Source organism: Manduca sexta, chromosome 21 (genome assembly GCF_014839805.1).
Source record: "Manduca sexta isolate Smith_Timp_Sample1 chromosome 21, JHU_Msex_v1.0, whole genome shotgun sequence".
NCBI lineage: Eukaryota > Metazoa > Arthropoda > Insecta > Lepidoptera > Sphingidae > Manduca > Manduca sexta.
In genome coordinates this window covers 6,103,096-6,247,274 of record NC_051135.1, presented here as the reverse complement: position 1 = coordinate 6,247,274, position 144,179 = coordinate 6,103,096, and the positions used below count along the sequence as shown (strand labels likewise).

Here is a 144,179-nt window from a genome sequence, read left to right as displayed (position 1 = left end):
CGCATACTTTTCTTTAGTGGGGAAGTGGGTAAGAAGGGATGGCTTTATCGCTACAACTCGTGACACCAGAAAATTAAAGTGCGCCGTCATGGTTGGCCATCTTAGAAATAGGGTGACTGGGCTCTTGCTAAACTTAATTAATTGCCGTTTAAACTGCTAGATATTCGATCTTATAAGTTGATAAGTTGATACACTATCTACGTAGTCTAAATCTTAACATGAGTTATGCTTTAAGCAATACCTTTATACAATAAATATATTCACGCCTTATATCTCCGACAGGGATGTTATAGAGCTCCGTAAGCGTAACTGAAACTATCGGATATCCTAAATAAAAATATATTCGTGACCGTAACCGTATCCGTTATAAAAGTTTCGGATAAGTTACGGATAATATGTTCCGACAGGTTTTTGTTTCACCGCTCACGCGCCACGTGAATCTTGTATAGTTTGTTTGTTATTTTTAGTCATAACGTAACCTCATTCATAAATAGTATTTTTTTCATTTAGGAGTGGGTAGGTACTTAATTTAAAAAAGTAAAGGAAAAGTGTTGTGTTACGTACTAAATTGATTTATAAGGACAAAATGCGTCCATCAAATTAAAGGTAATTTTGCAAAATGTAAACAGTCTGATAAAAACTTTTCACGGAAAGGAGGCGGTACTACATCACTGAAACTTCATCTCAAATTAAAAACACAGAGGTTTTCCGAACACCCATGTCCCCCAATTAGTTCATCGATAATTAATAATCGACGACGACGACCGTTACTAATCGTCGCCCTACTGTTTTACATAATATTTTTATTTTACTTTAATCTAATATCCGTAACCGAAACTATCCCAAACTAACGGATAATCCGAAATAATTACATATCCGTAACCATATCCGAAATTGCATATCCATAACATCCCTGATTTCCGAAAAGACGCAATTAGTGCACCCACTTTTCGCCATAGGTGTTCTTATTATGTGATAGGGGGCGAGTCTATGACCATATCGAGCAAAAATTCCAAACTCCAGACTGATTATTCGGAAGGAAAAACCTAATGTTACTGCCCCAGATTTGGACCCGAGACAGAGCGATTGATCGATCCCAAAAAAATGTTCCTGTATGGTTTATTTTTGCAATCGATAAAAAAATAAAATATTGAAATTGTTTAATGAAATCGGCGGTTAGTCGCTAAGCATTATTCCTTAGTTAAATTATTCTTGAATTACAAAAATTTCGCATGAAATTGAAATTGTCGTAGAAAAGTGAGAGAGAGAGGAAATTAAAACTCGTCTACAGTAAACAAAAAAAATGCTATTTCTATTTACAAAGTATTATTCACGTCCAGAAAAAGGATTAAGTTTTGTACAAAGTTTTACCCAAAAAAATTAAGTTTTCACTAACTAATCAAATTATACATTTTAAGAAAACTTATTTTTAGTTATTTTATTTATTTAGGATAAAAAACTATATATTGCAATAAAACTTTATTCAACATTGCAGATAATTCCGACCTCTTAACAAAGTTAATATTAACTTTCTTACATAAATGTCAAAATAATCGCAGTAACATTAGAAGGGAGTTCGGCGTCAGATGCGACAGTGGGTGCTGCGCCCTCTCATGACTGTGAGTGACGTATAATCGATACGTTACCAGACGCACGGCTTTACGGTTGGCTTCAATAATGTCGCTGATATATTAAAAGTGCGCACGTGGCTGCCAAACTTGTACATGTTAAGAGGATTTGTGAGGCTACTGTTTTTTTAGTTATTTAAATAATATGAATAAAGAAAACATTACACCTGCATTCAAATTCTAATGTAATCCTGTGCATTGCATACTTTTATATCCTACTTGGGTGATCTTTTGACGTTTTTCTAAATAAATAGCCATGAATTTTGATTTTTGGTTTTAACTTGTACAACAAAAGGAGTCATGTCAAAATAAAGTTAAGCATAAATATGACATGATAGGTAGTTCTCTCGAGCAGTAGATATGATTTTCAATTTATAAAAGAAGAATAGTTAAGTTAGTAAGTACGAAACAACGCCGTGATAATAAGTATGTTTCTCAGTGCATTCGACGCCACAGTTTTCGAAGTGCTTAGTCATAGGGCGGTCTAATTTCCTAATATTTAAATACAACTTTACTTCGGTTGTCAGTTAAACAAAACTGAACGAAGCTAAAGAAAAATTGTAGACACTGCATTCGAGCGCACTGCGCGTCCTCATAATATTCGGGAATACGAATGTAAATATCGTCTATAAGTATCTATTAAAGACTCGTTACTCTTATTCATTTATTTATTTACAAATAGAAATACAAGCTTTTTCATCTTATGCATCAGATAGTGCAGAATAAGTATTATTCAAAAAAAAATAAGTAACGACATTGCGACGATGACACAAAAATAAGCTTTAAAGTTAAAATTAGAAGCAGCTTTTTAACATTTTTAACAATGTATTTATTTTAACACTTATACTATTTACAAGCAATATTTATTGTCCCGTATAAAGTTGTTTCACAATAAATTTCGTATAGATAGTTCGCTAGATAACAATCGCTTCATCTTGATTCTTGTTTGAGTAAGATATTAAGTAACAATGAACATAATATTTGTTCATACTACTGAATATAGAAAATGCGAATGTAAACAACAAACAAAGCTTGCTTAGGGTAACAAATATCTTAGTTGAGATTCCGCTACGTCGGCAAACTCCTAAAAGTTTGGTTCAAACTTAATTTAACTGGACTGGTCCTCGACCGCCGGCGAAAAGTTTTCGCAAAGCTCTCTAGGTAGGTCCTAATTGAAATGGAACGAAATCAAATCATATTTGTCTGTAAACTGTATTATGTAAATAACATGCCTTATACAATTAAACAAAAGATAAATAAATTGATATGTAGGTACATACCTTTCATATATACTCTTGACTTCACTATTTGGAACTCTATGTCATTGATCTCGTGTTAAAGTCTCTCTACCAGTATAGAATACAGTTTTTTTATAATACTTGCACTGCATAACGACCTCACTACACCTGGTGTGGTAAGTGGAGTGGGGTCGCATAGAATGTTGACTGACGAGAGATGATTACATTTATGCTGGCCTATTGGAACCGGATATACTTATCTATTCTATTCTATAGCTGATATCCTGTTGTGCTAGCACGGATAGGTAAGTGTGTAAATAAAGCACTGCCACGTATCCTACTAATAGGGTAATATAAATAATATAAACATGTGGTAGTTGGCTATGTCTGTTGAAAAAATTTATCGAAATCCGTTCGGTAATTTTAAATTAATAGCAGTATTTTGTTATATAATATCTAAGGATACCTTATGCTAGCGACTTCTTCTGCGTTAAAGTTCAAATTCTTAAAACTTTAAAAAACACTTTACAATATTTTACCTCGGTTAAAAATCAAACTGCAGAGCTTTCGGTCTACACTCTACAGCCCTACAATTGTGCCGTGTACACTGCCACTAATCCAAGAAAGGCAATAAAACTCTGATTAAGTACTTGAATATAATAATACAAATACCTATTATTTTAAACCACATAATATAAAAGATAAGCATGTTTTATGAATACTATAAATTGTAATTCCTTGTTTAGTCGATAGTAAGGTCAGAGTAAAACTCACAAACTCGATTTACATTTAACAAAATACGGGTACGTTATGAACAACACTACGACGTACGCGACGCGCCGTTCACAGCTGTCACGTTTTTAGCACAAAATATTTATCATATTATTTTATCAAATACGTCGAAAAACTGTGAGAATTTACATGTAAAAATCATTAGACTATGTAAACAAGTCGTATATGTGGCTATAGCTTGCACATGCTTATGGTAAACGCTATGTAATAGTGGTTAGAAATGGATCAACAATTCTCATTGTCCTGGAACAATTTTCACGGGAATCTGACGAAAGGATTCGCCGGTCTGTTAGGCAATGGCGAATTTGTCGATGTAACAATTGCGGTCGAAGGCCATTTGTTACAGGCACACAAAGTGATACTGTCGATATGTTCACCTTATTTCAAGAAAATGTTTCAAATGAATCCATGTCAACATCCGATCGGTGAGTAGTTTTTATGTTTGTAATTACATGCAATTTTGTAATTAGCGACTAGTAACTTGCGAAACGCCTCTATTCATGTTGAAAATAGTGGTATTTTATAACCAATATGTCAGATTTACCTTACTTAAACTTAAAGGTTTACTTAACACAATAGTTAACTTACTTGTGCTATTCGAGATTTTTTTCTTTTTTTCCGTCCGAATAATTACTGTGTAATTGGTTAATTTATGCGATAAAATGTATTTATATAGAATCTGAACAATGAACCTATACTAAGTCATAAAGTTTGAGATATAAACAAAGTTGTATATTATGTTGCAGTTGTTCTAAGGGATGTGACGCACAAAGCCATGAGGGACCTGCTCCAGTTCATGTACCATGGGGAAGTTAGTGTTAAACGGGAAGATCTCACTAGTTTTATAGGCACAGCTGAAGTTCTACAGATTAAAGGTTTAACAAATAAAGAGGTAAATTTAAATATAAGCACTTCTATGTATTCATAACTATGAAACTGATAATTTTCATATTATACCAACATTTTTTTTCATATTTTTAATATAAGTGATAAGTTTCATACCATACCAATATTTCTTTAATTAATTACAACAAAACTTGTTTACTTACAGCAGTATACATGTCTAGAAAAGATACTGTTTAAATAAAGAGTTTACTTTTAGATAAGATTATAAGTTTTGGCTATTTTCAGACTGATGATGACAATGAGAAGGAACAAGACTTAACAAAACACACTTTGGAAACTCAGAACAATACTCAGGATGCAGAGTCATGTGTGTCTGATTCTTATGAACCTTCACAGAATGATGAAGTGCTAAACAATGAACTAGTGTTACTAAAACAAAGACAGTTTATTGAAAAATTACAGCGATTAAGTAATCTAAAAAGAAAGTCAGAAGAATTCTTACAGAACAACTATTATAGTGATGTTCTAAATTCAGAAAAGAGACCAAAAATAAAAGAAAAGTCACCATACAATAAACACAGTAACACATTACTACCAAACAGTAATTTTGAAAATTTAAAAAATATATATGATGATAATCCAGTGGATATTACTACTTCATATAATCACTTACAAAAAAATAATATGAAAGAACTGAATGATAAAACTCAAGAGCAGTCTTCATCCGATAATGGTGTGGAATTGAAGACTGAATGTGATGATAGTGATATTATAGTAACAGACCCAGCCGTTTGTACCACTCCAAAGAACTTTGATAGCTCGAGGGACAGCAAGAAAGACTTGTCGATGCCCTTGGACTACCAGTCTCCACAAGATAGTGAGTATTACTTACAATATTGATATATTGTAGATATTTCTCAACTGTATTTCTTTTAGAAGTCATAATAACATTACATTACATTTGAACACAATCTGTATTTTCGTGTAATGGCTTCTGTCATTTATATTATTTATAAAAACTGCTTATTGTTTTGTCTGAAAAGGATAAAATTACAGAGATTGTGTTGAAAATGCAATCATTATATTAGTTTTCATTGAACCCCATATTTTCATTTGCAAATCCTTTATAAGAAAACACGATGGCATTTTCAACATTTATAAATCTTTTTTTATAATTATCATATAATTGTTTCTCTAAAGCAGTTCACTGAAAATGCCCATCGTGATTTCAGATACCAGTTTGAGCTCTTTGTTCATCGACTTAAAAAACTTAGTAAACGGTAAAGTTTCAAATACCCTGAGAAGTAGCATGTGTGAGGACTACCCAAGGCACACTCTGGACCACCGTCTTGTTACAATACCGCAAAAAGAAGATGGAAAAAAGAAATATCCTCAACGCTCCTGTAGGCTGTGTTGGAAAATTGGGAAGAGACGGGACACTAGGTTCATGTGCAGTGCATGTGAATTACCTTTTTGTAAATCTCCGTGTTTCGAAATTCATTTTAACGATGTACTCAAAGTATCTCAATTACAAGGCGACTATTACGCATCTTAATTTAGTATAAGTATATTTAAACCCTCTAAAGAGGTGACACAGCTGCTTTAACTTGTATTTTTCATAAGGCTTGTCATAAGGCTAACATTTATAACAGCTGTTGTAACAGAAAAAATGAATCAAAGATTCAAAATTGGTTTTGGGACCAACCAAAAAAAACAACACATCTGGATATTTTGTGATTTTGTAAAAACAATATAATATTTTGTAACATTAGTGTAAGTTTGGTTTAAAATACCAGTAACAGTAGAGTAATAAAGAAATCATGAAGCACAATAAATTAGTTAATCATCTGTGATAAGTACTGCTCTCAAGTGCCAATTATACACTTTTGTGGAAATCTCTATTTTTGTAAATCTGTAATGTTTATTTCTCTTTCAATAAGTGCCATGCGGTGTCTGCCATAAATTTTTCTGAAGACTTTATTGCTCATATTCTAGTCTATTTATTATAATAGTTTATTTTATAATTTAGTCTAGTGTCTATTGTATCTCAATGCATGCAAATTATTCCTTAATTTTGAAATGATCTCTTTAAGAGCTATTTTTATAACTAGGTTTTGGTATACCAAATTGAGATTTACATTCCTAAATTTATGAGTTATTTTACAGTTTTAGGCCTTGTCCAAGTGTCTTTGATAAAGTATTTTATAATGTGTGATGTTACTTAACTGTGTGATTTGATTGACTATAGGTAACTGAATGTATTTTTATAATCATTTTTGAATAAATTATATATCAGAAATATTTTTAATTCCACCTCATTTTTCCCTAATCTTATAACTAAACTTAGTTAATTTGCTAAACTGATACTTCTGACAGTTGTTTTAAAATCTCTTATTTTGAATTGCAGGTGCCCTTTCACTAGTAGTGAATGGATCAAATGAAAATCCACAATTACCTGTCAGATATAAGTACATATACAGCAGAAAAGGACACAAACAACTAGTGCATATGAACTTTGTATATACTAAACATTCAACAACACATGGCAAAACATCATGGAGATGTGTTCAGTATTTTTCATTGAATAGGTGTCCCGCAACGGTTGAGACTATAGACTCTATGATTTATGCGGTCAATCATCAACATAATCATGAAGATTGTTTTGGAAGGAACAATGTTTATGAAATGAATGTTTCTGCGAAATGAGTGTATTTAAATCTCTGTACATAGTACTAAGATTTTCAAACTGTAAAGTTCCTAAGATTTTAATTTGGCAATTATACCTCTCATTTAATATCACCAATAATTTTACATTTATATTCAGAACTTTGTATGCATATTATATTATATATTATCTTCAGTTCCATCTAGTCAGAAAATAGATATTTTTTTCACATAAATATTTTACTGCTAATGTTATTAAGTTAAATGCTATAAAGAAAATATGAAATTTATTTCATGAGTTTTATTTAACTTTATAAATACAAATATTTCACTAATAACAATTTTAAAATGTACATCCTATACATTACTGCCTTTGAAAATACCACAAAAGTGGGTATTAAATATTAAAGTATCAAAAATACATTTTGTAACAATATTATGTATGTTGTTAATCTGAAGTTCATGACCTCAGGCGTTTTGTGGAATCTCCTTTGGCTGCAAGGACCGCCGCCATTCTCTTTCGTGGTCGATGTTTTTTACTAAAACCTATGTCTGTAAAGAAATATATATTTATTCTTACACACCATTCAGAAACACAGACGGGAGAAGATAATTAAGTCATTTGCTCAACAATGCTACCTCCAAGGTTTATAAAAATAATAAATAAGTATTTCATAAGTTTGAAGAAAACAACTTCTCTAGTGGCGTGGTTGTATTGCGGTAGCGGTATGACTGCCATGCTGAGGTCTCGGGTTCGATCCCAAGTTGAAGTTATAATAAGTGGATTTTACCCTTCTCAGTATTCGCTTTTCGCATTGTAGGGTTGCCTAAATGGCTGTAGGCTGGCGCCCAATTGCATGGGAATCAAAATCGCGAAATCTCGTAATTACACCTCTGCCTACCCGAAAATAGGCGTGATACAAATAATGTGTATGTATGAAGAATAAGCTTAAATTACTTACGAATATCAACATCAGGTTTTTCTTTCAAGCCAAAAGAATTTGCTACTTTGTTGAGGTCTATGTTCACTATATTGAATATTTGCTTAAATTTTTTAACTTCATGTGCTCTGATATACCCTTCAAAAGCTTCAACAGCCATTTGATGAAAGTTAGGATCTGACATGGCTGCCTGCAACTATAAACAAAGGGAAATAAATAAGAATGAGTACATAATATTAGGTATGTTATAGAAATAAGATATTTCTTTGATATACCTTAGGTTCTAGATTGAAAAAACTATCCCAAGTTTCATATTTATCTAAATATATTTTTGACTCTTGCAAATAGGATATAAAATCAATTTCCTCTGGCCTTAGAAGTAATACTGCATTTCCTACTGAACTGATACCTCTTGCCGTTCTCCCCACCCTATGTATATATTCCTGGAACAAATAATTTAGCATTTATTTGGTATGCATTCATAACATTTTGTACAATATATCCTTTTTTAAAAAAGAGATTTAACAATCAACTACAAAACCATGCCTAATGTTTGCCAATTTAAATTACTAATAAGTAAAATAACAAAGATGCATCTAGTCTTTACACTTAATTATTATTTTAATTATTTTTACATTGGCATCTGCAGGTGGATCAAACTGAACTATCCAATCCACTGCAGGTATATCCAAACCTCTGGCTGCCAAATCAGTACAAAACAACGCCACTTTGTCTGCTTCATGGAACTTTGTCATGGTGGCTGTTCTATCTGCTTGATTCATTTTTCCCTGAAATATACATTATATTAAGATTTTTAGTAATTTCGTTCCCTATATTTATAAGTACTATATAAAAATCACACTACATTTTAGACTATTTAGACAATTGATTAAATTAAAAAGCATAAAACATATTTTGGGGTTTGGGATGATTTAATTCACACTTGACTGTTGTTTGTGAATAGTATATATTCAGTTTTTTATTTAACTAATGATATAGGTGAGGTGAAACTATGGATAAAATGGATAAACAAGGCTTTAAATAAAAAATAGAACTTACATGAATACACAGTACTGAAGATTTACAATATTCATTAAAAAATGTGTAATGAAACACAACTGATTTACAACTAGAAAAGAACACCATGACTTTATATTTTTGGATCTTCTTCAGTAATTTATGCAACCACCAAAGTCTGTATTCTGTTTCACATACAGCATATCTGAAAATAAATGTAAGCTTTCTTGTAAAAAAAACTGTTAATATAAATAAGAGTTTCTTATTTTGGTTATTGAAGGATAAAAATTACCAAAAAAATATTATAGTCATATATCATTTTCTTACCCTTGTTTCAATCCTTCAACTGTAGCCCTTAAATCATCTTGGTCAGTATTAATATTGTATAAATTTTCTTTCATGGCAGAAGAGATCAGTGCCTCAGTCCTCTCTGATAATGTGGCACTAAACAGCATTGTTTGCCTTTCCTCTAAAATTAAAATATAAAGCCTTTTTTAACCTATGTATCCACTTTTCAATTAGAATATTCCATTGCATATAATATAGAATTTAAAATACTTACTAGGAAGACGGTTTATAATTTGTTTTAAGTCTTCTTCAAAGCCATATTGATAAATCTTGTCCGCTTCATCCAAAACCAAGCATTTTACATGTTTATAATCGAATTCCTTTGTTCGCATGTGGTCAAATAATCTTCCAGGAGTCGCTATTACTACATGGACACCTGAAATAAAATAAGAATATTTTTTTTTATAAGAAAAGCAATGAATCTAAACTTGAATAGATACAATTTTACAATATTATTAACTAAAATGCATGAAATACAAATTATTTTATTAATAAATAATTTCAATTTAAAATTAACAAACCTTGTGCCAGTTCAGCACTTTGCTTCTTTCTATGCTCCCCTCCAATCACCAGTGATGAATTCATATCTTCATATCGAGATGTCAGATCTTTGAAAACTGAATATGTTTGGGTAGCTAATTCTCTAGTAGGGGACACTATTATACAACATGTTTCTGAAAGTGAAGTAATAAATGAAAGATGAGGATATTATTATTTTCTACATACAAACTTCACATCTATGTCATTGAATGGTATGGAAGTTTGAGTATAAAACCTACAGATTTTTCATGAATACCTATGTTGAACTTACTTTGCAATTTCATTTCTAAGAATTTTGCCACAATTTCTACTATAGGAATAAGAAATGCCAAAGTTTTGCCTGAACCGGTCTTCGCTGTGGCTACTATATCTGCTCCCTCCAAAGCTTTCGGAATAACTTGTGCTTGAATTTTCGTCATACGTTTGAATCCCATGGCCTTAACTGCTTGCAGTGTTTCACGAGAAACGTTTTCCTTTAACTCCTTGAATTTTGGAAGCGTTTGTTCATCCATACTGAGATGCAATGTAATATCCACCAAAGATAACTATAATATATATGGAAAATATATACAATTGAAGCTTGAGGGTTTTATACTACTACCTATTATTGAGGGTTTTAATTCTAAACAAATGTATGCAAACTGTTTAATTAATAGAATTAATTTATTGTTTACTCTTTAGATGGTAGAGTTTACACTTTTGGCACGTGTGAGAATTGACAAAAGGTACATAATACATATATGACAACAAAATACAAATTATAAAATCTGAGAAATTGACGAATGACATCACTAGTGACTAGAGTGTAAGGTAGGGGTAATAGCTCATAGCAATATCAGACTATTTTAAGGTCATTCAAAAATGATATAGTATGCTTTTGTATGAACACAAATAAATCTTTCCGAAAATGTCTCAAACAATATTTTTTCCGGTTTCTCAATTCAAAAATAAAGGCATCGCCTTTTCGGAAGTTGAAATATGCAATAACCAGACTATAATGTAAGATAAAGTATGTAATTAATCGATTTGAATTATTGGTTTTCATCTGAAACGCCAGTACATGCAATGACAGATATCAGAATACAGAGTCGCAACACTATTACAGCATGGTCACAAAAATTCTGACATGTGACATGTGTACCTTGCATGTGTATATGTAATTGTCCATGTGAAACAAAGATTTATACTTGTATTTATAATGCCTACTCCAGATAAAATACTTATGAGAAAAATAAAAAAGCGTGAGAAACGCAAATTAAAGTTAATTTCACAGAAAACAAAGGAAAGTACCGAAAAAACATCAGGTAAGATAACCTCTTCATAGTAGTAAAAGTAATAACACGTTACTTACTTTTGAATATATTAGTTTAGTAAAGTCGTTGAAGTGTTTTCAGATTTTCCAGTTATGATGCTGAAAATAGATGTTAATTTACAACTATTATAAATGAACATTTATGCTGTTTGTGTTATTTCATTCACGATGAGTTTCTAGAAACTTTCCGAGATCAAACATCAGGGGAAGGGTCAAACCTTCCTCTCTGATCAAAATTTGAAATTTTGTTTAAGAAAATTAGTAAGAAATTAAGAAATTTAGTATTTATAAAATACTAAGATTAAAATTTCATAAATACAAGATAAAAAAATATTTTAAAAAAGGATTTCAGAAGTAAGATGAAATTCAAATTTTGTATCGATATTTCTATTACTTTTATCTAAAATAAGTCACACCTCTGGACACCTTCATGAGGTTTATTAGACACACACCTTACCATTTAATAATGTAATAGCTGTAGGTTTAATCCGAGTTTGTCATAATAGTGAGAAAGGGATTTGGTTGCAAAGCTCCAATTATAAAGGCTATAATGGCATTGGTTACAAAAATCTACTGGTTATGATAATTAAATGATGAGGCCCCTTTAAAGCTCTTAAGACCCAAGGCTTTATTTGTGGCGGGAAACTGGGGGCATGCAGCGCCCTAAGGGCTTTATACTAAAATAACTGAATTATGTCACACAAGTAAACAAAATTGCATATTTTGCTTTCTTGTTTCTTTTCAGTTGTGTTTTGTGTTGGGTCTTTTGCAAACAAGTCCAAAGGCAGAATAAAATATTTATTACTATTTAAAAAAATATTATTGCTTGTATATATTATTGGATAGTCTCCACATTATGTGGTCCCTTCAATGTTCCCAACTCACAACGAATAAATAACGTATAGCATAATATTATGTTTCATGTGCCCTGTGTTAAAAGGTGTCAGTAGACGTAGAGGATTGTTAAGGCTTTAACTTTATGTGAGCCATAAAAATTTGAATTTGTAATATGTATTGTAATACGGTCATTCAGGCTTTATAAACACAAAATCAATTATTTCAGAACCAGAGAATGTTTCTGAAAAAGATGTAAAGAAGAGGCCTCTTGAAAGTAAAGAAAATGGACAAGTACCCAAGAGTAAGTATATAAATAGGTTGATGTAATTTTTTTACTATAACAAATTTTTATATAAATTGCATAGCTAACCTGTCTAATATTCTTAACATCTCATTTGAACAGAGAAAAAGAAAAAAGAGAAGCCTCAAGTAAAAGAAGAGCCAGTTGAAATAAAAGAGGAAAAAGAAGACCCAGAAAATGATGCATCTGAGGAGGAAAATGAGACAGAGAACAAAACCGATAATGAAAACCAGTGTGAGTTACTTCTTAATATTATTCCATTCTCCATTTTGTATAAAATCGTTTGTAGTCGGAAGTATAATGTGCCCCTGATACTGCTATGGTCAATGAGTGGCAAACACTACATACTATCACATCTGCTAGTTTACCCATCAGTGGTGCAGGGTCCATGTACCCAATTCCTGCTGGCTTCCCTTTCTTAATTTAGGTAAAATAGAATATCATTAGAATGATTGGCAGACCACATTCATATTGGTTCTTACCTACCCATATTTTGTGTTGTGTTCCCTTTAGAAAAATTACACCCTTCGCCACCGTTACCTATCCATTAAGGCAATAATAAAAATGAAATGATGTTTACACAACATATCACTTTAAAAAATCTCTTTTACAGTACCAGGATCAAGCTTGTGCTTAGGCATACTTTCTGACCAAAAGTTCTCATCATTGGAAGGAACAGTTTGTGAAGCGACACTTATGGGAATAAAAGATATGGGTTTCACAACTATGACGGAAATACAGGCTAAAGCTATACCGCCACTGTTGGAGGGAAGAGATTTAGTGGGAGCGGCTAAAACAGGATCGGGAAAAACATTGGCATTCCTCATACCAGCTATTGATCTTATTTATAAATTGAAATTCAAGCCAAGAAATGGTAACTAATTAATATTCAATTATTCAATATTTTTCGAGACAGTATTTGTAGTTAATTGGAATATTTCAGCTTTGACGAGACATTTAAAATAAAAAATAAGTAATCAATATATGATATATTTTTGATAAATTCTAAATAGTGTATTGATAACTAAATATGATAATTACTTGATGATATTGACTTTATGAATAATATTCATTTATATGATGACGAAAAGGCGAATATGAAGGCTTATCATTCACTCATCCAATCAATGGTAGATTGAGTCTCCGGTGCAAACTGTTGAGGCACATTTACTTGAGATTGTGATGTAGTTGAAAGTTATAGGTCTAGATGAACACAGAATGGATATCTGATCACAAATGGATCTAGATAATTCCATTAAGTCCTAGAATTATGCTAAAAGAAGGCTACTTTTAGGCACCGGTGTGATAATCCTGTCTCCAACAAGGGAGTTATCTATGCAAACATTTGGAGTGCTCATGGAGTTAATGAAATACCATCACCATACATACGGACTGGTTATGGGTGGTGCCAATAGAAGTACGGAAGCACAGAAACTTTCAAAAGGTAATACGAATTATATTATCTATTAAATTTTTTAATTAATATTTTGTCAATAATAATAATTATAATTTATTATTTCTAGTTTAAATTTGCTATTATCAAGATACATTGGCTATCAATTATTATTGAGTTAATATATTCTTTAAAAAATATTAAATGTTTATTAATAATAATTAATAATTATTTTTATACATGATTTCCAGGCATAAATATATTAGTAGCAACACCTGGACGTTTGCTAGATCACTTGCAAAACACGCCTGATTTCTTGTACAAAAATCTACAATGTCTTGTCATTGATGAAGCTGATAGGATTTTGGAGATTGGTTTTGAAGAGGAAGTCAAGCAAATCATCAAATTGTTGCCCAGTAAGTTGTTAATTTGAATTTGACAGAAATGAACCAGCAATAAATAGCTTAAGGTATAACGGATACTTGATTATGTAATTAAACAAGCACAGTAATCAGCTAATCAACATTTTATAAGAAAGATCCGGGTTTAAATTGACTTAATTTATTTCACAATCGATAAAATCCTTATTTACAGAACGTCGCCAGACAATGTTGTTCAGTGCCACGCAAACTAAGAAAACTGAAGCACTTACAGCGCTTGCATTAAAACATGAACCGGTTTACGTAGGTGTTGACGATCACCGGGAACAAGCTACTGTTGATTCTTTGGAGCAAGGGTATGGTATTTTAAAATTATTATTTTTTAATTTCCATAGATCCTAAAATAACAATTATATTAGTATTGGTTTCCAATGGCCAAACTTTTTAAAATATATTATCAGCTTTTGATTCCTTTGTAGTCTTGTTAGAGGCAATACACATATATATGTTAAAAAATATAAAAAAATTACATTAATATTACTTATTGATATTCAGTTGTAAACCAAGATGTCACAGTATAATGCAATAGTGTTATTCATTTGCAGCTACATAGTTTGTCCATCCGAGAGACGTATGATGGTATTATTCACATTTTTAAAAAAGAACAGAAAGAAAAAAGTAATGGTGTTCTTCTCAACTTGTATGTCTGTTAAATATCATCATGAACTCTTCAACTATATTGATCTACCTGTCATGTCCATACATGTAAGTATAACATACATAAATAAAACTAGTTTTTAATCTTCATTTGAACACCATAGTTCGTAAACACTTTGTTCCTAAATTGTTATGTATATATGTGCCTTTATTTCAGTGTTTGTTCACCTTATGAAAATAAAGAATTTATTGTTATTATAGGTTTTAAAAATATATGACAGTTGATTGTGTATAAAATTTGTGTACAATAAAGAACTTCACTCTCCTATGATATCACTAGATTCAAATAAGTTTGGTAGTGTTGTGGTGCACCAGTTATGTTTTTGCTTACTCCTTTGGACATAAAGACATTACCTTATATAACCATATTACTCCCAAATCAATGCTAATGTTGAAATAAGTTTTAATTGTTAAAGATTTAGGCGTTACTTACAGCTTTCTTCAAATATTTGGTATTGGTCCTACAGAAAGAATTGCAGTAGCATATTACATTATAACTATTTTTCCAAACAGGGTAAACAACAGCAAACAAAACGTACAACAACATTCTTCCAATTTTGTAATGCTGAATCTGGCATACTATTGTGTACGGATGTTGCTGCAAGAGGGCTTGACATTCCAGCTGTAGACTGGATCGTGCAGTATGACCCTCCAGACGACCCTAAGGTATCTAATTAAATTACTATATTATTGGTAGGTGTAGATTAGAGATGTTACGGATGTAACAAGCACTTATCGCTAGATATATCTTTTAGTAACGAAAGATTATTTGTCTGACGAAATTTAAGTCATTGCTTGCAGAATGGTAAACCCTGATCGGATAACAAGCGTCTGACGCGCGTCAGCTTGTTATTACCTGATTATAATAGATACAAAATACGAGTACTCTAAGCGCAGTGTTTTGCTAACACTTTTCTGAATCTAACATGAGCAATAATGGTTAATCGAACAAATATTAATATTATTTTTAAAATTAATAATAAAATAATATTTTTAAATAATTTTCACTTTGCCAGAAAATGATAAATAGAATAAATTGTATTAATGAAATCTAATTTGTTTTTTAGGAATATATCCACCGTGTAGGTAGGACTGCCAGAGGATTGGGAACGAGCGGGCACGCTCTATTGTTCTTGCGGCCTGAAGAACTCGGCTTCTTAAGATATTTGAAGCAGTCTAAAGTAACGTTGAACGAATTCGAGTTCTCTTGGAATAAAGTTGCCGACATACAGTTGCAGGTAATTGTGTAATTGGTTAAATAAAATATGAAAAATTACAAAATATTTCGATTATGGATCTATTTATCGTCTTAGAGCATCTTTTATGATTCGCAAATGTATGTATAAAAATGTTTATTTTTCAGCTTGAGAAATTGATATCAAGAAATTATTTCCTAAATCAGTCTGCAAAGGAAGCGTTCAAGAGCTATTTACGGGCTTATGACTCGCATCACCTGAAAACCATTTTCGACATCGACACAATTGATTTGGCGAAAGTTTCAAAATCTTTTGGTTTCACGGTACCACCAGCTGTTGAACTCAAAGTAGCAAATAAGGGACCACCCCAGAAGAGAAAGGGAGGCGGCGGCTACGGCTATTTCAAATCTCTTAACGCCCCTGCAAATAGTCAAAAGAAAACAGAAAAAACTAAAATATACAGGCAAAAAGGAAACAACAAGAAGTTTGTAAGATGATTTTTATTTATAATAAATACAATTTGTAATAAACGTGAATAAATCATTATCACAGTTACGACTTGAACTTATTTATTCCGTCATTTTGGAGTGACAAGGGACCTCACGTTATAAGGTTAGTTAGTGTAAACGGTAACCTTTTCGATCCCTGTTTTGAATAATCGTCACCCAATAATTGAATTAACGGCGCCTAGTATAATAAGTTCGTATAAGATTACCCTACCCTAACATAAATCAAATTTCACGTAAACATGAAACATTGTTGTTATCAATCTTGTATTATTTTGCAACACGCGATAACTCGCTTTACAACCTTGTTCCTTTAGAAACTCGAGATAAATCATCAAATATTTGATATCTGTGTCAATAACTCGATAGTCAATGACCACTGCTGTCATATAAGGTCGAATTTGTTTCCAAATATTGTAACAATATTATGCCTCTGATCTTCATTTTACCTCTTCTTGTTGTTTACTGTAAGTTCGTTAAAGAAATATTTGCACAGTTGCGATAAAAGAAATTCGCGAAATTATTACATATAATGTATAAATGAAAAACATTGGAGACTTTGTAAGTTACAGTTGTTTTATAATGTAATTCATTTGCGGTCATTGCAAGTCAAATTTAAATATGCGGGCATCGAACCCGTTTACCTCCGATTCTATAAACAAAATGAAGAAAATATATGAAAAGGATACGGAAGTCGACGTCGGGCTGTTCCCGAAAACCGAATGCTTTTGCCGCTGATTTCAAATCCATGTTATTTATGTTAAAAATTTTATTCAAAGGGTGTTTGTTGTAACACCTCAAAAATGAAAGAAATGCTTTTCTCGCTAAAATCTTAAACACCCCGTTTTTAATTACAATATCTTCTACCTGAAAAACAAAATAATTATAATATGGGATAGTGAAAAACAATTGATATTATTTTCTATTAATTTACATTCATTAGTTGCGGATTCGTGGTAATAGTCTGGAGACCCTGAACTCATCACACATTATCCTTTTAATACTTAATATATACTTCATGATTATTAACTATTACCAAGATGTTAGGATTATTTCCGAAGATACTTGAATGGTTTAGTAATTTTATCTCCATGGCCAGTACGAATTACTACGGAAAATATATTCTGAGAACTATTGTTCAATGATCAATTATTCTAGAATAACTGTCAATAAATTCTTATCTACATTTCGATAAGGCGCACTTATTTCCATCATTATAAAATATTATTTTTGGAATTTGTAAAATAATTCGCACGATATCTTACCATTTCTTGAACTTCGCCTGGAGGATCACCAAACGAATATTTGTCTAAATAAACTTTTTCTTTTTCCAAAAACTTTACAAATTCTTCCTCTTCTGGCCTGAGTAAGATAACTGCGTTTCCTTTATTATTTAATCCACGGGCAGTGCGACCTACTCGATGAATATACTCCTAAAATCATGTTATGTTTATATAAGAAGTTTAACAATTACTTGGAAAAAAATAAGTAGGTATCATCAATGACGTTTTACAAATAGACGCGTCATACACTAACAAAATAACACATAAAAACGGCGCACTGTTTGCTATAGTCACGTACCAGTACATATAATTACAAATTGGCTCGAAGAAGGAATAAAAAGATGTAGCATACATTTGTTAGAAAAGGATATATATACATCGACAGTTACGTAACAAACTTAATGCCGCACGCTCATTGGCCGTTAAGTCGGGCAATTACCTTACTTTCGTCTTGCCAGTACAGAGCTCGGACAACGTATCTATGTAATAAAAACATCTTAGGGTATCATTGTCTTACAGAACCGAATGGATACTACAAACATTAATTTCTGTAGTTTCAATATTAACAAGTGACAAAGGGTGTAGTTTACCGAAAGGGAAATCGACACAAAATAATATGGATAGTAATTTCCATAAGTGCAGTCTGCAAATCAATATAATGATAATTTGATTCTGCATAAATTATGAAAGGGAATCGGATTTATCTACTCTTCGCCACTGATTTACATCTTTTTATCTATAAGTTAATTTCCAATTCGATGTCGGCAATTAACAGGACGCCAACTCGATAATGTAGTCTTTACAGTAGACGTTTCAAGAGAAAAATAAGATAACTTTTATAATACTAGACCTTTCTAAATGAGAGTTTTATGTATTTCAAAACTTCTAAATTATTATTTTTTTATTACATTCCCTGAACAAATAAAGAGCAAAAAATGTTTTTAGCATTAAATAGGAAATTGGCCAAATATCGACTTAACGTAACGATCCAATTATTGTAGTTGCGCCTTTACCTAACCGTCTGCGTATAAAGGCGTATGTTCATTATGTATGTAGGTATACACCAATAGGTATTATTTTATAATAAAGCCTTTAAATGAGCAAATGTGTCACTCTGAGTCACGTTCTATGAATAATTACGTTTCCTAATGAATACTTACAATAAGTATAGAGTAATAAAAAATTGTTATATTCAGTTCAAAATTAAGTACTTCTACGTCCACCAAAAACTTGACTATGGCATATTTGGTTTGAATGTTTCATAGAATTCATACTCTTTTTGAAATGAATATGAAAAATCCGGGCAAGTACGAATAGTATAACCCGCCTAAAAGAGTTCTGTATAAGTCAGTATATATGTAAGTTTATCCATTTCTTGCACATCAAGATCTCACCGTATTCTGTTAAATGTAAAGTTAATGAACAGTCCGTTATTGAAACCACATTGTGAAGTGTCACACCTAAAAGTCTAATTCATGAAGATTTTCGCATTTACCTACATTAGAATTTTTATTATGGATATGTGACTAAAGAATAGTACAATATCAATCCAATCTTTATTCATAGACACGAGAACTCGTATGAAATAAATTTAGCTAAGTGCGGATGTCTTGTAAGATCATACATCGCATAAATGTCACTAGAGTGTGGTTATTTTTTTAGTTTTAGCCGAATAGACCGCGAGTACTTTTATGCCCACTTATAAATTTTCATACACGCCTTAGAAACATTATTAGAACGTAGTCCGAACTTATATTGCGGACGCCTCATCTTTTCTAAGGGTTTTAAATGTATATAAAGATATTATCACCTATTTTTAAGTTAACACGGGGAGAATTGAGGGATAATATTATCACACAAATAAGCTTTAATAATAACTTTGATGTATAAAATGCCGGTATCACTTAATATTTTAAGACAGAAAGACATATTTGGGAGGTTTCTCCCAACTCATTCAAAAACCGACTGATCATAGCCAAATGCACCTAATGACTTTTATAAAATACTAGCTGCACCAGCGAACTTCATACCACCTAACAGTCTTTTTTTTTTAATACTTATTCTGCTATTCGGGATACCGCGTCAGCTAGTAAGTTAAAAAAAAGAAAGTTGGTAAGTCAACAATTAGTATATGAAATTTACATTAAGTATATGAAAAAAATAAAAATTATAAAACACTTTCCGTCTTATTACAAAACGAGGTTTAACTAAAAACTCTGGTTTAAACCTATGCAGAGTACGATTTATATAAAAATGGTATTACAAAAAGTAGTTTAACGATAAACCATGGACTAAGGTCAGTCGGGGGAAGTGCGCCATAAAATTTTCATAGCTGGATTCAATGCAAAATAATTTCTTTTTGTGCTGACTTAAGAATGTAATTTTATTAATTTAAGAATATTTGGTATTTTGTGATAACAACCTATAGCCATTTAAGGAAATCGGACCATAAATTAATAATAGTTTACTCAAAAGTAAAAAATGGTAGTAGGCGCACTTGCCTCTGGAAATGGGGTAAGTGCGCCTGTGTAAAAAAAACGCCAATATGAAACATTATAAAGAAAACACTCACTTTAGTCCATAGATAAATAAGTTTTACTCGCATTGCTCTTGGATAACTTTTAATCACTCAATATTATAACAAACTATGGCTGTCAAATCAAATTCGGGGTAAGTGCGCCATATATATGTAAATCAGGGCTTGAAAACATTTTAGATTTTTTTTTTATATATAATTTTTTGCTATGTTAGAGTTTTGTGTGCGGATATGTTGGAATAAAAAAATGTTAGCCCTAATATAAAATCTATTTTATTTCTAAAAACTAAAAAAAACATACAAAAATGTAGGAAATAACAATTTTGAATGCGTTATAACTCAATTACTTAGAATTTGGCCTTATGACATTTGATATGTTTTAGCTGCATTATATCCAGATAACGTGCCTGATCGAACAGTTGCAACCTATTCACGTAAAGTTGCTCTAGACCAAGGTATTTCAGTTTTTCTTTTGTAAAAAAAAAATTAACTTATACGCCCTTTTTTTAGTCGGCTCAAAACAAAATACCTTGAGTACAAAAATTCTGCTGTTAAGTATAACATTTTAATAATAATAATTCATATTAGTAAAACTTATTCTCAAAAAAGGTTGGTTATATATGAATTAGGGGCAAGTGCGCCATATGACTACTAACTGTGGCGCACTTGCCCTACTCGTCAATTTTTAGGTAAATTTTTTCACATTGCTAAAAAATCCTTTATTTTAGTATATATAAATAAAATTCAGGCAGGAAGTTAAAATAAAAGGTTTAAACTATGTACTCACCTTACTGGTTTACAGAAATATGTTAAATATCTTGAAATATTTGATGTTATCTTTCACGGGGTCATCTCGGTTTACAGGTCTAAATGACACTTAAAATAAAATGGCGAATAAATCGTATTAAAATGAACATAGCCATTTATGTTTTTAGTGGAACTGTATTTCAGTTAGTGGCATAGATGTAAGATTGCGGTAATTGTATAAGATCAATAGTTCTCGATTTTTTTAGGGTAGGTGCACTTACCCCGTCGGCGCACTTGCCCCACCTGACCTTATTTGATGGTCTAATGCTAAACCTCGGCGACGCGACCCCTGGTTTGACGATGGTCTAAATCGGAAATGTCAAATCAAATTTCAAATCATTTGTCAGATTATCTCTTAAATTGGCGTCTGTTTCATTGCCTTGTGTTATTTTTTATCGAAAATGGATATTAACGTGGTAGATTCAGTCGATATTGAGGATATTGAAGTCGTGAGCTACTGGAAACGCCACGCCGACTCAATAGACTCGACTCAGTACTCCAATTTTCAGATCTTTTTTTTTCGTTGATTCATCCCAATATTACAAAGAGTCAATTGTTCTATACAATAAGATACTGATAATAAATTTCAAAGCTATTTGCAATAGTCACCGCAATAGTTTTGTTTAATGTTATGGTTTCACATAACACGCGGGACCCTTATGTTTCGTAACACGCATTTTGATGTATTACCAGCCAATATAACATTACTCAAAACTTGAAACGTAAACAAAACTGCAATCGAAGTTACAACTATTGTTGATCTTGGAGCAAAATAACCAAGTCTTAATATTTTTAATACTCCTAAACATTATTTAATCATTAACATTGTATGAAAACATTTTTCTTTTTTGGGTATATGGGACGTTGCGATTAAATGATGTCGTGTTGAACGAATGTTGTTTGTATTTGTCTGTGGTTTATATATAGGCCATGGTTTAAATGGCGCTATTAAGAAGTCTACGGTTTTTATGAGTTTTGTAATACGGACAAATTTAAAGCGTGGTTTCCCAGATAAGACTGGTTTTGTTAGTACAGGTTTAAGCTAAGGTATATTTCGCTTTTTGTAATAAGACGGTTTAAGTTCTTTCCATCGATCCATCTAACGTCACTCAATTGTTTTGCCTTCTCGGAACCCGTCCACTAACAGTAAATCTTTATAGTATGGTATTAAAGTTCAAATTGACTTTTAAGTATTATTACGAATCTTTTGTATGGGAATACAGATAAGTGTTGTTTTTAGACTTTTTCAGGCAATTTTTAAAATTTTTCTCCGTAGGAACGATCCTCGTATTTCAAGTAATATAATAAAAAAATAATTAGCGAAATCGGTTCAGTTGCTCTCAAGATTTGCGCTTAACATTCATCGATTATTTTTTATATTACTTTTAGATTTTACTTGCAAGAGAAAAATATAAAATTATTATCCAATTAGCGTAGTTTATTATCCGCACTCTGCCTACGAATATAATAAATATTTTGCATTCGTTATGAATGATTTCCAATCGATACCTATATGTAAACAACTAAGTTCAAAGTTGTTGACTATAATCGGGGATAAGTAATAATAATATATACGTATACTCTACAAAATATGTCAAGCGTAGTAAATTGAATTGCGCATGATTGTAAATATTCTATACTTAGGGGATTAAGTATTATATACTTACTTAACATTAGGTGCTTTTTTGTACGATGGAAGTTATCTAATGTTAAGTTTAGAGTTTAGACTAGTAAGTTCTTGCAGCAATTGAGCAAGAATTTTAAGATGCGTTTACAATAGCGCCACTATTTCAATTGTTTTATAAACATGCTAATTTACACAATTCCTGCAAACTTTAAAATTAGCAGAATTCAACTTGAACTGTTTACACGGTAAAAATTGCTTTTATTGCTAATCTTAACATCGCCTAAAATTCGCATCGTCCAATTCTTTGATGAGTAACCCTTTAAAGATTTCCATGCATGGCGGTGATCGAGTGCCACCAGGTAATTCACATTCCCGTTTGTCAAATTTCTATTTGAAACAATGTAATATGTAAGCAAATATCTTTTATTGTCAGCCAAACAACTGCAACTAATCTTCGTAACACGTTTGTTACATTCCGCAAACAATATTGATTAATGAGTACTTTGCAGGTGGCACTTGTGACCAAGTGATCATCTTCAATTCTTTTTGATTACGGAGTTTTACCCTTTAGTTAGAAAAAAGACACTTAACACTATTCCTACCCAATCATAAAATACCACATCTCTCACCAGTCATCTGCTTTAATGCCACTCCTACACAATTTTTCAGCGATAACAATTTAGCCTATATTTTACTACCAAACACCGGACTAAAGTCAGTTCCATCTGGGGAGTTGAATACCGAGTCAATCGTGTTGGAAAAATCCACGCGTATCACCCGATCTAGGAACCCCCTAGTTCATATTATATTTATACTGATATTATACGTAGGTGTTCTGCTTGAATCGATATTATGATTAGTAACTATTAATTTGAGAACTTTTACCTTAGGGTCAGTGGGTGGGTCGTACTGTACAATCCAATCCACGCATGGAATATCCAAGCCCCTTGCAGCTACATCTGTGCAAAATAATGCTCCGTTTTTTGCTTTTATGAAACTATGGTACGCTTCTTTCCTTCTAGCTTGACTCTGTTTACCCTGGAAAATTTAAGACATTAGTAGACTTGCATAAAAATTTTAAAAGTAATAATATACTTGAAGGTCTTACATGTATACTCAATACTGTTGCTTTACAATGCATTTTAAAGAATTCATAATGGAAGTCTACCGATTTACATGATGAAAAGAACACCATGACTTTGAACTTTTTACTTTTCTTTAACATTTTGTATAACCATGCCAGTCTTTGCTCTACAGGACATATACAATACCTGAAAAAAATCTCTTGTTAATACTATTAAATTGATTTTATTATTTTTGTAAACTGTATAAATAAATAGATACCCTTGCTGCAATCTTGACACTGTTGATATTGTGTCATCTTTGACAGAGATGTGCACAGGATTATTTCTTAACGCTAATCTTGCTAAATTCTTAACTTTGCTATCAATAGTAGCGCTAAAGAGTACTGTTTGCCTATTTGCTGAAATAAGATTAACATAATTCAGTACAGTAATAACTTCGACAGCCATATACTGTCGTGCTAAGCGCAAAAGCGGTATGTCAGGGAAACTTTATTTTGAGATAATCGAAGTTTTGTAAATACAGTTTCATAGTTTTGTATGTAAAACTGAGATACAGAGGTTTTTTTCAACAAGTTCTAAATAAGACTGCGTAATTTAGGTAAGTTCATTGGATGGGTATTTCTTTGAGCTAACTGACGACATAAAAATTAAGTTTGTTTTTTTTTTTGAGATACCGCTTTTGAGCCTTAGCACGGCAATATATATAATATATATAATAGTAGGGGATTTTTTTACTCTTTTTCCTATACTTACAGTTATAAAAGCTATAACTTCATTTAGAACGCCCGTGATTTCAAAAAAACCGAGATGACTTCACAAACGGAATAGGTCCCCTGACCTTAGATACATTCATAGGTCCGTACGCGTAAGTGATACGTAATTATTTTCTATTTGCATTCACGAGTAATAATCTCTTGGAACACAAAATTATATAATACATTTACGGTTCAATAGAGTTAACATCATTAATTGATTGCTGATATCATAATATTATTTTACGTAGGCGTACTTAGAATGAGGAAGTATCAGTGGCGAATCGAGAAATATTTACAGGAAGATATTGTCGATGCTACAAAGATCACTAAAAGAAGACCAATCTGCAATTTTGATAAATAAAACTTCTTTGATACTCCAAAAGAAGTTATAAGAATAGTTATCATAACTAAATTACATTAAAATCAATTATAACGGATATATCTAATTAGAGATCAAATTATTAATAATAAATAAACAAGGTAAACCAAAGAAGCCAGCCTGATGACGATGATAACGATGGGTTAAAGAATGAAATACTCAATGATCTGATAGTGGCCCAGTGTGCTTACTGCTTAGATAATACAGAACAAAAAAAACAGTACACGACTCCGTGTTATTTTAATTGGATTGGCTGAGAGGCTAACACGTGACTGGCGCATTGGTCTCACGACCAACCACAAACGTCGAAATTAAACAACATTGACTTACGAGATGGGTTTTTTTGGGACAAGCTTAGATGGCAGATTGTTTTGAATGTCTATTCAATCAACACTTACTTGGCAGCAACTGAACTATCCCATTGACATGTTTCTCAAAACCTGCTTCAAGCAATTTGTCAGCCTCATCCACAATCAAATGTTTTAGATTTTTGAAATTGAATTTTTCCGTATTTTGCATATGGTCTAATAAACGACCGGGAGTGCTTACTACGATGTTTGCACCTAAAAATATGCACGGAAAGTATTATTAAGTAATATGTTACGCGATAAAGCGGCGGTAGCCTAGTTGGGCATGGACCGGTCCGCCGAGGCGATTGTCGGCAGGTTCGAAACTAGAGAGCACGCACCCCTGACTTTTCTGAAGTTCTGTGTGTAATCTTATTTTATTATCACTTACTTTAATGGGGAAAGATAACATCGTAAGGGAAACCTTAGAAGCTCTTTATAAGAATTTTGAGGGTATGTGAAGTCTACCAATCCCCACTAGGCTAGTGGCATGGTGGACTAATCCCTCTCAGTAATAGAGAAGGCCCGTTCCCAGCAGTAGAACATTTTATAATACAGGGTTGGTATTATTATTTTATTATTATCTTAGGTATAAATGTATGCATCGATATAACACCCAATCCGACAATCAAACGAGACAACAATCGTAACGCGTACGCAATACATAATAAAACTACGCCACTAACGCAGTCAAGATGTAAACACATGGAAAATAAACAGGATCTCAGTCATTTGCAAGGGATTTACCATCTTATCGTTTTGTTATAGATGAGGAAAATGTCTCACAAGATTATGACAACAATGCGTAGACTAATTGCGTCATAGTATCCTGTCTTGACATTAGTCATTAAAATCCGACTGCATGACAGTTATATAGTATTAGGTGTGGTTTGCGGCTTCGCTCGAGTGAAGCCTTTCTTGCTATAAATGTCCCTAAAATACACTACCAGTCCAGCGCCATTTAGTTAAAAAATCTTATTTGTACTCGTGTACCAAATTTCATCAAAATCCGTTGATATTTCTGCGTTTACTTTTAACAAACATTCAAACTTTCGCATTTATAATATTAGTGCGGAGTAAGACGAGTTCTTGATCAAGACAATACTACCATATCAATATTAAGTAATATCGCGTGAAGATAATATTACTGTTATCTTACTAGATCAGTCTAGTGTTTTATACCTGAGTTGTAAAACATTCGATTGCGAGTTTAATTCCCAAATTGGTATGAATTTGTGTGAGTTTTGCAATAAGAAACACAGCTTGGTTATCTAGAATAGGAATTTATCTCCAATATGACGATAGGCTCTTCAACTACATCTTGAAACGCATATAAAGTCGGAGTAATGAGAGCGCCCTAGTTTTGATTCTGCCTAACCATTTGGGGGAAAGAGGTCTGTTGTGAAAATACTGTCATACACTTTGTATAAGAAGAATCTCAAGAGATTGTGTTAATATTATACCCCTGTAACATTCTTAAACATAAGATATTAATAATTTCTTATGTTTACGCGAATGTTAAACATTAAAATTAAACTATTTTTCGGATTTTATCGCGGTTTTAATATTTTATTTTTTCCCCCGACGTTTCAAAAACTTTGCAGCCTTCATGGTCACGGGGGGGACTGAGGTGTCGTTCATGCGCAGTCAAAGTTGCAATATCTACCTACATTTTACAAATATACAACTCTTAATTTTTTTTAACTGTTAGTGGTCCCATCTACGCAGAATGAGCTCACAGGGTCTTGAAGGCTGGCAGCAGGTCTGTTGGGTTACGATTTAATTAAATGTAGAACTGGATCCCAGGCTTGTGCAAGCTTGCAAAGTTGTATAATTGTAAAATGTAGGTAGATATTGTAACTTGGACGGATGAACAATACCTCACCCGTAACCATGAAGGCTGCAAAGTCTTCGAAACGTCGGGAGAGGAAGTAAAATGTTAAAACCGCAATAAAATCTGAAAAATAGTTTAATTTTAATATTAACCCTAAAGTAATGCAACTGACCGCTTTGGTGGCGTAGTTATATTATGTGTTCTGTGTGTGAGTGACACCACTTTGGGATTCCGGGTTCTAATCCTAAGGCAAAGTGATATTGTGTTTTTCTGCTCTGTATCAAGCTGGAGTCTGATATTTTTATCCGAAATGGCGATAAACTCTCCTAGGATAAGCCCTATCGCATAATGGGACGGAACACACTTAGCGAGAAGTGGGTGTCCTTCTTACACCTCTGCCTACCCATAGGAAAAAGGCATAATATGGGTATTTTTATTAATAACATTGAATCAATTTACGTAATATAAACTATTTCTTCAAAATCCAAAGCAAATTAAAAATATATAATTTTATGGTCTTTCGCTAATTTAATTTTTTTTTAACATTCCTCAATTAAAATCTGTCCAAAATATGTCATGGCAAAACTAATTAAGGTAAACAGTTTGTAAATACCACTTACATAATTTGTTTACTACAGTATTGTAAGATAGTCATATCATGTTCATTAAAATATTTTGGAGATACAAACAGAGAAAGTGACAGAAAATGTTTTATTTAAATAACACGAACTTGCCATGTGATCTCAATGTATAAACAAATAAACAGCATACTGACCTTTTTGTAGCTTTATCACATCCTTAGCCTTTTTCTCACCTCCAACAATTAAACAATGCGATAAATCAATCTCGACTAGCAGCTTTGTAAGTACATCAAATGTTTGCAGTGCCAGCTCACGGGTAGGAGACAGAATTATACAGAATGTACCTATAATTAACATAATTAGTAGAATACTTCGTTCTGTGAAATATTATTGTTTTTATGTAGTAATTAGACACACCTGGGTTATGTTTATGAGTAATATTGTATTAATTATACCTATTATTTTACATGTATCTAATATACCACATGAATTCTCTTTAATATTAGTATGCATTACTGCACCAAATCCGGTTATTGAAAGGTATTGGTAAATGAAATGAAATCATTCATTTGAATTTGTAAAATTCATTATTTAGATTCCGTCATCTTTAACTCTACCACCAGTTCGAAAAGCCGTTCTCAGCAGAGAAGAATAGGAAGAAATTCTGGTGTTGCACTTTTCAAAATCAGTTTAAACTACAGTATAATTACAATTGTATACTTTTTATTGCTGTTTAGAGCAGTTCATTTAAATACTCATAAAATAGTATTTAATGCCGATGATAAGATATATCTGCCTGGACAGTGACCATTCCTCACAGTCTCTTTTTCATGTTAAAAATTAAATTAATATCAAACTTAACTTCAACAAAAAGTGCTGCTTTTTAAATATTTGCACCCATGATACTCTACCATAGCGGCCCATGATAATGTGTCACATTCGGGGATCAGCCTATATATTCAGTTCCTACACGACTGCATAATTGTATCGACTGTCAAGTGGTACATAGATCTCATCATTCGACATTCTATTGGACCCCCGTTAGCATCAGGTACAGTAAGATCACTTTGCCGTGCCCATATTAAAATAAAATATAAACATGCACATTACATACAGGTATTTAACCAATTTAAAATTCCTATTGTATTTGATTGTGTTTCGCAATGTGAATTAAAGATGTTGTAAATAAAGGTTTGATGAACCATAGTCAACTTAATAAAAGTTTTAAAACATTTACATTTTATTTCTTACCATGTTTTTGAGTTATCTTATGTTTAATCAAATTGTCTACTATGGGTATAAGAAACGCTAAGGTTTTTCCACTTCCAGTTTTTGCAGCACCGATGAGGTCCTTTTGCTGCAGCAAATGGGGTAAAGTCTCCGCTTGAATTCGCGTAGGTCTTTCGAATCCCATTGATTTTAATACTTTAAGGATTCGGGCGTCTATCTTACCCTCCAACATAGAAAACGAAGATTTCGCTATTACATCATCTATACTCATTTTAAATTAATCGAATAAGCCTCTTGTAAAAAATGAAGTTTAAGAAACATCTGCGAGTGTTTACATTTATTATTTTAAGGTTATGTTAATATTTTGACAGTTCACAATTCGCAAAATAATAATCCAGTTGCAAGGTTATGAATACAAAATTCCATAGTTTAGCTTACTCAAAATTAGTATTTGATATTTCCGAAATAATATGATAATATTATAAGATTTTTGTACAATATTTATTAGAATCAACATATTATCTTAGTAATTATATTGTAAAAGAGCAAAAATAATTTCTTTATAAAGGCATATTTATAATACAAAGTTGTCAATAAGATTTGTATAAAATAAATTCGTAAAGAAAAAACTATACGAAAATAACATTCAAACATGTGTAATTATGTATAAAAAAAATATTCAAAAGTGGGGTTGTCATTTTATTCTGGTAGGACCAAATTACCGATTATGTTTTTAAATAACGGTACCTACCATGAACATGTTTGGCGTAGCCCTGAGATTTTATATTTAATATGTTTAATAATAAAGGCACACTACATCATTATGAGATCAAGAATGATTTAGAAAACATATTTGATAAACTTTCACATGATTATCTTAATGTAATAGATTTAGTACGCAATAAATTAGGCGCAAACCTAAACAGTAACATCATGTTATTTCCTTATTACGTAGGTATTTAGGCTCCAAGTTCTATGACCTTCTGATCACAATAACTTTATTAGCTTATTAATGAAAGGAAGAACCGGGTAATTACTTTTACCAACTCTAAGGAAAGTGTGGAAAAATGAATAACAAATCAAACGTTGATCACTCACAATGTTTTGTTCTTACCATTCAAAATTTCTTTTACTTGAACTAAAACAGCCTTGTATTTGAGGAATGTGCAGACCATTACGATTTTTAAATACTTCAGTCTTAACTTCAAAAGATATTGCCAGATATTGTGCTACAAATGAAGTTTGCAAAGGAATTCATAATTTGTCACATCTGTGACTTATAATAAATAAAAAAAACTGTTAGGTAGTGTCAAGTTTCCTACTTATACTACTTATAAGTGAAAATCTACAGACATTAACATTATAGGAAATCAACATCACATATATTCTGACAATGAATTGAGACATACTGTCTTCATGGAAACAAATAGTGATTCTTGACTGAGTTAAAATTAGTTTATCTTAAGTGTTTAACACATTACAGAAGGTGTGAAGACACACTGAAATATTTCAAAGTTCATCATGTGAGGAGTGTTGTTGTGTTGGACTTGATTCATCACATGCAGCTGGAGTACTAAGTTCTATCTTATATTCACAGCGGAATGGTTCTGTTACAGACAGAATATTTGTTTCTAGGCCACAGTTGATGTTAACAGTGGTCATCCTGCTAGGACCATTCCAGCAAGCTACTCCATTAGTATACCTCATAGCAGAGTATTTATTGAGGTCTCCACCAGCCCATTCACCCCAGTTACCAAGGCCTATTTCCGCACCACCGTTCTTAGACTTTTGTGTAACTTTCTGGAACATGCACAGTTTATAAACATATTCTTTATCCTCATATTCGAAGCACTGGCCATCCAGTGTGGCATACTCCTGTTGTAGACCATAATCTTTCTCTAAGTTTTGTTTGATGTTTCTGATGTTTGATTCAATTTCTCTGACAGTGCGCTCTGCATCTGTGTATTGGCGGCGTGCCTCTGTGGCCTCATCAACAAGTTTTTGAGTTTCTTCATCATATGTGGAGGAATGTTCAGAATCTGATTCTTGCTCTTCATTATCCTCTTGTAGTTCTAAGTCACCGGCATCTTCCTCATTGCCTTCATATTCAGAATCCAGATCGGCTTGGTGTTCTTCAGCTTCTCCATCTACATCAGGATCCTTTTCTTCATCATCAGCAGGTTTGAACATACCTTGCTCCATCATTAACAATGGTTTCAGTAAAGGCCAGGTTGTTGTTACAAAGTTTTCTTTATCCATTTTCTCATGGCCTTCAAAGAAGAACTGTACTTCTTCCTCATCTACTTCACCATCCTTATTTTTATCAAATACATTAGCCACTTTTATCTCATCAACAGTTAACTCACCATCACTGTTAGAATCAAATCTTTCAAAATGTTCCATAGCTTCTTTGACTGTTTTCTCTCTCTCTTCTTCTAATTTCTTCTGTTTTTCTAGCTCTTCTGCTTCTCTATACACTTTAAGAGCATCATTTTCTTTGGCTTCTAGATCATTTTTAAGTGTTTCTTTTTCAGCCTTGATTTTCTCAGCCTCAGTTTTGTCATTCTCTAATTGAGACAACTGTTCTGCCATTTCATTTCGTTTTTTGTTACCTTTTTCTATAAGTTCTAATCTTAGATGGCCACCAGCTTTGTACAACTCGGCTAACCTTAGGGCTTCGGCCCTTGCTTCTTTGCCGAGTTCTTCACAAGTGTTGGAGCATATTTCAGGGTTGGCGTACTCATCGGTGCCATCACAACAGTCGCACACACCGTCGTTGACCCGCGAACTGGGAATATTCTGCGGCCGATGACCGGCGTTTGTACAATGGAAAACGCCATTTAGACAAGCCGAAGTGCCTGGCTCATCGCTACCGTCAAAGCAGTCGCAGTAATCGTCATTTACGTAACTGAAGGGTATAGTAATTGTTCCATCGAAGCAGGTGAAATCTTTTGTCGGCGAATATAAAGACGCTTTAGATAAAGATACACCTCGAGGTCTCGGCACATCAGATTGTGCGTATATTACGAAAGAACAAAATATCACACATATTGAATATAATTGATTGATCCATGTGGAATAGACCATTTTGTAATAAATATATTATAATATAAACACCGGTCACTTGCAAAATAGTAATGAACGACAGAGAACGTGTAGAAAAATGACAGCGCTGACGTTAACCAACCACAAGCAAGGAAATTTCTACGGCATAGTGTTGTACAATAAATAACGGATTACTGCTACGTTGTTTTGGGTTGTAGTAGTAGTTAAAGTAAGATTTTAAGTTAAGTTATTCAAATTTTAAAAACAGAACGTTTTTTATAACTCATTTACTTAGTATTTGATAGTTACTACAGATAGGTATAATGTTTCTTAGTTAAGTCAGGCTTATACAATGCGAATGGTATTCTGAAATGGAAAAAGTGGACATAGAAGCGCAGCCTTTTTATTATTGAACACCTCATAAGGTATTATTATAGCTTATACATTAAATGAATTGGGCAGTGAATGCAAGCCGTTATAATTTAGTTAGAGCTTTTTGAGGTTTGTATAGTAAAAACTAAATTTTAGTCGATTATAACAAAGAACGCCAGTACGTCCTTTTACCTCTATGATCATTAGTAGTCGTGTATGGTTTTTACTCAGTGTTGCCAAATTAGGGGTTTTATCTCAAATTTAGAGAGATATAAACTTCATCAGAGAAAATGTAGGTCCCCAAAATATTTAAGATGTAATTTTTTATTAAAACCTTAGAAATATTTTCCCGGATGTTTTATTCTCGAGTAACTACGTACTCTGTTATTCGAAATGAAGTTCATTTTTGGTGATATGATACAGCAAACAAATGGTATTACCGCAACGTCAAGATGACATTTATCATTTGTCAATCTGAATGCGATTTCTCGCGTTTTTTTTATGTCATTGGATGTTGTGGCTTGTGTTTTGCTAAAACTCATTTGAAAATAAAAGACTAGGACTTGAAATTAGACATAATATAAGATAATTTTTTCCACGAACATTATTTTACTTTGTTAATAGTCTCTAAAGTCATGGAGACAATATTAGAACAACAGCGGAGCTACCATGAGGAAAGGGAGAGGACCATGGACGCTATGGTGAAAGAAATCCTTCACAAAAAGACAGGCGTATGTATTATTAATAAATTTTTACGAACTCATATAATACATGAAGTAATCAAAGATTTTGTTCCAAGTTGCTAAACATTTTTATAACCATGTTTTATTTTCAGCACCGTGAAACTATTAACGGAGAGCATCGTCTGAAAAACTTACACGATGTAAGTTTTTAAATAATACCTCTTATTTATACTTTGTTTGAAAGTAACATCTCGTGTAGAACAAATCTATGATTGCTACCAATTATTGATCGCAATAATTGTGTTTTGAATATCTATTGAGACTCATATGTTAATACACACACACACACACAATCTCACGCATTTTATCCCCGAAGGGGTATGCAGAGGCGCAACCATGGCACCCACTTTTCGCCAAGTGTGTTCCGTCCCATGATGTGATAGGGGGCGAGCCTATCGCCATATCGGGCACAAATTCCAGACTCGGGCTGATACTGAGCAGAAAAACCCAAATATCACTTTGCCCGACCCGGGATTCGAACCCAGGACCTCAGAGCGCTGCCGTACCGCGCATGCAGTACAACTACGCCACCGAGGCATTACAATACAGTTGAGAATTACCTGGCCATTGTGTAACTTCATATGATGTAACTTTTTAATCAATGATTGTTTATGATTATCGCTAACAGCATTGATCCATCTAAATAAGGCTTCAGATGTGTATTTAGTAATGTATATATCTTTTCAGAGATATATAGAGTCTACCATAAGGCTTAAAGAGTTATATGAGGATAAAGATAGCCTCCGTAAAGAGGAGATTGCAGCTCTGTCGGGCCCAAATGAGTTTCAGGAATTTTATGCCCGGCTGAAACAAATCAAGGAATTTCATAGGAAACATCCTAATGAGGTAATTTGTCATCGGTTTTTATTATGCTTCAGTGGCAAAGAGTGACATTTTCCACAAGGGAACTTACCACAGCGTGTTACTAATAGTATGCATATATAATATGGTCTGTAAGTCATTCAAATGATAATTAGATTTTACATAAGTTATGGACGGGAAGCTGGCAGGAATTGAGTTACAGGGAAACTTCTCCGCTGTTATGCATATATTGTATGGTATTTATATTCACTCAGTTCACAGTTTATACCTTAGTTCAATAGTCTATTCTAAACCAGGGATGTTATGGAGCTCCGTAACCATAACCGAAACTATCGGATATCCGAAATAAAAATATATCCGTAACCGTAACCGTATCCGATATAAAAATTTCGGATAAGTTACGGATAATATGTTCCGACAGGTTTTTGTTTCACCGCTCACGCGCCACGTGAATCTTGTATAGTTTGTTTGTTATTTTTAGATGTAACATAACCGTTTTTTTTTTTAACACGGGGAAATACGTTTATGGATTTCTGCCGGACTCGCCGGTATAAACTGTCCTAGTGACTAAAACCCCGCCATTCGACTTTCACTCCTTAATATCAATGGTCGCGGGGTGCGCAAGTGCATGCAACCGCAACTTTCGCAGGATTCGGCTCTTGGGCAGAGCCTCTCACCATCCAAGGAATGGGACCTTGGTAAAATCATACGAGGCATCTAATATAGCAGGCAAGCCTTGAGCATCATTTACCCGATATCGGGGTACCCGTCCGCCACCTAAAGCGAAGCTTAGGGAGGTCGGAGGTCGTCTCTCCGACGTCTGCTGCGAAAGGGAAGTCCTATAGAACGCTCCCTTTCTCACCGCCGCCTCTTTGGCGGACATGACTTGTTCACAAAAAGTGGCAACGGAGTTCCAATCATCTTCATTCTCGACCATGGCTGCCACAACTGTCGTAAGCGACAAGTTGCCGCCCACAGTCGTGAGTAAATTTTGGCGCAGTGAATCCCATGCACGACAAACGGCCAAAGTGTGCAGAGCCCAGTTTTCTTCGCACTTACAATGATGACACCCTGGTGTCGGCTGTCGACGAATCCTACACAGGTACTTCTCGAAGCATCCGTACCCGAAAGTATCTGTGTCGTTCTAAAGGTCAAACTGCCATGCCGCTTCCAAAGATATTCCGCGAATATCGGCCGAATGGCTTCAATTGTCACCGTACCAAAACTATTATGTTCTAGGCGTTGTTCCCATTCTGCCTCTAATTGTTGGAGCCGAGTTTTTTCATTAGCAACTTCTTGGGGCGCTGGTTTAAAGCCCCGTGCAAGCAACATCTCGTGCCACAGATACAATGACGCAAAAGTCTTCGCCTCTAAATTCCAAGGGGGAAATCCGGCCAGAAGGCAGGCCGCCTCGTAGGAGATCGTACGATACCCTTTGATAGCCCTGACGGCCATCGCTCTTTGTAGTCTTGGCAATACTACAATGTTGCGGGCTGTCAGGTGATCAGCCCACTGGTGCCCCGTATAGGGCCATAGACCGTACGACCCCTGCGTAAAGCTTCCGGCAGGCGGAGTTACGCCCTCCAAGATTAGGCAGAGGCGCGCAAGCGCCGCTGCGGTGCTCATAAGCTTGGGGGCGAGCCGCTGGAAGTGTTTTATGAATGCACCTCGCAACACCCAATCGTATCCAATGTTTCACAGCAGAGGTCCTAAGATTGATCCCTGTGGAACACCGCATACCATGTCATGCCGCTTCTACCCCTCGCGGACGGGAAAGGTGATATTTCTTTCCGTCAGGTAAGCCTCAACAATGCGGCATAGGTAAGTTGGCACTTCATGGTATTGAAGTGCTTCCCTTATGCAACTCCAAGGCAAATAGTTAAAAGCGTTAGCGATATCAAGAAAAACCGCTAACATAACCAGCTCAGCCATCGAGCTTCGACTAAGAAGACTTTTCTCTACCTTTCTCCAGCGAGGCCAATATCCGCGATTTTGGAAATCGGGAAAATTGGTCTTGTTGAGGAAAGAAGGGCGCGCTGTTGATTCTCCGTCAGCTTACCGCCCAATAGTTCTGTTGGGCGAGGTGGGCAAGCTCTTTGAACGAGTTATTGCGAAAGGCCTTGTTCAGCATTTGATGGAGATAGGGCCGTAGCTTGGCATGGTAACATAACATAACCTAACTCATAAATAGTATTTTTTTTTCATTTGAGAGTAGGTAGGTACTTAATTTAATAAAGTGAAGGAAAAGTGTTGTGTTACGTACTAAATTGATTTATAAGAACAAAATGCGTCCATCAAGTTAAAGGTTATTTTGCAAAATGTAAACAGTGTGATAAAAACTTTTCACGGAAAGGAGGTGGCACTACTTCACTGAAACTTCATCTCAAATTAAAACACAGAGGTTTTCCGAACACCCATGTCTCCGAATTAGTTCATCGATAATGAATAATCGACTATGACGACGAACTATAGTTAGTAATCGTCGCCCTACTGTATTACATAATATTTTTATTTTACTTTAATCTTATATCCGTAACCGAAACTATCCGAAACTACCGGATAATCCGAAATAATTACATATCCGTAACCGTATCCGAAACCGATATAATTTTATTCCGATATCCATATCCGAAATTGCATATCCATAACATCCCTGTTCTAAACTATGTGAATGTTATATAGTTATAAAGTTTTCTTATTAAATTTCTTTTTCTAGATTTGTGTGCCAATGTCGGTAGAATTTGAAGAATTAGCAAATATTAGAGAAAATCCAGCTGAAGACTATACTGGTAAGATTCATATTTTCTTTAGGTGCAGTATATTTAGTTTTTAATGATGTTAATAAAGGTTATATTATTGCAGTTCCTGTAGAGTTTACTGATGAAGAAGGATATGGTAAATATTTAGATTTACATGAATGTTATGAGAAATATATAAATCTTAAAGGAATTGAGGTGAGTTTGTGTATTAGAAATACCTTTAGAACAAAGTTCCCTATATTTGATATAAATTATGACTGGCTTGCTTCTTATCTGTAGCTTGTTTATGTGCTTTTCAAAAAAAAATGTGTTCAATAGGAGTCTTATTCACTAAAACTCGCTTCCCCTTTTATCTAACATTACAATTATGTATGCAAGAATAACATAAAAAAATATTTTACAGAAAGTGGACTACATTACATACTTAAGCATTTTTGATCATCTATTTGACATTCCTCGTGAGCGTAAAAACAGTGAATACAGGAACTACATAAGGGCTCTGCTCACATATTTAAAAGACTTTGTAAGCAGAGTTAAGCCTCTTCAAGACCAAGCGCAAGAAATGGCTATAGCACACCAGGAGTTTATGAAGCAGTGGGAAGCAGGCACATTCCCAGGATGGCCGGTATGACTGTTCTAGATTTTAATTTTAATATGTGCAGAGGTTTTACTTTTAATTTAATGGGTTGGACTTGCAACAAAAAGTATTATGTAAAATGCAACAAAGTATTATGTAAAGTATAACAAATGGGTAATAATTATTGGAAATGCTTGAAAAATGAAGTTACTTAAAAATCCATCAATACATTTTTTTTACAATCAATTGCATATTCATAAAAAAATGTTTACTAAATGAGGCAGCAATAAATTTTATGGCATACATAAATTTTATTTTATGCAATTTTTTATTTTGTCTTGTAGAAAGAAACCGGTGGAGCCCTCACTAATGTTGGTGCTCACTTAGATCTTTCAGCATTCTCGTCTTGGGAAGAGCTGGCTTCTCTCGGATTGGATAGATTGAAATCAGCTCTAATGGCTCTTGGGTTGAAATGTGGTGGTACATTAGAAGAAAGAGCACAGAGGTAAGTCAAAATCTTCACTCTTGCAAAATTAATGCATTTGAATATTTACTAATGTTGAGATTTTTTTAGGTTGTTTAGTACGAAAGGGCAGACAGCATTAGATAAATCACTTGTCGCAAAGAAAGGAGGAAATAAAGCCAAGGCCTCTACTCAGCAAAGGCATAAGGATATTGCAGCCATTGAAGCTCAAGTTTACAGGTAGTGATGACATCCATAAGTTACATTATAATGTCTATATGAATACACACAAATTATTCATAACATAAATGTATTATGTATGTGATTTTGAAAGCATTATTAACGAAATAGATAGATAAAATTTCTTGATGGATAAGGCTCAAAAGTATGCTATTTTATCCAGTATTGTATGAAATATGTCCATGGAAAAGTTTAAAATGTACTAGGTACATAATGGTTAAACAAATTATAATTAAAAAAAAATAAATGAAAAAATGTAACTAAAATGAAATAAATCACTTTTTGTGGCCGCAACGCTATGCTATGAATATGAATGATATGATGATAAATAATGATATGAATTTTTTGTAACAATTTCATTCGAAATCTCAACAAATGTTGCATATATTCAGGTTCGCGACTATAGTGAGCAACACGCGCGTGGCGACGGTTGAGAACGTGACGCGTCGTGCGGCGCGTGCGGCCGGCGAGCGGCGCGACGACTCCGGCGACGAGAGTGACGCCTCCGCCGCGCCCGACGTCGACTCCGACGACGACGAGGTGCCATACAACCCCAAGAACTTGCCGCTGGGGTGGGATGGGAAGGTTTGTACCTTAATTGTATTAGATATATCTAGATATTACACAAAAAAAATCTTAGAATATTTGCTATGACGTATTTTGGACATATAAGTGTCTGTCTGGCTTTGGGAACATGGTTCAGTAAAGTAATAAGCATAAATAATAAAGTTAGAGATGCCGCTATTTTATATGATTTATAATTTATTTTTTGGCAGCCTATCCCATACTGGCTGTACAAACTTCATGGTCTGAACATAAGCTACAATTGTGAAATTTGCGGTAACTACACCTACAAGGGGCCCAAAGCGTTCCAGCGCCATTTCGCTGAGTGGCGACATGCTCACGGCATGCGCTGTCTCGGCATTCCGAACACGGCTCACTTTGCCAATGTCACACAAATTGAAGATGCACTGGCATGTAAGTATATTTGGAACGATATACATGACTTATGAAGAATTTAAGTACAATAAATTTATTGCCATAAAGCAAGGGGTACTGCTATAATGGGTATTGATACCTACATTAAATTATTTTCTACATGTTTTCTGGTCTATGTATGCGATAACATTCTACATAGTCAATTTATTTATTAAATATCCAATTTAAAATTATTATATTCCTTATTTTCTTATAATCTTGATTAAACTAAGTCTAAAAACGTTATTTTCAGTGTGGGAGAAAATAAAACAACAAAAGGAAAATGAACGGTTCGTAGCTGAAAACGACGAGGAATATGAGGATTCTCAAGGAAATGTTGTTAATCGAAAAACCTTCGAAGATTTGAAGCGACAGGGACTTCTGTAGAATTATATTTTTAAAATAATGTGCTACAATAAATATTAGTAATGAAGCGGCTGTATATTATTTTTATTTCATTATTGTAATGGGCGTACTGGAAGAAGAAATTCGTGGAATCTATTCGCAAAATCATTCACGCAACCCGCAATCATTTATGCACCCCAATATGACTTCGTATTCAACTTCCAAAAAAGCAACCTCCAGCATTTACAAGATGACAAGATGTCATAAGACCGATGGCTTGCATGCATGCATGTATAAATTGAATGTCAAGAGCCACGTAAACTCACGAGACGAAAAATTGTTAACAACCGCATTTTTACCATAACGCAGCAGTGGACAGCATTATTGGGTTCTACTTTGGAAGATATTTAAGAATTTGTACAACAACGGTGTACCCATCCAAAAAAAACACTAAAATTTCCGATATTTTTCCATGGTGATTTTTTTGTACTCCAATACAACTTTTAATATTTATTTATTTTTTTATTTTGACTACTTGCTTATTACGTATAATATTTTTCTAGTAAGCCGCCGCTATAATAATTCCATTCTCCATCTCCAAAGTGCCCTTAGATCTACTGGCGTATTCCAATGAGTAAATCAGAGAAAATTATGGTGTAAGCGTATTCTACTTTGAGAAACGCTGACTTACCCACATAGCCTTTGGCCCTCAGAACAATTGCTTGTTATTCTGAGCTTTAGCCTGAGGCTCTAGCTTTAGCCAATCAAACATAACTATAATCTGTGCAATATGTTGTCACTTGTCAAACGCCAATGTCATGTCAGTATCTGTCAAATATACAATAACAAACACGCATGTCGTAGTTCACTATTTTGTATTCATGGTTTATTTGTGTTTCAAATATTTTTCTAGTTTAAAATCTAGGAGTTGATAACTATACATAATTACTACAATATAAAAATGGCAGAGAAAACGAGTAGTCGAATATTTAAGGGGTCAAGAGTTTTAGGTTATGTTAGTACACATGTGCCGTTTGTGGCAAGATTTATAAAAAGAAGAGGTGAAACTTTACTATGTACTAGTGTTGGAAAGTGGTTTCATACTTATGGGTGTGATAAATTTCGATTACTGAGCGTAAGTGGCGAACACCCAGGGCCTATAACATGTATGGCCGGTGACAATTTTCATGTCTATACAGGGAGTGAGAATAACATTTATGCATGGAGAAGAGGCTGCGAGCTGAAACACGTGTATAAAGGGCATAATGCAGCCATTAAGTTCATATTTCCGTTCGGCCCACATTTAATTTCAATAGATGAAGACAATGTATTGAAAATATTTGACATTAAAGAAGAAACACAGTATTTAGAGTTGAGTTTTGAAGCAGAGCATTTCCAAATTTCAACAATGTGTCATCCCCCAACATATTTAAATAAAGTATTACTTGGGAGCATCCAGGGTCAGCTACAATTATGGAATTTACGTACATCAAAATTGGTTTACACATTCAGTGGTTGGGGATCGCCGGTAATTGTTACTGAGCCGGCACCGGCCGTCGACGTCGTGGCTATAGCTCTGGGAAACCGGAAAATAATTTTACACAACTTGAAATTTGATCAGAGTGTCATGGATTTTGTACATGACTGGGGGAGTGTTAGTAGCCTATCGTTCAGGATGGATGGTGCTCCTGTAATGGTCACAGGTAGCAGTGCGGGTCATATTGTCATGTGGGACTTGGAAGAGAGGAGGGTTATGTCACAAGTCCAGTCGGCACATTTTGGCCGTATAGTTGGCATGCAGTGTCTTACATCTGAGCCACTAATGGTGACCAACTCAGAGGACAATTCATTGAAGTTATGGATCTTCGACATGCCTGACGGTGGAGCAAGACTCTTGAGAAAGAGGTCAGTAATCAAAAAGAAAATTTTGATTTTAATGTTTTATTTTTTTAATTTGGTAATAATCTAATTGAAAATGAAATAATGTTGTGTATTAAAATTGCCTTATTTTTTCTAAAATAATATTATCATTTTATTATAAATGAAATTTGTTTTTAATAATATCTATTATCTACTTTGTAGGGAGGGCCATGCATTACCGCCTAACATGGTGAGCCATTGTGAGCCGACAGGAAACAATCTCCTGGTTGCTGGCAGTGACAGCAGCCTGCATATTATGAACACTGTTTCGGAAACATTTAATAAAAGTCTTGGCAAAGCTTCTCATAACAGGAAAGCTACTAAGAAAAAAAGTAAGAAAAATCATTAATAAAATTCATAAAAAAATATTTATATCACACACTTATCAAAAGATATTGCTTTTATAGTAAATTTAATATTTTTGTATTATTTATATTCATGTATTCATGTTACTATTCATTACTAGCACACATTTTTTCTCATAAATTTAAGTGCTGTTTTCATAATATATAACAATAATAAAAACAAAAATATAAATTTACTATTAAAACATAATACATAAAATTGATCTTTTTTTATTTCAGAGAGATTTGAATTTGACCGTCTTATTTTGCCACCAATCACAAAGTTAAGCTCTTGCATGCAAAGGGACAAACAGTGGGACAGCATAGCTTCTTTGCACAAAGACATGTATGTGGCAACAACGTGGTCATACCACAAAATAAAGATGGGTGAACATAAGTTAAAACCTCCGGAAATCAACAAAGGAGTCTCCGCAACTTGTCTGACTGTAACCCACTGTGGGAACTTTGTGATTATTGGTAAGTTTAAATTTTTTTTGTTCATATTTATTTATCACTGCATTCATTAGTAAATAGCAACAGTGACATACTAGCTTCGATTCCTAGATTTACAATTAAATTTGTGGAAGATATATCAATGTAAAATCACTAAATGCAAAAACTTTCTAATAGAGTCTCAGAATTAATAAACTCATTAATAAATTTGTGTGGTAAACAAAATCCATGTTATGCACATATAGATATTTATAATATAGAATACTATGTGTTGCTCGTGGCTTTTCTCGCTATAAAACAACCCTAAAGCACTGTATAACGTCTGTGCCATCCAGTTACAAAATCAGATTAAAAATATTCATTATTTCCTATAGGTGCAAATTACTGGGGTAAAATGTCTATGTAGTAATTCAGCACAGGTTCTACCACTGTGTCAAATTTAATCTAAATCCATTCAGTTGTTTCTGCATTTACTTGAACAATCATACAAATATTTTCACAAACTTTCACATTTAGATTGTAAGATAAGAAGTAAGATTATAATATTTTTTGTAGGTTACACTGATGGTCAGGTACATAAATTTAACATGCAATCTGGAATACACAGAGGTCATTATGGAAAAGCTAAGAAGAATGCACATAAAGGTGCTGTCCGTGGAGTGGAAACTGACATCTGCAACCAGAGAGTGATCACAGCTGGAGCTGATGAGAAGCTTAAGTTCTGGCATTTTAAAAATGGTATTTATTCTATAATTATTGTTTTTGTGCTTATTTGTTGAAATTGTGCATTTTTTTTAATTTTAAAATTCCAATCAATTCTGGCTGGCATTTGGTTACCAAATAGTCAATAAGAGATATGGCATATTATTTGAAATGCCACTATGGCTCTGATATCCTTTTTTTCTTTGTGTAAAATGATTGCACTATGAACATGCCAGCTTTCTCTACACACATACCACACTTTCTTCTTATCTGGTACAGTCACCAGCAACTTCTATGGTTTTATGAATTCCAACATTTTATATGACATTTCATAATATAATTCATTACAGGTGATGCACCATATCATGTGATGAGATTAGAAGAGTCGGTGACAATGACAAAGTGCCACAGGGACAGTGCACTGTTGGCCCTCGCGAATGAAGACTTCACCATTACCCTTATAGATATTGACACCATGAACATTGTAAGGAAGTTTGAAGGTCACACTGGGAAAATTAACGATATCGCCTTTGATTCTCAGAGCAGGTAAATTATCTTTTAAACTTTTTCCAATGTCCCAACTTTATGTCAATACATAATATGTACACAAATTGTATAATTAGTTCATGAAAAGTTGCAATATCATATATTTTAACCTGTTTTATTTCTTCAATTCTATAATTTTATGAGGGGTAAGCAACATGCCTTTTCACGCATTTTGCACAAACGTATTTGATATAGTTTCTGCGGCCGGTATACTGATATCTACTTACTCCAGGAAATCTTAAAAAAATCCTTTTTTTTTTTAAATGCACAAATTTTATAGCGTCGTCCGACTTGGAAAGTTAATCCAGGAGCTGTCTTTAGTTTATACATGCTGTTGATATCACCAAGGAAGTAACCATCATCAAACAATTGATCAATATTTATGTAACCAAATTGTCCACAGATGGCTTGTCAGTACATCTATGGATTGCACTGTTTGTACGTGGGATATACCTAGTGCTCAACTAGTTGATATATTCTCGGTAAATATTTTGTCACATTCGGTTAAGAGTCACAGTAACTAATAATATTTTAGGCATTATCTATATATCTATATACTATTATATAAAGCTGAAGAGTTTGTTTGTTTGTTTGAACGCGCTAATCTCAGGAACTACAGGTTCAAACTGAAAAAACGCTTTTTGTGTTGGATAGCCCTTTGTTCGTGGAGTGCTATAGGCTATATATCATCAAATAGGAGCGTAGCAGTAATGAAACATGTTGCAAAAACGGGGAAAATTTATTAGTTTTGAGAGCTTCCGTTGCGTGCGCTGCGTTAACGGTTAAAGTTATGCATCAATGATGTATGACGGGATTGTTCCTCTTAAAAAGTTCTACAAAAATATATTATAAAACAAAGTCCCCCGCTGTATCCATTTGCCTGAATGTGTTAAACTCAAAAACTACCCAACGTATTAATATGAATTATGGTATGGACGCAGTTTGAGACCCTGGGAAGAACATAGACTCCCGGGAAAATATATAGCGTGACTTTTATAACGGAATATTTTAGCCCGAAAAACTTTATAACGCGGGCGGAGCTCCGGGCAAAAGCTAGTATAATATATAATGTAATACTTTAAGAGTCACAGTAACTAATCATATTTTAGTCATAGACCTTCAGGGCTTTCCGAAAACTATTGCGGAAGTGCTAATCTTGACACGTCCAAGTAAAAATAGATAATATTTCTAAGCGTTAATTATGTATTTACTTTCAGTTGGAACAACCGTGTACGTCTTTGAGTATGTCACCAACTGGCGATTACTTAGCGACAACGCATATCAACGAACTGGGCGTGTTCCTCTGGGCTAACAAACTGTTGTACGATAGAATATTCTTGAAACCAATTGATAGAAATGCTGTTGATATTCCTAAATTGAGTGAGTGTATTATATTTACATGTCTGCTATGATGCTATGCTTAAGATATAAGGTAATAAATAAATTTTAGTAGGCCTGTAGTTACAAGTAGTTAAATGTCAATTTTTTTTACAGAATTACCAAGCACGGCTCCAGAAAAACCAGATATAGACGACATAGGTGTTATAGATCTAGGTGAAGAGCCTGAATACAAATCCCCTGAACAAATTAGCCAAGAACTTATCACCTTGTCCGACCAACCGACGTCAAGGTGGCTCAATCTGCTCAATTTGGATATTGTTAAGAAACGGAATAAACCGAAAACACCACTGACGGTGCCAAAATCAGCCCCGTTCTTTTTACCCACAATTCCGAGCTTGGAACTTGAATTTGATTTGGAGAAAGACAATGATGGCAGCGATACAAAGTTGTTAATACCGGAATCTTTATCGACACTCAGCGCGTTTGGTAAGAAATTAATGAAATGCGAAAGTGATGAAGATTTTGAAAAGTGTACAGTTAAATTGAAAAGTCTATCGCCGGCTGCGATTGAGGCCGAAGTCAACAGCATGGGACCAGATGTTGGCGGCTCAATAGAACTCATGAAGCAATTCCTCATAATGTTAAATGTAATGTTGAACAGTAATAGGGACTTTGAATTAGCGCAGTCGTATTTAGGTTTATTCTTAAAGACACACACGAAAGTGGTCTCCCAAGTTGAAGAGTTGAGAAATTCACTGAACACTATCGAAGAAACGGCGTCGCTGGCGTGGGCTAAACTGCAAAATGAGTTGCTGTATGACATTTGTATAGTAAAAGCGTTAAAAGAAATGCAATAAATACTATTCAGTTAAATTGTTTTTTACTTAAAAGCAATTAGCACAGTTTGTGTGCTTAACACCCAAATAATAATTAATTTTGTGTCATGTCATAATATGTAAAATTTAGAGATGATCCAGAGATTGTTACTCCTTGGAAATAAGATACAAGTTTCAAACTTACTAATATTGCGTTTTTGATTTAGTAAATAATTTCTTGGATGCATCAGTGACGCTTTGTATTGTGTAGGCGTTACATCGTATTTGCAACATGCGGGAAAAAGTGTTGCGTCGCTTCCACTTTGGAGTGGAATGAGCGATAGAAGTTTATTTGGCAGCTCTTTAATTTCATAATTGATAGGGCATCCCTACTATTTACGTATATTTCTTTCGCTAACTACAATTGTTGAGTTGATTATGATATCTTTAAAAAATACATTTCATAGTTTACGTGATGTTTATAAAGGATCCCAAATATAAAATTTTATCAACTGATTGCAATACCTTTGCAAAGGATGCCCTTTGTCCAAAAAGATATTACAGAAAAAAATGTTATATAGATATGTAAATAACAATTCACAGATTTAGTAGTCTGAAATCTATTTACCTACGAGAATGGTGGGATATAAAAAATAAATATGCCAGAAAAGGAATGTGGCCACATAGTATCTTGCAAAGAAGAAAAATCGAATCCTTGGGGCAGGAGCACTCGCAACAATAGAACATAATAGATGATTCCACCTCATTGTGAACGGTGAATAAGTGGTTTTTTATGGAAGTCGATGCGTGTAATCTCCTCTACGGAATAATACTTTGGAAAAACACATCTGTATTGCATTTCTATCGAATTTGTTGACAAATATAAATAGCCGACTCTTTCAGTGCTCTGTATTTGAATGCCAGCTATTGTTTAGTGTTTCACCTGCGCTGAAATCGAAATATACCTCAGCAATTAATCTATTCGAGAATAAAGAGAATTCCGTTTTAATACTAACTGAAATTTAGCTTATAGGCTTAACGAGGACAGAGAGTGATAAATGTATTGTAGGTAGGTTTGAATTAATAGCGAAGAATGTTTTTATTTCTTTTTAAATTAGCTGATATTAAATCATGCAAATTTCTGCCAGGGAGTTATACTTACAGATATTTCCAGGATGTCCTTTTGCAACTAAGATATTCAAAATATTTAGTTAAAGTTAATTACTATTTATAGTATGCTGTTAATTGTGAGGTTCTAGGTTGTAATTTCGCGGATGGCAATTAAACTGTGTGGCAGCTTTATATTGCAATAAAATCATCTTCCTTGTTTCACCGAAGTTGGGCTAGAATAAAAAAGTTAAAAACACGATAGTACTTATAAAATGAAATATAAAAACAAATTATTAAAATAATATTATCATAATAGTAGGGACTAATTGAATGCTTCGGTGGCTTAGTGGTATTACGGTACGAGCCCAGTGGTGAGGCCTCAGTTCTGATCCAAGGTCGGGCAATGATATTGCGGATGTCTACTCAGTATCAGCCCAGGGATTGGAATTTGTGCTCGATATGGTTATAAACTGGCACCTATCACTGGGGCAGAGTAGGTACGCACGGCAGAAAGTAGGTGCACTAGTTGCGCCTCTACTTACCCCTTCAGAGATAAAAAGGCGTTAGTATCTATGTGTGTTTGTAGGTAGTAGGTATGTTGACGAGGCCCTATTCCATCCACGGGGGGAAATCCGTCTTTTTGCAATTAAGGCCGTTGTAATCGAAAGACTACTTTGATAGCCGTATAGGTACAATAAGGGATTTTTCGACTCATATCTTATCAACTTTGATGGCTATCAAAGATGCCTTTCAATTTATTAAGAACTTTAATTAGAATGGTCATAATTGCAATAGATTGGGTATGCCTCCGTAGACAGAATATGTCCCTTGAATATATCTAGATATCATAAAAAGAACTAAAATAAATAATAGGTCTCAATCTATCTGTGAATTCTTACTACCGAGTTACTAGCCTCTTCTCGTTATACGACTGTAAATGGTGTACGACGCTCCGCCAGTACTTTAAAGCTTTGTTAAAAAACTTGAATAGGTTCACGAAATAATCTGTTTTTAACTTTTCTAAACATGTTGTCAGATAACAGAACGTGACAGGCCGTTTATTGAATGCAGAAAAGCAAAAAATAATGTTCAGTAGATACATGATTATTGTAATAAAAAAAAAAACAAATTTCAATCTATAACAAATTGAAAAGTGCGCTAATCCAAAAAATACGCTTATAGGAACCTACATTACTTCTGAATGCTTTTTATGTGTGTAAAATTGTGTACGCCGAAAAAGTTTTTCAAGCGGGCGAAGCCGCAGATAAAACCCTAGTAATGAATATAATAGTGTCTCCTAAACACTTTTTTGATCAACAAAATACTTTTTTTGTTGGTTTTTCTAACACTAGTTATTGTAGGGAGTTGTAAAAACTTTTTAAATCGTTTCTGCGTCATGCATTTGAAAGTTTGTTGTACCGATACTGTATTGGAGTCGCCTATCGGCAGATGCAACAAGGTGCTTATGAGTAAGACTGTACACTAGACATTATCCTACTTATTTCGAGCTAGTCATTAAATAATACCTCTGCATTATGTATGACATAGTAGCCAGTGTAAGTACTGGACATAAGTAATAAGACTTAATATCTCATGTCTCAGGATGGCGAGCGCAGTGGAATACCAAACAATACTTTGTAATTTAAGGTGTTGGATAGTTTCTGTTGTTTATGGGTGGTCGTATCGCTAACCATTAGGGGAACGGAAAGCTGGTTCGTCATTCAAAGAAAAATAATGTATTAGCCCAATGCTGTACATGACCCCTATTATTACTGAGTTTCGGATAAAATGAATATTAATAGTATGAAATGATTGTTTTACATTTAAATATAAGGTTTTATATTTTGGCTTCGTCTATTGGAGTAATAATAATAATATTTGAAATCCATATATTAATACGTGAAGAAAAAATTTGTATCGCTTTTTAAGCTCATTGCGCGTACGGAGAAGTGTGAAAATAAAGTTCATATAGAGAAATGCAGAAAAATAAAACATATGTTTAATATAAATAAAAAATAAATTAAATTCGAAGGTTTAATTTTGACCACTGGACATCATCAGAATGTATAAAACAGTAAAAGGATTTTTAAATTTAAGAAATAAAATATTCCTGTTATCGCAAGCAATATTTAGTTTCATGATTAATACCACTTACGTCTTTACTAATATTTTCTGAAGCTGTCTGATTATTTTCTGTGCCATTAAAAAACAGTCATCAAATTTCTTGTTTCATATTATAACATCAGCGTAATTATTATTTGAGGCAAAGCCATTCAACTATAGGTTAATTTTGTAGGCTATAATATTATAATACCTTTTAATGAACCGACAAGAAGGCTTCATTAGAAAATTTTCTGTCATTAATTCATATTTATGATAGACGCTGCAATTTTTCTTCTTGAGCGAGTTCCGTTTGTTTGCCGTTGATCCGCACGGGGTCTTTGTGGCGTTTATTGAATATTTTTCGAAGGGAATTAAATCGCGGCCGATCGGTTCACGGGAGGCGGCGTTCATTAATGGCTCGCTTCATTTTCGCAATAAGTATTCATTTCTCCGTCCCCCGGCCGTCGCGCCGAGCACGGGCGGCGGGAATCTCCAATGAAAATCTGATTGTGCTCCTTTCCTTTGCATTATGAATATCTATCAAATTCCTTCGTATCTAAGCGATTCCTTTATTGAGCTCAGATCGAGAGTTGAGCAAATAGCTCGAAAGTGAGACGTCCCGTTAATGTGTATCATCTTTTTCATCCGTAAATTCACAAAGCAAAATTGATGAGGTGTGTGCATCTAACAAAGGCTTTGAAAAATCGTTTCGATGTGTAAGCGCCTTCATTTGCGAGCGCTTTAAAAATTTTTAATTTCCGGAGGGCATTCAGTACGGTAGCTTGTAGCTTATAACAGAAGCCATAAGCCTTAAGCTTCTGTTGCAACTGCGACTATAATGTTTTTCTATATATCGTGAAACCGGTTCTAGTTACATGTTTTGATTATAACAACAATGGTGTTCGCTTTCGTACATTAAGCCCGCTAATTAGTTGCTGCATTATATATTTTGTTTATCAGTAGCCTTGTATATTTTGTTCAGTTTGAGTATTTAGCAGTCTAAAATAGTAGGCACCTAGCTTTTTATGAACAGAATTTAAATACAAAATTTCATTTCTAGAAACGACGTGCTTTCGGTTATCATAACCTAAGTCCTATCTTACTTGAATATCGGACAAGGAAATGAGGATTGTCGTCCATTTTCTATTACCGATGCTTTATTCCGCGCCATTTAACTTCACCAGTGAAAAGTGGAAACTTCATAATGCGGCAGAGCGAAAGACGCGCGACCAATTCGCGTTCCAAGCCCGTTGGGTATTGCGTTCGATATTAAATTTAAATAGGTGCAATAAGAAATAAAGTTAATGTGACTTCTTAAAGATACTTAAATCATTATTAATATTTTGAAATGAATACTATTTTCATGATTATAGTATCCTATTTATACGAAAACGTTAAAAGGAGAAGCACTTAAAGATACTAAATGATGAATGTGTTGCATGTCTGCGCCATTATTAACTAGTAGCTCATAGTTAATTACGTTAAAACGAATACGAATAGACATTTCCGCAGTATAATAAAACCGATTCATCATTCAGTATCAACGCCAACTGATTGAAGACGCAATTATTAATGTCCAACGAAACGTAGGTTGTGCCGCATCATCACCCAGCTAGTTATAATCGAAATGAGAGTTGATCGATTTCAGATTCAGTTTTAGTAGGTGCTTACCACTACTAATGGTTTTGCGATAGAATTACCTAATTTCTCTTACCGTTTTGGTAAATTAATTCTTCAGGAAACTTGCTTTTGTTGTTTATTTGTTCTTAAAACGTAAGGACATACAAAACGTAAGAAAATAGAAGCAAACCATGAAGGTTTAATCCTTATGAAAGGAAATCGAAATAACTATAAGCAAGAATCTATTGCCGCTCCATCTACTGGAATACTACTGTGACCATATGATTTTTGTAAATGTTGGAAATGTTATTAGTGACGAATAGCGATCATTTTTAATGAGGAATGTATAAAAATTGGCGAACCTCAACTGGAAGAACTCACTAAAACTCGGTAAGGCATTTGGTATAATTTGAAAGGTGTCTAATTTAGTTAGTATATCGTTGCTTCGCTATCACATTACATTCTATGTTATACTTGATGTTCAAATTTAATTATACATATATGTCACATGGTTTTTCAGTGAGTGCCTTTTTAACCGACCCTAAAAAAAGAAGGAGGTTCGCAATTCGACAGTTTTTTTGCAGTTAAAATTTCCAATAATCCAGAAAGAAATAAAGGAGAAACCGTCAATTTTTATCTTATAAATTTTTTATCAACATGAAAAAAATTTATTTCATTTTTGCAACATTGGTAAAAATTAACTTATGACCTTATAATAGTGGGTTAGCGACAAGTAATCCAAATGTATATCTTTTCAGATCTGTACTTTACATAGTTAAGACGTCATTGTCATTCTTTAAGTAGTAATTTAATGAAGGTTAAAATGTGAACTGAGGTCACGCAGTAGGGGCGTCACATGGAGAGAGAATCGCCTGTACAGTTAGTAATTTATACGTGGTACATTGGGCAAACACGGCTATATTAAGTGCAGTAGAATTGTTTCATGAAAAGTGTATGGAGCAAAAGCCGTTTGTTGACGTTTGGTTAATTAAAAGCAAACAGTCAGGAGAGTTTACCTTGTCCATCGTGTATCTCTCTGGCAACCAGCCGCTTCCTGGCACATCTGCTATGAGCCATCAAAACTTTTAGATCGATATAAATAAACTATTGAACTAGTTTGCTAAATTCATTTGATGTGTTGCTTTGAAATTGTTGGCATTTTAGAACTCTTTGAAAATGTTGAATTAGTTGGGTATAAAAATGAAAAACATATTGACCTAAACATTACAATATTAGATAAGTACATATAATTTTGTATGAGCAGATAAAGATACGATTAAAAGTATCTACGGCATATAAATGTGAACGGATAAACATAAATTATTTTTGGTACAATGTTTATCCTATTCTGAAAAAATATCTTGGTGAGGGAGTCATAAAGTAAAAGTTGCAAAGAAACTTTGTTTAAGAGGGTTGCGACGTAACATTAATGCAAATATTGCGCGATGTTTTCGATGTTTGTTTATTTTGATTATCGATCTTTGTTTGTTGTTTGTACTAAATCAGAAGTAGGCAAGTAATTTGATTGATTTGTTTAAAGTAACATAAATCGCTACCAATTTTCGTAATTAGGCTTATGTTACCAAAGTTTGTCGTTAGCCAAATATTTTGATTGTTAGTAACTTTGATAATTAAGTATTTTGTATAAATATTTCATTACTATATATTTCCTCTATTTGGTACATTACCTGAGTACTTAAATGTTTACAAAGGTAATAAGTGTAAGACGTTTCTATTTCATATTACTCTCATGTTAAATACTTATTTGGCTATATTTAAATACGGTAATGTACGAGTATATTAATAAAGTATTCCAAATGATAATACATGAGTACGTTTCTTATAAAGCAACGTAACCTAATCTGGTCGTATGTAGATAGAGGATAGGAAATGAGAAAATGTAACAGCTGTCTGCGAGAATCGAGGGTTGTGATAGTCCAATAGTGATTGTATGGAAATGTGATCATGCTCAAAAGGCGATTTCACACTCGTTGATTTTTACTGAGCCTCTGGCATGTTAGTCTTCTTACGTAACTTGTAAGGAGTCCAGTTAGGTGTAAATTCGTACCGCCCACTTAGGTTATTAATGTTATTTACGATATAGAATAGGTACTGGGCAAATCTCCTGGCACTGCGAAATTAATTTCTTATTGCTTTATTACATTATAGGCTTTTGCTTGGGATTATCTACTTGACGACTATTAACAAGGGATCAAGTTCGGAGGTAACTTATCGCCAACTTGTATGGCTCATCTTGCCACTTGAGTATTACAAATTAAATTATTATTTTGTTGTATCTTTAGGAATCGAATTTTGCGTTACATTTAAAAGATTATGAACCTTATTTTAAGTGACAGAATATCTACTGTTGTGAAGCCTTAATAAGAGATGAATGAAAGATAGGTTTGTTCTTTTTGCATTAATTATTGGTACGATTTTAAAACTGAGTTGATTAGATAGGATTAGTGCCTTTAAGATAAATTAATATTATTTTATAGTAAGATTTGTATTAGCTTAGAAATTCACTGAAATAGTTTACAACTGGTTTATATTCAGTGGGCCTTGTAACGTCTCTGAAAGGAAAACAGTCTTTTTGCAATAACGGACATTCTAATCGAAGGACAGTTTTGATAACTATATGTGAAAATAACGGATTTTTTACTTTCTTACCTAGACGGATAACAAAGCTGTCCTTCGGTTAAAAAGCCCTTAAATGCAAATAGACGGATGTACATACCCCAGTAGGCGGAATAGGAGCTATACTAAAACTTTCAGTAGATCGATTACGCAAATTCTAGCAATAGGTACAAATATAATACCTACTTGTACTGCTGAAGCATATACCTTACATAGGTTGCGTGTCTAGCTAGATGTAATGAATAACAACTGATATCATTGTTAGGGCACCGACGTCGCGCCGTCTCTACCTTCAGATAATATTCAATTCATTATAACTGGATGTCTTCCATCGTCGCTATCTTTCTATTAGACCTTGTATCTTTATTCAGATATGTGCTTTTGTAGGCCATCGTATAGTATTATGTGATGGATTTTATGATTGGCGGCTAAATCGAGTTTCTTTAAATCTTTTTTGGTATGGTAGACACGTCTAAAACCTTAAAAATTTTGAAGATGTTATTAGAAAAAAAAAACAATATCGAGTATATACTTTATTTCGCACATAAACATTACAACAGAATTGACAATAGGAATTATATAGCCTATCCCTGACGGCCACCAACACTACCTATTAAAACTACTTTAAAATATATTTTTGTGACGGTGTTAATGTTTAAGTCCGTTAAAATAAAAATGTGTTCATTGTGAAACATTTAACAATATTTTAGTTTAATTTCACCCATTGTAAATCGAAAAAGGTACCGGCAGCGGCATGTTAATTAGTGTAACCAGAATACGACCCTTCCAACCGTCATCCATTTCCAAATTTTATGTTTTATTTACGTTTTAAACGCAAATGTGATTTGTTCTCGGCATTGGCTTAATGAATAAACTAGGGCGAAATATTATGCGAAACACTTTATTGTTTAAAAAAACATCCGATTTATGTAGGTTTATTTAATTAGTTATACGGTATCAAGATATTTTTATAAAGCTACTCAATAACAACGCTTCGTTCTGACAATAGGGCTCACTTGTCCGATGGAGCTGCAAAGCCCATTCACAGGTTAATAGAAATTAAAGTCCATTGGAAAGAGCTTTTATTGTCGAACTACTTATCGAGGGGCTGCACATTACAAATATTAGACCTGGAAATAAACTTCAACTAATAAATAAAATTGTCGTTCTTGATTTCTAAACAATTTATTTCTTTGAGTTCTTTAATGTACTTTCAATTATATTACGGACTAGTTTTGCTCGCGGCTTCGCCCGCGTGAAGGAGTTTTTCAAAATAGAAAGAATCCTATTACCTTCCCAGAGTCTTCAACTATCTCCATATCAAAATTTATAAATATCCGTTCAGTATATATTGAGAAAATCGATCACATACAGAACGACAGAAAAGGGGACTTTGTTTTATTTTATACTAGCTTCCGCCCGCAGCTTCGCCCGCGTGGATTTCGGACTTCAAAAATGGAGCCGGTCGCGAACGTTCGAGAATGTTCGTTTTACGAAGCTACTCGCTAGGTGATTCGCTAGCCTCTAGGTGCCAAGAAAGCCGCCTGCCTGTGCGTTCGCCACCTTATATATATACAGAAATAATCTTTATAGCATGATTCAGTATTCACGTATGATGGTTTATTATTAGCGTATCTCATGTATAACTTTGGTGTTTCTATATCGATTTCTATGATTATTTTTTATGGAATATTTAATAATGTTAACTTTTTTTAATTAGNGATGACTGAGAGTGTTATAAACGTAAGAGTAGACAAATATAATGAGAAAGCTTCGAACTGCTAAGCTATCGGGAGTTACACGTGTTATTGTGAGTCAACCATAAAAGATAGACATATGCTGTCGTGGGATATATTTTACATAATTTTAAGGAGAACATTTCTGTCATACATGATTTCTGTGTAGCTTTAACCATTAAGGTTGCACACGCGACGGAAGCTTAAAAAATTGAGTAACTTCTCCCGTTTTCCCAACATTTCCCTTCACTGCTCTGCTCCTATTAATTGTAGCGTGATGAAAAGTATACTATTACCAGCACAGGAGTATGACAAATAATTGTACCAAGTTTCGTTAAAATCCTTCGAGTAGTTTTTGTTTCTATAACGGTTATACAGACAGACAGACAGACAGACAGACAGACAAAAATTTTACCAATTGCATTTTTGGCATCAGTATCGATCCCTAATCACCCCCTGATAGTTATTTTGGAAATATATTTCATGTACAGAATTGACCTCTCTACAGATTTATTATAAGTATAGAAGATAGATTTTCAAAAAGGTCAAACGAATGATTTACAGTATTTTGCTGCAATTGTAATTTGATGAGTTCAAACATAATAATCGTAGGATGCAAAGATGTCTATAAGTATTTGAAAATATTTTTTTAAGCATTTAATTCTCATAATTTTTAATTATTGATAAAATTTACTCGGCACTTAGTTCGTTTTGTTGCCACATATCGCTACTTATTCTTATTGTAATCAAACTGAAGCATAATTTAAGAAGCATTACATTAATTTTGATACCCCCAACGTTCTTGATATCTGTAATTGCATCATTAAACATGTGTTACTGATCGCTCAGCTTTTTTTCTATCATCTACAACACAATCAATTACTTTAAACAGAAATGTAAATGAACTAATACAGATGACGGAATATATTTGTAGTTTGTAAATTCACATTTCCGTACATATTTTATGATATTCGAACCGATAAGCTTACGTAGAGTTAAAATAGATTTTAGCGTGAATTATTGGTGTGAATATCCCGCCTTTCCTCGTATGCCAAATTGAGATATATAACTATCGCTATTACAATGCAGATACTAACTTGACATATAGTTTGGGTTGCAGTAGTTCACCAAAACGGATGTGATTTGCATAGCAGTAAATTATTAAGATGTTACAATGGTAGACGCAAACCTTCCGCTTGGTTACAAATTAGGTGAGAACCTAACTGCTTTGTCGGTTTGTTTCGAATACCTAAAATTATTCGCGCGTAACAAACTACACAGTTATTGTCCCTTGATATTTAATTAGATAAATATACATTTAATTAGACCAACCAAGACTGCCTTAGTGGTGTAATTGTATTATGGTATGAATACAAAGTTGAGGTCTCGAGTTGGATACTCGGGTTGGGCAACGTGATATTGGGATTTTCTATTCAGTATCAGCCCTGAGTCTGGGATTTGGGCCTGTTATGGCGATATGCTCAATCCCTGTTATGGGATGCGAATATGCACAGCAGAAAGTTGGTACAACAGTTGTGTCTCTGCCTACCCCTTCGGGATAAAAAGCGTTAGTGTATGTAGCATAACAATCCTTTTTAAAGTTATATAAGGAAGATATTTTAATTGTTCCGACTTCGGTACGCAGATTACCTAACTATAATTACCACTTCCACCGTTTTCGAATTGGGAATGGCTGCAATATTCAAAATAATATTTAAATAACAATTGGAAAATCGTCGACAACTTCGAATCGTGTATTTATTGTTTTAGGAGGTCGTTATATCCAGCCGCTACAATACCGCAGGTTGCAGAAATTTATGAAAGACAATGCAAGTTTTTGTATATTAGGTATCTCCATGCACTGTAAAACATTCATTCATATGCATTTTCTTGTTGTATTGTATTATCCTGTTTTATAATTTACTATGTTATGCATGTTTAAAAGCAGCGTAGCAATTTTATGTGAGTCAATAAACAAATGGATTCTCACAGATACCAGTTTAGATCTATGCCAATCGCCATCTTACATTTTGAGCCACCCGTAGAGATTTATAATTGCCTTTACGACTTATTCCCTAGCAATCGAGACGGACGGTTTATTGAGTTTTACAGTTTCAATTTACTTTGATCTCATTTTATATACAAATAAAGGTTTATAAGGTTCTAAGTGTTATGTGTGCACCCTCGTCATGTCATACACATATTCCTATTATATTGTTTACTTTGTTATCGTAGTTCTTAAGTTGTTTATATACATTATCATTAAGTTTCCCATATCATTTCTCTTGTTTATTTATATTGATATTTAAATGTTACTAAGTATTTCTAATAATCTCGTTAATATATTTAACTCATTAGGATGTCGCCTTATCTCCACCCTAATTATGTTTGTAAATCCCACATTGTCTTAGTATATAAGCCTAGCTCGTAAACATCACATTCATTCTATTCGTAGACTCTATTCCGATCATTTCTATATTTGATAACGATTGTAAATGTATTTCTAATAAAGATTTATTTTGAAATCAAGTTGTCGCTTATTGGCGTAACGAATTTGGCGCAGTCGGTAGTGTTGCAGACATATACGACTCATTAATAACAAGCTATACTTCTAGTCCAATTACTTCATCATGGCAGCCAAGTTCGTCGTGATTCTCGCCGCGTGCGTGGCCCTCTCGCACAGCGCGATGGTGCGCCGCGACGCTCCCGCAGCCGGCAACGCGTTCGAGGATATTGAGAAGCACGCCAAGGAGTTCCAAAAGATCTTTAGCGAGCAATTTAACGCCCTCGTTAACTCTAAAAACACTCAGGACTTCAACAAGGCGCTTAAGGATAGCTCCGACTCTGTGCTGCAGCAACTATCCACCTTCTACTCCAGTCTTCAGGGAGCGATAAGCGACGCTAACGGAAAAGCTAAGGACGCGCTGCAGCAGGCACGCCAGAACGTGGAGAAGACCAGCGAGGAGCTGCGCAAGGCGCATCCTGACGTTGAGAAGGAAGCCAATGCATTCAAGGACAAGCTGCAGGCGGCTGCGCAGACCACGGCCCTGGAATCTCAAAAGTTGGCGAAGGAGGTGGCTTCTATCATAGAGGAGACAAACAAGAAGATGGCCCTCAAGATCAAGCGGGCTTACGACGACTTCGTGAAGCACACCGAAGAGGCGCAAAAGAAACTGCACAAAGCCGTCTCCAAGCAGTGAGAATGCTCCGCGCATGCGCAAATGTCTCCGCATCGCTACCTGCGCTAACTTCACCCTGCACCGCGTATATAATAGAACTCTCTCAGATTTATAAAAAAAACCTCTCTCGTTAGAATAAAGATTGGGCGTTACCGCCTTATGATAACGTCCAACGGTGTTTCACTTACGTTAATTGGTAATAAGTTTTTGATTCATAGTCTTTTGGAAGCTCGAAACAATATTTGTTTCTGATATCCGGAACAGTAATTGCGATGGAAATATTATTTTCAATAGTACGAAATGCTGATAGGGTACTGTATCCTGTATATAATTTCATATGACTGTATACACTTTTCAAAAAAGAGTGTAATAGCCTATTCTGAGGTAGGGTACTTACCTTTTAATATTTCCATTCCCGAGCCTTGTAACTTATGATTTGACGAATCATTGTTGCATTGTACAACACTGCTTATTTCGTTGGTAAGGACTGTTCAAAACAACTGTTTTGTCCCAGTCGTTGAAGTATTGATATTGGCAGGAGTAGATGTGATACAATTTGTCTGCTTTATTTGCTTATTAGGACGCTTAACTCGTATAATGGGCGTGTTGAGGACTCGTAGACCACAAGATTTCTGCAGACACTCTACCGTGTTGCGAAGGCAGTAATAATAATAATAATATCAGCCCTGTATTATATACTTTGCCCACTGCTGAGCACGGGCCTCCTCTACTACTGAGAGGGATTAGGCCTTAGTCCACCACGCTGGCCTAGTGCGGATTGGTAGACTTCACACACCTTCGAAATTCCTATAGAGAACTTCTCAGATGTGCAGGTTTCCTCATGATGTTTTCCTTCACCGTTAAAGCGAACGATAAATTCACAAAGAATACACACATAATTTTTTAGAAAAGTCAGAGGTGTGTGCCCTTTGGATTTGAACCTGCATTGACATTCGTCTGGCAGTCCGTTCCACACCCAACTAGGCTATCGCCGCTTTTGGCAGAAGGCAGTGCGTGTGGTCTAATAAGTTTATTAGACGGATGTACTATCATGTGCCGGCAAGTTTATCGGCACATGATATTGCCCACTTGCATTGGTGGCTAAATAGATGTGCTCTGGTAGGTTAGTGGTATGGAGCGAGGAGTCGGGATGTTGAATGGGAATTGAATACATATGGCAAAGAGTTAAAGGGGCATTTTGGACTAGAGGGAATTCTAAAATATTAGATATTTAGATTGAGATACAACAATATTAGCCAATCATAACCGCCCTATGACTACGCACTGCGAAGGCTTTCATGCCATTAGCACTGAGAAACAGACTCGTTATCCCAGTTTTACTTCGTCCTTAGATAAAAAACGTTTATGAATAAGGGGGTTAGTATATAAGCGTAGCTCGTAAGCATCAAATTCATTATATTCGTAGACTTTATTCCGATCATTTATATATTTTATAACTATGTAAGTCCAATTCTAATAAAGTTATTTTTGTAAATCAAGTCGCTTACTGCGTAATATAAGATTGCACTAAATATTTAATTTAAAAGTAAGCACTAGCGACGCGCCCTGGCGTCGTACGGGTAGCACTAATTATCTATACTTAGATGACTGCTATTCGTTCGATCAATACCAAACTTCACAGTATCACCCGCGGTGCTGAGCTGAAGATCACTTAAAAATTTAATTAACAATCATCCAGCCGTTTTGAAATTCATATGGAACATATATTTACATTTATATATATATAGGAATTTTAATTTATATATGTAGGATCAGGGTAGGTAATATATTTGACTTCCGTAAAATTTCCCTTTCTATTTATTAGTTGATTACTTTATGTAAACCACTGTATACGGCGAGTTTAAAATCTTGATGGATATTAATGAGGTCTTCAAAATTTAATCGAAAAGGTATAATGAAATATGAATAATTATTAATGAAAATATCTATTATAATGTACGCGTAGTTACATAAGTGATTGATGATTTATAAGGTCAGAATTTCAATTAATATGTTTGTGCACGAAAATTGATTTTACGTGGGAAAGTAGGTGATTTCGTTTAAATAAAGTGGATGAGTGGATTACACACTCATTAATCTTCACGTGGACAGATCGTTTCAGTTTGTAAAGTATAGGTAATCATTAACTTGGTACACCTCGCTTATAACAAAGAGGGCTCACCAATCATAGGCAAAGGCGTCTAGAGTAGCCGTATCTTAAATCACTTTGCAATTCAAAAGTTGAAGGCAAGCAAAAATGCGCTCTTTCTAACTTTGTAACTTCTCTAAGTCATATTAAGATATGAAAGCTATAGAAATAAACCAACAATTTATGATAGCTTTACAGAAAACGATGGCAATATTTTTTTTAATAAATTAAAACCAATAAACGTTATCGCATGCAGTAATTGCGTGTATTTATCACTTCCAATCCGGTAAGTCGGTGTGTATCGTACGTTTGGAATCGGAATGTAATCGGCTGCCGGGCGCGCGCCGCGGCACAACAAGGATTTACGAGCGGTGCCAACCATTTCCCACCATGCACTTCGAAAACATTCAAAATTGTTTTTACTATCCTATCGTCGCTGCGCGAGGACTCGTAAGGCGCTAACCAGAATTGAATTTCTGTGAACAATTCTTTTGTCACTGTTTCTGACAACGTTTAAATATGTCTTCAACTTGAATAATTTGTTTCAAACGAATAAGCGTTTCGAAATGCTCTTTTTTGTGGGATGCATGATGCGGGTGCGATTTAATGGCATTGTTATCGCAAAGTTGGCTAAGGAATTTTCGGAATCCAATTTATGCAAACGCAAAGAGCCAAACAGGAGCCAACAAAAAATTAAGCTTCGCTGTGAGCTCGGTCACAGTCTTTGTTCTTCTAATCCCGACTTTCCTTTCAGATAGCGTTCAGTCAGCTCTTAAATTAAGAATTTATTTCAGAACTTCATACTTTTCTGTTCCCCTTTGTATGGCATCACAATAGAAATTATTATCAATTGGAAAACTTTCCATTTCCACAGCTTTCATAAAGGCTTATATTTTATTTCCCACTTTTGGCTTTCTTTTGTTTTATCAAATCGTCTTGTGGTAAAAGCCTGCGTCTGGGCACATCAAGGTAAATATTACATGAAACAAAATATTCTTGGGACCTTTACCGATGGAGCGGTCGTAATCAACTGCTATTAATATAAATTTTCTCTCATACATTAATTATTTAGAAATATTTTTTAAAAGCAGTCCGCAGAACGTTACCTCTTAAAAGGGTTTTCCAATGGAATATTCATGATTACCCCGAGTAACATTAATGGTTGTTTTGAATTCTCTCGTGTAAAAAGAATCAGTGTTGGTGATATGTTTATCTTTAGAATTAACTTCAAATGATGCTGCCAAATACAATACAATTAGCATAACATGCGATAAAACGACTTATATGAATCACATCAAACATGATAAAACGTTTCATTATCTGCCGTCTGCAACATTAGTTAATTTCGCTCAATGTAATAATATAAACAAAAAGACCGGAATGCGGCAACAGCGGGAAAACAGATTTCCGTCGGACAAAGAACTTTTGTCGGAAACTACTCAAGTCGTCCCACAAAGAGATGAATGAGATTGAATTTTAATATTTGTAGAAAATACGGAATTTACTTTAGCGGAAACGCGTTATTTAATTGTTTAATTTACTAACAAATTATAAAAGTTTTTAACCTAAACTTTTAACTTATAAGGTTACAAGTCCAATTAACGTAATTAATTTGCTTAAGGCTAAATAGCAAAGAAGTTTAACTGTCCGTAATTTTATGTGTTCTTTTTGGATCCAAACACAGCAATGCTTGTCGCTTCTATATTATCAAAATCATTATATACAGATGCTAATTCTGCACATATTTGATTTTGGAAAAGACAAAAGTCTGTGTCTTTGTTGATTTAGAATGAACAAAATATATTTTCAACACATTCTTATCTTTCTAGTTGAATTATTTCATTGCGGGTGTAAATACAGTTTAGCATTCTTGAAGATTTGCTTAGTGTTATAAAAATGTATACCTCCATCAAACTAGGTTAAAAGGAGTTGCATGATCGGCACACCATTATCTGATGTAAAATCACATCATATATCTGACATTCAATTACATCGAGACATTATTTTGTAATATTTTAAAATTAAATTTAAGACCACAATAAAGTTAGTGTGCACGTCGCTTTTCTATAATCGTATTGCCTGAGACATGATTTAGTTGTTCAAACATGGCCAGAATCGATATCATTCCACCAACAGATTCCACGATATTGACATTTACATACGTTATGTGTAAAAGCAGTCCGTATTTTAAACTTAAAACACGAGGACCATGGACGAATACGTAAAATATAGCAACACACCGAAACAAATTGTGGTTGTTTGTTTTTGGACACGAATAACGGGCCCGGCCATTTCACTATGGACACTTGTTATACAAAATAACTGTTTTGTGGGGGTTTGAAGTATCCATTTTGAGACTAATTACCTTTATGTTAAAGAGTGTATTGCGGATTGCCACATTGTTTTATCATGTTGGTGTGTTTTTTTGAAGACTGAAAAGTAGAATATATCATATATAACTTTAATTCACTATGATCTAGGACTTAAACATTGTTCCCAAATATTTTTTATTCGTTTCCCACTAATCGTCTTTTTGAGTCCGGCCACTTTAATTCAACAGTATTCATAAATGATAATACAGATAACATTAAACCGAAAATTAAAATCATGTATATATTTAAAAAGATATGTTAATTACACAATTTTTTTTTTCAGTGTGATTGATAGATAGCCTTTGAATAGCCTTTTTTGGCATTATTAAGGACTTTACGCTAGAAGTTCCACAGCGTTATTGACGCCATGGTTCTTTACCACCGGCCCAAAAAAGCTTATAATTTATAAGTATGGCGTAATATTTTAGTAGATTGGTTTACTGTTTGAATGGACGAGTTTGTAAATTAGAAGTTTTCACTTCACAGAAATTAATATCAAAAGCTTTTCATTACATTTCGAGAATATTTAAATGGCTAAGGTAGTTTATTGCAAGTTCTAAATTTTAGTCGAGTAATTTTGTAAATACTGAACCTAATTTGTAAGAAAGAAGAAAACGTATTGTAAAATAAACTAGGTTTTGCTTATGGCTTCACCCACATTTCCAGAAGCCTTACTGTAAAGTTTTTCAGGGTAGATAGTAGTGTCGATCTCGTCTATTTGTGTGTAAATTATTATCAAATCAGCCCGGTATTAGGTGTTCACTTGTAACAAACCTATTAAAAAGTGTTCACAAGAATAACTTTTTCACAAATAAGGTAAAAGTAACTTCGATAAAATCAAACTCGCAAAAAAATTATAGAAACGAACCTAAAAACTATTGTAAAATGTATGTGTCAATGGGCCATTTGAATATTAAATATAATCTTGTTACATTTTTGTTTGTAACAGAAGACCGGCTTCGTGCAAGTGACGTACAAGTGGATGAAACAATAACAAAGCTGTCACTTGCTGTTGTTATCTACAACTACGACTCCGTCCAGGTTTTTTCGATCCATACATGTTGTAGACAAAACTCACAAGTGTGGCTTCATCACAATTTATTTAGTAAAAAGAATAAGTACTTACAATTGTTTTTTTATAGTTGAAAGAATCTTCTAAAAGAAAATTTTAATATTATAGGTCTATAAAATGATAAATCTAACGACTTTTACATCTTTTTCAAAAACTGGTCAATTTTTTTCTATACTTACTGAACTCTGTGCCGTCATACTTCCTACCGCTGTCTGTCGAGATTCGTCAGGCAGGACCGGATAAACATTGTTATTCTTTCACACACTTGCACGTCACTTGCACGAAGCCGGTCTTCTGCTAAAAACAAAAATGTAATAAGATTATGTTTGATATTCAAATGGCCTCATTGCCATATTAATTTTACAATAGTCATTCCTGGGTTCGTTTTTATAAATTTTTGCGAGTTTAGTTTTATCGAAGTTACATTTATCTTATTTCTGACAAAGTTATTAATGTGAAAAGTTTTAAACATGCCTCTTAATTAATCTATTGCGTGTATGTGTACGTACAAAAGGTTTAGCTATGATAAAACATTCACTGTTCCTCGTGATTAAATGAAGAACATCTTCCCCTAAATCAATACGCTAAATAGAATCAAAGCACGCTATCTCCTAGAAGTCTATGTGTCATATAAATATGCGAGTAGGTACTAGTGTCTGTACAAATCTAGCCGCATTGAATCACATAGTTTACGAGGACGTGAACCGTCGAGCCACTTGGGCTGAATTTAATCCGCAGCGGTTAAAGTTCCCTTCAGAAACAATAACAATTCGTTCAGCGATATAATGTGACCGCACAGTTTTCCCCTGGAGAAAGTTTTAAGTGCAAAAGGCCTCACAAGTTTATGTATTGAATTAATCTAGGAACTCTCGTAATGTAAAAGTTGTAATTTGATTTGCAACGGCACCCACTAGCAACCATTGTTTTCATTTACCTACAGTAAAACGGCTTTTTGTTTCTCGTTTAAACAAGTTACGAGTTTGTGAGTTATGAATAAGTGAATGCCTTTTCATTACAGTGCTCTATCTACTCGGTTTACTTGCTAACATTTTTAGCGTTCCGTGGGTAATCGGCGAATCCATTCCCTTTGTCTGTCGTCTGTCTGACTATTAAAACGCTACAACGACCGTCCTCAGAAACGATTTCTGCCATTAAATTGGAATTGAATACAGTTTTATTGGATACTGGTCTGAGGAACCATAAGCTTTTAAATTGAATTTATACTAAACAGATGAACTAGTGCAAGCGTGTTATCGTGAAACAGTCTTGTATACTTACATGGTTTAAGACAACGTTCCATACACGTTTGTAGTTAAATTGTATTCTTCATGTAACAAAATTAAGAGACGAGCAAAGCCTAAGAACTAGTAATAAACAAAATTCACCTTTAAACAAAATAATGTGTTTATCGTATGTTACAATATGTCGGCATAACATTATGTAGGCTACACTTAGAGGCCGTGATATTCTCGATAAGGAACCCTTGCCGATGAAACTTTACTCGTGTCGGGCAAGTTTTTTATTGTTGTTGAGAACATTGAAACACGACACTGACTTCACCCCTCGTCTACCGTATTTGTTTGCATGTAATTTCATAAAATTAGCTTTGATTAACACAAATGCTATTTACTAGATGTATTTCTTTAATTTTATACTCCATAGGTTTATTTAGAAGTGTATTTTGTTATAATGATTATATACGTATGTGCTGTTTTAATTGCAAATGTATCAGGTATACGAGTATTTATATAGACCAAACGAGTGGTTCATTCATGGTGAGGAGGCATCGTCATTAAACACACGTGCAATGTAAAACTTATCAGTACGTAGTATTATTTTGTAGTACTATCATATACACAATGTATGTTGACGAATCATCACACACACAGACAAACACTCACACCTTTTATTTACGAAGCGGCAAACAGAGGCGTAACAGGTGCACCCACTTTCCGCGGTGTGTATTTCTTCTCACGGGGCGAGTCTATCGCCATACCGAGCACAAATTCTATACTCCAGGCTGATACAGAGTAAAAAAATATCACTTGTCAAGATCGAGTTCTTGTTATCTAATAATTGTATTAGTTCCACATTCCCCAAATAAAATTCTATTGAATAGAATTTGAAGAAACAATAAATAATTCACGTGAAAATATAAATGTAATTTTTATTTCTCTGTTGGTTAAAATAGTGTTATACGAGTAAACGGAAACTCGATTTAAATCAACAATGGTTGTAATCTATTGGTGGGAAGTGTTTATTTATTATTTTGCCAATGTAGGTCATAGTTATAATAGCGGGAGTCCGATAGGTCGTCGCAGAGCGGAGCCTTTGGAAATATCAATCTCGTATAAGTGCTGTGCAGACATATGTATGTTACGGCAATACGTTTCCTACACGATTGCTCGGTTTGTGCTAGAATAACGAAGGGAAAATATTGATAACTAGTTGCAAATGTTATGGGGAAAGTAAATGTTTTCTTAATGTACATCTTATTTTTACTAACATTACGTTTATGCAATAATTTATAAAAATATTTGTATATTAGAAGTAAACGTAGTAACAACTGAACGGATTTGGATGATATTTGGCACACAGGTAAACCATGTCCTGGATTAACACGTAGGCTTATTATTACGATAATTTGGTAAATAATGGATTTTTAAATAGACAACACTGATGTCGTACAGTGTTTAGCACCTTTGTAGAGAGTCTTTCACGCGGGCGAAATCGCAAGCATCACCTAGTATATTTACGATAACATTAATTAATGTTGTCGTTTTCATTAAGATCTTTTCCGAAATAATTGCAACACAAATTTGATCTTAGACCAGTAGATTCTTGACATAGAAATGTAGGAAATCAAAGACGGTGGAAGGTGGAGATTTTTATTAATGACTTTAGATAAGAAACATTATATCGACATAGTATAAGACTGTACAACTTTCTAAAATAATAACCGTTTAATGTTAACAGTGATTAAAAACTTTTGTAATTTGCGGGTATAGTTGGTATTTGCTAACCTTGGAAATTCCTGGTTATTTAGTAGATTAACAGATTCCCTATCACGTTCGGGACCTAAGTACACATCTATTTAAACTTTAATGTAGTTTGTATCAATCTAGTCTCGTGTCCACTCAACATCAGTGGTGTACCAATTTGTGGTTGTTGTGAGATGTATAAACCTAAAGTACCTATATTAATATTGAGTATGGATATTTATAGATGATTGTCTATGTTGTTGGTTATTTTATAATACTTTTTCAAATAAATCCCAGTATTGGTCCAAGATTGGCCAAAAACGTTGGAATGATAGTCTTCAAGATGGAAGATGATAATATATAAACGAGTGTAAAGCAAATGAAACAAAATATTGTGCAGGAAAATAGCTATTGGCGCCCACCAAATAATACCAGTTAGAACTAAAACTACTCTCTGCTGTTATTGTAATAATTATAATTCTGACTTAGTTAAATATTAAATTACATAAATAAATGAAACTATAAAAATAAATAACTGTTTGTTTGTGTATAAAGAATCCAAGGTTTTTAGATCACGTTCCCTATTTATAAAAGTTTCATTTAACAACATTCTTTTAAATGAATCTTTCAAATAAATTATTTTACGGCACTAAATGAATATTTTTTTGATGATGTCTCATGCATTCAACGGTTATTTATGACGGCGTATTTACGGCTGCGTATTTTTAAGCCTAGAACTAAAACTAAAATGAGGTGTCTCTTCAAGGTTTTGTTGCATTTGAGTTTGTAAATTGGTAATGAATCAAAGAACCAAAAATGCGCGTCGTTCTCAAAATACAATGGAAAAATCATGTTTTTCTTGTGCCTATGCCAACGTATATTTCGAACACATTAGGGAATCGCGGTATTATAGTAACCTAGCTTTTTATCATAGTTTCGGCAGTGTTAATCCTTTTCATCTTTTCTAAAATAAAACCTATATTATCTAAAAAGTCCTTTGTCATAGAACACGTGTTTAGATTACCGTAACGTCAAACGTGCGAACAACCTTCGAAAATGTTTTATATGAAAATCACAGACATCCACTTGTTTTTAATTTGCATGTAGAGATCTATATATTCACTGAAAAAGTTGTTTGTTTCTTCTTTGCGTATTGTGTTATCGAGCTGCAGTCACGTCTGCGTTGTTTGCGAGTGAGCTACGTTTGTGTTTGATTTCGATTTGAAGCATTAATACGAGTTTGACAATATTTGGTATGTTCACAATAATTATTATTCGTTGCTTATAATTATAATTATGTAATAAGTGTGTAGATATATTTCCCATTATTAACATTTTACTAAATGGGATTATTTTGCTTTTTGTTATCTTCCGCAGCGATTTCTTTTATGTATACAGAAAATGAGTCAAAGCCTATATAATTAAGAAATACCAGTAGAGTCGATAGGTGCGCAGTCTAAATGTTACAAAGATCTTGAAAATGTTTAAATCTGAATGAACTGAAAATCCTATAATCTTCTACTGGCTCCATAGGAACTTTACCTTTGAAAGAACTCCTCGATCCTTGCTGATCGCGTTGGTTCAAGAATGCTGAACGGTCCGGGGTTATAAGAGATTTTCTAATTCTATAACAATGGTATATTCAAAGGGAGGAACACAGGTTGAGCAACTGTAGAATGGGAGGAACTGAACGTTGGAACAGTACTCTTATTTATAGTTATTTAGTTCCCTTCTCTATAACTAGCCACTAGCTATTTCTCTCTCTATTTCTCCCTTTAATGTCCACATTCACTTGACATTTGATAGATAATAGGAAGGCTTTATCCGTTTTATTTTTATAGGTAGAACTAATCAAAGAATATAATTTTATTTAAACTACAAATGCTTAATGCCGAAGCGCATTAAAATAGCTTTTTTAAGAGACATAAAACTAGAAACCACAATCTTAAATAACAACTTAACAACCTTATATTATTAAAGAACTGTAAGTAATCAATGGAAAATGATAATAAATATTTTTATTATTTGAAACTATATACCAGTTTTTGAAACACTTAATAAAATGTCTCAAATAGTTAAAAATGATACAGCGTCTTGGAATGAAAACCGTAAAACTTTCTTGTAATATATGACGTTCTTCGGTAAAGTGGATAAACGACTATTGTCGAAAACATTTTACTATTTACAACTGAGTTGATGCTTAATGTTTCTTAGTGAAATTGGCATACCATTACGAGTTATTAGTGGGACAGTTTTACGAAAAATCTTGTTTTTAAATTGTATGCACTATTTTATTTAATATATATCTACTATTATGTTATCTGTATTAGTTTGGGTGGTGTTTGTTTGTAGGTAGCGGCAATAGCCTAGGTGGTTGTGGAACGGACTGCTGAGACGAATGTCCGCAGGTTCAAATCCCAAGGGCACAAACTTCTGACTTTTCTAAAAAAATATGTGTGTATTCTTTGTGAATTATCGCTTGCTTTAACGGTGAAGAAAAACATCGTGAGGAAACACGCATAGAAATTCTCTAATAGGAATTTTCGAGGGTGTGCGAAGTCTACCAACCCGCACCAGGCCAGCGTGGTGGACCAAGGCCTATTCCCTCTCAGTAGTAGAGGAGGCCCGTGCCCAACAGTGGGACAGTATATAATACAGGACTAATATTATTGTTTGTAGGTAGTCGTGTTGCTTGTCATCGGACAAGTAGCTTGCTCGTAATTTCAGTAATTAGTATTAATGAAATGACGCTGACTTACAATACAATAAGTTCTTATTGAAATACGAATTATAATTGTAATTAAGTGACATATGTCTAATCGATGCATAGTGCGCGAGTGACATCAAATAGAATAATAACGGAAAGTCACGAAAGAACCGATTGGTACAATTTGATCTCTCAATTGGATATCGATTGTAATTGACTTTCTGGTAGATAATTTACTTCAGCTTTACTAATTACTTCGAACTAAAAAGGAATTGTTAAAATATTGTTATATATATATATATATATATATATATATATATATATATATATATATATATATATATATATATATATATATATATATAATATGTAATTCCATTGTCTTTAAAGGGTGACGGCAGAGTTTCTATCAGTGTGTTAAACTTTCAGATTGGTTAAAGATCTAGAAATAAATAAATATTTAGGCAAAAAATATTTTTTTATTCAGATTACATAATATGAAAATGAAATACCATTTATGGATTGTCGTGGCCATGTGAAGACATTAACCAAATGCGGCAGAGAACCCTTAAAATAACTCGCGATATATCGAATTTCAAGCGGACCTTTACCGCAATGTTGGCATTTCATCCTGTAAAATAAACAACCAACTCAGTTCAGCACATGTTCCAGAATATAAAATCAATAAAAATAATATTTTTATACGTAACCAAGTGCTATGATCAGTTTAATTAACACAAAATATTTTACATAGAATTTGGTTTCATTCTAACCAGCCAGTAAGCAAGGCAGCTTTCCGAATTAAAGTGCTCGAATTTAACATCGCACGGCCGCGCTCATAAATTATTTTCAGTTAAGATTAATCAGTCACCCTTACACTATAGGGCTCGTTTTATTTGAAAGCACATTTCTTTGATAAATCAATGTTGGGCCATAACCATAGTACCTACATAATGATGTACTTGCATGTAACCAAATTTATTACGTTATGTACTCACTGATAAAGCGGGCAATGCGGTTTCATCGTTAATTGGATATCACGAATGTTTGTTCGTACAAACTCAACGTGCAGAATCTATTTTGGTGGCCACTGAAATAACGTAGCAACTTTGGCCATGCTATCAGTGACTCCGTGTGTGATCAGACGTTAATCACTCTTGTGCATCTCTGTTTAAAGAAGTGTAAATTGTGTTTATAGCACGCATGTGAGTTTAGGTTTACTATTGTTAACGATGTTTATTACTAACGGCTTGTTTAATGATGTTATTAACGATTATAATATAGAATGAAACATTTTCATTTGTTTATGTTTATAGGTAAACTTCGTTCACATTTCTGCTTATAGGTCAGTTACAAAACATTGTGTTTGAACATCACCTTACTCATTGAGTACTTTGTTACTGTTTTTGACGTAAATTCACGTCATGATAATCTCATTTTGTTCAACATTTACAGGAAAATTCGGTCCTTCGTCCCACGCACACTAAAATAAATATGTTTGTTCTTATTTATTCCAAAATAATATAAATTTCGTAATAGCAACGTAATTAAGTTTTATTTATAAATATATTTATATATGTTCCACAATATATGCTATAAGACTGAGCTAATATTAATAAAAAAACTAACCCGACGGCATGTTGGCGGTATTAAATGTGAGAAATTATTTTTACATGACCTCTTTTCGCGGTTCTTTTTTTGAAATTCTAAAAGAATGCTCTCATGTGAAGGGCCTTTAGCAAAATTGTGACAAGGTGCCGGTTGCATACGTCAGTCTTGTCCGCCACAAGCAAAGTAATAACAGTCGGTGCTAATGGATTGTGCTCTGTAGGCGTCTAGACCTTAGCCTGTACATTATTATACACTTCTATTCTTTTGTTACCACTGCTTTATAGGTAAAGTACTTTGAAGGGTTGAGTGATCAGGTGATTGATATGACCATCGTGCCCTCTTTCAGAGAGGTTAAATATCAATGTATATGCGTGATATTAGTTATAAAAAATAAAAATATATTGATGTAATATTAGTTATAATACTGATGTAAAATTAACGTTAAGAAGTAATTGCTATCCCTCAAATGAAATGAACCGAAACGTAATATGCAAATATTTGCCTAATGAGATACCAGCGTGTATCATTAGCAAAAACTTAGCTTCTGGTTACGAGCGTTAACAAAATATAAACCGTCTCTCACGGCGCCAACTTATTAAACCACCTAAATAATATTTAACTAACTGTTTTAAGCGGTAGGTCTGTCTGTACGGGCTTTTGACAAGGGAACGTAATAAAAATGTTTGTATTTTGTAGCAGCTATTCAGTTTAAGGACACTATTGCTGTGTCGGACGGTATCGGGTAATCGAAACACGTTACACAAGTACCTATTAAAATTCACATTGAATTAGGTTTTCCAATGGTACAGTTCAGTTCGTAAGCACTTGACTCACGACACAATACAACAGTGACAAAGAACCCCTAACGAGCCCGAATTTATCGTGAACTTTCCACTAATACCGTCATTAAACAACCCTTTGTTTTCGTCTTTGATAAAAACGCCTCGAACCACCTCAGAGTTCGTAATTTTTATCTTTCGCTGCTTGAATAGTCACCTTGAGAACAAAAGAAAATACTTTTCGGCGGCAACAGCTGTCATCTGTGGCGCTTTTTTCAACAAGCCTACTTACATAATGTTACAAAATCGACGTAAAACGTGTGTACAGTTAGCGAATAAAACTAATCTTATTTTCTGCTGTGATGTAGCGCATTAACATGTTGTTTATTTTCTTTTAAAGCTGTACATGTGCTCTTTCACCGAAGTTTTATTTTAACGTATAGGTATCTATATTGTTACGTAAAAAAGGAAGTGCCTAGTACTTAATAGTACAATTTTAAATAATTGTGTCTGCATAGCGCAGTGCAAACAATTTGTAAAATGGACTATCTGGGTATTATAGCTCTAAATTATGTTGTACTCTGCAAAATCCGACAGCTTTTGTTCCCGGCAGAGTGCATACAATTGAATTATTTAAGGGATCACGACGTTAAATTGCCTAGCTGTAGAGAATTTGCCATAAGGGGGCTTAAATGAAGTCGCCTAATTTGCGATGTACCGTCTCGAAAGCAGTACTGGTGACGTCATAATTTTATGTAAATAAGACATTTGCCTCCATACTGTACGATATCAGCCGCATATTGATATGAACATATTAGCATGTACAATTATGATACATCTTTGGTGCGATATGAATATAGGTCACATTAATGTTTAATCATCATACGAATTCATAAGCCCGATAATTAAATAAAATGTTTGTTATTAGTCCTTGACGTGTAATCAAGCCTCTTGAGCGGGTAGGTCGTCAGCGGTTACAACTCAAACCTTTTTATATGAAAATATCAAGTGTACGTAACTGCGGGCTTATAATAAAGTTGCTTGGATATACATGTATTTCTCGGGAGAGAGCGTTAGGAATACACGAAGGGTTCTCCCTGCGGTCAAACTTTCGACTTAACTCTTCAAACTCATTGATAGACATTTTCCGCATATTCTCGTAAACAAGACTGACAAGTGTCGTCCGCAACGATACGATACTAAACATATAATGTAGTATTATCTGCGGTTACTACACGTATATAGTATGGTTAATAGTAAATTCTATAGTCTGTAGGGAATCGGCCGCTTACATATTAACATCTAAGTCCTTTGTAACTTTTATCACGTAATTGCTAAGTTATGAGGATTCAAGTTAGTTGGATAGTTTCTTGGGATGATAGAGAAAGGCTATGAGGGCCTTTGTCATAGAAAGTATTAGGTTAGCTTAAGATTTAATGCTTTTTATAATTTAATATTTGAATCCATCAAGAATTTTCTTTCAAGAACGAATAAAAATTGTATGTATTTCATAATATTATTTCATAATAGAATTCTTATTTCAAGTTTACTTGACATATAATTTGTTACAAATGAACTGAGTAAGTGAATTGATGATAAAGCTTTGTCTATTTCAAACAGCTGTATTGTTCTAGCTTGAGGAGCAATATTGCCGGTGTAATTAAAAGACGTAATTTAAGTCTGAATCGTCTCATTCTTTTATTGGCAGAATATTTAGGCTACGACTCTTGAAGTTTTGTTTTGTTGGATTTTAAGGACCTGGAGTGAAAATTATTTTCAATTCAGAAAGAATATGTCTGAGTTGACTGGAATTTTAAACTGTATATAATGAGGATACCTATCATATAGGATTTAAGGTCAGCGAAGTGTAGGTGCGCTGGTTACGTCTCTGTCTAACCATTTGAGGATAAAAGCTTGAGTTTGTTTGATTTATAATGTAATGTCAACAGAAGGTGACGAGTGTATGTCAAAGCTATGTAGCGCATTTTAATTCTAAATTCTGGATAGCCATCCTATTTCGTGGGCGATGTAGCGCTTACCACCTGGCGAACGAAACGCTCATTATTCAGGTGTTTAAAAAAAATGGAAATAGAAGAGGTCAATTTTGGAATTAGAAAGAAAAATGACAGGAATTTGTTGTTTCGTGAGGCGGAGTCATGCAGAATGGGATATGTCGTATCTTCGTCACGATGATAGGAATATGGGGTTAGAAGTAGAAGTAGGGCCAAGCATGTATTTCTGTCGCTCAAAATATTCGTTTTTCGACAATATATTTTTTATTTAAAAAACCTAAATTCACAAATGACGTTGCAACGAATCGATATTTTCTATGGATATAGAAATGTAGAAAAAAATTGCTTGCTTAACTTATTTCTTTCGGGATGCACGGAATATTTGTGCCTACTTAAACTTAATTGAATTTAATTTGGCTTGTTATAAATTTATTATAGGTATGTAAAGATATAAAAACTTTAATACCATTATACCTAATCATCTAACATCCGCGTAAACATACAATGAAATCATTAAGGATACTCTCATCATTAATGAGGGTATTCCTTTCGACGAATTTCTTGTCCCTAATTTACAAATTAATCACATTCCCTGCAACACTCTAAGTCAGCATCATTTCAACTAATACAAGTACACACTATACACAACCAGTTTTACTTATGAAAAATTCGTTAAGCTATGCTTAGTTGAAACACAAATTTATTCGATCAGCTCTAAGTCAAAAGCCCGCCGTCTTGCTTCTTAATAAGGTTTAAACTAGGAAACTGGTGATGTTTTTGACAGCTATTTAAGCAATTTTTAACCAACTCTTAACGCTAAAATAAGTTTATAAGTAAGACTGAACATATCATAAATTTACAAACAACTATATAATAAACTGGCACTATTATCTTATTAACGTATAAAGGGCGCATGGTTTGAAATATAATCTAGTTTTAATTTTAGTTTGTATATTATATAGAATTGTAAAAATGTTTTTACTCTGTTTCGTGTCTTAATTAAATAAATAAATAAACACCATTTCTAGTAGAATTTAAAAAGAATTAAGTTAGTTATGCTATTTATGACCTACGTGATTCGTTAAGATAAAAACTTGCTACCGAATATTACTCAAAAGCAATAACTACTTAAATATTTTCTTGTGTAGAAGCTTGTAAGAAAACTCCTACATTTAATTTCTTTTTCGTCTATGACGGGATCATAAAACCAAATGATTATTAGAGCTCAGCAAATAGAGGGACCTTTAAAACACTTCATAGAAAAAGCCGACTCTTTGTTTTAAAGTAGGTATACGATGTGTGAAGACACAAAGAAGGCAGACGATAAAAGCTAAAAAATAAGATTCATTTTCAAATGAATATTAAGTATTTGTATATTTTTTAAATCTTAAACTATTGTATGATTAGAAAAATAAAAATTCTCTTTTGTTGACAACATTTTGTCCCTTTCGTGATCACTGCCTATGTTCCAACAAAGAAGATGAAAGCTAATTTTTTATCGCTATTTAAAACTACACAAAAGTTATCTACGACTGTTATTCTTAACATAGTGTTAGCAATAAATAATTCTCTTTATACAACATTTATTTAAAGTTATACTTTATAGTATACATAATGTAAGTTCTTTATTGGCATCTTTTTCAAACACTCATAGTGCTGTGTGTTCCAATTGCACAATTTATGCATTTTTGTACTCTGGACACGTATTTCCTGCAAACAGTGCCTTGCGAGCGACGGCTTGATTGAATGGGTACATAGATACTTGTAGGTACGGATAAAGAAAGTGTGCGATATCAAATTTCGTATCGCAAAATTACATTAATACAAACAAACACATCTCGCTGTGCATAGCTGAACGCTTGGAATACTTTTTTGCGTGTTTGTTATTCAAATATATTTTAAAGCAACAGCTTTAATATATAACTATGATTTAAGTATATCAAAATAGTTTCACTTCGAACATTCGAGATTTATATCGACGATTTACTCGAAGACCGGTAAGTAATATCTCGTAATAATTTAGTTAGTTCCCACCTACTGATAATCTGCATGCAATACATAAATATCACGTGCCATAAACGGCACTTGAGAGACACACCGTCGCTCATTCAGTAATTTATTAGCTTTGCTTAATTGCTTAACTTTCGGCTAATTATTCTACGTAACTAGCAGTTAATTTGCTAGTGATTATCTTATGTTATTGTATATTTATTTTGAATTGACGTTACAGAATTATATGACACATTATAAAATTGCAAAATACTTTCATTTTTTTATATCTTTATGGCAAAGTGGCTCTACTGCACCTGATGATAAGTGGAGTGGGGCTCAATACAATGTCGACTGACGATTGGTGATTACCCCTCGGCAGTAGACACAATTATGCCGGCCTATTGAAACCAGATATACACAGGTTGATCACGATTTGATTCTTAGAGTACAAAATTAGTGTGTTTTTAATTTAAAAAATTATACATGATTACCGGAATTGAAGTGAATGAATTTTACTAATACATATTATTGTGACGTCTAGAATGTAATGAAAAGTTAACGGGATGAAAGAGCGCGTCAATAAATAAAAGTATCAAACAGAAGTACCATGCGAAAGTTGGGAAAGTGCAAGCAGATAAATTAGGTCTCTTGTTGACCAGCGTTAATGAAATGCTAACAAGTCCCGGAGTAGATTTCACGATGCTGATCCACTATAATTTGTCTTGTATTCTTGCTGGACACCGCGCTGTGCTGTCTGACTTTACGTCTATTACTTGTATTAATGTTTACATCACGGTCCCTTATTGTGACATAATAATCAATAATTAATAACATAGTTATAAAATGGTAGTTACCAGTAACATGTAACCTCGAGCCTCATAATATAGTAACATAATCTACGGAAAAGGGTTTACTCTCCCATATCTACTCATTCTGTAATGTAGGTAGTTGTAGATAGTTTAAATCAACAAAAAGTTTAACCGCTCCCTAAGGTGTAGTTAATCTCTCGCGTGTGGCTCCAACTGCTTACCTTGACCTCATTTCAACGTGAGACTGTCAATATTAAAGAAGTATATTGATGACAGGAAAGTAGATAGGAATACAAATAATGTTTTTTTTTTATACAAATGAGCCTATTGTAAATCCTATCTACAAATCTGAAATAAAATTATCTAAAATATACAAATTAAGAAAATTTTCCAAGATGTCTTCCTATATGTTGAAGATTTTGTTGTACTTAATACATTTACATATTTCATTGCAACAAAAAAATAAAGCGATTACACTGGTTATACAAATAATAAAGAAAGTTATTATAATGTATCGAGGAAAATTTTATGTTAATCGGTCTATAACTCAGAATGGCCATAATTTTTTTTTACTAAATGTGCTCTCCTGTATTTTGAAGATGTCTTCTTGTACTTAATAAAATTACATATTTAAGTAAAACAAAAAAATAAAGCGATTAAACCAGTTATACAATTAATAAAGAAAGTTATTATAATGCATTGTCTTTGTCTTTTATTGTCTTTGTTTATATAAGCTAATCTAATTAAGTAATAATTGAATATTCTCATGTACCTTGACTTATCATAAGTGCAACTATGTTCGCCTACGTGATGAATAAAGCATTTTTATTTTTTTTTATTTTTTTTTTATTGCGGAAAATTTAATGTTAATCGGTCTATAACTCAGACTGGCCATTATTTTTACTAAATGTGCTCTCCTGTTAAATTGCTATTCTATAGATGTCTTCTTCTACTTTGATGCCATCGATATAATATGTAACATAGACTTTCTAGGTCCCGCATCCTTTTTTAAACATGTTGAGATGATTTATTTTGATACTCAGTTGCTTGCTCGACGTTCTGAAATGCAATCGTGTAAGAGAAGCCGATACAGTACAACCTAAGAATAAACTTCAAGATGTCTCAATTCGCAGCTCATATTGTAACATGGCACTTTAATTTTTTAGTATCATATTATGCAGTATTATGCATTTTCTTCATATTATATTTCATAGAAAAAGTATTATAATAAATGTAATTTTAAATCACGTAAGCTATACGGCAAAGTGAATAAATATTTAGTTTTCTCAAGCAGTTAGTTCCATTAGGTTTAAAAAGTATTTAAACAATTATATGGACGTGAAAAAATATGCATTTTTTATGCAAGTAACTCAAAAATAAAACGTAAACATACGTCTCCTCGGTTTTTAATTATAGCCTCAATTGGATTTGATGTAATTGCCATACTTCAACAGAATAATTATTTATAAAGAAGATTTTTATTGTTAACATAGTATTTATATGTTTTAAATCCGTGGATATGATAGAAAATGTAATGTAGTTAAAGTGGCGATAGCCTAGTTGGGTGTGGAACGGACTGTTGAGACAAATGTCCGCAGTTTAAATCCCAAAGGTACACACCTCTGACTTTTTTAAAATGATGTATGAATTCTTTGTAAATTATCGCGTACTTTAAACGGTGAAGGAAAACATCGTGAGGAAACCTGCATATCTGAGAAGTTATCTATAGGAATTTTTAGTGTGTCTGAAGTCCACCAATCCGCACTAGGCCAGCGTGGTGGACTTAGGCCTAATCTCTATCAGTAGTAAAAGAGCCCGTGCCCAGCAGTGGGACAGTAAATAATACAGGGCTGATATTTTTCATTTTATTATTATCTAGTTTACAAACTCTATATTTAACTGACAGCTTTGATAGCGCAGCGGGTAGGAGCCGACTGTAAAGTAAGGGACGTGCATTCTGTGCGATGACGCAATTTATATCTATACATATTATAAAATAAAGTCTCCTTTTCTGTCTGCGTGTATGTTATCGATTTTCTCAAAACCTACGTAACGGATTTTATGAAATTTGATATGGTGACAGTTTAAGACCCAGCGGAGGTTACAGGTTATAGTTTCTATTCCAGGAAAAATTATAGCGGGACTTTTATCCAGGAAAACTTCTGTACGTGGGCGGGGCCTCGAGTTGTGTTATTTATTATAATGTATCAGGCCAAAATCCTTTGAAATTTTCAACAGTCTCAATGCAATTTTTTTCTTAGTGTGGGGACGAGACTATAGGTATTGTGTCTTTGGTTTACTTATTAAGTTGCGCATTGCCTGACTGACACAATGCGCAAATTACATTACTGCCTCTATAAACCTGACATTATGCGTTGCAAGCTTTGTATGCGACATAGGTAACTGCTCTGTTTATTATCTCGATAAATTCGGTAGCTATGAATATTAATATACCGGAGCGGTTAAAAAAACAAGAAAACAAACAATAAATCGTTTACGTTTGACGAACGTTTAATAAGTGAATTCGGGATGACGCAAGCGGTTACATAGTTAGTGGCCGTCGGCACGGTACAACACAACACAAATTCGTTTCTGCAATCACGGACGTGGACGTTCGAAATCTGATTTACCGCTGATTTGTGGTCAGGTGCGGCCGCGTACATGTCACTACGTACCAACATACGTATACCGACCGCGCCATGGATGATTTCATACATAACAATACATGGCACCTGTCATTTTACCAGATTTGTACCGAATTTAGCATTTGCTACTTTCACTACATGCATGGCCGGTATATTATTGTTTCACGGCTTTCCGTGAGTTCTAAGTTTAGCGCGAGTTTTATTTTATGTTGATTTTGTACATCGAATGCAATATTTATCTCATTGGTATGCTAGTTTCAAGTTTATTGTATCAAAGATAGTACGATCACATAAAGTGACTAATAAAAAAGATAAATCAATGAGCCCAAAAACACAAAAACAGGAGCTGCGCCTCCAACAATAAACAGTATAAAAGGAGGCAACCGTTTACGAGCAAGGTTCCATTTTCCTAGCTCGTATTGTGAAGACAGAAATGAGCGCGTCGAAGTTGGGAAGAAATCTCGCCGAACTGTCAAACCTGTTTCACTCACAAACCACTACCTACGTCCATATTTATCAAGTTAAAACAGTTAGGCAAGTTTTTGGCAACTTCGAACACATACAGGTATCGAAAAACTTTAGTTGTAAATCATGGGGAGTTAAGCTATTTACAATGCAAAGGGTGAACCTCTTTTTCAATGATGTTTCAATCGCTTGTTGTACACATTTTGTTGTAAAACAGATATTTTGTATTCGCTATAAATTACAACCGAGTTTATTGGTGAACAGAGAAGTGGGCAGTGAAAGTAATGAGCGAACTTTTGGAAAAATCATTTAAGTACGTAAAAGATATTAAGAAACGATTATTGGTTATTGAGCGAAAGTTTCTTTGTTCAAGTCATAATAACGAACTGCAAAGTTATCAGCAGATCTTATTTTCGGTAAATATTTTTCTTGCTTTACAACAGTCATTAAGCGTTACTGAATTCTTTTATACAGGCTAAATCCTTTTAAAGTGTTAGAAGTGGGACACGTGTAGTGCTTCGGGAAGTGCCAGGGGAATATCCTAGTAGGAAATTCGAGTTACCCGTCAAACTGGTGCCGGTACACAACAAAGCCATTACCAGTAGACGCCTGGCCCAATCTTATTTTCTAAGTTTAGGAATCGAAAAGTTATCCGGTAACAGATGTTGAGCCCCTGTACTCTGTAAAATACGTGTCAATAATTTAATTTTATTAAAAGAGTTGCTTTTATTTCATCAAGTTTCCTCGTTTCGTTTGTTTAGTGATAGCTTTTTAAGAAACCATGTAATACGAATATGACATATTTTCCCTATTCTACTAACAGGACAAATATCTTGTGTTTCCGCCTAGATACGATTAGATTAAATAATTCCAACTCGTTGTTTCTGCTACAAAAAAACGTATTTTCTATTTTAAAAACTGTTTAAAATCCACAGTTAGTGCACATTGTTGAGTATTGCTAGTTCTGAGTATAGTATAAGTGAGTGTAGCGACAAGTCTAATTTGTTTCCCTTATCTTATAACATTGTTGACACATTGGTTCATTATTTATAAACATGAAGTGATGTTTGTTGTAAGGCTGAACGCGGCATTTTCGATTGCAATCACAAACGCATTACCAACGGGCGCCCAAATCTGATTTACCGCTGATTTGCTGCAGGACAGGAGACTAGCAAACATACAATTTACTTTCCAATTGCTATTTAACATATAATAGTAACTATATAAAATCACATTTATATAATTTTAGGATGTTTACTTACATAACTATATATGTCCATTACAAAATTTAAAAGTTGTAAATTTTCTTTCGGAGAAAGCACAAGAGGTTATTTAAAAAAATATGTTTACATATCCCGAAAAATATTGTCTTAATAACTACAAATCTTTAATTATTTCAGGTAACAACGTTAGTCGATCGCCACATTTCGTAGTTTAATATTAACCACGAGTATAAAGTCTATTTATGTAATGGGAAATCGATAGAAATTTTGTGAGCTAAAAGACTGATTTAATATATTATCTGTTGCCATGAATGCACTAATGTTGGAGAATTTAATCAGGGAGCGGGCGTAGGAGCGGAAGAGCCGCGCTCGTCTGGATTTACGAGCGAAAAAGCTTCCGCTGCCTTCCGACGTTCACGCTAAACTACACCGATTTTTGTACATAACAATTTGAACATAACTACCATATATTAAATTACGAAAACGTTTTTATTAGAGGGCAGGTCAAATACGTGCCAACGTTATATTTACGGCTGCGGTAACATTTAGCAAACGTGTTTATCACAATAGCTAAAATTAAACTGTATGTATTATAAGGGTGGAAATGACTAATTAAACACATTTGAATGTGATCATGACACATGAATAGGTGACAATGGGAATATGTTATGTTAGGCAATTAAGTAAAGTATGTTTATTTTGATTACATGTACACTGCGTTAGATTAAATCTAGGTCTAAATAAGTTTTTCTTAACTACAGAATAAGATTCAATTTGCAGACTCAAGGCAATGAACACAAAAAGACAGTCGAATTTTATTTTATAGACAGTTGTGCGTCTAGTAGCGCTCGAAGGAATTATTGTTCTTAATACCCACGGACAGTTGTTGGTAAAATTTAATTTCTAACAAAGAGCGGGTATCGCTCCCTACGAGGTCGGTCTACCAAGCGAACCGTGGAAAGTAATGATGACATGAAATCCCAGATCAAGAATTAAGAGCACTTTTGTTTTAGTAAACCGACCGGAATAATAGCTGAAGTTTCGCGTCGCCATGCCGACAAATGATTTGATAGGCTTCATCAGAACCCGAGAGGGCTAGGATAATGTTTCGTTCGCGGACAACAAATAAAAAAGTTGAATAAAATACCAACAAAAATATAATAAAGATACGAAATCAAAACTCAACGTTTTGTTTACGTCTGATAAACTGGAGTCTGTGTACCAAATTTCGTATAACCTTTATGGGTTACGTTTTGCCGGATTAAGCTCTGAATAGACTAGTCTCTTTGATGGTATTGAAAGAGAAAATGCTTATCGCACCATCGCTCGTAAATAGCCGAGGGTGTCGAATTTCTCAACACTACGTAAACACACTTATCCTTTCTACTTAAACTATTTTCACATTCCATCTCAATACATTGAAACTATTAGTTTGAATCGTGGCCTTTCAATAGGCTGGCAGGTATATTTATTATCGGTTACCGATAGGCTTGCTTTTATAAAAAGATCAGTAACTAATATACTCTCTATAGATACTGTACATTAGTGGCTGTTTTTGTGTGATAATGTGTGGTAAAGGTTGAAGAAAAGAAATATTTTAACTGGTTATTACTTATATTCATAGAGGTGAATTTTATTAATCGATATTTCCGAGTGTATTTACAGTTTGGTGTTTATAGTTTCTTTTAATTTTTGATAACTAAGCAAGGTATTTTTGGTACACTTTATCTAAATATAATATTAATTTAAGGTTAGAGAGAGTCCGTGCTTGTAAAACAATTACAGGACTATGCGCAAACAGCATCTTATCTATTTCAGAATGAAGCGGATTTTATTAATTAAATAATAACGTTACGTCGCTCAAGCAAATCATGACTCAAAGCAAAGGGAAGAAACATTTCAACTCTATGAATGACGCAGTAAATGAAAATAAAAAAAATTACCTTATACACACGAATTAAGGAATTGTTTATGATATACAATGTAATTAATGTAGTTTTAGTAAATATTTTACAAGCGTCTAAAAATAAACCACATTCAAGTGTGACTAACGAAAGACAAACATTTTTAATAAGGGTACGGTGCAATAAGGTGGAGAACTGTTCAGATGGGATATCGATTATCGAGATGTGTTTGATCAGTAATCCAGTCGAATCTCTAAACAGATTTAACTTTTTACTATATATTGTAGCACTCGGATATTGGGTACAAGGGTTATTTTTAAAAGTAACGAATAAAATAATTTAGTTTATTGAACCAAGTGTTAATGTTGAAATAAAACTTCTTTAAGAATTAAGCTATAAATTTATTCATTTTTTCCCGCCGTTACGGAGACTTAAATTTTGAAAAATTTATAGCGAGTAAATCCGTAATTTTATTTAGTTTCAATGTGAAACATTTACGTAAACATAAAAAATCGTTATGCAGGAATTCACACACAACTTCATATCGGGAAGCATTAAAAATCTTCTCTGATTGTAACACAAGAGCATAACGCATTACTTAAAATCAACTGCAGATTCAATTATCAGGCGTGCACTGAAAACCTCTACCTAAAGACTAACACTGCGACTATGTGGCGAGTAAACACTGTACAGCGTCAAGTGATGCCGTCAACATTAGATTGTTTTTTTTTCGCAGTTATTTAAAAGGCTTTATTTTTTTGAAAACTTGAACAAATCAAACAGGAATGAAATAAATGAAGTACAAGAGTTAAATGTTTACTGCTAATATAATTATTAATAATATGTTTGCTCTATTTAAATATTTTCATTAAGTATTTTGTTTTTACCTTTTGTTTATCATATACGTTTATATTAAAAAAAAAAAACAAAGAAAAAGATTACTCATTTAATCAGAGAGATTATAAAGTTGACCACTAATAGATTTATGTTGCCTAATTTTGGTAAATAAGTAATTATAAGAAATTGACTCATTTGTTTTTTATGAAGTAATAAACGAAATCTGTAACATTGTTTATTGTCCTATTGATATTATTGAATTTGTTGAAATCTGCCGAAAGAATAGCATCGTGCCTCTGCATTGCGTTTACCAGATTTGTCAACGACAACAGCAAATGTACGGATTTATCACACTTCTGTAGAATTTGTACGAAAGTCAAACGTGATGCCATTATAGTCTTACGCCTTCCTTTTGAACATTGCACAAGGTTGTAGTAAATACTCACTTTCATATAACTTAATTATAAACGTCCTGGTAAGTGGAGTGGGGTCCGGATAGAATGTCGATTGATGTGAGATGATTATCCTTCGCGAGTCGACACAATAATGCCCGCCTGTTTGAAACGGATATGCATAGGCTTATCCGGAAACTCGACACTCTTATATGGACCGCTATGACCGGTTTTACACCTTGTTTACTATCCAAGGGGATAGAGGTAATGAATCTTATCACCAGCAAAGTTTATATTATTTCAAGTTTTCAGTTTCAATTCAGCATTATTATTTAAAGTTCACTTCAAATTAAATTTCAAATGAGTAATAAAATATATGAACTGCATCTGCGTAAAGGAAATATTCTATTCAAAGAAAAGTAATGAGAATGTTGTTTATTATCATTACCAATTTCAACTTTCCTCGTGGATTGAAATAGCTAATGGTTTGGAACAAGCAGAAGCGGTTAAAATACACTGGCGACACTCCATTTCTTGCTGTAAGTAATGTGACCTCATGAATCCGTTCTAAAAATTGAATTTATTATCGGCACCTACTTGTTCACTGAAATAAAGGAATTCTATTAAATATTACTTCACTCTCGACGATCTCTTATTCATCCTTACTTATCCTATGTTCCAGTTTTCATCGTTCACATGATTTTAACTCTGACATTGAAATTTTGGTGTGGTGTATGTATCACTTACAAACATCATGATATGTACTTAACGGACAGGAAATCGGTGAACTGGGTTTATGAAACACTGGGTGTTTTTTTTCCAAATGCCGTCATCAGAAATCTTTTGTCATTTTTGAAAATGTTTTTCATTCTATGTCGAGTATCATCATGGTATCTGTTGAGTATCATTATGGTGCCCAATCCACGAAATGTGGACGTCAGCACCAGTTTCCCAATAGTGATTGGGAAAACGACAAAGTTTTCTGAAACTAGTAAGTAATATTCTTGACAACTACATATATAAACAGTTGTCTTTCCTCAATAACTAGGTGTATAGTAACAGAATCGATAAATACAATACTAACGTGGATATATTTGGCGTCGTTTAATAAAGTATTAGTGTATTTCGTTTAACAATTAACATTTAACAAGCGAAGTTTGACGGCGAGTTTAAATCTCGTGTTTCAACGTTATTTGGCAAATTAATTCAGAAACTTTATCTCCAAACACGCGAGTGAAAGATGTTTGTGCAGACAGAGTTTATTACTTAATAATAATTTGTTAATTTTGACCCGATTCATCCATTTCATAAAACTCTTAAGTGATTTTGATAGAAGTTTGTAGAGCAGGAAGCAACTAAATTGGCGACACTTATATCGTATGTTATATGGATAATAAAAATATCAATATAATTATTGTTATACAGGAAGCTATATTAATCAAAATAAAAGTTCTTTATAGTTAAAAATATATACATATTTCTGTTAAAAAACAAATATTTTTGCACGGCAAAGTGACCCCCATGGCACGTGATGATACGTGGAGTGGGACCCGATAGACTGTCGACGAGAGATGGTTACCCCGCAGCAGTCGACACAATTATGCCGGCCTGTTGGAAGAGGATATACACAGGTTGATCCCGGAACGCGACACACTTACGTGAACCCCTATGATGGGTTATATCACCTTAACGGACGGTGGTCGCTTTTCGGGCAGATATAAAATATATCCTACCATCAGCATAATACCGCATTATTCATGGTTTTATCGGTACGTCCACATTTTGTATTTATGCACTAAATTTAGTTGAACAGTATATAAATAAAAGCATTTGTTTTCCTCAATCGTGCCGCACAATAAATTGCAACGTTTAAAATAACACTCACAACATACAAGTGTGGACGCAAACAATTTTTTAATTTGTTCAGCTATATTGAAAGTAACAGAAGTTGCTATATTCCTTTTAAAACAATTTGTTTCTAAAACCAACATACATAGTACGTAGTATGGACTGTACTCCCCCCTCCCCGCTTTTAGCTCCGCCTACGGCTTTTAGTATCTGCAACATAATATATTTTCCTTTATGATGAAATTCGGATATCTCGGTTTCAATATTTGCATTTCTTTATTTACTTATATTTTATTAGCTCTGTATTCTAGTGTCTAGTTTTACTTATTTATCTCGAAATAAAAAGTAGTCTATGTCCTTTACGAGATTTTAAACTATCTTCATACCAAATTTAATCGAAATCTGTTCAGTGTTTTAGCCGTGATACCTGTACGGACAGAGCTACTTTCGCATTTATGTATAATATAATATAAGTATGGATTACTGACGCACTGTTGGGTCCTTACCCAATACTACGTTTACGTTCTTTACTACTGAACGTGTTCATGTTTTATTCGTAGACCATGTTGGTTTGCTGCAGCGTTATAAACTTCGAATGCCTTCCAAAATCATATGTAGAAGTCTTCCAACACACAATGTTTTCATTTAAGGTTAAAGCAAGTGATTCTTAACTAAGAATTAAGTATATATTTACGTAACTTCAAAATGTTAGATATGTTTGTTTCGGGTTTTGAATCTGCGGATCTTCGTCTAGGTAGTTCGTTCCATGGACAATTAAGTTATCGCGGCTTTTAGATTGTAATAAAAAAATCTAGATAAAGATTATATTATAATATTTTTATTTTTCACGTAATTCTTATACCAGAATAATTTGAACAAATTATTTTATTATAAATTTTAATTAATGTTAACGTTAAAGCTGTTTGCAGATAAGACAAGAATAAAAAGCAAATACCATGGTTTATCTTGTGATCCAATACAGAAGTCTGTTACGTCATTGGTTTGCTTTATAATCTATGTCATAATACGATATTAAATAATGTATTATTCTAACCTACTTTGTATTATTTAAGTAGTTATTTATAAGCAAATGTGTTTTTTTGGATTTTTCTTTTGCACGGGAAAATTTTTTCTAGAGGCGTTGACAGATACAGTATCAGACGGCAGGCACTAAAAATCAAGCGAAATTCTGCAACATGTTTCAAAAATTGTGGTGCGCTGATCCCACTTTCGAATGGGATAATGGCAGATAACCGGCGACGTCCCGTAAGAGCTGAAGAAACCATGAGTTTTGGTTGATATGGTGATGGAGAGAGTATATAACGTCAAGGACTTGGTCGCTCGGATGATGCTATACGCCGAAGAAGCAAACCACGGGTTTTTGTTGATATTGTAGTGAGTGTATACAACGTTAGGGACTTGGTCCAATACTCGTTTGGATGAAACTATACTCCAGTGTTGACATTTGGTCATAAGACCAAAGAAATCAACATAACTGCCCGTTCACTCCCATGCGCTGGTAGAGGTAATTTGTCGCTGCAAATACAAGTGGAAGAAATAAGATACGTAGTAAACCATGGACATAAATTTGACGGCTAAACGATCGAGGTTATTTTTACCGTAGATGCAAAATTAAAAATGTATAATTTTCTGTAAATTAATTTTTATTATTAGTTAAATGATGATCGAGGCAAAAAAAACTGTAAATCGTACCTATATATATTGAAAGTACCTAGTAATATTCTGACTTAAGGGTCCTCACGTCGCGGTACCGAATCCCAGACGCGGAAGATAAAAGTACTGCTTCTTCTTTTGCTTGTGGTTTCACCCGCGTGTAAGATTTTTTCCGAGATGAAAGTTCCACCATATATTTTACCAGGATAAAAGTAGTCCTTGCCAAGGTTTCAAACTGTCTTCATACCAAATTTCATCTGTATCCGTTCGGTGTACAAATAGACAAACGCGCCGAGGAACTTTGTTTTATAATATGTAAAGATGATAATGGACATTCTGAAATGGCTCATCAAGCAAAAAAATAACATATACTTAATGAAGTAAATATTAGCTGGAATGGGTATTTGCCTCATGTGCATATGGATATTATGGACATATTATAATAAGGAAAAATATTTATTTTTATGTAAATTATGTTGATTTTCAGCTATACTTTGCTATATAAAGTGACGCACAATGCTTCATGGTCATTAACAAACTCTCCACAGGCCTCAGAAGAATTGCACTGAATACATTCGTTTTTATTATTAGTTGATCTAATAATGTTGTTCCCAACTGGGTTGCTTGTCTGTCTGAGCATGACCTTAGGGCATGCTGATGACCAGCTGGCGAGTGAGAGAGATATCGCTGGAAAAATAGCGATAGTAACCGGAGCGGCTAGTGGCATCGGACGAGCAATTACTGAACATTTGCTAAAAAACGACATCAAAAATGTAATAATTGTTGACATGAATGAAAAACATGGTGCGGAAACTGAATTAGCACTTAAAGAGCAATACGGCGATGACAGAGTGGAATTCCACTCCATTGGAGGGTGCCTAATGCATTAACTCGAAGAGTCAATTCGGGATCGTCCTCGTTCAGAACGCCAGCGTTGTTGACCAATATGTTTACGTACCCGTATTTTTCATAGACTTTGTTGTGTACTTCTTCTAAGTCTTTAGTAATATCTCCATAGATAAATTTATCTATGGAGATATTACTAAAGGCATAGGCTAAGGCATTAGGCACCCTCCAATGGAGTCTGAAATTCTATAACAGCATGAGGAAGGACAGAGGCGGCAAAGGCGGCACCATCATTAACATCTCTTCCATATCTGGTTTTCTTGTAGACCCATTCATTACAAGTTATAAAGCCTCCAAATATGCCATAATAGGTCTCACACTTGGTTTGGGCCATGAATACAATTATAAGACTTCGGCAGTCAGAGTGGTGGCGATATGCCCTGGATTCACATCTTCGGACATGACGGATGGCCAGATGGTAGTAGACGAACAGGCGAGTATCTTTGATAAGTTTAGGAGTAGCCTCATATGGCAGACGCCAGATGTCCTGGGAAAAAATGCCATTAAGGTTTTCCAAGAAGCTGACACTGGTTCTATTTGGGTTTCTGAAGAAGGTAAGGATGCTGAAATCGCACCGGCCAGAAAGGTTGTCACATTAAGTCAGCTTGAGAGCCTTTGAGCTATAAAATTAATATTATAAATTTATTAATAAAATAATTAATTATGCGGGTAAAATACAAAACTTTTAAACACGGGTAAATTCATAGACGATGCTTGTAAAATAAATAAGCAATCTTTTTTTTTTTTTTGTATTGTATAATAATTTTAGTCTAGTCAGATGTTCTTGTCTTTCTGAACACAACTGATTCAATTTAATAAGAAAAGAATGTTAGGCTTCAGATTGTGATGTAATAACAAACCTCTTGTCTTCAATTAGTTATATATTCTATGTACTCGTATGACCTAAATTCTTTCCACTAACTGCATGCATCAACTCTTACAGCATTATTAACTGCAAAATAATTCGTCTGCATTTATTAAATAAATGTAAAAATTATAAATTGTGTTGTTTCAATTTTTGTCTTTCCCTTTCATTAACGAGTGTATTTGCCAACATAGTTTGAATTTTGGAGTATGCTTTTCTTTTGTTGATGTAGCATCGCCGAAAATATTTTAGAGAAATAAAATCTATTAGATGTCAATTATGCAAGTCAATTATGTCAAACTATCAATATTAAATTATTAACCTTACTAACCTTAAAAAGTACTAAAAATCGGAACGTTCCATAATATCACATTTTTTTACCTGTAGGTAATTTACTAAACGATCGACGACGACGACGACGACGATATATAGCTGGCTCATCTGATGTTGTTGTTACCACCGCTTTCAAACGGTCACAATTCTAAAAGAATTATGGATGCGCTGTCGACCTCAAAGGAAAGGAATAGCGATTAGGGAAGGACGCGGGTATTTAGGATTCCGGATATTTCACCTGCCATACGAAACACAACAGACTGCCATCACTTCACATTGGATTACTGTTTGATCATAATATTACGCTTCGCTTTAGCTAATAATACTGTGACGAATAGAAATATGTCGTCACCAATTAAGATAACACAATCGCCGGGCCTTTAAATCAAGTGCATTGAAAGTAAATTTCAACCCTACAGTAGGCGCTAAGAGCATTTTGGTGCGCTCCGTAAAAAAATGAATTAAATTTCTTAAAATACATGCACTTTAAATTCGGGCTTATATTTTTGAATATAGGGGCATATTAATCGCCGACCCGTACCGAAAGGTTGCACTCAAGTAGGGCTTAGGGGACCGCAGGAGAAACAAGTAACCACCATCAGTCCGTAAGTACAAAGTCTGTAATATTATTCGTTAAATAGTTGAAATAAGTATGTTAATATTGCATAACTTGATAGAATTGTTTACGGTTGTTTTCATAGTATAAAGAGGATATTAAATATTACTATGATAGTCTCAAACTTCTTTGAAATTATAAAATGTAATTTAAATATTGTTTGCGTTTTATTTACTTGTAGGTTATTGCATGACAAAAACATCAAATGAATCACAAAAAGGAAGCCCAAATATTACCATATTATTGTCTTGCCTAGACGAAACATTAGATTTTGAATAAGCTAGTTCCCAGTTTATAACCGAAAGCGCACCAAAAAGGGTGTCATAGACGTGCTAAGTTATGGTAAAACGTGTACTTTTGTCAAACTGTTATGCACAAACTGTAGATGAAGGAAAATCATGATATCAATATTTTTTTTTATATACTTTAATATTATAATATAAAGAAAGATGAACCTTAAAAAATAATGACACTTTCCAAAAATTGCATAAGATTTCTAAGATTTTCTAATAAAAATATTGATTCTCTATTATTGATTCTCTATTAACTTTTTGTCTATTCTATAAATTTAGATTTATAGATAAATTATTTTATTATATTATTCGTATGTGAAATTATGAAGTGAATACGGGCGACAAAATGCTCCCTCCGTGTCTACTGCCAAAACATGAATACCGTACGCACTCTAGGGTTAAGCGGTCAAGATTTTGTTATCAGTGAACGGTTGGAATAAAAGTCACAACAATGTATTAATTTAGATCTGACATGCACTCTGCAACTTATCATATGCATTTGTTGACATAGCCATTTAACTTATCATCTGACTATGACTTATTAATTCTTGTTTATACTTTTACAGTTATACTTATATATTGCGAATTTGAGTCTGTATGTGTGTATTTTTTCGACTATGTATTTACGGTATAAATGTTTTCGATAAAATTTGGTATGAATAAATCTTAAGGCTGAGATGTATATTAATTTATTAAATATAATCCTAGTGACCGTGGTAAAATAAGGCGCGGGTAGGCCCGGGTGTGGAGGGGTTATATTTGGTTTTTAAATGGTATTATATTTAATTTAAAAAATTAACCATGTAATGAGGTATTGTAGGCTAAACAAAACCTAACTATGACGGGGATTAAAGTTCTAATTGCAGAGACTTTTTAATGTAGCAAGTTATTTTTTTTATTTAATATAATAAATCGAGGGTAGGTAAACATTATTGCTTAAGTGAATAAATTCGAATCACCCATAATTGAACCTGAGTGAATCTTCTTTTATGTTCGGTAAAATTTGTCTCAGCCGTCAAAGCAAAGTTGTGTCTCGAAGCTAGTTAATTTTATTAATAAAACTATCTGGTTGCATATAGTTAAGTAGTAGATAATTATGCGAGTTCAGCTTCGACGGAGCACAGATTTGTTATGTTCCGAGTTCAGTATTTGTGCGTAGGCGCCGAAGTAAATAAATCAAAACGTTGACCGCGGAGATAGGTGACATTCAGTCTTTAGTTTATTAATGCGTAAAATATAGAAGTGCTTCAGTTAATTTTTCAAATATATGTTATAATAACGATAAATTGTTGACAATTGCTTGAATGCGATTATTTGTTTGTGTTGTTTGGTCAAAATTGTCAAGCTGAATTTATTTCACAACAACGTATACTAGTGTTGACTCAGCTGTGTATTGTGACACCAAATCCGTACATATTAATTCATTGGCCACCGTCTATACTTTTCTTTTTTTAGTAAGTCAAAATCCGTCTAATATAATTGATTGTTTAAAAAATACTAAATTCAATTTGAGTATTTATGTAAAATAAATGTAAACTAAGTAATAGCACATTACTGATAGTGCATACAATATTAAGTCTATTGAAGAGTTTAGAGTTAATTAACAAATGTGATTAACATAGATAAAAAAAAACTTAAATAATGTTTATGGTGAGTTGTGGTAATGTTTCATTGACTTTTCATACTGTGTATGTTCTAGATGGTTGCTGTGTGACTACGAGCGTTTATTTCAGAGTGGTTACCATGGAATCAGATGAATTTGACAGAATTACCAACAATGACAAAGTTGAAAATACAGAAAATAGGGCCAAACATGTTTCGAGGCCATTTTTGAGACAGGTAAATGATTTAACTACTTACATTTATTAACATTATTATTGTATTAAAAGACAACTTGTTTTAAAATTAAGAGTGATTGTATATAATTTAAAGTGCTCGTGTGAATTAATGCACAATTCAAAATAATTAAAATTATTAATTATAATTAACAAAAAATTACAAAAATAATTTTACAAGGCCAGTTTAAGTGAATATTTTTCAATTTTAATTTAATAATACACATAAAAACATTTGTGTTGTTATCTATTTACTAAAGTTGTTAACATTGACTCTTTGGCATTGAACGTAAGGATTATCATGTGTCTGAATTAATTCCGTTTGACGGTTGTCAACCGTAAATTCAAGATAGTTATAAGAAAGCCGTAGAAGCCATGCTAAAATAACTACATAACACTATATTACCTTATGGCTTGGATAAGGTGAAAGAAAGAGATAAGTAGTAATACTCATTCATGTAATGGCAACAAGGTTGTCACCAGTTTTCATATATATTTCTTTGCTAGTAATGTTCCAGTGTCGATTTCTAAAATATCGATAAATAATGACGATTTTTAGATAATTAATATCGTAATTTATTAAAATACGACTTACACAATTGTTTTTTAAATAAAGCAATTAACAAATTTCTTATAACGCGGGTTTAGAATAATTAATAAGACATTTTAATGACAAAACTTAAAGCGCTCTCTTAAGACATAGATTTTCGAGAATCTGAAATAAAATGTCAAATGTTGAATTCAAATGCAATGAAAGAACCCAAACATGATGTGGAAACTATAGTTGGTGTAATTTAAAAGCATATTCTGAACATCATTTTTTTTTAAATTTAGTTGTATAATTTTGACTAATGTATCTAAATTGACATTTCATCTAATGACTTTTGAAATAATTAAAACCAATGTTCTTTCAATCACTCTCGTATAGAAGCTATATTCTCTGGGGTGAATAAGATTTATGTTTCGTAACTTTTATTTTAGTATGGTATTTATATCTCATAAAATAAAAATAACTGTCTAAAATGATATATTATTTCAGTTATTTGTATCGAGCGGTGTGTGGTCCATATACTTCGTCCTTGGGTTAGGATTCGGCGCTCCAACAGTAATGATACCACAAATACGAAGAGAAGCCAACTCAACGGATGCTGTCACAGAAAACATGGAGTCGTGGTTATGTGAGTATACGGCAAATTTTAAATTAGATGCGATATTTTCATACGGTTAAGTAAAATTCTGTATATTTCTCTTCCAGCATCAGTTCATGGATACAGCGCGTTGCCGTGGGTATTCATAATACCTATACTCACAAGATACGTCGGAAGAAAACTACCTTTCCTTTTAGTTTGTTTAAATACTTTAGTTGGATTCATACTTTTTTACTTTAGCACAAACACAACACATCTTTTGATCAGCGCCATAATGTTAGGCATGCTGCTTGCCAGTAACATGACTTTGTTGGTCGTGATCGTAACAGAATATTCGTCGCCTCGCTACCGAGGAATATTTATGATATTTGAATCAACGCTTTTCTTTTGGGGTGTATGGATAGCTAACGCAACGGGGGCCTTTTCGCATTGGAAAAACATAGGAATTCTCGCATTTGTTTGTTCTTTGTACCCTTTAACCGTAGTGTTTTGGCCCGAATCTCCGTATTGGTTAGCAATGAAGGGACGTTTCGAAGAGTGCGCAATTTCTCATCACTGGTTGAAAGGGTACGATAAAGATTCCGAATACGAACTTGAAACACTTATCGATTCACAAAAAGCATATCTTAGAATGTGTGCGGACCGTACACGTACTGATTGTAGGTCAAGATTTAAGCAAGCTATGGAAACGGTTAGGACTAAGGCATTCTATATGCCAATGTTTATTTCCATATCAGTTATGTCATTGTACCATTTTTCAGGGAAATTAGTTTGTAGTATGTACGCGGTAGATTTAATGCAAAAAATAACTGGTAGTGAAGAAACTGCTAATATTGGGATGCTTATAATGGACTCTGTAACTATTATTGGTATGCAAGTTGGTTGCGCGTTATCCAAGTTCCTAAAAAGGCGAACCCTTCTACTTTCGTCGGCCATTTTGGGTATTATATTTTTATTCATAATATCTATTTACTTATACCTTGTCAAGTTTTCTCTTATATCAGAGAACAAATATCTTTCGATATTGTTGCTGACCTTATTTTCGGTATCAATAAGCATTGGGCCAATGATAATGCCGTCAACAATATTTGGTGAGCTGATATGCTTGAGGTACCAAACTGAGTGTCTTCTTTTACTGACTCTATTTTCAGAGTTTCTAATGGCAACTATATTAAAAGTTTCTCCATACATTTTTAGAGCGCTTAGTTTGTCTGGTGCTTTTCTATTTTATGGCATATCGGCGTCTATATTTTTTTTTATTGTGTATAAATATTTACCTGAGACTAAAGATAAGACTTTGTTTGAAATTGAACATTTCTTTAAAGATCCCTCGGAACCTAATGGTGCTGTTCAAAGTTTAATTAAGAGAAAATAGATTAGTTGTTAGAGGTACGAAATCTCCATAGATATCATATATATCGTCGCTGTGGGGCGAAAACTTACTAATATGAAGTTAGTTTTGAGATAATCACTTCTGAATTTTTTTATTTCTAAACCTAATTAGTAAACGGCTAAAGTTTGAATTAAAGTTAGAACAGTCTTTGAAGAAAACATGTGTCGTTACAATAAAATTTATATATTAAGTTAAAAGTATACATATAAATATAATATTAGAAGAATAATATCTTTTAACTAGATGACCTGATGAACTTCGTGTCATCTACATATATTTGTTAATTATTATTATTATTTCTTTTTTGCATTGCGCACGCAGCTTTTTTGACTGGAGAAAATACTACACACGGGCCTCGGCCAAGTGTGCAGTGTTGTATTGTTTTAGGTGCTTAGCTATAATTAACTTCTTTAGTCTGCCTGTCCGTTAACGTCGGTCGATAAGAATTTGCGGACTATCTTAAGGTGTTTAGTATGGTGGTTTTTTGTAAACTGAGCTATGTTTTTGGTGGTAAGTCTAAAATTTATATGGCTTTATATTATGTTTAGGTATAATTCCAGTAGTAAACAGTAATTCTATTGCCCATTGGGGCACTATTGACACTTTTTGTAGTTTCCACATCCGGGCTATTTCGTCTTTGAGGTAAATATGTTTGGATAACTTTTCTGTAATGGTACTCTGAACGTTATGAGTGTTTGGTATGCCTATGTCTATTAACGTGGCTGATTTTGTATGTTTGGTCTACTAGAAATATGTCTGGTCTATTGTATTTTACTATTTTGTCTGTGAAGATTGTTCTGTCACAGTAAAGTTTATGGGTTTTATTTTCTAATACGGTTTCAGGTTTATATTTATAATAAGGTTGTAGAGGCTCATTTGCTATTAGTCTGTACTTAATGGCAAACTTTTGATGGATAATATTGCATATTTGATCATGTCTATGTCTATAGTCAGTTTGTACTATTGCTTTACAAGCGCTTGTTATGTGTTGTATGTTCTCGGGTGCACTGTTACATTTTCTGCAAATATCGGATGCGGGACTTTTAATAATATGTATTTGATAATTGCGGGTTTCAAAAATTTGATCCTGAATAGCCATCAGGAACCCTTCGGTTTCCGGAAATAGCTCTCCGCGTCTGTACCACTCGTTCTACCCCATTTTGTCGACGTTCAAGTTATTCAGATATTGGAGATGCTTTCCATGAAGCGTTGTGTCCATGCTACTAGTTTTGTCTCTCGGTCTGTCGTGCTCTCATTGTTGAGTTAACGGATCAGCTTAATTTAGTAGTGTATGTATTAACATACACTACTAAACTTAGCTTATAGTACAAAACGACATAATTGTCGTATAGCTTTGTGAAGAGTAGATAATAGTGCTTTGTTGTAAAAATATTGTCTGAGAGTCGTGATCTGTTTGTTGTGGAGGTTTGCAATGTCTATGATTCCCCTGCCGGCATCTGTCCAAGGTAGTGTGAGCCTTTGCAAGCAGAACCTTGGATGATGTTTTCTACTTCTGGTCATTGAGATATTGATAGTTCGTTGAGCATCCTTAAGGTCTGTTTTTGTCCATTTTAAAATATCAAACGAGTAAGTCAAAACTGGAACTGCAAATGTATTAACTGCTTTTGTAATATTTCTAGAATTTAGTTGTGATTTTTAAATTAAAGGCTCTGTAGGCAGTATAATGCTCTTGCAAAAACGCATGACCTTGACATCACGGACATTCCTAAGTATAGGAAACAAGTCCTGCAATTATTACGTACTCACAATAAATTATAATTAATTACATTTACCACCACATGTTATAACATAAGATGTTGTTATGTTTTGTCATTTCTTATTATGTTTTATCCTTTTTTGTCTGTTTTAAGTTTCTACTTATATATCTAAATAATATGAATAACAAATATTTTTTTTGCCGCTGTACTAATATATAAAATTGCATGCTTTGGTCTCCTATAATTGAAGAGGCACGCCACATTGTTAATTGTAAAAATGTTACGACATTGTTTTTATTATATGCCGTGTATCCTTCGTTGAGGTCCTTAAATAAATAACTAAATAAATTAAGTCTGTGCTTAAATTGTTGGAGTATTCTGCTTTTGGCTTCTTTCTGTAATATCTGTTTTGTCTTTTCATAGCCTAAATATTTATTTGCGCTATTGTCATCTAACGGGTGTATTTGTTCTCCAGTTGAGAGTGTGTATTAGTGTTTGTGGTTCTGGTCTGCTTTAATAATTTTGTGATATTTGCATCATTAATATTACAGATAGCTCGTGACGACCGTCCATTCAAGTCGTTGAGCTGATTCCTTGCAGTGGAAGCGTCCTAAGCATGCTACCATTATTCTTAGCCCAGTAGAGCTTACACTTTGTGCCACGCTGTTGAACCTGCATAGCAAGGGATGTTACTGACAGTAAAAATAACCGATATGGAGAATAAACTGAGTACACAAGACCACAGATCTTTGGAGGACTTTAACATTAATTCACATGCGCTATAAAGCGTGTCCCTCGATGAAACCAAATAGAACCAAACACCTTGGCACTGTCATTGGCCTTTATTTAAGATTAGAGCACAATATTAGATAGATATTATAACCGAATATACGCAATAGCACAGAATTCAACTCCATTATATACTCTTCGATAATTCTCCATACAAATATTACATTTGGTAATAATGGGAGACTGCAGTTCCAGGCCACACATCTTACAGCTTGATACGTCTACAGAAAGTGTAGGTGGCAGCATGTTGAGTCTTCAAGCCGGCAGCAGACTGCAAAGAAGTTTTTCAATGAAGAGATTATCTCCTGTGTCCCGTGAAGCGATCTAATGGGTTAATTCAGTTAGAGCAGCGATGTACGACAAAAGACAGATATGATTGTCTTGCCACAGCTGCTCGTCGGTTGGTCCACCGAAGGACATCAAATTAATAGTAATAATTCATACTGCATATACGTTCTTATACCATCATATATGGCGTGCAGGGATGCGTGATTTTATGTTCAGATGCTTCATCACAACCTCTGATTCACTCGTAATATTCTATATAGTTGGCACTGACATCATACTTGCAATTGCTATTTAACCAGGATTCTCGTCCTTATTTACGACCACAGAGGAAGGAATGTAATATACTATTCTTAACTTCGTCTTGATGGCAATAGCATCGGCATTCTTGAAAAAGTCGTCACCTTTAGTGCTGTAGTGGCATTCAAGTGATTGATGCGATATATTCTCGAATAACATTCCAATCTGTTGGCGAAGTATCAGATTCTTTACTCTACTTTTACGAGACCTGGAGATAAGGCGCACGGTATTATTTAGTACTCGTAGTAACCTGTCAAATAATCACCCAATGAGGTATAGACCATGATAATGATTAGGATGGCTCGCCAGCAGGACTTGGAGCAGAGATAGCTTACTTTTGCGTTACAATACGTTTTTGAAAAAAAATCTTACCAAACGTTGTTACGTTCGGTAGTTAATTCGGTAAGTCCATAAAACTCCACCATCCCTTATACCTATTTCTTTCATTTAGGTATAGTAGCAGTTAGCACATAATTTATCTTGTTTGACGGGTATTAGCCAGCGGCAACTTGAATGTAATATTTGAACAAGTGTATATTTATTAATAACAATATCTTATTCAGTTTGTTATCTTAAAAACTATTGTAAACATAATTTGACACATAGCAAATGTATATTATTTGTGCTGGTCTTATTTTACAATATCATAAGTACCCATAAGTTAAAAACTATTTTTTTTTTCAAATTCTTCTCGCTGTTACATTGATGTAAAAGTTTCTTCGCGGAATAATCAAATGTATGGAGCCTGGACAAAAACTCTTTATCATTAAGATTTCTTAAGGGCTCCTTTTATCAATTTATGTCGAATTGCTGTTTGCCTTATGGCTTCATCTAATATAGACAATAAGATTAAAATTCGATATTTGAAGTTATGGAGCTTCCATTTGGAATATGATAATAAAATTAGGTATTGTATGGGGTAGCAATTAGAAAATTAAACAATATAATATGTTATTTTTGTCAGTAATATATTATAAGTAACTCGTTCATTTTTATAAATATAATGATATCGGGTACAAGATAAATTAAAATTCTTAACTTATTAAGATACTTTATATCAGCCAGTCATTTATAATATTATCTTATGAAAAATCTCAAAGGAGACGTGCAATGTTTCTTTAAAATTATTTAATGGTGAAAATGTAATTGTTTCTAGGCGAACTAGTCGCTGAAAGATAACGAAAATAAACAAAATTAAATTAAATTTGATGAATTGCAATTTTTATGAAGTACCTATCTAATCTTTTTAAACTGAAGGAAATTTTAAGCGTTTTTACTATTGCAACAACATAACCATTTCGTTAACTTACTTGAAATTGCATTACATATAAATTATAATATTTTTTATATTAATTTTACGTGATTTTACTGAACTTAGGTAATGTGTCCAATCATGGCTCAGTAAGTAGTTCATGATGCTGAAGTAAAGAGTCAGTGACTAGATATGCTACCGACTTAACGTAATAATGTTATGAAATAATGTGCTAGATTACAAAAGTTTTGTGATTGTTGTGATACTAAAATGTGACTCACTTTTTTTTTTATTTTTGCTAGTTTTATAATCTTTCACGCGAAATTTTTTACCTCATTCATTTTAAAAATAAAACTGTAGTTCAACACGTTATAAGAAAAAATAAGCAATACTTAAATGTAGACGGTTTATGTTATATTATTATGGACTATTCTGAGTATACACCTCTCCAATATGGCTTGCAATCTACAACATGTTTTCGAATTCTTTTTTTTTGGTATTGTAATGCCAAACAAAACGATTTACTGTGTTAGTTATTTTATTATTACATAAGTTGTACTTTTATCAAACTTTTGTCTCTGTACTCCATTATGAAACGATATTAGCTGAGCCAATTTCAGGCCTAGTGTGCGCATAACTTTTTAATCAAATGGGTCATAATTTAGTTATAAATTTTAATTAAAAACTCCCGCAAGTATTTGTTAATTTATGTATGTATTGAGGAAATAAAATGATTGTATGCCTTTTTTGGCGGAAATGCAAAGCAGATATATTAAGCTGAAAATATGATTCGAAAATGTAATAATAAATGATAATTGACAGTGAAACTTCATAAACTTAAAACGGTAAAGGCAATTTTAAGGTTATGAAGGCTTTTTTAAATAACAATTATCCGGCGGAATTATAATTAGATTATTTTTTCTTTTAAATGTTTTTTGTATTTACTTAAACAGTCATTCTTCTGTGTTCGCTTCTGGGCCCCCACGGCGCCTCTACGAGTAATGGGCATTACTTTTAAGTGTACCTGAAATGGTTCCTTTACGTTGTTAAAAGCCGCAAAATGGCGCGTCTTCGTAATTAAATTTATATTATAACCCTTAGGATAATTTTGTAAGTTAGTTTCCTCTTTGCAAATAGCTACAAGCAAGATACAATTATTTATTTTAGGGCCGTTGTTTTAACCGCAGAAAGATAAAATAACAGGTCTCATTACACTAGACGATAGCGCAGCGCCTTCGTCTCGCTGTGAATTCGCTTTCAGTGCGCCAGTGTAATTAGACCTTTAACTTTATTTGACCACGGATAACAAAACAACGGCCCCTTATCGCCCAATAATTACTATGTATGTCTTTCATGATGAAAATGAATAATAAATCATGTAAGCAATACAAAATAAACAAGTTATATTTATTATACATATAAGTTTTATTTTATACCTCTTTAAACCCAAATAGACTTTAATTGAAACATAAACTTCTTTAAGTTCTAGATGACATTGTTTGTTAAAAATGTTATCTATCAATCAATATTTCTAGTTTCTACGTATAAATTTCAATGGAAGTTGCTGGGTTTAAATCTCGTATTATAGTGCAAATATTTTTTTTTTAATTCCAAACATAATATGTCTCGAAGCACCTTCTATCCCAATGTTAAATTGAAATTCCTAAAATATAGAACGGGTGGATATCATTACCCGATTTGGGAATACCGTAGGCAATTGGCATAGTCATTGGTTAGTAATTGGTGCAGACACGACGACTCTGCTTCTACTATTTTATGTTGTCTCTACATTTTCACCTTGTATAGTATATACACCTACGATTTATTTGACTACTACATTTTGATTAACGCAAAATGTTTTGGGTTTCTCTTTGCTTCGGCTATCCAGTAGGCGATCCTAAAAATAAACAAATCTACCGTGACGTAGGTAATTGATACCATTCAGCTATGGCGATTTCCAGTCGCGCCAAGCATGGCGACTGCTCGGCGCGCGTTCGTTTTTACAAGTCGATTTGGTTATTTTTACGAATGTGCTATATTGAGCTAAGTTGATCAACAAGTTTGGTATCATTTTTTTGTGTTATGACAGCCAAGTGACCCTACTGCACCTGATGGTAAGAGGAGTGCGGTCCAATAAAATATTGACTGACTAAAGATGATTACCCCTCGACAGACGGCTCTAAATTATTTATAAAATACTTTATTTATCACGTACGCGAAAATAGTTGCACTTATGATAAGTCAAGATATATTAGATCATACTTCTCCTATTTCATTTCGTTCATTTCCTCGAGTTCACATGATTTTAATTTGCAATCTACAAATAGATAGAAAATGTAAAATAATTATTTTGGTAGTTTTATAACTTCTAAAACTTCGCCCGTAACATCGTTCAACATGGAATGAATTGCTCAAGGCCATTTGCTCGGCTAGGCGCCTTAAATATACTTAGAGTAAAAATTGCACATGACTAAGTATTGAGATGAAAGAAATGATATTTAAAAGATAAAAAGAAACCTAAAATATAAACTTTAAGTAACAGAAAGAAATTTTCTTTAAGGACTTTCTATTTAGTTTTATTTAGTAAGAATTCAACTTGTTTTACTCTGAGCGAGTCTGGAGATTACACTTAAACGTTAGGTATGTTTGAACTGATACGGTATTGTATCAAGATAAGTTATTTTTAACATGGTACACGGATGTTAAAACTATAGTATAAATAATTGATTATAATATTGACTAACTAAAGATTTTCGTACTTCATTGGCTGCAAGAATCTTATTCTATTAGTTACCCTATGTGATAGTTATATTGGGCATACTTTTTCAGCTAAGAGACTTAACCTAGCTTTTGAAACATGAAGATCTGGTTGAGAATACTAATATTCAATTTTACAAATATGTAAATAACTTTTAAACTGCGCCGTATTGGCAAGGTACAGGATTAAATCGATCCGCATTAAGGAGTTCTTACAGACTGCAAGCTCTATGCAAAACCTGCTGGACACTTATTTTAAAGTGAGTACCTTTTCTTGGATAAATAAACCTACTAAGAAAAAGGCCTCGCTTTTAGGTTAGCACGCGTGATAAATTTTTTGAATGCATTTAACACTACTTATTCTAAAATTGTCAATGTTGCTGAAACGACACAAAAACTAACTAATTAGGGGATATTTTGGGAAAATAAGTTTTTATGCTAATTTATCGCCCTAACATTCAAAGAGCACGACTTTTGAGATTTCTCTTCAATCGTGCCCACGAGTTATACACGCGGTGGCCACCGTCCGCGCCCTGTTCACCGAAAAAATTGTTCTACAATATATTTTGTTTGAGCGCATTCGACGTGAAGCCGCAGTTGACTCGGAACTGACCTACTACACAAATAAAAATAATATTGACTTGATCGCTCGTTGTTAAAAATATACAATACGCCACAGATTTTGCGAGTTTTGTACTTTTTATGGCGAAGTGGGGCTTATGTTACGGTCTTATATGTGAAACTAGGTTTTGCTTGTAGCTTCGCTTGACTAAAAGAGTTTTTCGGGGATAAAAGTTTTGCTATATATTTTCCCGGGATAAATGTTGCCTGTGACCTTTACTGGTTCCCGAAGTATCTCTACCAAATATCATCTAAATCTGGCCGGTAATTTTTGTATTTGTACAAGGCGAGGTGGCTCTAATACCATCACTATTTCATAGTCGGTTTAAATCTGTTGCGCCACTAACTATACTTCGTTTCCATAGAACTTGCATACAGTTTAAAGAAACTGATATGTTTTTTCATGACTTACTTAGTCTATTATATAAATTTAAAGAATAGAAAGAGGGGATTTGAAAACAGAATAAAATGGTTTTTTATTTGCAATATCAAACATGTGAAATATTAATTAAAAGATAAGTTTATTTTTTTTTTAAAATCGTTAAGTTAAAATCTATTTTGATGGCCAACATTTTCCAGAGGCTTTGAGTAGTTTAAATAACAGAGTAGAAATATTTGAGCTCGCTGCATAATTTAATAATTTAATACATCCACAAACACAAATATTCGTCGATGTTAATTAGTTATTGCGTGGACGTTTACTATTTGGTTCAGTATTATTATTCTATAACTAGTTTCTGCTTGCAGATTCGCCCGCGTGTTAGTTTTCCAAAGTCCCGCTATATGCTTTCTCAGGACAAAATATAGCCTTGTCCTTTTTTTTATTGCTTTGAATGACGAAATGAGCTCGCCGTTCGCCTGATGGTAAGCGGTACGACCGCCCTCAAACAGCAGAAACACCATCCAACACTTTGAATTACAAAGTATTGTTTGGCATTTCACTGCGCTCGCCATCCTGAGATATGAGATGTTAAGTCTCATTTAGTAGTTACGCTGGCTACAATGTCCTTTCTAGGGTTACAAACCATCTCCATACCAAATTTCACCAAATCGTACGTCAGTTTTTGAGTTTGTCGCATTCAGACATACAGACGCGGTGGAGAATTTTGTTTTATATGTGAGGATTTAACATGCGTTTTGTACGCGTCAAGCCAAATGTGTACGAAGGGTACAAAACGAATAATTAGTTAAGTATACGACCTGTGACAAGATTAGTGAATACATAATATCATTAGGATTTAGATAATATATATGTCTAAGCATTAACGAGTATGATTATGTAATCTATGTTATTTATTTTAGTAATGAATCTTGTTCTTATAACAGAGATACAGAAAGTGAAAGGGCAACAATGATAAAGTGAGAGCGTTGGTGACCGTTTTTGAGACAAAGTATATTTCATACAACTGCTGCTGAATGCTCGATGACTTCGCCAGATGTCAAGCGCAACGATCCTCGTAAACAACTCCACCTTGAACTTTAAATGATAAGTGCAGCATAGTATTGAACATCGCTAGACATCCCGCCTTTAGATGTTAAGTCATGATGCCAAGTAATTACATAAATGTTTTTTAGCTTAGAAATAGTTTCCCTTAAATACAGTTGCTAGGCGGCGATAATAAACAAAACGAAGGTATTAACTCGGAGACTAATGAATATAACCTTTAATTAAATGTTGAATACATGTAATTAATGTTTTTTCTTCATAATTATTTCGCAAATAAAATATCTCAGCAGCTCGCCTCCATAGATCGTGTTTAATGTTATTTTAAGTATACTAATTATAGTTAACAAAAATACGAAGCAAATAGCAAATTCCTAGATTTTAGCATTAATCTTTTCCCTTTATTTAATTACACCATGGAGTTTGTATTTAGATTTTAAATGATCATAAATGAAAACGATAAGATAAACTTACTTCTTTTTTCTAGTAATTTGTGACCACGGGAGTATGGTCTTTATACTTCGTGCTTGGGTTACGGCGCCCCTAATATTGTTATTCCGACATTAAGACGAGATGCAAATTCAACTGAGGCAGTAACTGACGATACGGCTTCGTGGATAAGTAAGTGATTAATCCTGCCAAGTTACCTCAGATGTGATTGAACGTCTATTAAGACTGCTATGAGCACGTAATAAGACTGGCTGTATGGATGTTTTTTATTCGTTTTACCAATTACCATTATACGAACAGTAATAAAAAGTATTTCTTCAACCTTTTATTTTGTTTCACCAAAATACCTTCTTTTATATTCATTAGTTGAGTAAACAGTGATTATTTTTTACGATAGAAATGTTAATGTTCTTCGGCTTATTTATTAGAATATTTCGATTACAGTACTTTTAGAACCTGTTGGTATTATGTTTGTATTCAATTACATTTTGGATGGAAGGTACAACTTCTATAAATTCATGAAATTTTAGTTTAGATTCTTATGAGGTTCACATGTAACAGATATTAGTGAAGATGCTAACGTTTCTTAAGTTTTCTATATAATTATTAAAATTGCAACCTGACAGTGGCGAAGGGTGAAATTTTTCAAAAGGTAACCCGGTGTAAAAAAAATTGGCGTTGCTTAAGATATCGGGGGCAATTTATCGGAAAACAAAAACTAAGACAACGGATTAGTCTTGATTCGAAATCACCAAACGTTAACATACCTACTAAATCACCTATTATGCGTAAATAATTGAAACATTCATAAAATCGAACAATAAACGTAGATAATTCTTCTTCCATTAATCACAATTATAAGTCATACCTATTAATTTGTTATAACAGCAACAAAAGTAAGTATTAAAATAATAACCACACTACCTACCTAAAAGTATCTGTTTATTTTCAAAATAAAACCGTAAATGTAATAGAAATAGGTATCACGATCGCCAAACAAACCAACAGTTTAAGTCTACCTACATGATAAACTTATATAATTATCAATTTAAATTATAACCAAGAAAGATTATTCGTAAGCTTTTGCTTGTATCGTGGTGCTATTTTAAATTCAGTAAAATATAATATTTATTTTCTTCTAACAAACATTTTGTGTCTAAAATCAAAAACTTTCAAATCTACTTCCAATATTTTACCATCTAAATACTAATATGTGAAATCATCGATTAATAATATACTTACGTAAAGGTAGACATTAAACTGATTACAGGTAGTTATTTCCATTATAATACACATTTATTTTTGTAGTTTATAAATAAACAAAGCGCTGGTAACTAAATATCACATAAGTATCAAAAATAAAATGAATATGACAATTTACAAACACCGAAACTTGGTAGCATAATAAATTATGACGTTTGATGGACGTAAAAGTGACAACTATACATAGTCGGTTAACGTGAAGCCGAACTAGCTCGGGTTACCTTTGCCCATATCTTCCGCACGATTCCAACAAACACTAGCATAGAAAGTCATAGAAAGTGCTGCCATCTATATTAAAAAACATACTACGACGTTAAGCCGCTTGACAGCGGGTTACCTTGCTCCTGTGGCGTCAGAATTTCACTTTGGTAACGGAATTTCTGGGGAACTAAATACAAGATGCGCCATCTAACGTTATTTAAAACAAGTAATCGATAGCGATTAAATTAGCAAACATCGAGCTACTGGCCGGTAGATGTCATTATTAAGTGATCATTATTAATAAGTTAAGCTATTATAATTATTGTCCAGTCTGATAATATGTTGTAAATTTAAATTTACCTATTAAATATATTGTTTAGTATCACCGAAAACCTAAAAGGGAAGCCGGTGGGAATCGGCTTGTATGGACGCTTCGCCACTGCAACCTGATCTAGGACACCAAGCCTCAAAGATAGACTTATCACCTATTTGGTTAATTATTGCGACACATTTCTCTTATGTAATTTAAGGTGGGAAGTGCCACAACATCATGTTAGGAGTTAGTTAAAAATATCGTGAGACGTAGCCTCCTTTTCTCACATCCTCAAAGTTGAACAATATATATATATTTTTCTTACATCATATTTATAGGCATACTTACATATAGGCATTCTTAAATCTATATATTGCAGTTTATCAGGTGAATTGTATTTAAAGTTTTATTTGGACGGATCAATTATTGCTAGAAATAATTGTAATAATACGCAATTGAACCACGTCTAAATATGTAAAATGATGATACAATTATCACGCGTGACGTACAGTAAGCCATAAAGGTAGCTGAACAATTTCAAAACATCTAAACGCTTCCACATGTTAACTTCAATCGAAATATCTTTTATCTTTCTTTTAAATAAAGTCAACACTTCGAGTTTACTTTACTAAAGAGGAAACAGTTGTTGATAACAACACGAAAGTTTAAAGACGATTTGAAATGTTGAATTTATTTAGCATCTTTTATAGCTCGTTGTACATAGCTGCGCGTCTTTTGACAGATATTCAAAAAACGAATATTGATAGCAATCATTGCGTATTATTATTAGTCCATTGAAAAGTTACATTTGGGGTTGCGTTTTTTAGAGGACGCAATTTTATTTTTTTGAAGTGTAGGGGGGGTCAGTCTAAAGCTAAAACCAAGTTTGTGGGGTCGCCACCCTTGTCCCACGGCCGCCATCTTGAAAATAAGGGTTGAAATGGTTTTTACGATGTATCTCTTAAACTATTTATCTGACAAAAAATGTATAAACATTTTTGTTGCAAATTAAATTCTCTACAACTTTGGTCTTATAACTTTTGTCGTAGAACTATAAATAAAAAGTTATAAGCGAAAATGTTAAGAAATTCAATGTTAAGCAATGTCCATTGCAACGTCATCAGAACGTGTGTTTATAAGGTTCATAATACTTTTTTGTACTCTCATTAATACCCAAATACCCAAGGGACTATTAGGGAACAAAAGAACATCTGCCTGCTATTATTATTATTATTTCTAACCTCTCTTATTGTAAGAATAGCTTATAATATTGTGTTGAAGTTGTAGTAGAGTAAAGTTATTTATTAGCATTTTGACTTTTAAAAGTCTTTTAAAAGTCAAAATGCTAATAAAAAAAAAGTAGTTTTCACTAAAGTTAAAATCGTGTCTAAAATCATTCGAAATCGTCTTCACAATTAAGAACAGAATAAAATACATCCGCACGTACAGAAATATGTAGCACAACTAAAAGATATAAGTTGAACGACAACTTCAACATAATATTATCAGCTATTCTTACAACAACAGAGGTTAGAAATAATAATAATAATAGCAGGCAGATGTTCTTTTGTTCCCTAATGGTCCCTTGGGTATTTGGGTATTAATGAGAGTACAAAAAAAGTATTATGAACCTTATAAACACACGTTCTGATGACGTTGCAATGGACATTGCTTAACATTGAATTTCTTAACATTTTCGCTTATAACTTTTTTATTTATAGTTCTACGACAAAAGTTATAAGACCAAAGTTGTAGAGAATTTAATTTGCAACAAAAATGTTTATACATTTTTTTTGTCAGATAAATAGTTTAAGAGATACATCGTAAAAACCATTTCAACCCCTATTTTCAAGATGGCGGCCGTGGGACAAGGGTGGCGACCCCACAAACTTGATTAAGCTTTAGACTGACCCCCCCTACACTTCAAAAAAATAAAATTGCGTCCTCTAAAAAACGCAAGGTAAGGCCTAAAAAATGTAACATTTCAATGGACTATATTGAAAGCAATAATTCCTCCGTATAAATGACACTTAAGTGCGTAATAAAGTAATAATAATAATAATAAGCCCGCAGGGGCGGCTTTGTGGCGAGCCGACGGTGAGTGGCGACACCGCGTTCCCTGATTCCGTGGGGGCTAAATGAGACCCCCTGACCCTTGGCTTGCCTTAACTGGCCGGCTAGGGGTGGAAGTCGCAAGAGCTAAGAACCTCAGCTCCAGGGTGGAAGTGCTCAATCTGCGTAATAGCGAGGAAACCCGCTCCGGGACGCGATAGCGACCCGCGATGGTGAAATCGGTGCACACCTCTCGACACCCTTAAGCCACCCACACCGGTGTTGCGTCCTTGGCTTACGCCACTTATGGGATGCCCATCTAGTGGGGGCAAGTCACCGTCTGCCTTGAATACATAAGATTGAGACATTTTACTTGGCAGGCGTCCCGTTGTCTCAATCAATAGCCCAGCAACCAGTCCAGCTAGATCCCATCCATAGACCCAATATAATTCCCATCTTTTCTGCAATAGTCCCTGCACCTTGCAAGCGCTGTCTTTAGCTGTATTTCCTCCATAAGTACAGACAGAGAGAGTACTCGCAAGGTGTATAAACCTCAACTAGAGTAATGTATCTTAAAGGGGCCTCTACGTGTTGGATCGATGTCCCCACGCAAGCCTTCCAAAAGGACCGGCCTTTATGCCGTGATTTCCCGCAGGAAAGATACAACACAATAATAATAATATCAGCCCTGTATTATATACTTGCCCACTGCTGAGCACGGGCCTCTTCTACTACTGAGAGGGATTAGGTCTTAGTCCACCACGCTGGCCTAGTGCGGATTGGTAGATTTCACACCTTCGAAATGCCTATAGAGAACTTCTCAGATGTGCAGATTTCCTCACGATGTTTTCCTTCACCGTTGAAGCGGACGATAAATTCACAAAGAATACACACATGATTTTAGAAAAGTCAAAGGTGTGTGCCCTTGGGATTTGAACCTGCGGACATCCGTCTCGGCAGTCCGTTCCACAACCAACTAGGCTATCGCCGCTATTATGTACATGAAAATATATTTACAAGAGTCATATATGCTACTTTTAATTTTTGTGTATTATTTCCCGATATAACTTCTCAGGAAACTCAGTTTATGTGTACTATGTCATTTATAGTTAATAAAAAATAACCAATATTGAATCAACAGCCTACACATCAATGCTTATCTTAGAAGTAGTAACTATTATCAGCATGCACATTGGTTGGATAATATCGAATTTCATTAAAGAAGAGGTGATGTTAGGCTCTGCTTTCACAGGTATTGCATTTGTATTCATTACAGATCCGTATTTATATTCTGTTATAATATCAGCCATATATTATATACTGTCCCACTGGGCACGGGCCTCCTCTACTAATGAGTGGCATAAGGCCTTAGTCCACCACACTAGCCTAGTGCGGATTGGTAGACTTCACACACCTTTAAAATTCCTATAGAGAATTTCGCAGGTATGCAGGTTTCCTCACGATGTTTTTCTTCACCGTTAAAGCAAACGATAATTCACAAAGAATACACACATTATCTTAGAAAACTAAGAGGTGTGTGCCTTTGGGAGTTGAACCTGCGGACATTTGTCCTGGCAGTCCGTTTCACACCCAACTGGGTGTAGTTAAATGTTATATGTTATTGGGGAAAATAAAATAGTATCCATTTTCTTGCTTATATCATTTTCAATGACTGTAAGTTGCGGTCCGATGAATTTGGCGTATACCGTGTACGGTGAGTCACCTCCTTTAAGTTATAGAAATTTTGCCTTACACATATTAGCTTTGTATTCTGAATTGAAGATGGCTTCAGTTTTGAAAATATCTCCTTATATATTCAAAACACTTGATTTGGATAAAGTATTTATATTTTATGGTCTTTCAGCATTTACATTTGGTTTTATTTTGTATAAATACTAACTAGAAAGTAGGGATAAAACATTGCAGGAGATAGAAAATTATTTCGTAGAACCCGTAAAGTGGAATGGAAACCTAGTTCTTGTTAGCACTTCACACTAGCACTTCTGGTATTAACACTAAATAGAATACACACACACGTACGCACGCACGCAGGCACGCACACACACAACATCACGCATTTATCCCCGAAGGGGTATGCAGAGGCGCAATCAGGGCACCCACTTTTTCGCCAAGTTTGTTCCGGCCCATGATGTGATAGGTGGGAAGCCTATCGTCATATCGGGCACAAATTCCAGACTCCGGGCTGATACTGAGCAGCAATTCCCAAATTTCACTTTGCCCGACACGGGACTCGAACCCAGGTCCTCAGAGCACTGTCGTACCGCGCATGCAGGACAACTACGCGACCAAGGCAGTTATAAATAGAATATATAGAGTATTTAATCCAGTTCGAGGGTTCATAGGAATTGGCAAGATAGTTAAAATATATTTCCAAGTATTTTCCTATAAGAAATATCCATTGCTTGGATTTGCTCAAGAACTGTAATCCTGTTACGAAAATGCTGTTAGTGTGAGACAATATAATGTAATATAACATAATTGAAAGTGCTTTACACTTTGTATTCGTAAAAGCAAATAAAATTTATAACACTTCTTAAATTAATGACTAAACTAGTTTATTGCTAAATACATAGAATTTATTTAAAATGATGAAAAGGTTTATTTGATATGTTAAATAATACAAGTGAATTTATAGTTTTAGCTTGTAAATTTTCTAAAAGATCAGAATTAAAGTAATATTTTACCTAATAATATTTTTTATTTTTATATTAATAACTATGAGACAGTCTGTAATATATTATGTAAGTACTTCTAAGTGAGGCTGAATTGGCACATTGATTGATTTAAACAGAAATGTACGAACAATAGTTTGTATATCATTTTACAGTTGTAAACAGTATTTTAATTTAATTAAGTTTGATATTTTTACGTAGGAAGAACTGCTGAGTTCTATATTGTGATAATCAAATGATACTTATAGTCACTCTACCATTTATGTTACTATGATGTATCTACCTTTATAAAGTATTCTATTATTAAGTTACATGAAGCGAAATGTAGACTACCTTAAATGCTGCGCAGACGTGGTGATTTTGATAGGCCAAAAACAATATAGTGCTAACGACTAGTAAAAAAAATTAAGTCCACGGAATATAAGTAACTGAGTACCTCATTTTCGGAAATAACGTAGGTACTACTGTCGGTTTCCAAACAAGTAATTTGCTGGTTCTTCATTCTGAATGAATTGACTTCAGTAATTTGTAACAAAGTAGTTAATTTAATAATATAATATAGTATTTTAGACGGAGTGGGGTAACTTTACCGTGCGTGTATCAAAAAAAAGTGTAATGAATTTAAAAAAATGTTGCACGAGCATCTTTAAATTAAGATCTAAAGCAACAAAAGCGGTATGAATCTGATAAAGGAGATAATATTGATTAATAACCAAGTCATATTAAACTGGCCAAACTTGTAGGAAAAATTTCCGAAGACGGACACTGCATGCAGCAGAGCGCCACTTTTCTATTATGTATTTTGTAAACTAAATTGTCACGTCTGCGTATTCCCTTAAGCCATGGTTTTAAATATCGTTGGTTTAGCATAACTCTTCTATTTGTAGTTGTGAACTCGATCACACCGTTTATCAATTATAAATGTTTTTACATTAGGAATAACTATACATGATTAACTATCAGCAATTAGCATACTGCCTAAATGCTAAGGTGGTAAATGTTAATTTTAACAGTTTTTTGTTGGGTTAAGTTTATTTTAGACATTTGAGAGGCGTGGTGTGTTTGCATTGCATTTTATAAATAACGTTTTATTTTATCAATAATGAATCAAAATATGGAATCCCATGATTATGAAGAAGTTAAAACCCACGATCCTGATGAAAGTGTTATAGAAATAGTGAAATATCGATGGCCTCCATTTTTAAGACAAGTAAGTTTTATTAAATGAATGTTTTTAAATTTATTGGATTTGAGCTAGATTTTTTCACGGCAATAAATTCTAAGAAATCGGTAAGTTGTTTATAAACATTTATTATTTTATATTTAATCAATTTGAATGCTCAGTTAGTTTTTATTTTTGGATTAAAAATATCTCCCATTTATAATAACTTAAGGGTAACGATCTCTGAAATCTGATTCCATCGTTTATTCGTTATTTATTTATAAAACTAATTTGCATGGTGAGACTTCATTTGTAATATTTTAAAGTGCTTTTATATTTTCTAGCGTCTCTCAAATTAGTACCTAAAGATTGGCAGTCAAACTAAGCATATTTTCCTTTATCTTATGCGATGTAAAAGGGATCAGAATCCTTGCTTTTTCTGGGATGTTTCGCAGCTATGACCTTTTCGGTCCGTTTTCCTTTTTCCAGAAGCTATTTCCATCATGACGAGTTTAAGAAGTTTGTCTCCCTATGTCTTAGAATGTGCCCTAAATACGCAATATTATTCGTTTGATGGTTTACAAAAGTTCGTGGTTTTGACCTAGCCATCGTAAAATACTAATTTATTTTCAATAATACACATTCTTATGAACGAGGCCTAGAAACCATTTTAAAAATTGATAAAATATGATGACCGGTAAAATTACCATTGATTGTATTTTGAATTATTTTCATTACACAAACAATTTTTAAAATTATAATGTTAGTAGGAAATTTACAAAACTTTTATTATAATTTAAATTAAGTACTTATATATAAATGCGTTATAACGCATGTTATTATTACATAATTTAACAAACGAATAATATTGTCGAATTTGTAAAGTTTCTAATAAACAACTTTTTTTATTTATACCTTCCTATCTTTGTTTTTAGATGTTTGTAGTAAGTGGAGTGTCTTCCATATACTTCGTTCTTGGGTTAGGATTCGGTGTTCCAACAGTGATGATACCCCATATACGAAAAGAAGCAAATTCAACGTATGTCATGGATGAAGATATGGCTTCTTGGTTATGTAAGAATGTTATCATAATATCATATTTTACTTATAAATGAGGCTGTTAAAATATATGTTTGAGATGGTGCAGCCAAGTCGCTATATACCTAGTCTTGCCATAAATATTGTAATAAAGAAAAAAGAAAATTGTTAACTGCAAATAACATTTATTACTTTTACAGTGTGTCAGTTTAATACATAAATATAAAACAATTAAAAATATAAAAAGCTTATTCGAAGTGGTCTCCATTGGCTGCAATACAGTCCTTTAAACGATGAGGCCAGTTATCAATAGAAGCACGCACTCTTTCCATGGGAAAATTCTTCACTGCCAATCGTATAGATTGTTTTAGGGACTCCAAATTATCATGGCGTTTAGAGCAAGCTGTACTCTCTAAAACTGACCACAAATCATAATCCAGCGGATTAAGATCGGGACTAGACGACGGCCAGTCTTCAGCTCTGATGAAGTCCGAAACGTTCGATTCCAACCAAGACTGCGTGGACCGAGCTTTATGACCCGGCGCCGAGTCTTGCTGGAAGGACCATACTTGGTTATTGAACATGGTGATGTTAAGGGGCTTAACTACCTTCTCAAGAATGGTATCTTGATACACTTGTGCCGATGTTTTGATACCTTTTTCACAAAAATATGGCTCAGTCACTCCTTCATAGCTAACACCCCACCAAACCATCACTGAAGTCGGATAATGTCCACGTTGCACTCTGTCGACTAATTGGGAAGCTTCCTTAGAGCTTTGAGCATAAATACGGTCATTTTGTTTGTTAAAATGTTGCTCAATTGTAAAAATTTTCTCATCCGTAAACAAAATTTTTCTGTGACCTCCCTTTGCGTACCGCTTCAGTAGTTGTTTCGATTTTACCACCCTATTCTTCTTTAAATTATCAGTTAAGAAATGGCCAGTGCGTCTCTTATAGGCTGCAAGTCCTAAGTCATCTTTTAAAATACGCGACATGGTTCTAGGTGCTATCTTCATTTCCCGAGATAAAATCTTTTGCTTTCGGACAGGATTTCTTCGAATTCTTTCCCTTACTGCTTTGACCACCTTTTTCGTACGAACACTACGTGGACGGCCAGATCTTTTCTGTCACAAACAGAGGAGGTCTCATTGTACCTATTAATAGCCCGGTACACAAACATTTTACTAATACCAAGTGTATGGAGAGTTTTAAAAATTGCATTTGGCTCCATACCTACTTTGTGTAATGCTATCACAGCGATTCGGTTCTCTTTATCACCCCACACCATTTTAATATCGCAAAATATTTTACAATGTATTGGCGCCAAAATGAGAAAACACAATGAACAATCGTATAAAAATGACAGATTCGAAATTCAAATGTAATATTTTTTTATAATTAAGTGTAACAGTATTTATGGCCAGACTAAGTACTGTAGGGAGCCAACATTTTGTAACAGCATAACGAGATTTGGCGTTTTTCAAACTCAAACTTATATAAATTTTAGGAAATGTTTAATTGGTCCGATTTTTTTTAAATTAAATATTTGAGAAATAAAGAATTCTTATTTAAAAATAATGATATAAATGAATATATATTTTGACGATGCGATTTTGAATATTATTATTGCTAATATTTTTGTAATGATTTCTTATGTGTACGCGAATGTTAGACATTAATATTAAACTATTTTACGGATTTTATTTTAATAATATTTTTGCCTTGAGTATAGTTGAACAAATGAAACCGTACATCCATACAAATATTTAATATATTGTTTTTTTTTCAGCATCAGTTCATGGATACAGCTCTCTACCATGGGTATTCATCATTGCCATATGCACGAGATACTTTGGAAGAAAACTGCCGTTTCTAATAATTTGCTTAAATACTTTAATATGTTTCATAGTATTCTATTATAGTGTGAACACGACCCAACTTTTAATAAGTGCAATAATGCTTGGCATGCTGCTCGCAAGTAACATGACTCTGTTTGTTTTGATTATAACGGAATATTCATCACCGAGGTATCGTGCAGTATTTATGATATTAAAGGCAACTTTTTTCTACTGGGGTGTTTGGGTAGCTAACATCCTCGGGGTTTTCTCACATTGGAAACATATAGGGGTCCTCGCATTAGTTTGTTCTTTGTATTCTCTAACAGCACTTTTTTGGCCAGAATCGCCGTATTGGTTGGCAATGAAAGGACGTTTTGAGGAGTGCGCCGTCTCGCATCGCTGGTTAAGAGGCTCCGATAATGATACCGAATATGAGTTGAAAACACTTATCAATTCACAAAAAGCTTACCTTGAAACGTGTGCGGAACGTAAATGCGATGTATCTCGGAATCAATTAAAATATATTATGGAGATGTGTTTGACGAAGGCGTATTACATGCCAGTGTTTATTTCTATATCTGTAATGTCCATGTATCATTTCTCTGGTAAATTGGTTTGTAGTATGTATGCCATTGACTTGATGAACCAATTTACTGGTAGTGAACAAACCGCTGTTATTGGTATGCTTATAATGGACTCCGTCACTCTCATTGGAATGCAACTCGGTTGTGTTCTATCCAAGTACCTCAAGAGGCGTACTCTCTTCTTCTCTACCGCGATTACAGGTATTGCATTCTTATTTGTTATATCTATTTACTTATACCTGATTAAATACGCGATTATAATTGAGAATAAAAATATTTCTATATTATTGCTGACTCTCTTTTCAGTATCTATTAGTACTGGACCGATGATAATGCCTTCAACAATTTTTGGCGAATTATTGTGTTCGAGATACCAAACTTCGTCATTACTTATTCTTACTCTGTATTCTGAGTTTTTGATGGCGTCTATTTTAAAAATATCCCCTTACATGTTTAAGTCGTTTACTTTGCCCGGTGCTTTTCTATTTTATGGCACATCTTCATCAATTTTTTGTTTTATAATTTATAAATACTTACCCGAGACTAAGGATAAGACGTTACATGAAATCCAAAGTTTTTTTAAAGAACCTGTGAAGCCAAAGGCGTAGTATTGCACTTGGTTAATAATAATCAATGTCAAGATAAATAAAATAATGCTAAAACGATTAGTGAATTAAAATCGCATATTACTAATAACAGTTGAAAATGCAAGATACCTATCTGTCATACGTAAAAACAATTAAATATTTAAAACATAATATACAATACGTGAAAAAATTATGCAATTATATGTGTTGCAATAAAGTCCACACACTATTTAATCAGTTTGTAGAACAGCTCTGAATATGAATATTTTATTATATTTAAACAAACATCGAACACTATTAAACAATTAAAAGTAAATAACTTTCAAAATTCACAGCTGTTTTGTATTTGAATAAAAAGTGAAACAAAATGATAATATTAAATTAATGTACAATTGTATTATGTATCATTTAGTCCAATTTTAGCACAAAATTAGTCTAAACCGAAATAATGCTAATGGCATAGGACTTTTGCGAGTAGCAGGCCGTTATAATATAAATCAAGGTTCCAAAAATCCTCACAAATGCCACGTAAGTAAGAAGGTTTGCAGCCTTATTCATGAAGGTACTTATATTGTAAGATTTCTCACTGATTTTGATTGAAAAATATTAATTCTTTCTTTTAATTTTTTGTTTTAATATTTTTAGTCTGTTTGTTACTTTTAATAGTAATAGTGAAAAATATTTAGTTTTATTACTATTGGGGGAGTATAGCTTTTTTCGGAAGAATAAGATGGACATCGTATTGAATATTCGTGTTATAGATATTATCTGTCGACTCGGAAATCAGGTTAAAAAGTGATTGAATATTCGATCCCAAAAGATAAAAAATATACTACAAAACAGTAAGTATAATGGAACTCTGAATACAGTTTTTTTTTATTGGAAGCACTGCTTATTAAAATGGTAGTTTTAATTTCCTCAGTGAAGACAGTAATATATAATATTTATTAGGTTATGGTTGGCTACAGCTAAAGTTTCGTACAAGAGTATTTTCACAAAGTGACGATTCCCGCGGCAAATCCGTTATCATCAATTTGTCGAGCAAGACGCGGCGACAAGTGACAGATAAAATGCAGTCTCCGTTCTAGCGGCTCTTTTGTGATTTATTGACGCCGGTATCCTATAACTAAACCGCCACGTCTACTTCGTAGATCTTACTTACTGTCTTTTTGAGGTAACCATTGAAACGGTAATATATTTTATTAACATTTTAAACCAATCACTGAACTGTTTAATTAACAGATGTTATCGTGGACGGCTATAAGTCTATAAATATCCACCATTAGACCTTGATTTTTATAATTTTCAATAAAGCAATAACTTTAATGTGAAATTAATTGAACATTCTAAATTAAATGAATAGCTATACGAAGCCAATTAATCAACGCATGGTATGGAAATTAAAAAATACCCGTCATGGAAAATTGCACATTCACTCGAATTTTACAGTTTATAGGCCGAGAGTTAAAGTAAACAACTGCCCGGTAAACAAATAAAAATGTTAACGTAACGAAAACAAAAATTAATTACGTTCGGACAACTTGGCCCGTGTTTAATTTATTGCAAAAGTATTATAATAAGGCTTGGTGTGGACGTGATTAGCCGGCTATGGTGGATGCATAAGTGTGTATTAGGTTTTATAACTTTGTACATAATATATAGAAGAAGACAATTTATATACATTATGATTGAAGAACACTTTATGGTTCTTATTGAGTTCGTTCAATTTTCGAAATTATAGCATTGTGAAAATTAATGTTATATCAATAAGCATTGCTAACGAACTCTTGTATTTATTAATATACACGTAGTGTTAAAATTTCGCACAATTTCGCACATTATATATTTTGAGCGCTGAAAGTTCGTGAGCTAATAATTTATCATGTTACAATACGTATCTATCAAAATATAATCAAATCTACATTATATTAACTCATGAAACATGTACCTGTTTTATTTCTTATTAAAATAAATAATAAATAAGTCTTCGTTGTTAAGTAAAAATGTTACAAAATTTCTGTACCGATCGATCAAAAACGGAAATAATTTTGCTGTAAAATTATTAGTTAATATATCACAGCGTGTAGTAAAGTTAGCGTCATTCAGACATTTACGTGTGGCGCGGCGTTATCGAGTGCGTAATCAGTTTATAACGTCTAAATAAACGGCACAACACCGACACAACTGTTATTTACTACTATGCAAATTGCCGCGTAAAACGTTCTCGTAAATCTCGGGTAAACCACCGTGCGGAGACAATAGGCCTATTAGAATCCGATTCCACGAAAACAGCCATCATTGAAAATGCAGAGGACTTTCGCGCTCGCTAGAATTTATTTCACATGCGTGTGAAAACGAATGACTTTTTTATTCAATTTTGATTGTAAGCCGCCGGTGATTACACTCGGATTTAATTGCAAAAATTTAATAAACGATGTTAATTTAATCACTCGCGGTGCCATTGGTTAAAAGTTAAAGCGGATGCGTCTAGGGGTAGAATGAATTGTGTTTCTATGCAGGTAGGTTGATGGAGATATAGTTTGTGAGTTAGTCAGAACGGTAATTTTCGTCAGTACGTGTTATTATTACTAGATCTGCTCTAAGTATATATTATGTCTGAAAACCCACCCTGAATGGCGATATTCGTAAAAATCGATGACGTATTAACGATCTCTGTCATTAAATGTGAGATCAATAGCTACAGATTACCCGTAAATGACGGGCTCTAGTTCTTGTCCGTTTAGTAATGTATTCTTATGATTCGTAGTGATATTTGATCACTATGACTTCTAAATAGCCCAGGGGCTGTAGACAAGAGGCCTTTCTACAATCGTTAACGCTAATAGAAAGCGAAAAAAATATAGAAATCATATACTAGCGATAGCCTTTGATTTATGTTTCATTCACAGAGATTGTAGAAAGACATCTTCACTATGGACCCAGTTCGGTTAAAATTAGGCATATTTATATGGGAACTGGTCCATACCAACGCAATCCTGGGATCTATTAATTATTAAATAAAGTTATTGTGCAATATTAAAAAAAAACATTGGTGTCCATTCTTCTTTATGTCAAACTAGGTCTTTCTTGCGGCTTCGCCCGCGTGAATGAGTTTTTCCACTATAAAAGTCCCGCTATGTATTTTACCGGGATAAAAATACTCTAAAATGATGCTTACATAATATTATAAAACAGGCTGTTCGACGCGTCTCTCTGAAAGCGAAAAACTCAATAACTACTATATGAATTTCGATATAATTTGGTATGGAGGTAGTTTGGTATGAAAGGACCTAAGATAGTTTATATCCTGAAAATATATTCCGAGAAACTTTTACAGATCCGGGAAAACTTTTTCACATGGGCAGAGCCACGAGCTTAAAGCTATATTTAATAATTATCTTAAATTTTACTATTTATGTGTAAGCTTATTAGAATACTTTGTATCATTCAAGTTTAAAATAATACGCCCAATTATTGTTTCCATTATGGTTAACAAAGTATAGGGTTTGCGAGTGATCAACTTCACTCAAGTTAAATTGCACGTATTGTAAATTATGTTTTATTGTTAAAGTTCCTTACGTGAAACTGTCTCTGTGGCGTAGTTGTATTGCGGTACGACTGCAGTGCTGAGGTTTTGGGTTTGATCCTCGGTTGAAAGTGATATTGGCTTTATCTACTTAGTATATAAAAAACAAATAATAAATAAGCTTAAGCAGATCACATAGCATGATTGTATAAGACACGTTTTAAACATAGCTACGGTTATAAAATGTATTTATAATATTATTTACATAATACGTGGAAATTGCTGTGGTTGTTACATTAGCTCATTTAATTTATATTAAGTTACACTGTTAAGTTATTTTTTATTGTAACAATGTTATTTTCCCAAATAAATAAAATAAAATAAAATAGTATCAGCCTGAAGTCAGGAATTTGTGTTCGATATGGCGCTATATACTCCTATCACATCATGGAACGAAATACACACGGCGAAAACTGGGAGCACCAGTTGCACCTCTGCCATCCCCTCTGGGTATAAAAGGCCGAAGTATGTAACGTTATAAATATATTTCTTTTAACTTATATACATTTAGGTACTTAATTATATTTGTCGTTATGTAACAAATGAAATAAAATATAACAATGTCAAGTGAATTTGATTTTTTAATTTATCCAACTACACTATGGGGTTACATAAATACGGTACTCCATTAAAATAAATCATAACCAAAGTAAATTCAGGTTACAGTTGAAGACGAGTTCCAATCAGAGACAAGTCAATCGTATTAACCTGCCGGTGACAATTAGGGCCTACCGCGTCATTTGCCTAGATTATCATGGTTTGAGTTACCTGATATCTCTTGTATTACAAGTTTAAGTCACGTTTATAATCATTTCCTAATTTTAATACATGTGTTTACATGTCGATGTCAGTTTAACGTAATTATGAATACACAAAAAAACAGCCGCATGACTGAATAAACGAATTGGTAATAGTTCACATTAATGTACACATATTGGGGTAGGTACACGGTAATAGAAGATTATGTTTAGATTTTGATTTACGGAAAATAATGTGAAGAAACATTGGCTACCCCAACACCCAAAATGAATGTTTCTGAATGTCTTTCTATAAACATCTTATAGTGAAATCAGTGTCGACATCCTGTCTACTCTCTTGTAATCTATACTCTATACTATTATATAAAGTTACAAAGTTTGTTTGTTTGAACGCGCTAAACTCAGCAAGTACTGGTTCGAATTCAAAAATTATTTTAGCATTGGATAGCCCATTTATCGAGGAAGGCTATGTTATATTAACATCACGGCATGACTAATAGGAGTGGAGCATCTATGAAAAATGTTGCAAAAACAAAAGAAAAAAATTATTCCTTTTGAGGGCTTCCATTGCGTGCGCTGAGTAAACGGTTAAAGTTACGCAACAAATATGTATGATTGAATTGTTTCCCTTAAAAAAGAAAAAAAAAACTTCTGAAAATCCTCCGCCGCGTCTGTCTACCTGTCTGAACGCGATAAACTCAAAAATTACCCAATTGATTTCGATGAAATTTGGTATGGAGGTAGTTTGAGACCCTGGGAAGGACATAAACTACTTTCTAGCCTGGGTAAATGTATAGCGGGACTTTTATCCTGAAAAACTCTTTCACGCGGTCGAAGCAGCAAGCAAAAGCTAGTTCTTAATAAAAAGGTAAATTCCAACTACACTTATTTACTTTCGAGTACTGCAGAATTTAATTAAAATAGTAGAAAACAGCTTGTTAAGTACATTTATACGGTATTTTTGTTAACAATTTAAATGTTTGTTGTTAAAAAACTTTATTTTATTACTCGTATGCTGTTAGTGTCCGACTCTTCATCAAGAGATGTGGTACTTGGATTATATTTTTCATTTTTATTTACGTAACATGTGTATTTTATGTTGGTCATATTTTAGAACAAGCTTGTTGTTAAACTGTAATACTTTGTATCACATTGACTTCTTATATTTTCTAGAAACTAGATTTTGCTCGCGGCTCCGCGTACGTTATAAAGTTTTTCCGGGTAAAGTACCACTTTATACTTTCCCTTTTTTAGCTTATATTTAAAATAAAATAAAACATTTTATGTATCACGAAGGCGAACAAAGTTGCTCGTATGATACGTCAAAACAATTTTTAGGAATAATTATTATTATTTCTAAATAATATTCACTTATATAAATACGGACGATGATTGATGCGTGTACAAACATACAGGCTGACCAAAAATATAAAAACTGTTGTTTTGGCTTCTGTTGCTCAAATAAAGACCCCCATAGTAGTTTTTCTTTAATATCTACAATGTACAGAACGCATGTTACAATTATTATATCTATAGATAAGATACTTACTCTTTTAAAGAGTGGGGTGAGCAGTCAACCGTAAATCTATGATTAAAATTTTATTTAGAGAGCTCAAGGTAAGTTGCAACCGTGTAAGGATGCATCATACCACGTCTTAGTTAAATATATAATATATAGTAAATAACGGTATTTTCAATTGTCCAAGGCTGCTTAACTGCACCAAAATAATTTTTGCCAACCCTACTTCAACGGCATCACAACAGGTGGAAGTAAAAGATTATGCTTATGTTTGCGATGGTCACGATTAATTTCCGCAAGTATTTCTTTAGTCTTCTAGGTTCGTCTGGAAATCTTTAGGGAAGGCCTATGTTCAGCAGTAGACTTTATGTGGCTGATGAAGATGATGATGATGCTCTCTTTAGTCTTAAGAATTGTGAAAGTGTTGAATAAAAAAAAATGGTCCAACTGTCATATCAAGTACACGCTAAACGCATCTTATTTATTTTTTATACATGGATTATTCTATTATTTTAAAGAGGAACATTAATAAAGCGTTATTAACTATGTACGTAGACACATAATATGCTTCCACACACACTTAATACAATAAAATTATTAAACAAACGAAAAACACGATTACCTAAAAAATAATTAATTAAAAAGTGGAAAACAACGTCTAAATCTATGGATTAAATGTTATAAGGTTACAGGCAGAAACGAATCTGTAACCAATTTTTTGAAAACTAATAACCAAACTACGTTTCGTTTGATTTTTATTCTCGCTTGCAATGATATTCAATCAATAGATTGGAAAAAATAGTTTTACACATTTCAGTTAAGTAATTATTTTTTCGCAGTTAGGTTTTTTATTGATATAAAAATATTGATTTTACACGTATATGTTTTCCTTTGTTGTTATTTGCGTTACAGAGCATTTTTATACAACTGAATGACCGATAGAAATGAACGGCTTGCCTCATGGAAAGCGAAATGGCTGAATGAATTAACACCATCGAGAATTTGTATTACAAATCAATGCGTGTCACTGTACTGCATTTGTCACTCAGACATAAGATGTTCCCTCCAATAATTTCACTGTGTGCTAGTAAATTGAGATGCATACACGTGCAATAAAAAATAATTCTCCCTCTGTAACAATCAGGTAAAAGAGATCAGCTATAATATTCTCAAATGCTAGTATCAATTTCAATAAAAACGTGATTATGGTAAGAGCAGTGTATGTTTCCAATTCATAATTTGTGGTTGAGCATAATGTTAATAAAAGCCGATATTTCCTGGGATGCAGCTGGCGGGAGCCGCGCGTATCCAAATGAAAGAGAGCTTTGATACATGTATTCCTGTAACTGCACTGCGGCATCGGTCTAAAGCAAAAAAATCTAGCAACGTGAGAGCCCACTGTTTTCCATTACGGTAATGGAGTTACTTTTCTGTTATATTTCGGTCACAAAATTTTAGGCGGTTTCGTGGCTTTTTGACAAAATGCACGAAATAAAGCGGCGATGTAAATAGTTTTAAAACAAATTATTTTTTGCGGTGCACAAAGCCGGCACATTTCAAACATTTCACATCGAATCAAATATTCATAGACAAAAACACTTACTTCCCGCCGTCAGAAAACTAGCACACAACAATGATTTACATGGAGTGACGGGGAGGTGGAAGTAAAAGCAATAAATTTGAACCTAATTACTGCCAGGTGTCAGAGGCAAAGCCGCAATGGCTGTACAACTTCGCTCCATAAGTCAGCCGCGATCGAGATGAACGAACGCTGTGAGTATATAACACCAGTGTACAATTAACTCACTTGCTAAGCTAAAATGTAACAAGCAGCATTTGTGCCAAATCTTCGCGTCGCGCGTGACCCATTACTCACAGGAAATAACAGTACACAATGAGTTTTCGCTTAAACTTGATAAGTCGGGAGCATTTTCATTGATAGCTCGACAAGTACGAAAGGTGACGTTAATCATGCTGTCAGTCTTGATTAAATCTGAAATACGACTGTCGGCGGCGTCTATTGAGTTGACTATATAAATAGCTGACTTCAAAGTCGTTGCAATGTGCTAACGGCTCGGATATCTCTTAAACTGGAACCAAAAGCGCCTCACATTCGAAACAAAAGAAATACAAACGACCACCCCGGCATGAAATTAATTCAAAGCCATGGGTCGACGAAAACGTATACAAAGGTAAGCGAAAAATAAAAGCGAAAGAGGATCTGAACCAATTTCCAAGGACCTCTTTAGATAAAGGCCACAATTGCTACCCTCAAATTGTCTGCATGATACCTTATTCTCAGACCATAAATAAGTTGTCTCCCTCGGCTGCTTGGTCAAACAACATTGCAACTTTCCCTATTGTTTGTATTTTTAAAATGTTCCTACATATTTATTATCGTGGAGGTAGACGATTGTCGTAAAAATATATTTTATATTTATTTATAATAATTCGGTCTTTAACTGTGGCAGTAAAGTGTAACTTAACAACGTGAACGTAAAATATATAGATACCGCCCTTTGAACGACATATTAAATTCAGGGTACGTCGGTATTTACCGGTCTTCGTGTCTGTTGATGACATAAATGTTGATACCGTAGTTAAATCCGGATATTAAAGAAACGAAAATAAAACGTGATGGGTCATTACGTATATTATCCAATAGGGTGCGGCGGTGTGCACCTTGGTTTTTTCTCACGCGCCAACTACTTAACGTATTTGGAGGAGCGTAAAATCCTTTCGTGAGAACCCTTTCAGACCCGCAGAGAAAGTAACATCGTATTACAAGAACGCTACATCCAAATTGTAACAATGAAGTTGTTACTGATTGAATCACTACACTTAGCTGTCTAGAGCTCAGAACTGTTAATGAAATAGTGCCATGAAATCCGACGCAATATGTAACGCTGTCTAGTAATGTTTCGCCCAATCAGAATTCTCCAGCGCAGTCACGTTTTCACTCGTTATTTAAGACGCTAACGTGAAACACATTTAGGCTCCATTATCTCGAAATGTCGGCCAAGAATCAAGTTTCCTAAAATTTACTTTGTTAAATTCACAGTAAACTATGAAATCAAGTCATTTTTTATCGTGGGTATACGGGCAGGAAGCTCGCGAGTAAATGACGTGGAAACCAAAATTTACGTATATCTACGAACTGGTGCGGTTTATCTGCAAATACTTCCACAGAAGTCTATGCTTTGCTTGTATAGTGGAAACATGTAACGATCTGGTGACTGGTGTGTAAAAAATATCATCATCTTTGCCGAAAATTGAAAGAACATACGAAGAAAAATGAAGCAACGGGCTTTGAAAATCGAGAGAAATACGCTATTGAATAGTTATCACAAAAAATAATTATGATTTTAATTGCTTTTCGTCACCACGACGAAGGTGCGGTAAAAATACGTGTTTAAGAAATAATCAAAGAGTATTTATTGTTATATGTTTCCTAATACTTAATATTGAGCTACAACAAACCGGACATGTACATCGATGATTCCGTAGAAACTTTAGGTAAGTTATTGAAATATATGAATAAGTACACACTTGACAAACTTAACTTTGCCGTTCGATCCCAAGATATAGTTAAAGCATCAACCGCAAATAATAAGTTTGTAATAGTAAATTCGCTTTTTTTGTTATTAAAACATATAATTGCGGTTAAGCCAAATTTTAAGAATCTAGGTTAACGGGAAGTACCCTATCTTAGGTTTTGATTCCCTTGTGAAATCGCAGTCATATCCTTTTGATTGCGTGAACTTACAAGTTTAATTTTTACAGCTGAAAGAGACCGTATAGCAAAATATTTGATATATTCAACTTGACATTTCTGAGAAGAAAGATCTTGACAGACAGGCACAGACAACAAAGTGATCCTATGTAGGTTGCTTTTAAGGTACGGAACTCTAAAATGGCAACTAATTTTTATTAAAAGGTAGTTCTACCGGGAAAGCAGCTATAGCAAGCAAGCTATACTTAAAATATCATTCTGAACAATTCTTCAAACCTGTTTATTTAGTTTCGTATTCCAGCATAGCTACCCTGAATTTAAATCGGTATCTTTTATCTAAAAGCTGTCTATGATACGCATTGAAATAGATAAAATGTGATCTTGCAATAAAACATCAACGTGAGAAAAATATAACTTTTGTAACATACAAACGCTAGAAAGTTAATATTAAATAGGAAGAAGAAAAAAAACAGAATGAATCAAAACCTGATTTAGTTGAGCTAATTTTAAAAGAAAAGAATAGAACCTAATCGGGCTTTGTTCATTACCAGACAAATATAACTGGTAGTTGTTTTAGAAACGCCTGGAATTACTTCACATTCGCTTTGGAATTCGGGGGTCTGTGTTCTAGACTAGATAAGGTAGTATTAAAAAATTATAGTTGTAGCACGCTACCTCAAAATGCTGTAGGGGAGGGCTACCGAGCAATCACGGATAGGCACGGGCCACATCTCAAACTGTAATAATAGTTACTGCGTAATTGTTAATCAAAACCCATGGGCTATTTCCCGTTGATCTACATTTTGTAATTTAGTTCGACATGGAGCATTCTGACAGAACTAAAATAATGTGTTATTTTTATTACTTATGTGTGTAATTTTCTAGGCGCCTGTGACATAAAGTTCAACATTTAATAAAAATATGATATGCAATGCAATGTCTTGTGGTGAGCGCAATAAAGTGTTGTATTCTTATTTGTTATGTAAATTTTGTTATACATCGGAAGTCTTCGGACAAGTCCTTCTCACATTTGATCAATTCTTTATTTTTTTAATTATACCAACCACTATATATATGGTCTTATTTATTTGTAATTCATCAAAAACTAATAGTTCCACAAAATTCACTTTTAGTTTTAAATCATCTTGAACAGTTTCCAAATTCCAGTTTTATCGCAAATGTGATCCAAGTTTGATTGAAATAAATTCCTACAATATTTCTATATATTTGATATTCATTGCGTAGGTGTTGAATAACCAAACTTCGTTTATTATACTATGCATTTTATAGTATCGGATATATATCGACTATCCGCAGTAATATTATTGAACATATGTGCAAACCCATATTCTATACAATATATTATAATTGTTACAAAGTTATTAACATGAATGTCACATTGTGTGGACGTTCTAGATTGACGTATTTCTAATTACTAGTGGTCGGTCCGTTGTCGAAATTCGACTGTAATTCATTAAAATTTTAAGTTTGAAATTCATTAAAGTTCTTTTGTCACAGTATAACTTAAAATCAATGCATGTATTTTTTCTATTCAAGTAATTTGACATGCTTTGGCAGTATGAATTTAAACACTGTGATATCATAATTTTTCTGACACGATAAGTAAATGGCTACGTTTCGAGACGAATAGTTTTTATTCTACTAGTTTATACTATTAATTTAACAAACAACTCATTTTTTATCATTCGCACGACTTTAGACCAAGAGTGACTGCCTTTCTTTTTTTTTTTTTTTTTTTTTTTTTTTTTTGGTTTCGCGGAGAAAGTCCCTTATTACTACCGCCCAGCCTTCGTGGGGGGCGACTGAGCGGATATGCTGGGGTAACCGTGCCTTACGGCCCGGCGTTGAGCCGCCCGGATTTGATGGTGACCTTCGGGCGACCGCCGGGCCGAGTCCCTACCCCTATATACAACTTAACCTATGCACGGCCTACCAGCTAAAACTCCGCGGTGGCCCTCTTCGGCGCATTAGGGACGGCCGCGGGCTTCCTCTGACGTTGAAGTGTCTAGTCTGCGACCGCAGCCGCCCCTGCGCGGTGGCGCATTGCGGCCCGTCTCCTAGGGGAGGGGGGCTCGGAAGCCCCCGCGCACCGAAGGACGCCCTCGGCGTCTACGGCAGTGTGAGGCCAACAGCACACTGCCGTCCATCCCGGGGGTCAACCGAAAGATGTGTAAAAATGCACAAAAATGCACTAGGGCGGACAGCCCCTGCTGCCCGCCGACGACCCCCTTCGTGGCCCCTATTAGTCGCCTCTTACGACAGGCAGGGGATACCGTGGTGGAATTCTCCAAACGCCCCCATTCCACAGGGCGGAAGAGTGACTGCCTGCAAAATTATCAGTACAGGACACACAATAATTTACAAATTCGTACGTGCACCTTCGTTTTATACACTCCTAAATCATGTTTTTGTTTGGTGTTGGCAGCCTTTGTTCCGAGTGTCTAATAGCCGACGATAACAGGTAGGTGTCACGTTTAATTCCATATAAACGTACATAAGCTTTATTAAAATTGGTCGGATTTCATGCAGACAATTACATTCAGCATATCAAGTTTCTACCGGGAATAATACAACATGCCGTGTTGACACTTCCTTCTCCAGCCGCTTAATTAACAAAGTAATTTACTGCTAAATTAAGTACATTGTTGTATCTTCAAGTTGCTTCGCGGAGACGAAAAACTAAATGTTTGTAGTTGCATTTGCTTAATACTGTATAAATTTTACCAAATAAAATAACACTGTTATATCGATGAAATATTTTTAAAGTTATATTATTTTGTCTACAGTATCAAAAACATTAGTAAGTTGCCACACTGGTGCACTTTTTAATTATATTTGGCACTGAACAAATGACTTCAGTTATTCGAAATGAGTTGGCTATTAATGAGCTACCGTTATTCGAATTGCTGTGTGAATTTTTGTTTATACTAAGGGTTAATCGAAGAATAGTATATTTAGTTGCAGAGCTTTGCGTCTATGTCTACAAACAAACGATATAACGTTGCCTCCTCACGACAATGGAACATCCCAATAGCAAGATCGTGTTTCGTGAAACAGAGATAAATATTGGATCTGGCTGCAGGACTTTTTATTCCGGAATGGAATCTGCTTCATGTGTAACAGCATACGGTTTCATTGCAGCGATGCTACGAATGATAAACCTTGTCAACGCTGTCCTCGTTTAAAATATTTGATTTGGCTTCCATTTAATTTAATAATATAATAATAATAATATCAGCCCTGTATTATATACCTGCCCACTGCTGAGCACCGGCCTCCTCTACTACTGAGGGGGATTAGGCCTTAGTCCACCATGCTGGCCTAGTGCGGATTGGTAGACATCACACGCCTTCGAAATTCCTATAGAGAACTTCTCAGATGTGCAGGTTTCCTCACGATGTTTTCCTTCACCGTTAAAGCGAACGATAAATTCACAAAGAATACACACATGATTTTTTAGAAAAGTCAGAGGTGTGTGCCCTTAGGATTTGAACCTGCGGACATCCGTCTTGGCAGTCCGTTCCACACCCAACTAGGCTATCGCCGCCCATTTAATTTAACTTTGTAAAATTAATTGACCTTATCATCATCTTTTAAAATAATGGAGATGCCTGTGAGAGTACATATTTTGCTCTTTGGGCTTATAATTTTTATAGAGGTTATTTATATTGTTAAGTGTGTTGTTATTAAAAAAAGGGTTTGGGTTTGCAATTCATTACTTATTATAAGGTTTAAAACATTAATATTATCATGTGATTTCATACTGGAAAGTCCAATGGTCTGTTATTAATTTAATGGCTAAGGACCCATCACCTCATAGCAAAATTATTCTGGTAATAAACATATTTTGGTAACAAACAATTTCAATTACAAAATTTTGTTTCCGCCCTAAAGATAAATTAAATTCTCAAATTTGGTAAAGTCGTCAATATATCAATATTGTTACGTCCCGTGTGCCTTATTAGGCACTCATAAGTCACAAGCCATTGGTGGAGCGATGTTAGACCGCACTTCGTACTCCGCACTCCGCAGCTCAGTACGTTCATGCACCTCACCGATGACACTCCTTTCAAAACGCTCGTTAATCAACTTGATGGCAATATTACGATTTAATCCGCAAATTCGAATTTGTCTGACACAGCTGTCGGCCCATAATCCTGAATTAGGCAAGTCTCTTGGTAAATTTATTTTTAATGCAAATAAATACAGATTCGTCGCACCTGCCTGTCTAGATGTAGCGAATAATTAAGCAAAACATGAAGCGAAATAATACAAATTACTTTGGAGACTTAATTCGACTCTATTTTACAGGAAAATATTATTTTCAGCAGATTAATTGGCTAAATAACAAAGGGGTAAAAGAAAATATCGCACACGTATCGTGTAAGCATACGTTGAATTGAAATGGTCGCGATAAATCTTTGTCTTATTTTATTTGCGTATTCGTTCAAAGTGCTTTCTCAACGGGCAAATGAGTTTCTGATAGTTCACAGCTTGTTTCGCCGCCTACTTCCGACAAACTATTCGTACATAAGAAATTTCTTTCCTTTCGAGACAAAAGATAATTTCTTACCGCAATAGTATTCCGAGGGAATATAATCTTGGAATTGTGAGAGCTGTGTTGTTTTCTCGTCGTGATTGCAAACGGCTCGAGGTCGTAATTGCTTCTTCCGCTCCTTGACATCATTATCTTTGCCATTATGCACCGGGCTAAGCTACGAATTCGACGTCGACATTTGCCATCGCGAACATTTCATAAATTACGCTTAAATTATCCCCAGGCTTCTTTAAATGTTATTCGTAAACGTGTTTTATGAAAATGTTATGTATTCGAGTTTGTAAAGAATATTTATTTAAATTAAATGGAGTCTTCACATTATGTATACAATCGGTCTGAGTGTAGAATGCGGTGATGGTCAGTAGCCTCGCCGGTTGAGCATGCCTTCCTATGGCAAACACACTTTCCCGATCTACCGAGTAAAGCGTACTTCACTCGCAGGGCGGACTAACGTGCCTTGAGAGAGGACTACTCACGTAGAAATTGATGCACTGAGCGGTATTTCAAGTTATTAACTAGATGCAAGGTAATAACAAACTTTTGTTTGAAAAGATGGGTTACATTTCGGTTAAGTAATTAAAATTATATAGATTTAAACGTAGTTTTCCTTAGGGTTATATAAAAACATATCTTACAGAGTGTGCATTTCTAAAATAGAATAGTCTTGAATATTCTATTCTCTTGAACAATAACTATAAAACAACTGGTCGCAGGTTTAACTGTCATGTTGGTTAGAGTAAATAGATACTTGATTGGCCCTTATGTGTCATTATAGGTAAGGGTTAGAAACGTGATGCTCGGGTTCGGATTTCGCAATGGTAATTCGCTGCACGAGTCGTTCGATTAAAAAAAAACATGGTTCGTTTGAAATTGGAATGCACTCGCTACGTCGATGTGCACACATCAAACATCGGAGCACTGTTGACACAACGTGAACCAATTATTTTTGACCATTAAAAATCATAATAAGTATGTGTAAATTGCAATATGTACAAATTATATTTCTACCTAAAATTATTATAGTCTTTAACAATTGTAAAATATTTTTGAAAATATTTCGTTGAACCACACGTGCCGTAAATAGCGGCTCCGGACATGCATTGGTAGAGTTTTGAAGTGTAGTCAATCAAGTCGGTGCAAGGCTTGTTAGTAGAGTGATGGATTTGGCGTGATTCAATCTCGTGCCAGAATTTATGAAGCCAGCTAAAAGATTCAGGTTTGAATCGGTTTGATAAGAGAGACCGATGGCCTTTGCAGATGTTCGGAGTTTCGTATCCAAACAGTGACCGTTCCTAACGTTGTTTGGCTCTCGTATAAGCTTACGGTACGTTTGTAACAGAGGTATGAGCATTCCTGTGAAGCAACGGTAACATTGTCCACACAGTCACGAATTAAAAAGTTTTATTAGATATAAAAATATTAAATTATACTCTATAAGTAGTATTTCTGAGTAATTTAGTATTTTATAAGCCATATTAATTTACAGATATTGTGTAATTTATATAAATTATTGTCATTAGTAAATATAGTATTAATATAATAGAAAAATATAGTCCAATATATAGAGTTTTTAAATATATACAGAGAGTGTTTAATTTTATTAGTCCATTATTGGAAGTGCGGACAGATTCGGCCAAATTAATTTACGTGAACATAACACAATACAGATAAATATATATGTATTCGAATATTATAAACTCTTTGCGATGGAGGTAGGGTACAAAAGAAAAAATTGTCATAATATAAAAAAAAGAAGAATCAGATTATCATTACTATAGGAAAAACCGATTGCGGAATCGGAATAAAAAGGGCTCCCGGGAGCAAGAATTTTTAAAGGGACAAGAAATTGGGAAGAGTTCTATAAATTTATATATTAATATGTATGTTTAAAGACCACACAGGATCGAGAAGTCCGCATGTTGGCCGAAGCCAAAAAAATTGTTTGTATTAACATCTAAATACATAACAGAGAGTAATAAGTAATTTAGTTGCTAATTCTGACAAAAAAATTTGGTCTAAAAAGGAAAATGTCCATATCGTTGTCTTAAATAAGGACAATTTGGACACAAAACCATATATATCTAAATCTAGCATAAAAGTATTTTGGTCAGCATTATGGTTTGTTAAAGAGAACAAAATGCAGCGAGCGTCTGACTGTCAGTCAATATTGTCCTATCGTGCCAAATAGTTTTATTTTCGTAAATTATAACATTCGGCCTCGGTATTTTTAAAGTGCAGTAGTTATTATTTCTGAAAAATATTATAAATGATCAATGAAATAGAATCTAATTTTTTATGAGAGACCTATACTGTTATTACGTAGTTGACATGTTTCATATGTGTGATATAAAAATTCAATGACAAAATTATAATTAACTTTAGAATTGAAAAATATACTCAGTACTTATTATGACGAAATCGTCCATCATTAAGCGAAACTATTTTATCATTTATTGCACCGCGAATAATCTGTATTTATAACATTTTCAGAAATAACTGGTTCGAATTGCAAAATCTTTTTAGTGTTTATAGAGGAAGGCTATATAAAATCATGCAATGACCAATAGGAGCGGAACATTAATGAAAAATATTGCAAAAACAGGATAAAAATAAAAAGAATTTTAAGAGCTTCCGTTGCGTGTACTGAGTAAACGGTTAAAGTTAGGCAACAAACAAGTACGTTCGAATTAAATTTTAAAAATATAAATATTTTAAAACAAAGTCCCCCGCCGCGATTATATACGTGTCTGAACGGGTTAAACTCAAAAACTACTCAACGAATTGCGATAAAATTTGATGTAGAGACAGTATATTTCCTCGGAAGGACATAGGCTACTTCCTATCCCGAGTTTATATATACATTGAAAATAAACATTAAGAAAAATATTTTAATGTAGCTGTACAAAAACTTTACGGTCTTATGCTGAAACCGATCGGAATAATAGAAATATTATTAATCAAAGGTAGAAGTTTCGTGGCGGAAGACTGCAGATATATCCAGCGCGAAGTTTTTACTATTCTAGTTTTATAACTCTACCGCTCCACAGCAATATAAATATTCTTTACTACAAATTTCAAAGAACTTGAAATGTGAGTATTTTCAAATGAAAGTTGTTTCTCACTTTTAAAATATTAATTCTGGACGATATTTTAAGTCGTCTAATACGAGACGTCATAAATTCATTATAATAATATCCCTACTTATTAAATATTATAGTGTCAAAAGAAAAATCGGAATCGGACCGCACTCGGATTCTTTAAGAGAATGTGGTAGTGCTCTATAGATTTTCATCTAACTGAACTATTGGTACTTCAATAACACTTCTAGGTATCTAATAATTTCTATATTTAAGTTTTTAAGACATTTTGATTGCCCTCTAAGTTTTGATATTGGTGGGTAAGATTACAAATTAGATTCAGAAAATATAATTTTACTTAGAGTATTAACTATTGTCTGGAAGAAATCGCTAATAGCGATAAGACCGCCATTTGTACTTCCTGTTATTTCATCATCTCTGTTGTATATTTACTTTTATTTACGGGTTTGATGTACATTAAAGAGTTTAAATAAATAAATAACCATGGTATTTTATTTAGAACGACAAACAGTTTATAATATAATTACTGTGCTTTAAAACAGTTACAATAAAGTCAAGCCTAAAAGTATTACTGCTAATTATTAACTTTAATGAAATCTACATACATATAATTACCAATTGACTAAACCGAAGATTGAGAGAACGTGAAGAAGCTTCTTGTCACGAGTTGTCGTAGTTGGTTGGAAGAGGTCATGAAGGATCGATTTAATAATTAGGCGTGATGGTATTTCAGTTTTTTCATGAGTTATGACTTACGGAGTGTAAGAGTTCAAGTGATAACTTGAGCTAGAAGATATGGTAATTATAATTTTAATATGTGGTTATATCACCGAAATTTTGTCTATACAGGATTTGCTTGTAACTGCTAACTTGTATGTTCTTGATGCATATACGGTGCCGAAAACTTTTACGTATAAGCTGGATTTGAATCTTTGCCACCTGTACTAGAAGTTCGCGGCAAACTGTTTCGTGTCGCAGTTGGTGACAACTTTAAATTAAAAACTACATTATTTACGGTATTTGATTAATTAATTATATAGCTTTAATAGCCGTTTTCAATAAATGATCCCAATCTCAATCTTCATTCCTATTCTGATAATCAACCAATCAAAATAAGCCATTTGCAAGCATGTAATAAAACTTTATTCTGATTGATCTATTTTCGCGATAGATCGAAAGAGTGTTTCGAATTGTTTCTTAAAAATAGGGGTATCTTGTTAGTAAATATAAAGGTACACTCACGATTTCATGTCCAAAGGGTAAACAAAGATGCAACTAATGCAATTACGCACGCCGTCCCACTAAGTGATTAGAGGCGATCGTATCGCCATAACAGACACAAATTCCAAACCAGGTAACTCAAGTGTGTTTTGTGAAACGAAAATTCCCTCAAAGTTTGGTTGTCCAGTTTAGAAATTGGACACAAAGCAGTCAATAATTCAAGTACCTTCTTCACATCAATAATGTTATTATTTACCAACACATAACAAGAACTTGCTACAATACTTTAAATAGTAGCAAACACTTCCCTTGACGTAAAACAATTCCGTAATGACTAATAAAAATAATCTAAAATAATGGTACAAGTATAAAAAAGTAATAACGCACGGAACATAATAACGTAGTAGAAAATCCGTATCCGCATGTAAGTTTCCAACATAAATCAATTTTCATCACCCTTAAAAACTTTTGGCACTTTTATTGCTTTATAGGCTTCTCCCGCGCAATACGGTCATGAAAAAATAAAGCATGTTCAATGTTCATTACATGCTTCATTGTTGTCATATTGTCTAATTGAGTATTCACCGCGGAATTGAATGCAGAAGGCATCAGCGCCGACAGAAACTTGAGCGGAAATTAACAAATCTTGTACCGTCTCATTTGTAGTGAAATTTAATTGCTTGTATGCGATTGATAACTAAATTTTTATGTATAATATTACTATTGTAGTTACCAAAATGACCTCAGTGGCTTAGCTGTATTGTTTCGGCGTACCTGAGGATTCGGGTACGATTTCTGGTTTCTGTTATGTATTATTAAATTATCATCTCATTAAAAGCTTTAGTCTTTAGTCTGGAATAGGGTACTTTCCTACATTCGATTTCACTCAGTATTTTATATGTAATAGAAAATAATACGAAATAGAAATTCGTCTGCGAATCAAAATTGGTTGAAAAATTTATTAGTTATTCATATTTGAAACATTGTTTTGAGCAAATGTGGAGACGAGGTAGGGTTATCAGGCTACCTCTTTCTCACCCATGGTTACAGCCTATTACTGTTATTTGACAGCTGTCGCTACCACCAAATTACAAAGCATATAACTTATTTATTTTTGCGTGGATTTTGTAAACACTTTTTCTATTTGATATCAGATAATATACGAGTATAGTTTGGTAAAGTTATAAAAAAAAGGTATCAACGTCAAGTTAATCGCAATTATAGGCCCACTCACTAATTCATAGAACCAAACATAGCGAGCTGGTGCCTTTAACTGCTGCTTACTTATAACAAGAAAAAAGCCGTGATGCTAGGTAATGTATATAAATAAAAAAACGCTATTATATTCAATAAAATAAGCGGGGATGAATCACGAATGCCATTGAGAAAGTTTTGTTAAGATATTAGTAATAAGTCAATATTGATAGCGGTACCAGCCTTCAATTTAGTCTGAATACTAAAGTCTTTGTAAACTCCGTTTTTAGCATACACCATGATTAGTTTTAAATTAAATTACTTAAATCATAGGGGTTGATGAATATTTCTTTCAAAAATAGTATTGTGCATATCTATTTATGTTATAAAAATCCTAGCAAATATACTTAACATTAACATCCATCACAATTATTTGCCGAAATCTTGCTTAAGTACAAAATCACCTCAGAGAGATATTCTCATAATTTCGTAAACCAAAAGCTAAAGCCACGAAGAGCTTCATATTATATAAGGATGACTCGGCAACCATTGAATAAAATAAGTCCTAAAATGTAGATTGAAGATCGCTAACGGCTGGCTACCGCTTTTTATTCACAAACATTTGTAAAGGCCTCAAAGAATAGTATCTTTATTATTTTGACTTTAAACGTAAAATGGAGCAAAGGTAAAATTAGGTCAGGACAAATGATCTTTATAAACAGATCTCTCTACCTTTAGTACATAAATATAAATTTCCAAAGAACATCCTTAATGTGCCTGATTACACGTCAATAGTGATTGAAATCAAAAACGTTACATAAATTAATAGGAATAAAAGAAAAATCGTTACATTAAACAGTCTCTTAAAGCACGATACTACCATATAAAAACGTACAGAGGAAATTGTCCACCAACAACGGTTCGAGTGAAAAATATCTTTATATTGCGCAAATGTTTCCCCCGACGCAAGAATCGACTTCGCGTAACTGTAAAGATCGTTAAATGACGGCAAGATAAATGCAGTTGTAACTGAGTTGTAACATGAAAGAACTCAGACAACGTGTCACGTTCGCGTAAGTCATCAAGTGTCAATAACATTACAAAGTATCCTTAGTTGAGTAGATATAAATTCTTGTCAAAAAAAAACCACAAATTTTGCTCTGGACCCACCAATCAATGAACAATACCTACTCACATGATTACAAACTTTTAATAGAATATAAATTATATTATTAGATTTTCCGAACTTTTTTTTTTATTATGGTATTTTCTTAAATTACAAAATTTTCTTACAGATTTATGTAATTTTATTGCTTATTATGTTTTTAGCGAAGTATATGATGGCATGGCATACCGAAATCGAGTATTTAATAAATATAATAATTATAATAAAACACACGATTTAAGATAAAAGAATATTTAGCAGATATATTATTTGTAATGAAAAATAAATAAGTTTTTACTTTCGGCTCAACTCTTTGTGGTTGGTTTGCGAGACATCACAAAGGGCGAAGCTAAGACGAGTTTAAAACAGAACACTACATTTTTGGTTAAAATAATTTTCAAGTATTGGTTTTGTGCATTATTATTTTCTATTTTATTAAGCTATCAATAGAAAAGATACTCGAGCCAAATCTATTCAGTCCAGCTGATTTAATCAACAACGCAACTCTGCCAAAGCGAAGCGAAATTCCAAACGGTAGTTGAATACCTGCTTGGACTTTCAACAAAGTTATTCACCTTCAAAATAAACTATTGATTTACAACGACACGGTTCAGGAATGACTACCCCTATTATCACTGAGCCCTTTAAAAGTTCAACAATTGACATTTGTGAGGGAGACACTATTATGACGGCAATTCATAGCTTATTATTGAGCCATCAAGCCGAGATTGCGGATGATTGATTGTTGTTCATTAATAGTTCACGGGGAAAGCGTTGCCATGAGCGGAGGGCTGCCACATACTTATACGAAGATTATGTTGATTATGAACTGTATTATATTGATAAATGAACCAGTGTTTTCTTGCAACATGTTTCGCTAGTTACAAATTGCTTCTTATTAATGTGCAATGTTGGTTTATATCCGGTTTTGTTGGAAACTAAAGTGTTGCTGAATTCTTTAATACTAATATTATAAAGATGAAGTTTTGTTTGTTTCAAAGCGCTTATTTTGGAATTATAGAACCGTGTTTTCCATTAAGTGATACAACTACTTTTATAATATAACGACGAAAAGTTTGAGCGAAGCCACAGGTGGAAATATAAGAAAATATGATTGTTTTATAATGTAATTACATATTTATAAATATTATTCAAATGGATTTTACTCATATGTAAATCTGTGTTTCCATTTCATTAAATAACTGCTTTTTTGTTATACAAAATAATAGTTAATGTATTATTCATTATAATCTAATAACTTATTACATTTTTTGTTACTCATTTCTGATTTTTATTACGTATAATGTAACGTAAACTATAAGACATAAAATAGAAAATGTTGACCCTTCTATTCACTACAAACAGTTTTTAAATCGTTCAGATTTGTTCATTTGCTACTTCCAAAGCGGAAAGTAAGATAATATCTAATGTATTCAAAGAGAAACCGCTGCTGATCGGCGAGATGTTGGTTTGTAAGCAATATTTTGAATAGGGTGTTTGTAGGAGGGGACACTAAATGGGTAGCACCAAGCTGTGGAGGCCGCTCGTTCGTGATTACTGACATTTATTTTGCGGCTACCTAATTAGCCAGCGTAAGCACGAAACTGACTGAGGACAATGGGCCACTTCACTGAAATATTAAGGAAAAATAACGCGAACAAAATTGTATAACTAGTTCCTGGTTACAGCTCCATCCGGGTACAGCTCCGGCAAGTCTGTCTCAGGATAAATAATAGCTTATATGGTAACCGATCTTTGTCTCTATCTTTACAATACCAAGACTATCTTTACATTTGGCAATTAGTGCGTACATTTGAGAAACCTTTAAACATAAATTTTCACTTTTTTTATTAGCTGAACATCATGTTTTGGGAGTTAGCCAAATGAGGCAATATTAGTAAAAAGAATTCTCCCTAAAATTTATTATAAAGTTACGTAACTGGGAAAAACTATTTCATATCCCCTCGGTATCTCCAGCATGGTCTAGATTCAATCTTGGATCAAAGCAGGTCATGTGAATTGTGTATCGGTAGCTCACAGAGTGCAAGGTGTTACGACTTTTCACAAAATCGACTCACAATAAATCTTATTAAGCTCCAAAGTGACGTGACATAGGCAATAACGTTTTACAAATAGAAGCGTCATAGACTAACAAAATTGCACATAAAAACGGCGCCGTATTTACTACAGTCACAGTCATAGCAGCTCGCATTGATACGGCCCGAGTGGGCCCGAGCGTCGACCGCCCCGTCGCCAGGACAGTCGAATAAAATGCATTTATTAGTTAAAAAATAAGTTAAATATTACTAACGTATGAAATGAAACGTTTTTTTCATTCACAGTTGGAGTATAATTTGTACATTGTCTAAAAACACAGGAAGGGACTTTATTTAAAAAAATACAAAAAGTTAGTAAGCCACCTACCTGCGACAGTGGTTGGAGATTGACTAAGTGAATGTCGGGCAATTACCTTGCTTTCGTCTTGCCAGTATTGAGCTCGAACAACGTATTTATGTAATAAAAACATTTTAGGACATAGGCATAAAATGTAATACCTATTATAATTATCCCAATTTAGTGCTATCCGAAAGTAAAGAGAATGATTGAATAAAAAGTAGTTTAGTTAGCGCGTTCCCTACACGCGTTAATGAAGCCCAGTGGGCGGAAGTTCTGCTCGTAAATACAAGTCCATTTCGTTTTTCCGCGTCCGGTCTAGTGTTGCTATTACTTCACCGTTACAAGTCTTATTTAAGCCATAGATAAATTCACTTAATTCGAATTCGTGCATATATGTTCTAAGTCGCTTATTTATAGGCTATAAAAGGCCTGTAGGTTGTTTAGTTTATCGCCTTATCAATATGAATTATGAGTCTCGGCGGCGTAAGGTGGCTACTTGAATATTTTTATGATTATTTAATTTTTTACGGCCTATGAGATTATTAAGTCGTTTATTTATATGTTACGGAGCTTATATTATTTGTATGTATTTGTAATGATGATTCACTAACTTGTTTAAATAATTGTTACTGGCGAATAAAAAAAAAATTGTTTTGACCATTATAAAATTTATACGTTTTTATAAGGGTGTTTGGTGATAACGTAATTTCTGGGTCGATAACTTTAAAATGTACAAAATTCATATATAACATTATGTATGGAATAGGTTTCAAACGTTCCTCGTTTGTACGTGATGCGATGCCGATATTCTAATACCCTAAAAGCAAATTGCAGTAAATTGAGGAAATACCTCATAGCAATTTCAGTGGAAGTGGTTGATACTATCGCTAGCGTGGTGCGGCAGGGGCGCGCGTTCTAGTGATACTCGCCCGAGGGTACTGATCCTTAAATACTCCGTCCGTTTGTGGCTAATACAAAAGAAATAAAACCTTGTACACAACAATTTTACTCTTTATTTTCCTTTTGTTATTAATTAAGGGTTCTTTCTTAATATCTAACTTGGAAGCAATACGCCCATTGTTCTAAAACACCAGACTTATAATGGACTTTTAGAGCGGGTTAATATTTAAATTTGATTGTGATCAGGCTAATCAGAGCGTGAAATTGTAGCGAGTCCAACCGGCGCTCGGAGCGTACGGTTCCTTCTGTTTCGAGTGTCGGTTTGTTTTTCTTTGTTACACTTGGCCACATCCTCATCGTTCGTTTTTTATGTTCTGTTAAATACTTAACGTGTGGAGTTTATTCATGTGTTGTCTCCCTTTGTTCGAACTCATGGTTATGTAACCACGAAAATCAGATGTTTGTCTGACCTTTAGAATACGGCCGGTGTTTTGATATGCTTGTGAGTTAAACATTACATACTCAAGTTAGATCTAAAGTCGGATTAAGTGTAATCCTTCTGTTGTAAATCGCAGTTTATAAGCGTTTGAATATGGAAATATTCAGCCTATTATTATTTCTATTCAACTGCCTTGGTGGCGTGATTGTATTATAGTAAGACTGCAGAGCTGAGGTCTGGGTTCGATCCCCGGGTCGAGCAAAGTGATATTGGGCTTTTCTACACAGTATCAGCTTAAAGTCTGGAATTTGTGTCTGATGGCAATAGGCTCGCCCTCTATCGCGTCACGAGACGAAATATACATGACAGAAAGTGCGTGCCAAGCCTATCCCTTGGGGGTTAAAAGGGGTGTGTATGTATTATTTATTGAATTTGCTACCATTACTATGTGATAAACCTACTTAAAATCAGTAACCTATTGCGATCTGTTTAGTGATTACAATTTATTTCTAAACTATTTATTTTCTCTAGTGATTTCTATCGACAAACATAATAACGCGAGAAGGGGTGAGCACTACTATATAGCGCAAGGGGACGTAATGATATCGTAATAATGATACTTTAGAAGCTTTGATGAAGGAAAGGAAACGTAGTTACGAACTAGCATGAAAGGTACATTGTATATAATTATAATTGTTAAGAAATGTTCCGTACGTACTGCAGTCAATTTGTACTCGTAAATAATTAAGTGTTTCTGAAAGCACTATCATCCGTGAATAATCGCGGTAAAACATGTTTACGATACGGCTTCAAATGGTTTTATTTTATTAAAAAGTAACTGAGAAAATTGTGATAGCAAGGCAACTAATGGGTGTGGAGATTTACATTTTCTAAAATAATGCCCTATTTATCTATACTTAATTGTTTAATTGTTTTAAATAAGTTCTTTAGTGATTTGATACTATTTAGTCACTTTTCTTTTCTTTGATTTGATACTATTTAAGCGACGATAGCCTAGTTGGGTGTGGAACGGACTGCCAAGACGAATGTCGGCAGGTTCAAATCCCAAGGGCACACACCTCTGACTTTTCTAAAAATCATGTGTGTATTCTTTGTGAATTTATCGTTCGCTTTAACGGTGAAGGAAAAGATCGTGAGAAAACCTGCACATCTGAGAAGTTCTCAATAGGAATTTCGAAGGTGTGTGAAGTCTACCAATCCCCACTAGGCCAGCGTGGTGGACTAAGGCCTACTCTCAGTAGTAAAGGAGGCTCGTGCTCAGCAGTGGGCAAGTATATAATACAGGGCTGATATTATTATTTATTATTATTAGTCACTTTTCCTAACCAGTCGAATATATAAAAATGCTCATTATAACTTTAAATGCATAGTACTCACTCACGCCTTTTACTCCCGAAGGGGTAGACAGAGGCGCAACTGGTGCTCCCATTTTCCGCAGTGAGTGTTCCATCCCATGATGTGACATGGGCAGTATAAAAAGCATTGTGACTATTAAATAAGCCGTGCAAGATTTTTTGTGTTACCTCCCATAATATTGTTGGTTCCTATATGCAAAGTAAATATTTACATTATAATGACACCTAGACACTTATATTTCATTATAATCTTTTGATTAATAATAATGGAACTGATATTGATTTAGACGGGAATAAACTAGAATTAGTACCCTCTACAGTCTTCCTTGGGGTTTCTATCGATAGGAAATTACAATGGGGACCCCACATTCAAAGAATTTCGAGTAAATTGAGTTCTGCAGTCTTTGCTATTAGGAAGATCAGATATTTAACTGATGTGGCTACGGCAAGGTTAGTATATTTCGCGTACTTCCACAGCATTATGTCTTATTGCATTCTTCTGTGGGGTACTGCAGTAGATCTGCAGACCATTTTATTTTACAGAAAAGAGCGATTCGTGCAATTCGTGCAATTCGGTCTCGCGATTCCCTTAGATAACTGTTTAAGGAGGTGAATATACTGACTTTGCCAGCTGAATACATTTTTCAAAATATTATGTATGTCCGTAAGAACCTAGGTACTTTTATGAAAAACAGTTACTTGCACTGTTTGAACACTAGAAATAAGAATAAACTAGTTGTTCCAAATTTCAGGCTCTGTAAAACAAATAAATCTTATCTAGCGCATTGTATTAAATTCTATAATAAAATTCCTCTTGAAATAACCAATCTGCCCAACTACAAATTTAAGTGTCATGTTAAGCGCGAGTTAATGTCAAACGGGTATTATAATGTAAAGGATTACCTCGATGATCAGACGGTTTGGAAAAACAGTCCTTCACACCCTGTCCAACCCTATGTTAACGCCAATATTAGAAATTAACTACATAAACGTCTCATGTGTACCTTTCTACAGTTTTGACATTATACTGGGTAACAGTTTTAAATTTACGTGACATATTTTATTTTATATTAACTCATTGAATTATCAATTTATAATAGACGACCGACCGATCATTTTGTTGCACCAGCCTTAAAATTTATAATCTTAATTATATTGACCGAGATCTATGCCAAAATATGAAATGAAAATATTATGTTTGTAAATGTAGGCGTACGCACGCTGTTTCATAGTTTTTAGAATTTTTTAAATTGTTTTTTTTTTTCGTTAATTTTTAGTTATTGTTAAATACTTTTATGTGGATTCTCTCCGCACTTTTACGGTGATGTGCGTGTATTAGCTTATATAATTAATCAGACTTTGTATAGAAAAGGCTTATTCAAAAAAATATATTTAATAACAATATTATAAAAGAATGGACAATTGATGACAAAAAATAAAGCCCGGAGTTTCTTTCTGCCTTTCTTCTTCGGGTAGTCATCGCTTAGGTAGTTAGTGAAAGGCTGGTAGGTTAGCTAGGTTTAGGGCTTTTATTGTCCTCACCGGTGAGGATCGCGACGCGTTTCTCCCTTACTGCTTATTTAAAAATACATATATACATCATTTTATTTCTTCTTCCCTGCCAGCCCGAGCTGGCTTCTTTGTTTACTAAGTATATTTTTCATTTATTTTATTTTCAATATAAATTGTCTTTGTTTATATAAGCTAATTTAATTAAGTGATAATTAAATATTCTCATGTACCTTGACTTGTCATAAGTGCAACTATGTTCGCCTACGTGATGAATAAAGCATTTTTATTTTATTTTTATTTTTTAATATTATAGCAGTCTTTTTAATTTCTTCCACTTTGTTTGCATTATATAAAGATACTAGCATTTGCCCGCGGCTCCGCACCCGTGAAAAATATTTCTGAAAATAAAACCGGCTTATATTTTTTCCGGATATAAAGAGCCTATAACAGCCAGGAGTAATCTAGCTTTATATTAGTATAAGAATTTTCAAAATAGGTTCAGTAGTTCCAGAGATTAGCCCCTA

General features: G+C 33.8%; 11 protein-coding genes, 1 long non-coding RNA gene and 1 pseudogene across 16 annotated transcripts; 9 read left to right on the top strand and 4 right to left on the bottom strand.

Annotated features, from left to right (window-relative positions):
* Positions 1-3,684: 3,684 nt before the first annotated feature.
* On the top strand, positions 3,685-7,458 carry LOC115445219 (influenza virus NS1A-binding protein homolog A). 2 transcript variants are annotated; one of them, XM_030171439.2, is made up of 4 exons: positions 3,685-4,083; positions 4,405-4,550; positions 4,790-5,381; positions 6,912-7,458. In XM_030171439.2, exons 1-4 carry the CDS (start codon positions 3,879-3,881, stop codon positions 7,208-7,210), a joined length of 1,242 nt encoding a protein of 413 aa, XP_030027299.2. In that variant the 5' UTR covers positions 3,685-3,878; the 3' UTR covers positions 7,211-7,458. The 2 variants fall into 2 exon arrangements, with proteins under 2 accessions (XP_030027299.2, XP_030027290.1); XM_030171430.2 differs by lacking the exon at positions 6,912-7,458 and adding an exon at positions 5,737-6,803.
* Positions 7,446-10,802, bottom strand: LOC115445199 (probable ATP-dependent RNA helicase pitchoune). The gene is made up of 9 exons (XM_037441096.1): positions 10,286-10,802; positions 9,996-10,148; positions 9,689-9,850; positions 9,454-9,595; positions 9,169-9,331; positions 8,745-8,897; positions 8,385-8,552; positions 8,131-8,305; positions 7,446-7,720 (listed from the first exon to the last, which is right to left on the bottom strand). Exons 1-9 carry the CDS (start codon positions 10,524-10,526, stop codon positions 7,629-7,631), a joined length of 1,449 nt encoding a protein of 482 aa, XP_037296993.1. The 5' UTR covers positions 10,527-10,802; the 3' UTR covers positions 7,446-7,628.
* Positions 10,803-11,133: 331 nt separating this feature from the next.
* LOC115445184 (probable ATP-dependent RNA helicase pitchoune) lies at positions 11,134-16,705 on the top strand. Its single transcript, XM_030171373.2, has 11 exons — positions 11,134-11,318; positions 12,390-12,464; positions 12,567-12,698; positions 13,078-13,338; positions 13,759-13,908; positions 14,109-14,273; positions 14,452-14,593; positions 14,843-15,002; positions 15,468-15,620; positions 16,022-16,192; positions 16,318-16,705. Exons 1-11 carry the CDS (start codon positions 11,213-11,215, stop codon positions 16,645-16,647), a joined length of 1,845 nt encoding a protein of 614 aa, XP_030027233.1. The 5' UTR covers positions 11,134-11,212; the 3' UTR covers positions 16,648-16,705.
* Positions 16,706-16,929: 224 nt separating this feature from the next.
* On the bottom strand, positions 16,930-29,632 carry LOC115445208 (ATP-dependent RNA helicase DDX18). 2 transcript variants are annotated; one of them, XM_030171409.2, is made up of 9 exons: positions 29,142-29,629; positions 28,085-28,234; positions 25,527-25,691; positions 24,254-24,392; positions 24,018-24,180; positions 23,795-23,947; positions 17,922-18,089; positions 17,346-17,523; positions 16,930-17,121 (listed from the first exon to the last, which is right to left on the bottom strand). In XM_030171409.2, the coding sequence occupies exons 1-9, from the start codon at positions 29,389-29,391 to the stop codon at positions 17,102-17,104; spliced, it is 1,386 nt and encodes a 461-aa protein (XP_030027269.2). In that variant the 5' UTR covers positions 29,392-29,629; the 3' UTR covers positions 16,930-17,101. The 2 variants fall into 2 exon arrangements, with proteins under 2 accessions (XP_030027269.2, XP_030027278.2); XM_030171418.2 differs by lacking the exon at positions 25,527-25,691 and having other exon boundaries at positions 29,142-29,632.
* Positions 29,633-30,210: 578 nt separating this feature from the next.
* On the bottom strand, positions 30,211-32,300 carry LOC115445189 (glucosidase 2 subunit beta). Its single transcript, XM_030171385.2, has one exon. It carries the CDS (start codon positions 32,205-32,207, stop codon positions 30,630-30,632), a length of 1,578 nt encoding a protein of 525 aa, XP_030027245.1. The 5' UTR covers positions 32,208-32,300; the 3' UTR covers positions 30,211-30,629.
* Positions 32,301-32,998: 698 nt separating this feature from the next.
* LOC115453483 (splicing factor 3A subunit 3) lies at positions 32,999-39,557 on the top strand. The gene is made up of 11 exons (XM_030182178.2): positions 32,999-33,268; positions 33,373-33,420; positions 33,968-34,126; positions 36,819-36,891; positions 36,965-37,056; positions 37,265-37,486; positions 37,783-37,943; positions 38,013-38,141; positions 38,534-38,726; positions 38,918-39,119; positions 39,373-39,557. The coding sequence occupies exons 1-11, from the start codon at positions 33,173-33,175 to the stop codon at positions 39,504-39,506; spliced, it is 1,509 nt and encodes a 502-aa protein (XP_030038038.1). The 5' UTR covers positions 32,999-33,172; the 3' UTR covers positions 39,507-39,557.
* A 720-nt stretch (positions 39,558-40,277) lies between these two features.
* Positions 40,278-45,643, top strand: LOC115453482 (WD repeat-containing protein 36). Its single transcript, XM_030182177.2, has 8 exons — positions 40,278-41,369; positions 41,547-41,716; positions 41,969-42,205; positions 42,737-42,919; positions 43,234-43,429; positions 43,833-43,911; positions 44,647-44,809; positions 44,924-45,643. Exons 1-8 carry the CDS (start codon positions 40,426-40,428, stop codon positions 45,625-45,627), a joined length of 2,676 nt encoding a protein of 891 aa, XP_030038037.2. The 5' UTR covers positions 40,278-40,425; the 3' UTR covers positions 45,628-45,643.
* An 11,580-nt stretch (positions 45,644-57,223) lies between these two features.
* Positions 57,224-58,140, top strand: LOC115453484 (apolipophorin-3-like). The gene has a single exon (XM_030182180.2). The coding sequence runs from the start codon at positions 57,422-57,424 to the stop codon at positions 57,989-57,991; it is 570 nt and encodes a 189-aa protein (XP_030038040.2). The 5' UTR covers positions 57,224-57,421; the 3' UTR covers positions 57,992-58,140.
* Positions 58,141-58,344: 204 nt separating this feature from the next.
* Positions 58,345-60,501, bottom strand: LOC115453481 (annotated as a pseudogene).
* A 9,869-nt stretch (positions 60,502-70,370) lies between these two features.
* On the top strand, positions 70,371-100,590 carry LOC115444581 (facilitated trehalose transporter Tret1). 3 transcript variants are annotated; one of them, XM_037440988.1, is made up of 4 exons: positions 70,371-70,456; positions 92,155-92,294; positions 93,330-93,468; positions 93,546-100,590. In XM_037440988.1, the coding sequence occupies exons 2-4, from the start codon at positions 92,199-92,201 to the stop codon at positions 94,811-94,813; spliced, it is 1,503 nt and encodes a 500-aa protein (XP_037296885.1). In that variant the 5' UTR covers positions 70,371-70,456; positions 92,155-92,198; the 3' UTR covers positions 94,814-100,590. The 3 variants fall into 3 exon arrangements, with proteins under 3 accessions (XP_037296885.1, XP_030026271.2, XP_030026280.2); XM_030170411.2 differs by lacking the exon at positions 70,371-70,456 and adding an exon at positions 91,423-91,909; XM_030170420.2 differs by lacking the exon at positions 70,371-70,456 and adding an exon at positions 91,424-91,655.
* Positions 88,380-89,311, top strand: LOC115444352 (alcohol dehydrogenase 1-like). The gene has a single exon (XM_037440990.1). It carries the CDS (start codon positions 88,545-88,547, stop codon positions 88,965-88,967), a length of 423 nt encoding a protein of 140 aa, XP_037296887.1. The 5' UTR covers positions 88,380-88,544; the 3' UTR covers positions 88,968-89,311.
* A 229-nt stretch (positions 100,591-100,819) lies between the features above and the next one.
* On the top strand, positions 100,820-104,773 carry LOC119190057. Its single transcript, XR_005112753.1, has 4 exons — positions 100,820-100,907; positions 102,005-102,192; positions 103,880-104,105; positions 104,485-104,773. It is a non-coding gene; the product is annotated as an uncharacterized LOC119190057 (long non-coding RNA).
* A 7,091-nt stretch (positions 104,774-111,864) lies between these two features.
* On the top strand, positions 111,865-116,788 carry LOC115444948 (facilitated trehalose transporter Tret1). The gene is made up of 3 exons (XM_030170956.2): positions 111,865-112,179; positions 113,067-113,205; positions 114,959-116,788. The coding sequence occupies exons 1-3, from the start codon at positions 112,072-112,074 to the stop codon at positions 116,197-116,199; spliced, it is 1,488 nt and encodes a 495-aa protein (XP_030026816.2). The 5' UTR covers positions 111,865-112,071; the 3' UTR covers positions 116,200-116,788.
* Positions 116,789-144,179: the final 27,391 nt, after the last annotated feature.

Excerpts from the sequence above, each read along its gene's own strand:
- LOC115445219 (XM_030171430.2), top strand. The coding sequence starts at position 3,879 with ATGGATCAACAATTCTCATTGTCCTGGAACAATTTTCACGGGAATCTG. Across the intron at positions 4,551-4,789 it reads AAGGTTTAACAAATAAAGAG|ACTGATGATGACAATGAGAA; the intron begins GTAAATTTAAAT and ends GGCTATTTTCAG. Across the intron at positions 5,382-5,736 it reads CTACCAGTCTCCACAAGATA|ATACCAGTTTGAGCTCTTTG; the intron begins GTGAGTATTACT and ends TCGTGATTTCAG.
- LOC115445199 (XM_037441096.1), bottom strand. The coding sequence starts at position 10,526 with ATGGATGAACAAACGCTTCCAAAATTCAAGGAGTTAAAGGAAAACGTT. Across the intron at positions 9,851-9,995 it reads AAGTGCTGAACTGGCACAAG|GTGTCCATGTAGTAATAGCG; the intron begins GTTTGTTAATTT and ends ATTTTATTTCAG. Across the intron at positions 9,596-9,688 it reads AATTATAAACCGTCTTCCTA|AGGAAAGGCAAACAATGCTG; the intron begins GTAAGTATTTTA and ends TTTTAATTTTAG.
- LOC115445184 (XM_030171373.2), top strand. The coding sequence starts at position 11,213 with ATGCCTACTCCAGATAAAATACTTATGAGAAAAATAAAAAAGCGTGAG. Across the intron at positions 11,319-12,389 it reads AAGTACCGAAAAAACATCAG|AACCAGAGAATGTTTCTGAA; the intron begins GTAAGATAACCT and ends CAATTATTTCAG. Across the intron at positions 15,003-15,467 it reads TACCTGTCATGTCCATACAT|GGTAAACAACAGCAAACAAA; the intron begins GTAAGTATAACA and ends TTTTCCAAACAG.
- LOC115445208 (XM_030171409.2), bottom strand. The coding sequence starts at position 29,391 with ATGAGTATAGATGATGTAATAGCGAAATCTTCGTTTTCTATGTTGGAG. Across the intron at positions 28,235-29,141 it reads TAAGATAACTCAAAAACATG|GTACATTCTGTATAATTCTG; the intron begins GTAAGAAATAAA and ends TGTTAATTATAG. Across the intron at positions 23,948-24,017 it reads CAACAGTATTGAGTATACAT|GGTAAACAGAGTCAAGCTAG; the intron begins GTAAGACCTTCA and ends TAAATTTTCCAG.
- LOC115445189 (XM_030171385.2), bottom strand. The coding sequence starts at position 32,207 with ATGGTCTATTCCACATGGATCAATCAATTATATTCAATATGTGTGATA.
- LOC115453483 (XM_030182178.2), top strand. The coding sequence starts at position 33,173 with ATGGAGACAATATTAGAACAACAGCGGAGCTACCATGAGGAAAGGGAG. Across the intron at positions 33,269-33,372 it reads TCCTTCACAAAAAGACAGGC|CACCGTGAAACTATTAACGG; the intron begins GTATGTATTATT and ends TTTTATTTTCAG. Across the intron at positions 38,727-38,917 it reads CGCTGGGGTGGGATGGGAAG|CCTATCCCATACTGGCTGTA; the intron begins GTTTGTACCTTA and ends ATTTTTTGGCAG.
- LOC115453482 (XM_030182177.2), top strand. The coding sequence starts at position 40,426 with ATGGCAGAGAAAACGAGTAGTCGAATATTTAAGGGGTCAAGAGTTTTA. Across the intron at positions 43,912-44,646 it reads AACTAGTTGATATATTCTCG|TTGGAACAACCGTGTACGTC; the intron begins GTAAATATTTTG and ends ATTTACTTTCAG. Across the intron at positions 44,810-44,923 it reads TGTTGATATTCCTAAATTGA|AATTACCAAGCACGGCTCCA; the intron begins GTGAGTGTATTA and ends TTTTTTTTACAG.
- LOC115453484 (XM_030182180.2), top strand. The coding sequence starts at position 57,422 with ATGGCAGCCAAGTTCGTCGTGATTCTCGCCGCGTGCGTGGCCCTCTCG.
- LOC115444352 (XM_037440990.1), top strand. The coding sequence starts at position 88,545 with ATGAGGAAGGACAGAGGCGGCAAAGGCGGCACCATCATTAACATCTCT.
- LOC115444581 (XM_037440988.1), top strand. The coding sequence starts at position 92,199 with ATGGAATCAGATGAATTTGACAGAATTACCAACAATGACAAAGTTGAA. Across the intron at positions 92,295-93,329 it reads CGAGGCCATTTTTGAGACAG|TTATTTGTATCGAGCGGTGT; the intron begins GTAAATGATTTA and ends ATATTATTTCAG. Across the intron at positions 93,469-93,545 it reads AAACATGGAGTCGTGGTTAT|CATCAGTTCATGGATACAGC; the intron begins GTGAGTATACGG and ends TTTCTCTTCCAG.
- LOC115444948 (XM_030170956.2), top strand. The coding sequence starts at position 112,072 with ATGAATCAAAATATGGAATCCCATGATTATGAAGAAGTTAAAACCCAC. Across the intron at positions 112,180-113,066 it reads GGCCTCCATTTTTAAGACAA|ATGTTTGTAGTAAGTGGAGT; the intron begins GTAAGTTTTATT and ends CTTTGTTTTTAG. Across the intron at positions 113,206-114,958 it reads AGATATGGCTTCTTGGTTAT|CATCAGTTCATGGATACAGC; the intron begins GTAAGAATGTTA and ends TTTTTTTTTCAG.